This window comes from Garra rufa, chromosome 1 (assembly GCF_049309525.1).
Source record: "Garra rufa chromosome 1, GarRuf1.0, whole genome shotgun sequence".
Taxonomy (NCBI): Eukaryota; Metazoa; Chordata; class Actinopteri; order Cypriniformes; family Cyprinidae; genus Garra; species Garra rufa.
In genome coordinates this window covers 24472332-24598021 of record NC_133361.1, presented here as the reverse complement: position 1 = coordinate 24598021, position 125690 = coordinate 24472332, and the positions used below count along the sequence as shown (strand labels likewise).

Below are 125690 nucleotides of genomic sequence, written 5' to 3'. Positions count from 1 at the left end.
TCTCCTCTCCTTTCCGCTACTCTTGTATGGTTTTCACCTCCTCTCCTCTCCTCTCCTCTCCTCTCCTCTCCTCTCCTCTCCTCTATTAAAGTCATGTTGTCTCCTCTCCTTTCCTCTTCTCTTCTTTCCTCTACTCTTGTATGGTTTTCACCTCCTCTCCTCTAGTTTCTCCTCTATTCTAGTCTTGTTTTCTTCTCTCCTCTCCTCTATTATAGTCATGTTGTCTCCTCTCCTTTCCTCTACTCTTGTATGGTTTTCGCCTCCTCTCCTCTCCTCTCCTCTCCTTTCCTCTCCTCTATTATAGTCATGTTGTCTCCTCTCCTTTCCTCTTCTCTTTCTTTCCTCTACTCTTGTATGGTTTTCGCCTCCTCTCCTCTCCTTTCCTTTCCTCTCCTCTATTATAGTCATGTTGTCTCCTCTCCTTTCCTCTCCTCTCCTTTCCTCTTCTCTTTCTTTCCTCTACTCTTGTATGGTTTTCGCCTCCTCTCCTCTCCTCTCCTCTCCTTTCCTCTCCTCTCCTTTCCTCTCCTCTATTATAGTCATGTTGTCTCCTCTCCTTTCCTCTTCTCTTTCTTTCCTCTTCTCTTTCTTTCCTCTACTCTTGTATGGTTTTCGCCTCCTCTCCTCTCCTCTCCTCTCCTCTCCTCTCCTCTCCTCTCCTTTCCTCTCCTCTATTATAGTCATGTTGTCTCCTCTCCTTTCCTCTTCTCTTTCTTTCCTCTACTCTTTCTTTCCTCTACTCTTGTATGGTTTTCGCCTCCTCTCCTCTCCTCTCCTCTCCTTTCCTCTCCTCTATTATAGTCATGTTGTCTCCTCTCCTTTCCTCTTCTCTTTCTTTCCTCTACTCTTGTATGCTTTTTGCCTCCTCTCCTCTCCTCTTTTCTAGTCTTGTTTTCTCCTCTCCTCTCCTCTCCTCTCCTCTCCTCTATTATAGTCATGTTGTCTCCTCTCCTTTCCTCTTCTCTTTCTTTCCTCTACTCTTGTATGCTTTTTGCCTCCTCTCCTCTCCTCTCCTCTTTTCTAGTCTTGTTTTCTCCTCTCCTCTCCTCTCCTCTCCTCTATTATATTCATGTTGTCTCCTCTCCTTTCCTCTTCTCTTTCTTTCCTCTACTCTTGTATGGTTTTCGCCTCCTCTCCTCTCCTTTCCTCTCCTCTATTATAGTCATGTTGTCTCCTCTCCTTTCCTCTTCTCTTTCTTTCCTCTACTCTTTCTTTCCTCTACTCTTGTATGGTTTTCGCCTCCTCTCCTCTCCTCTCCTCTCCTCTCCTTTCCTCTCCTCTATTATAGTCATGTTGTCTCCTCTCCTTTCCTCTTCTCTTTCTTTCCTCTACTCTTGTATGCTTTTTGCCTCCTCTCCTCTCCTCTTTTCTAGTCTTGTTTTCTCCTCTCCTCTCCTCTCCTCTATTCTAGTCATGTTGTCTCCTCTCCTTTCCTCTTCTCTTTCTTTCCTCTACTCTTGTATGGTTTTTGCCTCCTCTCCTCTCCTCTTTTCTAATCTTGTTTTCTCCTCTCCTCTCCTCTCCTCTCCTCTCCTCTATTCTAGTCATGTTGTCTCCTCTCCTTTCCTCTTCTCTTCTCTTTCTTTCCTCTACTCTGTACTGTATGGTTTTCTCCTCCTCTCCTCTATTCTAGTCATGTTGTCTCCTCTCCTCTTCTCTCCACATGGCTGTTGGTGGAAGAGCACCGTGTTCTTCAAAGCGTGAGCTGAGAGCAGTAGATCACAGACAGGTCTGTGCGAGTGAAAGGTTAATGGATGGCCTTTGAATATATATTGGGAATGTGGGAGGAGGGGGAGCGAGCGAGAGTGGCGGCGGTGTGTTCTTTCAAATGGGCTTTGAAGATGCTTCTCTCTCCTGTCTGTGTGTGTGTCTCCACTGATGAGAGACAGAGGCCGCGTCTGAAGCCCTGCATTATCTGCTGTCTGGTCTGGTCTGCACATTTTCTTTCATTCGTTTTGTGTGTATATGTGTGTGCTGTGGGATGGGCATTATAGAGACGTCTGGTTTTCACACCAGTGTGTGAGTGTCATCGCTTTGTTCTGGTATGTACTGATGTTGCATTTACACGTGTGCTTGTGTCACTGAGTGTATGTGTGTGTTTATGTTTTCCACCAGCATTTAATAATTATCAGCCGTAGCCAAAGGCAGGTAGACAGACAGAGATTGATGTGCGGGTAGAATATAAAAAAAGCAAAGACGTAAATGTGACCACATAAGGGGGCATAAAAACAGGAACACCTGTCACCTCGAAGCACAGCTATTTGCGACTGGAGTAAACGAGAGGCATTTTCGTGAACACAGGTACAATGCCAAGATTGTTTGTGCAAGAGTACATTATCTGTTGTGCTAAATTATTTTTTTCACACTTTACAGGTGCAGGTGGTAAAGCCGTTTTTATACGTAAAGAAGTGAATATTACTTTTGATGGAGATGATTATCCCCCCTCAAAATGTGGGAAAAAAGAACAATTTCTAAAAGCTCCTGCTCTATTAATCGTATTTAGACTCTTATATAGTCCTTAAAAAGAGAGGTTTTAGTCATAAACGTTTCACAACCATCTGCTAAATGTCATTCACAGAATATACAAAGAACATTTTAGAAACATCTTGCAGATTTCACTCTAAAAATGATGACATCTAAATAAAAATGGAATCATCAAATAGACATTGAGCCATTGTACTTCTGCGATCAAGTTTAGAGAGTGGTGAAACAACTCGATTTAAGGACAAGGATCTGACAAATCCATTGAAACTGTCTTACTTTGTTTCTCCTTGACTTACGCACTCCACTCTCCCCTCTTGGCCTACTTGCTCCCTCCCTCTTCTCTTTTTGATTAGGGAAGGCAGTATTGAGTTTCCATTTATATCCGTTTATAATGCGGCTGCCATTAGCTTATGACAGGCCGGACTAACCGAAGTCTCTGGTGGCATTATGCCGCTGGTTTTATCCTTTGCCCTATGAAGTAGTTTTATTACCTCTACGCAAATGAAATCACAGGACTCGGAGACTGTAGCGTGCCCTGAATTACTCTCTCTCACTGGCTATATTTCACAATACGGAGGCAGAAAAGAGAGTGGATAAAATACTGACACTCTGGTCTCAGGTAGGCTTTAGTCTCAAGGTGAGACATTGTTTGGGGTAAATGTGTTTTAACACAAGGGTCAGTCACGTTGCGAAAGTCACATCCTGTCCTCAACAGGAAGTGCAAGGCACTCTGTGTGGCCAGTCCCTGCTCATTAGTCTCTCACTCTGACCGAGTCCTAATCTTAATCCTAGCGGTTCCAGTCGTCGTTCTCTCTTGGCCCGGCCATGAGGATGATGGAGGGTGCGGAGACGCTGAGTGTGGGGTGTGATGTGTCGCGCCGGGAGAGGCGTGTGGTGTGATGTGGACACATGGGTGTGTGTGTGTGTGTGTGAGTGAGACGTGGGATGCAGTGCTGGGCTGTAATTGGGTTCGGTGCGGGTGGTTGTTATAGCCGGAGAGCGGGGGACAGACTGTAGAGAGAGAGACAGGCGACGCTTGGGGAAGAGAGACACAAAGTGACCTTCAGCCTTTTTCGCTGAAGGTAAAAGTGTTGTTGTTTTTAAGTCTGTTTTCTCAGCTTCTCTCAGCCAGTTTCACTATTTCCATCTCGGCTTGAGCAGATCTAATGTGTGTGCATGTGCCTCTGGTACTCTTTGACTTTCTTTTCATGTTTGAGCATTTGCCTTTTGATAGACAGGAAACTAGTTTTTAAGTTTTCTGAAGAAGTAGCATATAGTGCTTTTCTCTAAAAAAAACTCACTTTCAAGATGCTGGGATGGTTGCCAGGTAGTTGCTTTCTATTTTATCCGCTTCAGAAAGTATTTTAACCCTTTGATAGGTATGGACATTTGATAGGACATTCATTGTGTTAGTGATCAACTGCTAAATTTAAAATCTGCTTTCGCATTTTGAGACGGAGATACTCGTAGCGTATCATATATCAAAACTATTCATAATGCGTAGTGTTTATTCTAGGTTTCATACATTTAAATATACACAAGACCTAGCTAAAACATTGTAAAATACACACTCATGTCTATGCAAGTGCCAATAATAAACCTTTCAAACTAAGACTGCAACAAATCAATTAATATTACTAAAACGATTAATCGACTAATCGTCGATTATTTCACTAATTAAGCCTTAAATGCATACCTCGGGTCTTTAGCGACCCGGGACATCATTCACTACCCTCTCCCTCCTTCATTTTTATAAAGTTTGACATCAACTTTCAAAGTATTCCTCAATCTATTCATAATAAACAATATAACAATTAAAAAAATAGCAAAATATAAAAGAATATCTGTTTTCTGATTTTTTTTTTTTTTTGTTGTTGTAAAAAGTGTATTGGGTCACTAGTGTAATAGTGTAAGTATATTTTTTGTGCGCAAAAATCAAAATGTAAATATCTGATGATTCAATACATGCAATTCTCCTTCATTCCTCAAGGTGGCACTGTTTGATGGACAATACTGACATGATGTTTCACTCATAATTATCGCAGGCATAAAACAAAAGAATATCATCAGCAAAAATTAAACTGTTTTAATGGCTTTACTGCAAACAAATTACTGTACGCAATAAAATATAAATTTCACTGTTATTTTATGATGGATGTGGTGAATAAGCTGCCAACGATCAAAACATTAACTTTGACGTCAGTGAAATTGATAGTTTTGAGAATATGGTTGAGATTGCGAATATGAGCCAGATGCTGAATGTACAGTGGAAGTGCGCTCTGAGGATGACGGCATTGGTAGTCATCAAGTTTCAAAAGGTAATGAAATATGCTTTATTTAACTTTTCTGTAATTGTTCTTAAAATATTAAGAGAGCGTTTGCTTTTGCAGAAGTTAGGGATCCATCCGTGCTGGATATGTAGGTTCGGGTCGCTAAAGACCCGAATATGTAAGAATGATTGGTGAAACATTCATACATTTAAGGGGTAATCCATAGTCTTTGATCGATTATTCAGTTTCTGCAGTTTATTAAAATGTTGAGTTATACATAATCTATAGTAAACCTACAGTATATACAGTAAAGCTCTGCTGTACATTAGCAGGCCCTTAAATTAGGCTGTATTAGATCAAACGACTCTTCAACAACAAAAATGTTGGTCGTCCATTTTTTTACTGTCAGTGTTGTCGATAATATCAGCTAATCATTTCAGCCCTTTTTCAAACATAATTTCAAAACATGTTTTATTCATGAGAGAAACACATTTTTTATATAACAATGGTGTGTAAACTTCATTCTTACCAATGTCCTTACTACCTTTTGGGGCCTTGAACGTGTCAATTGCATTGCTATCTATGCAGGGTCAAAAAGGATTTCATCAAAAATGTGTTTTCCAAAGTTAAACGAAGGTCTTAAGGGTTTGGAACAGCATGATAAGGAATAATTCATGACAGAATTTTCAATTTGGGCGAACTATGCTTTTAAGCCTGGAATACATTTTATTCTGAACAGATTTTAAAACACTAGGCATCATACATTTGATGACCTTCTAAATAGTGAGACCAAACAACTGCAGATCACACACTACCAGATTTTCAAGTTGCTCTAAACACAACAAACTCACCCAGAAACATAAGACAGAGGCACGCGACTGATGAAAACAATTTGTGTTAAATTTCTTGCAAAAGGGTTAAATTATCATGTAAAAATGCTGTCAAGTCAATGGCAATGTATGTTAAAACTATGGCAAGAAAAAAGTGATGTTAATAAATGTGCAGTCAAGATAAAGACATGATGTGTGATTATGCAGTGGGGGTCTGTAGTCAAACTCAATTAAATGAGTCAAACTCAATTTAGATAGACAAACTCGATTAAATATATTGCTGTGGATTGTAGATCAGTGATGGGCTTATGTTCAATGATATTCAGTTGCATAATAATCTTCAATTATATTCATATAGGGGCAATTGTATTCATATGGATATGTGATTGATTGCATATTTTGATTTATTAATCAGCATATCATGTAAGTAATTGCATTGTTTGAACTTATAATTGACATCCATAATATTAAACACTAAACAGTGGCTGTATTTGCAATCTTGGAGTAGTTTGTTACTGAATCCTCGACTGGAAGGAATATTATACACAAATGTTTTATTCGGCCATTTAAACAAACTTGCACAAAACTAGACTAATTAGAATTGTTTAGTCATATACAACTAATTTTCCAGAGGCTAAACCTGCTGACACGTGGGCCCCTCTTTGAACCGTACACTTCAGTGTAGTGCTGGCATGGCAGTCATGCCGACTCTAATGGTGCCGCTTTCCAAAGCTTGAGCTGTGTGGTAATGAGCAACTGAGCGATTAAGTGGTACCTCGAGATGCACTGAAAGAGGAAGAAGAAGCTGATGGCATCTACACTCAACTGGTCTGCAGTATCTTTATCCCTCACAACCTGCCTCACAGACCTGCCTCTCACTATTAGAGCTGCTAATTGCTTAATCAATCAATGCTTCATTAATTGATAGGCAGCTCTGATAATCAGGTATTTTAAGCTCAATTCAATTGATTGACTTTAATATTTTTTTTACAGCTTTAGGAGTCTGCCGGCAGATGAATTATTTAGTGGTAATCGTTCCTTGTCATAGAGCACAGCATAGAGAACTCAAGTGACATGTGACAAATGAATGATCTCTGTAGGTGAGCGCTAATGCATCACACGTAATTAGAAGAATCTTTCTCTCATTCCTCCATGGAATTTTCTTTCATTTAAAAATTAAACTTTTTTAACTAATACCTTTTTCCCCCTCAAGAGATTAATGTACTTATTAATTTAAATGTAATATTTTTATGAATTTTAGTTTAAAAAATCATAGTATGCATAAAACAGTAGGGGAAAAGTAGCCAAATGATTTACTACTTTCTGTAGAGATTCTGAAATGCACTTCCAATAGACATTTTCCTATCCTTTGAGGCCATGGGAGTGGAGTTGTGAATGGCATTGGAGTGACACAGCTGACACTGTAGGTCACATGGCAGATGCAGCACATCTGGATTTTTATTCATAAGACAAACATTCATACTACTTTCAAAACATACTTGTAGCTACTCAGACAGTATGCAATTTTGGATACAGCTTCTCTCACATCATGACAAAACCTTCATAATAAAATTATAAAAATTCTAATGAATTAGCCTACATGACATGCCAATTAATTAATCAAATTAATTGCAATTTAATCATACATTTTGGCTGAGAAGTTACCCCCAAAACATGATTTAAAGTCATTAGAAAAACAAGATTAGATTCAACATTGCATAAAATAATAATGTAAAATAATGTACATGTCTGGGCTGAGGTGATGTGTGTTAAGTGCTTTAATAATTTAATAATAAATAAACTTTTTTTTCTGTGATTATTTGCACCAGGTTATCATGGTAAATCGACAATCCTAAATGAAATATCTTTAAATTTATCCATGTTTTTTTATTTTATATTACATGATATTGTAAATAAATAAATACATAAATGTAATAATAATAACACATTTTATAGATTTTGTTTTCTATATTCACTACATGACATTTTTAGAGTCACAAAACCCTGAAACCAACATAAACAGTATGTTTGAATAAAAACTTGGTATAGTGAGGGAAACAATTATTTGATCCCCTGCTGATTTTGTATGTTTGCCCACTGATAAAGAAATGATCAGTCTATAAATTTAATGGTATGTTTATCTGAACAGTGAGAGACAGAATAACAACAAAAATAATCCAGAAAAACTAAATAAATTGATTGAAAAACGCATTTGACCCCTTTGTAAAACATGACTTAGCAAAACCCTTGTTGGCAATCACAGAGGTCAGACGTTTCTTGTAGTTGACCACCACGTTTGCACACATCCCATCTACTCCTATTTGCAGATCTTCTCCAAGTCATTAAGGTGTCAAGGCTGACATTTGGCAACTTGAATTAAAGTCTGAAGACTGGCTAGGCCTTAATGTTGCCTTGGCCATGTGTTTTGGGTCATTGTCATGCTGAAATACCCATCCACGACCCATTTTTAATGGTTCTCACCCATGATTTGACGGTTCATGGCACCGTCCATCGTCCCTTTAATGGGGTGCAGTTGTCCTGTCCCCTTAGCAGAAAAACACCCCCAAAGCATGGTGTTCTTGGGGTCATAGGCAGCATTCCTCCTCCTCCAAACACGGCGAGTTGAGTTGATACCAAAGAGCTCGATTTTGGTCTCATCAGACCACATTTTCGCCCAATTCTCCTCTGAATCATTTAAATGTTCATTGGCAAACTTCAGACCGGCCTGTACATGTGCTTTCTTGAGCAAAGGGACCTTAAGGGCGCTTGAGGATTTCAGCCTTTCACGGCGTAGTGTGTTACCAATTGTTTTCCTAGTGCCTTGATCATTGACAAGATCCTCCTGTGTAGTTTGGGGCTGATTCCTCACCGTTCTCATGATCATTGAAACTCTACGAGGTTAGATCTTGCATGGAACCCAAACCAAGGAAGATTGACAATTATTTTGTGTTTCTTCCATTTGCGAATAATCGCACCAGCTGTTGTCACCCTCTCACCAAGCTGCTTGGCGATGGTCTTGTAACCCACTCCAGCCTTGTGTAGGTCTACAATCTTGTCCCTGACATCCTTGGACAGCTCTTTGGTCTTGGCCATGGTGGAGAGTTTGAAATCCGATTGATTGATTGCTTCTGTGGACTGGAGTCTTTTATACAGGTAACAAGCTGAGATTAGGAGCATTCCATTTAAGAGAGTGCTCCTAATCTCAGCTTGTTACCTGTAAAAAAGACACCTGGGAGCCAGAAATCTTGCTGATTGATAGGGGATCAAATACTTTCACTCATAAAAAATAAATTTATAACATTTTTGAAATGTGTTTTTCTGGATTTTTTTTGTTGTTATTCTGTCTCTCACTGTTCAAATAAACCTACCATTAACATTATAGACTGATCATTTCTTTGTCAGTGGGCAAATGTGCAAAATCAGTAGGGGATCGAATTAATTTTTCCTCACTGTACATTTTTAGACACTATTACGTGTTTTGCAACCGTGCTTCAAATGCGATCCGATAGTGATCCTCTTTTTTCCCCGCTCATTTTCTATTGGCTCTTGAGTAATTGTGAAGCTCTTGGAATAGTGTTGGAACCCTGTGGACCTTTAATGAGCCAATCAATGCCATATTTTACCATCTACAACACTAGATACGAGTGTCTCCGTTTCTTTTCCCCTGCTGAGTTCATTGCACCCTTCTTTTCAACTGTCTCACCCCATTTGCGTCTTGCTTGTCCTGTCTACCTCGTCTGTGTCCTTGTCTGTCTGTGTCGGTCAGTGTGTGTGTGTGTGTGTGTGTGTGTGTGTGTGTGTGTGTGTGTGTGTGTGTGTGTGTGTGTGTGTGTGTGTGTTCAAGGCTGAGGGCACGGCCTCTCTACTCCACTCTCCAAACCTCCCCCAGGCTTTAATTACTGCATTTGGATAATGAGTCAAATCCAATCACTCTTCTCCACTGTTCTGAATCAGTATACAGCTCTTATTATGGCAGCACCAGCCCCAGTTTCTTCACACCAGCTGCCCCGCAGTGACACGTCTTCATTCCCACCCCTCTTTCTTTCACTTCACTTAGAAAAAAGGCAAAGGATGGGGGAGGAAGCAAAAGAAATGCGATGGAAAAATCATTCAAGAGGGGGAAATATGAATATGGAGCGGAAAGACCTGTTGATAGGAAAAAAGGAGGTTACATGCAATGTCCATGCATAGATGCTTTTTTGAATGAAAGGTGGTGATATTGAAATTATATTTCCAGTATAAAGTCAGAGCTATGGCCTGCAGGCTAATGTGAAGAGCTGTTTTGAAACTGTAGCTTTTTATACAAGCTACTCATCATTTAAAGTAGTTAGATTACACAAAGCCTTATGCTGAGTAGTTAGCTGCATGACTGGTCACAATAAAAAAAAGTAGAAAAATAGCTTTAATACAATTACTTGGAAACCCTTGTGAAATAGAAGTGTGCTTAACTGTATTGAATAAGCACTTGAAGTGTTCTTCAGTCCTTCAAATAAATAAATAAATAAAACCGCTTGCGGATAATATAAAATTAATAAAATAAAAGGCCACTTAAGTATACTTACAGTAGGTGTTTTAATATTTTGATATGCTTTAAAGAAGGTACGCTTACTTTTATGTGTTAACTGACTTACTAAAGCACATTTTGCAACTGCATTGTGTTATTTATTATTGCAACTGAAGTATTTTAAATATACATTAAAAATTAATTATTACAAACGTGTAATTACATATGTATTTCAATACATAAAATGCAAGTTTCAATAGAAATGTTGTTAAAGTATATTTTAGTTTGCCACAAATGCTTGTCAGTAGTTAATTTTTCAGCTGTACATTTTAACTATATGGAAGAGAAGTATGGAATTGCATATAGGTATGTATATATCCCACTTTGCAATTATTGCAATTAATATATATTTAAACTATAATACATTTTAATTTAATTGTAATTAAACTACATTTTGACCCTCAAGCTGGTCAAAAAATATATGTAATATATGTAGAAATATATGTTCAATAACTTATTGAGCCAGTTAATCAAAATGAATCAGCAGAATGAACGGATTCAGTAAAATAATTTAGATTTGCTAGTGCTACATGAACAAGTGAGGACTGTGTAAGAGAATGTTTGATTTACCTTGGTTAGCTCAGTTATTAAGCTGCCCACGCAGTATAAAATGACTTTAAAAACCTGTGATGTAGCGTTGTGCCAACCAACACCGTTACTCTGGAAATAGCTTGTTAATGGCTGCTTGCTAAAGCGACAGTATTTTGGAACCTGCAAAGCTGCTGTCACACTACTGAAAAATGCGGTTAAGTTAGCATTGCTGCTTGTAGTTACTCTTCATCATTGATGAGGCACAGTGCTCATGGAGGCAATGCCAGTTTGCCTCATTTCCCACTTCCATTTCTTCCAATAATTTCTAGTTTTGAGATAAAAAAAAGTGGCACAACCAAAATTAAAATATCTGTAAGTATGAAACTGTCAGTACTGTTTAAAAGGTGTATATAACATATTCCCAAATAAAGAGACTGAATGATAGTCAGTTTTAGAGCCAGAGGACCAGTGATCCATCTTATAAAATTACATATCAGACTATGAGTACCTGCTCCATTTCGTCCCACAAGCACATACACTTGCATGCGAAACCTCTGAGAATGCAGAATCTCTGAAAATGTGTATCGTTTTAACAAAATAAGAGAGATCATACAAAATGCATGTTATTTTTTATTTAGTACTGTCCTGAGTAATATATTTTACATAAAAGATGTTTACATATACTCCACAAGACAAAAAAAAATAGCTAAAATTATTAAAATAACCCCCTTCAAAAGTTTTGGAACCCTTGGTTCTTAATACTGTTTGTAGTTACCTGAATGATCTAAGACGTTTTTTTGTTTTGTTTTGTGATGGTTGTTCATGACTCCCTGGTTTGTTCTGAACAGTTAAACTGAGCACTGTTCTTTAGAAAAATCTTCCAGGTTTTCCAGCATCTTTTGCATATTTGAACTCTTTCCAGCAGTGACTGTATGATTTTGAGATCCATCTTTTCACACTGAGGACAACTGAGAGACTCAAACGCAACTATTAAAAAAGGTTCAAACATTCACTGATGCTCCAGGAGGAAACACAATGCATTAAGAGCCGGGGAGTGAAAACTTTTGAACAGGATGAAGATGTCTATTTAGTACTGCCCTTCGGAAGCAACATTTAAATTTACCTTGATCTTTAAATTCTAAAAGTTTCACCCCCAGCTCTTTATGCATTGTGTTTCGTTCTGGAGCATCAGTGAATGTTTGAACCTTTTTTAATAGTTGTGTTTGAGTCCTTCAATTGTCCTCAGTGTGAAAAAATGGAATTCAAAATCACAAGTGTCACAAGTGTTCAAATATGTAAAAAATGCTGGAAAACTGAAGATTCTGTAGGACCTGGAGGATTTTTCTGAAGAACAGTGCCTAGTTTAACTGTTCAGAACAAACAAGGTACAACCATCTTGAACAACCATCACAAAACAAAAAAACAGTTCCCAAACTTTTGAAGGGGGTTATTTTAATAATTTCAGCTTTTTTTGTCTTGTGGACTATATGTAAACATCTTTTATGTAAAATATCTTACTTAGTAAGTACTCAGTACTAGTTCTACTCTAGTCCCAGATCACGTGTGCTTGTTCAGTGGCACTGATGACAGCAGGAAGAAAATTCCTCCATCCACAAACTTTGTCCCGGTTTATTTGCTTCTCATTTGTTTCGAATGCCATCCTGTTACGACCAAATCTATTTGGAATTATGAGAAAATACAGTGAGAAATTTGCATTCACAAAGCATGTTTTAAGCAAACTGCACGGCGAACTTCTAAGATGATCTTTGTTTGATTAGTGTTAGGAGAAAATGATTAAAAGTAGTGAGTAACTTAACTACATTCAGCTTGATTTCTCACCCCATCACTTCAGCTGTGTGGGACATGCTTTCCAGTTGTTCTGGAAGACCCCGGATATTGCACGGTGTGTCATTTCTACTAGGTATACATTGATTCATTGGGTAGTAGTCAACTGTTTTTTTGGACAAATAGTTGAGTACTAATATTAAAGAGCCAACAATAAAAAATTATGTCATTAATTACCCTCATGTCATTCCAAACCTGAAAGGCCTTTGTTTATCGTTCTGACCCTGCATAGACAGCAATGTAATTACCACATTCAAGGGCCAAAATTTAAAATAGTCCATGTGACATCATTGGTAAAACCATAATTTTTTGAAGCTACTTTTTGTGTACAGTGAAACCAAAAACACTGATTTTATTCAACAATTTCCTCTGTTCTGCGTCAGTCTCTGCCTAACGTTCACGAGAGTACCACAATGCATGTCGAAGAGAAGAAATTGTTAGATAAAGGTTTTTGTGTGTGTGCACAAAAAGTATTCTCATAGCTTTATAAAATTACAGTTGAACCACTGATTTCACATGGACTTTCTACCTTTCGGGGCTGTGAACGTGGTAGTTGTCTTGCTGTCTACGCAGGGTCAGAAAGCTCTCGGATTTCATTAAATATCTTAATTTGTGTTCCAAAGATGAACAAAGGTCTTACGGGTTTGGAATGACATGAGGGTGAGTAATTAATGACAGAATTTTCATTCAAGTCCTAATACACAATGGGTCTGGTTACTCCAACCCTCACCCTAGATAAACTTCAGTCCCTTTAATAACAGATAATGCGATGTTTCAACAATACACTTGCTTTGGGTAGGATTTCAAAATTACCCAGTGGGAGTTTCAAACTCTGGTAACCTGTGCACTATCTGCTATCTCCAACCTAAACTCATTCCAATTATGCATTCCAATCACTTTCCAAAAACTGACCCTGAACAAAGATTTCCAGATAATTCCCTTGCAGATATTTACTTACCCAAGGTCATTTTCCTAATCATCTGTGGACCTGCTTATATCAAAAAGACAAAATGAAAATATAACTATCCTATCTTTTAAATGGGTTCCATCCTTTAGCTCCAGCATTTTAATTCGGATTACGAAGATTATTCCCCTCAGTCCAATTTCCCTTCCGATCGGAGATAATGTCTGTGGGAGCAGAATACACTCATAAATGAGGGAATGAGCCTATTAATCCAGTAGCCGTAGTCAAGTTCGGGAGATAACTGGGTGGTTACAGTTGGAGATACGGGCAGATAAAGAGGCCGAGAGAAAGGCAGAAATTATTGGGCTGACGTATTTGGCGTAGTTTGTGAGATGGCAACGTGCAGTGTGGGACATACCGGCTTGCTGAAACTATATGAACATGTGGGTGGGTGGGTGATTGGTTGGCTGTGTGATTGGCCTCCTGTGGCGAGGCAGTGCCGAGCCCAGAGTAATGGTTTAATCAGTGACCAGCAGTATGGAGCTATGTGTTTGCTCCACGGGAATGCTGCGGAAACAAGACTCCATGCTGGCACACTCTAATCCCACTTTGCCTCTTTATATGTGTGTGTGTCATGTCAGCACGAGGGAGTGTGTCTGTTTGAATGCACACTAGAGCAGCCTTGTATGAAGCATGTTTACCTCCGGCAAATCTCCCAATCATCTGAACAGGTCTGAACCCTCAAATCTACACATTTACGGCAAGATTACGCCATCCATCCCCGCGTTGATGTCGCCACGCTTGCTTGCTGTAGTGAGCCTGGGTGACAGCTACACGACTATGTGATGTATGATGCAGTTACGTAGTCCACGTTCCATAGCGGCCAATAGGTGCTCAGGGTATAAGAGAACAGGACAAGGATTACAGAACCGTTGAGTGGGAAACCAGCTCAGAGAGTCACGAGCATGTTCAAGTGCGCTGGAGTAAATGGTTGACATTTGCAGATAAAAGGAGCACGCTTTAGATCCTGTGCGGCTCTGAGTAACATCTGACTTTCGCGTTGACCCTGGAGTGAAAAGGGGTGGCTCAAAATCGGAGGACTCCACATTTTGGTCCTTCATCTCTCGAGCAAAGAAAAGGCCATTTTGTGTCCAAAGCTGAATCCGTTTGTCCGTGCAACAGAGTCTGCAGATTACTGTTACTTACAGAAGCATGCATCGACTAAGCAGGTTTTTCGAATTGTCTGCTTTTTGAGGAAAAAAAAGTTCCCTTTATTTGATTGCAAAGTCTTTGAAGCTGCAAGAGCTGAAGGAATGAATTTCAGCAGCACTGAGCGCTTCATTGATCAGTTTTTCCTGTGCATGGAACTCTGTGGGTCAGATCCACCCCCTCATTTTTCAGCACAATGGACAGCTCCACAGGTTCCCCCTCTCTATTTGTCAGCACCATGGAGAGCTCCACTGCCTGGTTTTTGTCCTTCTGTGAGTGGAGGCGGCTGGCAGCCATTTTACGTGGCTGGATCTTCAAACTCTTTAAAAGCTCTTGTTCAGATAAAGTATGCCACTCTGTGCCACTCTCGGGCCCTCTCAGCCAGGCACAATGATTAACCCTACGGCACCTATAGCCCTCTTAACATGTCTCTCTCTCTCTCTCTTGTAAATTGAGTGTAAATGGCAGACGCCATGTGTGGGCAGAAAGGGCCAATGGTGGTCTAGGGTTGGTTCTCTCCTCTGGGTGCTGGTTCGGCTCAGGTGTTTGGTTATAGGCTCCCGAAGCGATTTGGACACATGGAAGCTGATTTTCTATTCTCGAGCCTTGCGTTTGGGTGGTGGATGGCACCCGGCGGAGATCTGTGTAAAGGAGTGGGAGGATGTTAACCGAGTGTGTACGTAGCTCTCACAGTTTGTTTGAGTGAGAGGGTAAATAGTTTGCTCCTCAGGACAACGAAGGCTGAAAATATGATCACTGGCTGTGAAAAACCCTTGTCTGATTGTCTAATTATTTCTTTCTTTTCCCTTTAAAGGGTTTTCGTGGGTCATAAAAGTTTGCTGTAATAAACAGCTCCCTATGCTGAGTTTTTCTTAATTATCAGGTTTCTTCATGACCTGCTAATTACATCAATAATCCATGCAAGTGGTGGGCTCATTTTAAAATCAACATAAAGTAAAATTTGACCCTGTTTATTTTATTAACAAATGTTACTGAACTTATTGTGCACGATTCATCACTTTATTCCCAAATGTTTTTTTTTTTCATAATTATTGTGCCTTGCCTGCTCTCTCTTTCTTTATAAACCCTAACTTTCTATCCACCTAGTAAGTAATATCCACACTTAATGATTCAGGCAATTCATATGTATAAAATCAGATCTCACTCCCACATTGAATATCCTGTTTCACTAAGAATTATGCTAATTTACAGAAGTAAAATGAGTTGTGAACCGTCCTAAATGTGTGTTTCTCTTTCTTCATGCAGCGTTAAGTCGCTCTGCAATGCCATTTGGTCTGATGCGGAGGGAGTTGGCATGCGAGGGTTACCCCATTGAGCTCCGCTGCCCCGGCAGTGATGTCATCATGATCGAGACAGCCAACTACGGTCGCACGGATGACAAGATCTGTGACGCCGACCCCTTTCAGATGGAGAATGTACAGTGCTACCTGCCAGACGCCTTCAAGATAATGTCACAAAGGTACATCAGAGCATTATTCGCTTTTACAGTGTCTATTTTAGTGACGTTTTTTTGTTCATGACCAAAAGTCCTTTAAATTGAATCAACATTTTGTCATATTTAATCATTTTAGTCATTTTGGATTGCTCTGAATAGTGGCAGCCAACACAGATAAATTTTAACTAATGATGATGAGCAAAATGTGTCAAAATGTATCAGAGTAAACACATTTTCAAGCATTTTGAAAAATATTCTACTCTATTCTATTGTTTTTGCACTTCCATTCAGCATATCATTGGGGTCAGTCTATGTATGTGTGTATTAGGGCTGCACAATTAATCGAAGGCAATTGTCATGCACATTTTGTCAGTAAAGCCAGTTGTGTAATCATTAGTAAATCTCCAGCAACTGCTTATAGTTGTAGCAGCATGTACTACACAGAGCTGTAGTTCACTGACAAGCTACGCTATATCATGTTCATTATTGCAGATGATTTAATCGCACGATAATGAAATCGAAAGAAATCATTTCGTGATAATGTTTGCGTAGCTTCTCAGTAAACTATGGCTCTGTGTAGTAAATGGCGCTACATCTGAAAGCATGTGAAAATACCACATTTAATAACATGTTTTTACTCCAAACTCACTTTATAATGTCAGTCGAGTGTTTGAAATAAATCCTTCTGTGAGGTGATGTAGCTTCTTACACATTGGCATTGTGTTATAAATATTGTAATGAAAATTATAACAATAAGAGCTCCATATTAATCCATATATTGTAGTAGTTGTGTGTTTATTAGTCACGTTGAATCAATAAAAACAGTTAAATCTTCTGTTTATTCAGCTAAAGCGATAAGCATTTCCTGGGTTTTTTCTTTGGAGCGTATTTGGAGTATCTGTGCTTTATTGAAAGATACGTATGACAATCGCAGCTTCTGCCTAATCGCAATTGCTATTTTATTTCGTTTTATCATGCAGCCCTAGTGTGTATCATACAACCCAAGCTTATGAAGGTGCCTCTAAATACATTACTAATTACGTACCTGACTGCACGTTTTGCGGCAGTTTCAAAGTGAAATGTCCAGAGAGTGGCGCTAAAATATGTTTAATACGTGACCGCGGCACGTTTTTATTATGTTGGTACAGGCACATATTGACGTGTTTTTATTACGCTGCTTGAGCTATGTATTGCGGCTGTTCATAATTAAAATATGATAGCTTTTTATCACTCAAGTACAACGCTGTATCGCGTGAGCTACCAAGCAAACCTACTTCATGCATATGAAACTGTATATGTGACGACAATTGTTTTGAAGTCATAACATAATATTCTGCAAGTAACTGTGTAAAAATTAGGCTTTATTAATTAAAACTTATACTTTGTGTAAAAAGGAAAAAAAGTCTCTAGTGTTCGTTTCAACCAGAAACTGCAGTGATTCGTACATATAGGTACGTTTTTTCAGTTTTGCAGAAATGTATATAGATGCATGTATTTTCAATGAGCCTATGTTGGTGTTATATTTGCAAGAAATTAATACTTTTATTAAGTGTTAAATTAATAAAAAAGATGATAGAAAAAAAGCATTTATAAGGTTACAAAAGATTTGAATTTCAGAAAAATGCTATTCTTTCGAACTTTCCATTCATCAGAAAAAAGAACAAAAAATGTATCATACTTTTCACAGTGATATTAATTAAATATTTAACTGTTTTCAACCTTGATAAAAAGAAGAAAGCAGCAAATCAGCCTATGATTGATGAATGATTTCTGACTGATCATGTGGCAATGAAGACAGGAGTAGTAATGCTGAAAATTCATCTTTTCATCACAGGAATATATTGCTTTTTAAAAAATATGCCAAAATAGAAAACAATGTTTTGAAATAGTAAAAACATTTCACAATTTTGACATTTCCGTTTTTGATCAAAGTGGTGAGCATAAGACACATTAAAAAATCCTACTGACCCCACACATTTGTACAGAAAGTGTGTATTTTCATCAACAATATGCTTTAATTAACCTTTCTGATTATAATCATGACGCATTTTTTTTTTTTTTGTCTTCGTTATGGTTTCCGGGATTTTGAACATTAACACTATATAGGAGGGAGGGGGGGGGGGGGTTGTATAAATGTTACAAATGACTCTGACTGTTCATGTCACTGTTTTGTTTTGCGTGCACTGTGTATTCCAGAGTGTATTGATACGGTTGAATGGTTAAGTGACTGTTTAGCGTGTGTGTTTGAATAATGTGTGTATAACCGCTGTGTGTGTGTACCCTGCCTGCAGTTGCAGTCCCTGTCTGTGCTCAGCATTTGCTTCCTCTGAGACGAGATCAATGATTCCCTCTTCTAGCTATCCATCAGCCTTGTAATAGAGAAAGAGAGAGAGAGAGAGAGAAAGAGAAGGAGCCAAGGAGGCATGTGGGAGGGATGAGTAGATTGAGAGAGGGATTGGACTGGGAATGACGCTGCACTAGTAGAGAGATGATGAGGGGATATATAGAAAGAGGGATTTGAAAAGAGAAGTGTCTCTGCATCTGTTTGAGGCAGAATAAATCTTTACCGTGCTAGATCCGTGTTTGCATTTTATAGCGATAACAGCCCTGCATTCATACATTTATCTGCTTTAGTCAGAGGCAATAGCTCTAAGTAGGTTTGAGCTGGAGCTTGAGCTGCCTCCGCACCCCTCCGACTGACACTATCTGTCACATGATCACGTCTAGAAATTATTACCGTGCTTGCCAAGGCTCATGCTTAGGACCAGAAATTTAACAAACCCCTAACCCTGAGTGTTACATTTTTGACATGCCATATCAGCTGTGCTACAAATATGAATAACAATTCAAGTTGTGTGTCTTTTTGAGGAGAGTTTAATATTACTTTCCTAAGCTATCAGAGTTGGGATCAGTTTTAGACAAAGATAGAGACAGTGTACAATCAACTAGTATCATTCTACAAAACACAAACCTTGCAAACGTCCAGTCATTTGATCTCCTGAATAAAAATGCATTTGCGTCTGTGCATCTCTGACGTACTAATGTTGTGTAACTGTCTGTATGAATTTACATTAAATCTTAGATATTAAACCTGAAGTGTTTCTAATTGGTTTGCTATGTCATAATAATACAGTATGTTCTCTGTATGATTGGTGTGATGTTGGGTTTATTTAATAAAATGTCTTTACAGTGTTTATGTTCCATATTCTGATATTATCAAATTGCTTTGTATTAAAATATAATCCTGTAATAAAATTACAGAATTCAGAAGTATTGTGCAGTTGATATATAAGCCTACAGTGTTGTGAAAAAGTGTTGGCCCCCTTAATGATTTTTGATTTTTTTTGCATGTTTGTCACACTTTAATGTTTCAGCTCATCAAACAAATTTAAATATTAATCAAAGATAGCACAAGTACCCCCCAAAAAGGCCAAAAGATCCTCAAAAGCTACACATCATATTGAGATCCAAAGAAATTCAGGAACAAATGAGAAAGAAAGTAATTGAGATCTATCAGTCTGGAAAAGGGTATAAAGCCATTTCTAAAGCTTTGGGACTCCAGCGAACCACAGTGAGAGCCATTATCCACAAATGGCGAAAACATGGAACAGTGGTGAACCTTCCCAGCAGTGGTCGGCCGACCAAAATTACCACAAGAGCGCAGCGACGACTCATCCAAGAGTTCACAAAAGACCCCACAACAACATCTAAAGAACTGCAGGCCTCTCTTGCCTCAGTTAAGGTCAGTGTTCATGAAAGAGACTTGGCAAAAATTCCAAGAGTTTCAAGACGAAAACTGCTGCTGAGCAAAAAGAACATAAAGGCTCGTCTCAGTTTTGCCAGAACACATCTTGATGGAAAATACTCTGTGGACTGATGAGACAAAAGTTGAACTTTTTGGAAGGTGTGTGTCCCATTACATCTGGCGTAAAAGTAACACAGCATTTCAGAAAAAGAACATCATACCAACAGTAAAATATGGTGGTGGTAGTGTGATGATCTGGGGCTGTTTTGCTGCTTCTGGACTTGGAAGACTTGCTGTGATAAATGGAATCATGAATTCTGCTGTCTACCAAAGATTCCTGAAGGACAATGTCCGACCATCTGTTCGTGACCTCAAGCTGAAGCGAACTTGGGTTCTGTAGCAGGACATTGATCCAAAACACACCAGCAAATCCACCTCTGAATGGCTGAAGAAAAACAAAATGAAGACTTTGGAGTGACCTAGTCAAAGTCCTGACCTGAATCCTATTGAGATGCTGTGGCTGAGGCAGTGCATGCTCAAAAACAATGCCAATTGCCAATGTGGCTGAATTACAACAATTCTACCAAGATGAGTGGGCCAAAATTCCTGCAAAGCGCTGTAACAGACTCATTGTAAGTTATCGCAAATGCTTGATTGCAGTTGTTGCTGCTAAGGGTGGCCCAACCAGTTATTAAGTTTAGGGGACAAACACTTTTTCACAAAGGGCCATTTGAGTTTGGATTTTGTTTTCCCTTCATAATAAAAAAACTTCATTCAAAAACTGCATGTTGTGTTTACTTGTGTTATCTGTGATTAATATTTTAATTTGTTTGATGATCTGAAACATTAAAGTGTGACAAAAATGCAAAAAAAAAAAAAAAAATCAGGAAGGGGGCCAACACTTTTTCACACCACTATATGTAAATGTGTATAATTTTAGTAAATATTATGTAAAATAAAAATTAGTTTTATCATACACTACTGTTCAAATGTTTTGGGGGATTTTTTTAATGTTATGATTTTTAAAGTCTCTTACGCTCCCTGAGGCTGGATTTGTTTGAGTAATAAAAATACAACAAAACATTAATTAATTTCTGTGATGCAAAGCTGAATTTTCAGCATCATTACTCCAGTTTTCACAGTCACATGATCCTTCAGAAATCATTTTATTATGCTAATTTGCATGAAACATTTCTTATCGTTATGCTGAAAGCAATTGTGCTGCTTAATATTGTTGTGGAAACCGTAATACATTTATTTCAGGATCTTTGATGAACAGAAATGTCAAAATAACCGAATTAATTTGCAACATACCTTTTGTAACATTTATAAATGTTTTTACTTTCAGCTTTTTAGTATATTTTCTAGTGTTTGGGTCAACTGCAGAGACGATGAATGCAGTTAACAGGTTTCATAGAAAGAGAAAAATCATTTGCCATTGGAATACTTCAACATTAGATGGGTCTCATTTTGAAGGCTGTGCACTCCAGAGGTCGCATTTTTCGGCTCTCTAATTTCAGAAAAGTAACTATTATAAAACTGACAGTTATTCCTCATAAGGCGTAAATTGTTGTAATGTCTTTCTTACTTTGGAATATACTGGTTACTTTTCAGAAATGATATATGCAGCCAACAGGTGCAACCTCAGAGGCTGCAGCCTTTAAAATGAGACAAAAAGTACACACCCACCACAGGTGTAGTAACTTGCAAATGCCATTTATAAGGTCAGAATTGTAGGATATAAACTCACAATTCTCTTTTTTTGCAATTCTGATTTTTTTTCTGACAATTTCTCAGAATTTTGACTTTTTTCTCAGAATTGCATGATATAAGCTCAAAATTCACTTTTTCTCGTAATTGTGTTTCTATCTCGCAGTTCTGACTTTTTTCACAATTTCTCAGAATTGCGACTTTTTTCTCAGAATTGTGTGATATAAACTCACAATTGTGACTTGTCTTGTAATTGAGTATATATCTTGTAATTCTGACTTTTTTCTCACAATTTCTCAGAATTGTAACTTTTTCTAAGAATTGCGTGATATAAACTCACAATTCTGACTTTTTTCTCACAATTTCTCACAATTCTGACTTTTTTCTCACAATTTCTCAAAATTGTGTCTTTTTTTCTCAGAATGGTGAGATATAATCTTGCAGTTGCTAGAAATAAAGTCAGAATTACAAGATATAAACCTGCAATTATGACTTTTTTCTTGAATTTCTGACTTTTTCCTTTCATCTGTGCATTTATATATCTCGCATTTTTTTTAGCAATTGTGAGATATAAACTTGTAATCGTCACTTTTTTCTTGTAATAAACTTGCAATTCTGACTCTTTTTTATATTTTTCTTGAATTTCTGACTTTTTCCTTGCATCCATGCATTTATATCGCGCAATTTTGATTTGACAATTGTGAGATATAAACTTGCAATTGACTTTTTTCTCATAATTGTGAGTTTACATCTTGTAATTCTGACTCTTTTTTTTCACAATTTCTCAGAATTGTAATTTTTTCCTAAGAATTGCATGATATAAATTCACATTTCTGACTTTTTTTTCTCACAATTTCTTTGTATTGTGACTTTTTTTCTTTTGTGAGATATAAACTTGCATTTGTGAGAAATAAAGTCAGAATTACAAGATATAAACGCATTTCTGACTTTTTTCTGGCAATTGTGGGTTTATATCTCACACTTTTTTTTCTCAAATTTTCTCAGAATTGTGATTTTATTTAGGTTTACTTTAAGTTTACATCATGCAATTCTAAAAAAAAAAAGTCAGAAATACCAAAAAAAAAGTTGCAAATACATTTTTTAATTTGTATTTAGTTGCGGAAATGAACTTCCATACATTCAAGCCCATTTACTTGAGAAAATGTACAAAACTAGATCCTTCAGTTAATTTTGCTTTTATTAAACACCCATCTCTTTCTCTGTCTCTCTCAGGTGTAATAATCGGACCCAATGTGTGGTGGTGGCTGGTTCTGATGTCTTTCCTGACCCCTGTCCGGGAACCTACAAGTACCTGGAGATCCAGTATGAATGTGTGCCATACAGTGAGTAACGACACACACACTCCATCCCAACAGCCCCACCCCCTCGCCTCTCCTGCCCCGCCCCCTTCACCTCCCCACCCCGCCCCCACCTAAACCCCGCCCCCTCAACCAACCAGCTACTGCCATCCACACACACACAGACTCACTCACGCTCAGTCATGCACACACACACTCACGAGTGCGTTCTCTCCTTCACGCACACACGCTCTCTCTCTCTCTCTCTCTCTCTTTCTAACACTCACACACACAAACACACAGTCTCTCTCTCACACTTTAAACCGTTTTTTTCCATCGACAGTGCGACGTTCCAGAGGCTGAGGGAGATTTTCACATCGGGGAGGTGCTCCGTACACAAACAAACAGACGAACGCGGGGCAGATAAGCATTCAATATCCCCAGCGCTGTGCAGACTCAGCCTTTATTGGCGATCATAAGCACACAAACACACTCGTGCACAGCCTCACACAGCAACAAAATGACCCCGAGGGTGCTTTATCTGGCATTAAACACCTTTACCTCCCCTCTGACAGACAATCAAAATGAAAATTGGGCCACGGCGAGAGCGAGGCGGCGAGCCGCGTGCGTGCGTTGCACAATGGGAATGTTAACACAAACCTCAAATTTATTTCAGACCGCACGACCCAAAGTCACACACATGCTAATATTCCCATGGCAACGCTCGGCTTTCCGCGTCGTTTGCGAATGAGAGGCAGGGTGTGAATTTCGAGCGACTCGAACGTGTTTCGGGAGCCGGGCTCATGTGAAAATCTCCCGTCAGACGGTACCCCCTCCTCCCCCTCATGAGCGCCAACTTTACGTGTGCAGGTGGTCCAGAAGGGGCCGTGACTCAGCGGAGGGTGGGTCTGTGGGGCTTTAGAAGGGTAGTTTGGTGTTGGGGGGGGAGTTAATGGGTTTTACTGTGAGCGGGAAGGGGGTTATTAACTCTAATCTATAATCCTGGGGTCAGTTTCTCTGCTCTTCCCACAGGAAATAAAGAGGATGGACTACAACCCGCCAGTCCGCTCTGCTCGCTAATCCTCCTTTCTCTTTTTTCTTTTTTTTTTTCAGCGTTCTGCTTTCTTCGTCTGCTCTTCTCATTTGTAATCACTCTTCTGACATTTTTATTTCACGTCCAGTCTTTTGTTTTTTACTCACTTGTGTTTTTGTTCTTTGTTTCTCTTTCGATTCACCTGCTGAGTTCTCCTTTGCTGTGTCTGGCACGCACTCGCACTCTTTAGCCTTCATCTCTTTTCTTTTTCCCTTTGACATGCTTTTATTCGATCTCCACCATCACTTCCTCTTTTTTTCTGTCTCTTTCTCCTTTTTTGCAGGTTTTGGGAGGCGTCCAGAAGAGTTGAGCGTTTATCTTTAAAGCTCTCCAACTCTTTCTCTCTCACACACACACACACACACACACACACACACACACACACACACACACACACACACACACACACACACACACACACACACACACACTTGTACAAAATGAACGAGACTCTTCAGCCCACACTCTTTGACCACCTTTGCTCAGCGGCCGTAATCCTCAATCCGCTTCCACACAAACACATCAAAACACACAGTGCAAATACTATTCCTAGCTTTCCTCTTTCGGATGCTTAGTGAGATTTACTTCAGAGGCAGCGGCTAGTCTCTCCCTTTCTCTCTCTAAAAAAACTGTCTTGCTTTATTTTGTTTTTTAATAGTATTCTGTTTTTTTGTCTGTGTTGACAAAATTTTATATGTTTTTTAGTTTATTTTTTATTTTGACATTATTTCCTTGTTCTTTCAACAGTGTTTTATTATTTTTTATTTTTTCTATCTTTGCTGTTGTCACATTTTTGTGTTTTGTTATTTCTCATTATTTTGTCTTTGTTAGTTGGTTTTAACATTACTTTGTCTTTCTTTTGACTTCTTTTTATTTGTTTTGCTTTATTTTGGCAGCACTTCATTATTTACTCTTCAGTGATTTGTTTCATTAGCAGAATTTAGTTTTAACATTTTGTATTCGAGATATAAACTTGCATGTATGACTTTATTCTAACAGTTGTGCACAATTCTGACTTTCTTTCCTCACAATATCTCAGAATTGTGACTTTTTTCTTAATAATTGTGCATTTATATTTCGTAATTCTGACTTTTTTCTCACAATTTCTCAGAATTGTGAGATATAAACTTGAAATTGCAAGAAATAAAGTCAAAATTGCAAATTATTTTGTTTCATTAAAACGTTTCTTATTTTAATTATTATTGCGATTATTGTTAATATTATTATTATTTTATTTTACTTTTATTTGTTTTGCATTATTTTGGCAGCATTTTAATTATTCACTGTACACATAATTTAGTTTTAACATTCATTATTATGTTGCTTTATTATTTTCACATCACTTTATTTATTTTGTCTTCCCTTAAAGGGATAGTTCACCCAAAAATGAAAATTTGATGTTTATCTGCTTACCCCCAGGGCATCCAAGATGTAGGTGACTTTGTTTCCTCAGAAAAACACAAACGAAGATTTTTAATGAAAACCGGTGCAGTCTGTCATGGACGTGGATGGGCACCAAACCTTTAAAAGTAAACAAAAACATGCACAGACAAATCCAAATTACACCCTGCGGCTCGTGATGATACATTGATGTCTTAAGACACGAAACGATCGGTTTTTGCGAGAAACTGAACAGTATTTATATCATTTTTTACCTTTGATACACAGCCAGGTCCATCTGTCATGAGCACGAGTTTGGCATCAGTCACGTAACTTGTATACGCGTTCTGGCGTAGAATACGCAAACACCGTAAGGGGAAATCAGTGGAAAGTCCCGGATGAGTTTGCGCAAGCAAACGTAATCTTTTAGCTTTAAATCGGTTCGATCAATCAGGATAAGCGCAAGTAATTAACATTTTGAATTGCTGCTATACCCACAATCTCTGTGCTCTGTGTAAACAATGAGTGTCGTATACATGCGACAGATCGCTTCCGGCGTTTGCGTATTCTACGACAGAGCGCGTGCACATGTGACGTGACTGATGCCAAACTCGTGCTCATGACAGATGGACGTGGCTGTTTATCAAAGGTAAAAAATGATATAAATACTGTTCAGTTTCTCGCAAAAACCGATCGTTTCGTGTTTTAAGACATCAATGTGTCGTCACGAGCCACAGGGTGTAATTTGGATTTGTCTGTGCATGTTTTTGTTTACTTTTAAAGGTTTGGTGCCCGTCCACGTCCATAATAAGGCTGGCAGACTGCACCGCTTTGAGTTAAAAATCTTCGTTTGTGTTTTTCTGAGGAAACAAAGTCACCTACATCTTGGATGCTCTGGGGGTAAGCAGATATACATCAAATTTTCATTTTTGGGTGAACTATCCCTTTAATTTCATGTTTGATATTGTTTTGTTTTTGTTTGGTTTTGTGTTTTCATTTTTGTCACCTTTGTTTTTTCAGCATTACACAAAAATTTTGTTTCATTATCATTTTAGCAGTATTTCTGTTTTGTATTCATTAAAACATTTCTTAATTTGTATGACAATATTACATTGTTTCTGTGGTATTTTATTATTAGTAGTAGTAGTATTTGTTTTAACATTGTTTTGTCTCTCTTTAGATTTTTTTATTTGTATTGCATTGTTTTGACAGCATTTCATCATTTACTCTCAGCAGAATTTTGTTTTAACATTTTGTATGAATTATTCAGTTCCTTCATTATTTTCACAGCACTTTACAAAGTAATGTGTTCTTTTTCTATTATTTTTTTATTTAATTATCTCATCTTTGTTTTTTCAGCATTGATAAATTATTTTGTTTGGATGTTATTTTGGCAATATTTAGGTAGTTTGTTTAATTAAAAAAATTATTCATTAATATATTATTCTGAGAGTATTTCAATATTTTGTCATGGTTATTTTATTTCTCTTGCATTTTATTAGTATTATTTACAAATAGGGCACATTAGTTAAAGGAGTAGTTCACTTTCAGAACAAAAATTGACAGATAATGTACTCACCCCCTTGTCATCCAAGATGTTCATGTCTTTCTTTCTTCAGTCGTAAAGAAATTATGTTTTTTGAGGAAAACATTTCAGGATTTCTCTCCATATAATGGACTTCTATGGTGCCCCCGAGTTTGAACTTCCAAAATGCAGCTTCAAAGGGCTCTAAATGATCCCAGCCGAGGAAGAAGGGTTATACAGTATCTAGCGAAACAATCGGTTATTTTCTAAAAACATTTACAGTTTATATACTTTTTAATCTCTACACAGTGTACACACAGAGCTAGACAAAACAAGTATTTGAGGTTCAAAAGTATATAAATTGTAATTTTTTTTAGAAAATAACTGATCGTTTTGCTAGATAAGACCCTTCTTTCCTCAGCTGTAATCACAGGGATTCTCAACCGGTGGGCCTCAGTGATCCTCCAGGTGGGCCGCAAGATAGCTTAAAATTAATTTAAATATTATCCTAAAATTGTTTAGTTTCATTAATAATGTTTTACATTAAAATGGTCAAAGCGCGCCGTCTCTCGTGGTCTGTGATTGATTGCTTTGGACTCGGAGCAGCAAGCCTCATCGCGCACGCAAACTTCATCAGAGACCTACAAGGGACGGATTTTTTAGTCCCGAGCCTGCCCGCTCCCACAGAAATATATGTCATTTCGTCTCGCTCCCGCCCATGATATTCGTGTTTTGTCCCACTCCTACCTGCAAAAGCCCGCATAAAAGTAACCTATACCCCCGCGGGAAGACAGGTCGCTACTTCATCTTTTGGCTGCATGAAATAAAATGTAAAGCTAAAGACGATTACAGTAATAGTAACTCGCACGTAATGTATGTATTCACTTACTTATGAAAAAGTACTCTGAAGTGGTAAATGTCCAAATTAAAGAATTCAGGAGCTTTAAATCTGTATATGCAGGGTGCGATTTGTGAAAAAAACAGAGGGGGGATGCTTTTGAAAACTTTTTTCCCCCTCTCTCCATAGGCAGAGGTTGACCAAACTGTTAGTGTAATCTTAACAATGTGCATTATATACCCGTCTTTTTAGGCAAGAACCAGATAATGATTGTCATGAAATGTTTTTAATACGACGGAAGCTGTCTTACCCGATCAATTTAATAAAAACAAGTAAGTTAGGTCTAATAATAGTAATGATTTAATTTCAAACAACAAATACATTTTATAGAGAAGGTGAGCAAATCGCACCCTGTGTATGTATATATATGTTAAAAAGTTAGAACTGAGCAGAGGGTTTTCTTTTAAATTCAAAAGTATAGCTTTAATTTGAAGTTTGTTTGTTTGAGGTTTTTTATAACATGCAGTAGAAGAATAAAAAGGCAAACAAATGTTTTGGTTAATAAAAAAGGTTTAAAAATAAAAACCTTTAGAGGAAATGTCAGGCATAGGGGGGCCTTGCAAAATTGACCCGAGAAGGAGGTGGGCCCTGCCGTAAAAAAGGTTGAGAACCCCTGGTTTAGAGCCCTTTGAAGCTGCATTTAAACTGCATTTTGGAAGTTCAAACTCAGGGGCACCATAGAAGTCCATTATATGGAGAGAAATCCTGAAATGTTTTCCTCAAAAAACATAATTTCCTTATGACTAAAGAAAGAAAGACATGGACATCTTGGATGACAAGGGGGTGAGTACATTATCTGTCAATTTTTGTTCTGAAAGTGAACTACTCCTTTACCATTAGTTACCTATTTTAGTTAAGATGAACTAAGAACGAACAACACTTCTACAGCATTTATTAATCTTAGTTAATGTTAATTTGTGTTTGTTAACATTAGTTAATGCACTATGAACTAACATGAACTAAGAATGTACAACTGTATTTTCATTGACTTACATTAACAAAGATGAATAAATACTGTAATAAACGTATTGTTCATTGTTTGTTCATGTTAGTTCAATATTACTTTTATTGTTTTTTTTTAGGTAGTAGTGACATGTCTTAAAACCAACATTGGCTTGACTTGGGTTCTCTCACGTTTTCTCTTTTTCTTGAGCATCTATTCACAGTACATGTTAGATTCTCTCCAACAGGTTGTATGTCTGACAGAGTACAGTAAGCGTGTAGGGCAGGCTAGTTTGCGTCTGCTAAGTCGGTGCGTTAGCATGACATATGTTGGCGAGCGGCAGGTGAGTCGCAGCTGAAACGCTTGCACGCCTCACCACTCTGCTCACCGCTTCATTTAGCCTGTCAGTTATTTTCCTCTTTTTTTTTTATTCCTTCCTCCCCAGTCGCCATCTCCAGCATGTTGTTTTGAAATAGCGCCATGCGCAGAGGTGAGGGGATGCGTGATTAACTAGCTGCTGACTTGCATTTTATCTCCTATTTTTAAAAACTTTGTTTATGGTGTTTGAGGAATAGAGAGGTGAGGAAAATTGGGACCTGATTTCTCCATGATGAAAAGTTCTCGCTGTCTGAAGTGACAAAGAGCAGCCAATTATCGGGATTCTCCGTCAGTCGCATCTCCCCTGAGGGACTTGTGGGCACGGAAGGGACGCGCTCCGCTCCGGGCTCCACATGTTGTTGGCTAGCGTGCCGGAATAAATAGAAACGTGCCTCAATTACATCCAGACATCACGCCCCTCCAACGCCGAACCAATTCGGCCATTTTTAATTACCGGGGGATGGTGGCATCGCTCGGGCCTCTGTGGAGATTTGTCGAGATTAATTGAATTTACTGCGCCTAATTGCTCTGATAATGCCCCATCTTTCACGGCTGCTGGAGAACACGTTCCGCGCCGTTATTGGCGTGTTTACCGCTGACATATGTCCATTTGTTTGTTTATTTAATATGTAAGGATGGAGGAATAAGGGCTACTGCGTTTAAGGACGTAGCTTGGCTTGCAGCGCTCCTGACAGACTCCTGTTTGTGCGCGAGCCTCCATGAGACAGAACGGCGACAGATTCAGCCAAACTGTCTAACGCACACACACTTAAAGACAGAATCAGTATGCCCGCCAACACACACACACACACACACACACACACATACACACACGCTCGTTCGCGCACAACCGCGACCGCAGCCAACATGTCAAAGTCGGGTGCTGAGTGCCAGCAGGAGTCAAACTTTCTGGCCCTCATATCCACAGAGCTCAGTGTCTCAGAGGAAATGACAAACAGGCAGCTCTGCTCCAAACAGCGGCCCATAAAGACAAACATCAGCGCCTGACTTAGTCAGCGGAGACTTGCTCGAACTCCATACAGCCCGGGGCCATGTTGGCCAAGTAGCATTAATGCATCCGTGACCTCTGTAATACGTCCTCATTCGCTCTTGTGGCACAAATCTGTTTAGTCCAGTCGGTTGGCGTCTTTCCTCGGTGTCCGGTGTCGCACTGCATTATATAACAAGACCGCACGCACTTGATACTTGCGCTAACTTATCTGATAACCCTAGCCAGGTCAAGAAAAGACAATTAGATGCATTTAAAGGAACGCCGTCTTGGGTTAGTCTTCACAATAGGCAACTAGCGCGCAAATGGAGCAGCGGCCAATCAAACTGTCTAGTGCCTCGGTGCTTTAAGAGTAATGTCGTGGTCACGTCACGGCAGAATTACAGTAATTACGAGATGACAATTACTTTGCGCTGTTCACGTCCTCAGAATCAGACATTATTCTTTTCTTTGGCAATGCACTTCATGCCAAAATGAGGAGTGGGTGGCTAGTCAGCTCTTTTATGCTAAAAGTAAACCACATTTGATGTTATTTATTTATTATTAACCTTATTATGTTATTTATTATAATTATACTAGGCAGAATTATATAGAAAGAAAAAACATAGTCAACTCTTTTATGTTAAAAGTAAACTGTATTTAATGTATTTTTTTTTTCACCAAAACTTTGCATTATTATATTATTTACATTATTTCTAGTGAATTATATTAATTAAAAGAACTACACTCAGCTCTTTTATGTTAAAAGTAAACCATATCTTCTTTTTTTTATTATTGCGGGGGGTTTTTTTCAAACTTTGCATTGTTATTTATATAAATAATAATTATATTAATTAAATTGTATAGAAAGAACTACATAGTCAACTATTTTACGTTAAAAGTAAATCATATTTTCTTTTTTTTATTATTGCTGTTATTTTTTCCAAACTTTGTATTGTTATTTATATAAATAATAATTATATAAATTAAATTGTATAGAAAGAACTACATTGTCAACTATTTTATGGTAAAAGTAAACCATATTTATTATCTGTGATTTATTATTATTTTTTTATTATTATTATATATAATTGTAATTAATTGTATTAAAAAAGAACTACAGTCAGCTCTTTTATCCTAAAACTAAACCATATTTAATATATGTGATTTATTATAAATTTTTTTCCCCAAACTTTGCATTATTATCGTTTTTAATAATTCTAATGAATTATATTAATTAAAAGCAGAATTATATAGACAGAACTACAGTCAGCTCTTTTATGGTAAAAGTAAACCATATTTAATATCTGTGATTTTCTTCTTTTTTTTTTATTGTTGTTATTTTTTCCCCAAACTTTGCATTATGTTATTTATATTAATCATAATTATATTAATTAAATTGTATAGAAAGAACTACTATTTAATATCTGTGATTTATTATTATTATTATTATTATTATTATTATTATTATTATTCCAGATTTTATCATTTATATATATTATAATTAATTGTACAGAAAGAACTACAGTCAACTCTTTTATGCTAAAAGTAAACCCTATTTAATATCTGTGATTTATTATTATTATTATTATTATTATTTCCCCTCATATTTTGCATTATTATATTATTTATATTAATTATAATTAATTATATTAATTAAAAGCAGAATTATATAGACAGAGCTACAGTCAGATCTTTTGTGGTAAAAGTAAAGCACATTAATTTTGTTTTTGTCTAATTATTATTGTTATTTTTTCCAAAACTTTTTTTCCATTCTTATGTTATTTATATTAATCGTAATTAAATTAAATAAAAACAATATTATATATAAAGAACTACATAGTCAACTATTTTATAGTAAAAGTAAACCATATTTAATATCTGTGATTTATTATCATTATTATTTTGCAAACTTTTATAATTTATATTAATTCTATTGTATAGAAAGAACTAGTCTTTTTTATTTATGCTAAATGTAAACCATATTTAATATATGTGATTTATTATTATTTTTTTAAATTTTGCATTATTATATTTTTATATTAATTGTATTAATTAAAATCAGAATTATATAAAAAGAACTACATAGTTGACTCTTTTATGCTAAAAGTAAACCATAAACCATATTTAATATCTGTGATTTATTACTATTTTCCCCAGACTTTGCATTATGTAATTATTTATATTAATTTTAATTAATTATATTAGTTAAAAGCAGATTATAAATCTATCTATCTATCTATCTATCTATCTATCTATCTATCTATCTATCTATCTATCTATCTATCTATCTATCTATCTATATATCATCTATCTATTTGATATTCTAGCTGTTCTTTCTAGTGTTCTTTCTTTCATTCTAGCAATGTTATGTTTTGATGTTGTGAAATATGATAAAATTCCTACTTTTTAAGCGTATCTAGAGTATTCAAATAGTTTTTGCAAATTGTACTGCACAATATATTACAAAATATGGTATAACTTGCCATGCCGCTATAAGATTGCATTTCTTCACCCGAAGCTAAGACAAGTAGATGCAGTTGTTTATATTCCGTGCACACCCTGACTGCATTTGCTTGTTTTATTTTAGCCTCATAAATCCTTAGAAGATATTTTTTTTCTAAGGATGTAAATGTGAGAGAAAATATTTTAGTGGTATTTCAGTCCAGCTCTTCAGGAAGTGTTAAACAGTGGGAGTATGTATGAGCACTAGCTGTTTTGCTGTAATTTGGTCTTTGTGAGAGAGAGACGGAGAGCTTTGAAAGCGCCGCAGCTGAGAGTCATTAATATGTATTAGGCCTACATAATTCGTGAATCTCATGAATGCGCGTGGAGTGACATGCGCAAACAGTTTGTCGCTGGATTTGTCTCCAACTGCACCTCTTGATGCCAGAGAAAAGCATGAGAAATGTGGCGGCGATGCGAAGCACGTGGCGTCTGCTAGCTGTGCTCCTCAGGTGTGTGCTCATTAGTGCCCCTCATTATCACATGAGTAATTGATAGCATTGCTGAGACCGCTGGGCTGAAGGGGCTCAAGGGCCACCGTACTTGTTCACCAATGACAGGCAAATAAAGCTGGAAGCCACTGAAAGAATCAAACTGAATCGGCATGCACCAGCGCTTGACGTGTTTGTAATGCGCGAGTGTTTATGTTTGTGTGATTGTTAGGATGTTTGTGTCTTTTTTCTCTACAGGTGGAAGATGAAACGTGAGTGAGTTTACTAACACTGTTTTTTCTCTTTCTCCCCACATCTCCATCACAGATTTTTAAAGAAATGTTCCTGCGGTATCAGTCACATTCACACGTCTAACTGTCTGTCTGTCATTCTGTCTATCTGTCAATCATTCATTCTATCATTATATCTATTGCTATATTGTCTATATTTTTATCATTCTATATATGTCTTTCTGTCTATCAATCTTTCTATCTATCTGTTGTTCACCTATATCTATTGTTCGTTCTATCAGTGTATATCATTTGTTCTACTTCGATTTGTTGTTAATCGTTCTATAGTTCTATCATTCTATCTATTGTTTGTTTGTTCGTTCTGGCTATAGTTCTGTCTATCATTCATCCTATGTCTGTCTGTCTATCTATCTATCTATCTATCTATCGTTCTATCTATCTATCTATCTATCGTTCTATCTACCTATCTATCTATCTATCTATCTATCTATCTATTGTTCTATAGTTCGATCGTTCTTCCTATCGTTCTATCGTTCGATCTAACTATCTATCGTTCTATCGTTCGATCTATCTATCTATCGTTCTATCATTCTATCTATCTTTCTATAGTTCTATCATTCTATCATTCTATCTATCGTTCTATCTATCTTTCTATAGTTCTATCGTTCTATCATTCTATCTATCGTTCTATCTAACTTTCTATAGTTCTATCATTCTATCTATCTTTCTATAGTTCTATCGTTCTATCATTCTATCTATCGTTCTATCATTCTATCTATCGTTCTATCTAACTTTCTATAGTTCTATCATTCTATCTATCTTTCTATAGTTCTATCGTTCTATCATTCTATCTATCGTTCTATCATTCTATCTATCTTTCTATCTTTCTATAGTTCTATCGTTCTATCATTCTATCTATCGTTCTATCTATCTTTCTATAGTTCTATCGTTCTATCTAACTTTCTATAGTTCTATCATTCTATCTATCGTTCAATCTATCTTTCTATAGTTCTATCGTTCTATCATTCTATCTATTGTTCTATCATTCTATCTATCGTTCTATCTATCTTTCTATAGTTCTATCGTTCTATCTAACTTTCTTTAGTTCTATCATTCTATCTATCGTTCTATCTATCTTTCTATAGTTCTATCGTTCTATCTAACTTTCTATAGTTCTATCATTCTATCTATCGTTCTATCTATCTTTCTATAGTTCTATCGTTCTATCATTCTATCTATCGTTCTATCGTTCTATCTAACTTTCTATAGTTCTATCATTCTATCTATCGTTCTATCATTCTATCTATCTTTCTATAGTTCTGTCGTTCTGTCGTTCTATCATTCTATCTATCGTTCTATTGTTCTATACATCTTTCTATAGTTCTATCGTTCTATCATTCTATCTGTCGTTCTATCTATCTTTCTATAGTTCTATCATTCTATCTATCTTTCTATAGTTCTATCTATCTATCTATCTATCTATCTATCTATCTATCTATCTATCTATCTATCTATCTATCTATCTATCTGTCTATCTATCTATCTATCTATCCATCTATCTGTCTGTCTGTCTGTCTGTCTATCGCTCTATAGTTCTATCGCTCTATCTTTCATTCTATTTCTACAGTATTTTTCTATCTTTTTTCTATAGTTTTTTTGTTCTGTCTGTTGTTCTGTTTATCGTTCGTTCTATGTATCTATCCATCCATCCATCCATCCATCCATCTATCCATCTATCGATCATTCATTCTATTGTTTGTTCGCTCTATCATTCTTTCATTCATTCTATCTTTCTACAGTCTATCTATAGGTCTATACAACTCTCATTCTTGACTATCCTTCTGCCGTTCTATCTTCGTGTTTCTGTCTTCCTCACTGTCTTTCTCTCTGGCTCAAGGGGAAAAACACTTTTGGTATGACTCAAATCCAGGTCACACAGAGAGACGGCACATATGCCATGGTCCCTCAATGAAGTCTCATATGAATCACCATTGTTGAGGCATCTGTACAGAGAAGGAGAGAGAGAGAGCGAGCTTGTTCCTTCATGCAAAGACCAGCGCATAATGTTCTCGTCAGATTGCATCACCCTGTTAAACAAGCGATGAAATCACACACACAGAGGGATGTCTCTGTCGGCTATTTTTTTAATAAAATGAAACGCTCTGCATTAGTGCTGTTATGTCACCCTTAGGGTGAAGACATTTCTGTTTGAGTTTTACAGGAAAAAAAATACTAGAATAAAATCATTTTCATGACATTTACTTTCCTCTGGTTTGTTCTGCTGATATAGGCTCAACACTATGCTAAAGTACACTGTCAGTACATTTTATGTGGCTGAAACTACAAGGACACAACAAAAATGATACGGTTTTGATTTTGCAGTCTGAATTTAATGGAATTAGAGTAAATGTAGAAAAATAAATAAATAGACAACTATTCTTTCCAGTTTGTTGTCCTCGCTGGGTTGCACAAAACATTAGAGTCATTCACTTACGAATCAGATTATTATGAGATTTGTCTTTTAAACGAAACATTAAAAAGAAAAAAACATCGCTGTACTAGTGTGCTGTGTAGTTCTCTGTGTACTTACTGACTGATCGCTGATATGAAAACAGATACGTTATCTGTAAAACCAGCTGAGGCTTTTTTCTTTTCTTTTCTCGGCAGAGATGTCATTTTGTTTCCACAAAAGTACTAAAAGAACAGCTAATGGAATCGATATGGCACCGGAATCGTTAAGTGGAATCTTTAAGTAACCTAAATTCCTACTGATTCCCATCCTTAGTCCCCCTGCTCTTCAGTTCTCAAATGGTGTGAGTGAGTTAGACAGTGACGGCTGCCCGCTGTCTTTATACAGATAGTGTAAGTGTGTCTGTATGTGTGAGATCACTTCAAAGACCTCAACTTCAGAACCTTAAACCCGCAAAGGCTCAGAAATGAGTGTCTCTTCCCCTCTCTTTTCTCCGGTGATCGCTCCATCCCTCTCTCCCTCGAGATCCCCCTCTTCAGATACTGCAGTTTGTCTTTTAGGAGACACAATGGGTCTCTGGGGGGAAAGACGCTGAGCTTCACACGCTGCTTGCGTGTTGCCGGCTACAGGCAGGTACATGTCGCTAACACGTTAGTGGTTGCCTGAGCGCTTATGTGTGTCAGCCATGGGTACAGGCTAACACTGCTAGCACATCCAGATCGGCAGGACAGACAAGCTGTCACTCACTGTCACACGCTGGCTGTCTCTCTGTCATACACACCAAAGCTGTTCTCTTACATACAAACACACACACTGTAAACTAAACCCAGAAAGAGAGAGGAACCATGCAATGGTGAAATGTGAGGAGAACAACTGGAAAGTGTTGCTGGAAAATCCAGTAAACTTGACTATATGTTTGATTGGGGTTACCATACATCCTCTAAATTGCCTAAAATATCCTGTTTTTCTATTGAAAAGTCCTCCTACATAACAGTGCCCTCCACTAATATTGGCACCCTTAGTAAATATGAGCAAAAGTGGATGTGAAAATAAATCTGCATAATTTATCCTTTTGATCTATCATTCAAAAAATTCACAAAATTCTAACGTGTCATTGAAGTAAATAAATAAAACCTAGGGGTGAAATCTCACTATGAAATAAATGTTTTTCTCTAATTCACGTTTGGCCACAATTATTGGCAACCAATTATAGCAACGTCATTTTCTCAAGATAACAGTTCTGAGTTTTTTCCAACAATGTCTAATGAGTTTGGAGAACACCTGACAAGAGATCAGAGACCATTCCTTCAAACAGAATCTCTCTAGATTCTCCAGAATCTCTCTCTTCCCAGTTTCATGTTGGTGCTTCTTCTCTTCAGTTTCTATACAGGGTTCAGGTCAGGGAACTGGGACGGCCATGGTAGAAGCTTCATTCTGTGCTCAGTGACACAATTTTGTGTTGATTTTGATGTTAGTTTTTTTTTTTTTTTTGTTTGTTTTGGGTCATCGTCCTGCTGGAAGATGCAACCATGGCCCATTATAAGATTTCTATCAGAGGCAGTCAGGTTTTGATTTTTTTATCTGCTGGTATTTGATAGAATCCATGAAGCCATGTATCTAAACAAGATGTCCAGGACCTCAGGCAGAAAAATAGGTCCACAACATTAAAGACCCAGCAGTATTTTTAACCGTGGGCATGGGGTACTTTTTAACCTTGTCTGCACCAAAACCATCTGGAGGGTTAGCTGCCAAAAAGCTCATTTTTAGTTTCATCTGACCATAGAAGCCAGTGCTGTTTGAATTTCCAAGTGAATATGCTGGAGTTTGTTTTTGGATGAGCCAGGAGGATTTTTTTCTTGAAACCCTCTGGAACAACATGTGGTGATGTAGGGGCTGTTTGATCATTTTATTTTAGGCTTTCTGACCCCAAGACTCAACAATTCTCTGCAAATCTCCAACTGTGATCCTTGGAGAGTCTTTGGCCACTCAAACTCTCCTCCTTATCGTGCATTAGGATGATATAGACACATGTCCTCTTCTAGGCAGATTTGTAACATCTTTAGTTGATTGGAACTTCTTAATTATTGCTCTGATGGTGGAATGGGGATTGTCAGTGCTTTAGCTCTTTTCTTAAAGCCACTTTCTATTTTGTGAAGCTCAACAAACTTGTTCTGCATATCAGAACTACATTCTTTGGTTTTACTTCTTGTGATGGATGATCAAGGGAATTTGGCTTTTGTGTTCCTCATATTTATAATCCTGTGGAACAGAAAGTCATGACTGGACAATTTTATACTCCTAGCCAAACTGGTGTGCTAAATTTTTTTTAATATTAATGGGAATATACTTTAGAGATATTGTACTTAGAGAAATGTTTAGGGGTGCCAATAATTGTTGTCAACATGAACTAGAGAAAAACATTTATTTCATAATGAGATACCCCCCCCCCCCAATTTTCCACTGTTTTACTTCAATGAAAGGTTAGAGTTTTGTGAATTTTTCGAATGAAAGATATAAAGGATAAACAATGCAGATTTATTTTCACAGTCACCTTCGCTCATATTTACTAAGGGTGCCAATATTAGTGGAGGGCACTGTGTATGTACATCTATTCACATTGCTTTGACCGCGATTGGTTGATTATGTATAGTGCCTTCATGCTATTGGTCAAACTGTTTTTTAAAAAGGCATTTCTGGTTATAATTACTTTACTCTAAAGTCCTGCTATATGAGACATTTTAACAAGATTGACCTGGCAGACTATATTTGACAAGTTGGTTACAGTCAGTAAACCGCAGTAAACTTGTACCCCAGACTTGGTATTTTCAGCAGGCAGTGGAAACGAAATGTTCCTCTGTTCTGCCCACCTCTCTTTCTCTCTACTTTTTTTTCTCTCGAGCTTCTACCTTACTATAATGGCCTCTCTCCTTCTCTCAGCCTGTTTCTGGTTCTCAAAAATGTACCTCGGCCAAGCAGAATGGTCCCACAGACCGCAATCAGTGATTGGCAGCTGGATCTTGATGGATTCAGTGAGTAGAAGCGATAAGTGGTCAAGCTCTGTGAGAGAGAAAGAACAGCTCGCTCACCCGATCCCAGCCGAGCCAGAACCGGCCCCTTCAGGTTCAGAGAGAAATCAGCCTTTCCATCACCTCTCCTCTCTCTCTCTCTCTCTCCTCTCCTCTTCATCACCTCATCAATCTGTCTCTTTTTTAACCCTTTTTCCTTCTCACAGCTGCAGAGGACTCCAGCGCACTTGGGAAAATATTTGAAATGGCATACTAGCATACATCTTACTACACAGCATATACTGCATAGGCATATTTATGTATTTATTTGCATATTTGTGCATTGAACATTTTGTGCCTAAAAATATTTGCCAAAACACAACTATGTGGCAATGCTAAGAGCTTGCGTTGCATTACAAATTGTGGCCTGACGCATTTTGCTATTGCTCAAGTATTACACATGAAATATATTTTGCATAGTAAAAGATTTTACATTATACTTGTGCATTGTGCATTTTGGGACAAAAAATATTTGCTAACCTTGTTGCAATATTAAGAACTTGGATTCGTATTCTAAATGACAACCTGGCACATTTTGCAATGTGCGACAAATTAAATAGTACTTGCGTACTTGAAACATTTGCATTCACTTACTTGTGCATTGTACAATTTGGGCCTAAAATTGTTTGCTATAAGAATCTTATGCTAATGCTAAGAATTTGCTTTTATTATGGTTTGCAACCTGACACTTTTCTCAATGTGCAATAAATGTAATAAAACTTGCATACTTGAAACATTTGCATTCACTTACTTGTGCAATGTACAATTCGGGCCTAAAATTATTTGTGATAACATAACCTTGTAGCAATTATGATAAACTTTACATTGCATTATGAATTAAAGCCTGAAACATTTCACAATGCACAACAGATTAAATAGAACTTGCATACTTGACACATTTGCATTTACATACGTTTGCTTCGTACAATTTCAGCCTTAAATTTTTCACTATAACAGCCTTGTTGCAATGCTAAAAAATTTTGTTGTATTATCAATTGCAACCTGACACATTTTGAAGTGCGCAACAAATTTAATAAAGCTTGCATGCTTGAAACTTTTGCATTCACAAACTTGTCCAGTATACAGTTTGGGCCTAAAATTGTTCACTATAACACAACCTTGTAGCAATTATAAGAACTTGCATTGCGTTATGAATTACAGCCTGTTAAATTTCACAATAAGCGACAAATTAAATAGAACTTGCATACATGACACATTTGCATTCATATGCTTGTGAATTGTACCATTTTGGCCATAAATTGTTTGCTGTAACAACCTTGTGGAAATGCTAAGAACTTGCATTGTATTATAAATTGCAACCTGACACATTTTTCAATGTACGACAAACAAATATTACTTGCATACATGAAACATTTGCATTGACGTGCATTGTACAATTTGGGCCTAAAATTGTTCGCTATAACAACCTTGTAGCAATTCTAAGAACTTGTGTTGTATTATCAATTTCAACCTGACACATTTTCAATGTGCAACAAATTTAATAAAGCTTGCATGCTTGAAACATTTGCATTCACATACATTTGCATTGTACAATTTGGGGCTAAAATTGTTCGCTATAACACAACCTTGTAGCAATTAAAAGAATATGCGTTGCGTTAAGAATTAATAAATTGGCTTAAAATTCAACGCTATAACAACCTTGTGGAAATGCTAAGAACTTACATTGTATTATAAATTGCAACCTGACACATTTCGCAATGTACGACAAATAAATAGTACTTGCGTACTTGAAACATTTGCATTGACGTGCATTGTACAATTTGGGTCTAAAATTGTTCACTATAACAACCTTTTGGTAATGCTAAGAATTTGCTTTTTGCTTAGCAATGACACTTTTCTCAATGTGCAAAAAATTTAATGAAAGTTGCGTACTTGAAATATTTGCATTCACATACTTGTGCTTTGTACAATTTGGGCCTAAAATTGTTTGCTATAACAACCTTGTGGCAATGCTAAGAACTTGCATTGTATTATCGATTGCAACCTCACACTCTTTGCAATGAGCAAATAATTAAAAAGAACTTGCATATTTGACACATTTGCATTCACATACTTGTGCGTTGTACAATTTGGGCCTAAAAATGGTTTGCTATAACACAACTTTGTGGCAATGCTAAGAATTCATGTTGCATTTGTAATGCAAGAATTCCTATTCTGTTTTATTTTTCGCTATAACAGCCTTGTGGCAATGCTAAGAACTTGCGTTGAATTATGATTTGCAACCCGACACATTTTGCAGTGAAGTTAATAAAACTTGCTTAATTGAAACATTTGCATTCACATACTTGCGCATTGTACAATTTGGGCCTAAAATTGTTTGCGATAACATAACCTTGTAGCAATTATGAGAAACTTTGCATTGCATTATGAATTAAAGCCTGAAACATTTAGCAATGCACAACAAATTAAATAGAACTTGCATACTTGACACATTTGCATTCACATGGTTGTGCATTGTACAATTTTGGCCTAAAATTTTTCGCTGTAACAAGAACTTGCGTTGTATTATAAATTGCAACCTGACACATTTTGCAGTGTACAACAAATAAACAGTACTAAAACATTTGCATGACTTGTGCATTGCACAATTTGGGCCTAAAATTGTTCGCTATAACACAACCTTTTAGCAAATCCAAGAACTTGTGTTGCATTATGAATTGCGTTATGAACTGACACATTTCGCAATGTGTGACTATTTAAATTTAAATTGAAGTTGCGTACTTAAAATATTTTCATTCACATACTTGTGCATTGTACCATTTGGACATAAAATATTTTGCTATAGCACAACCTTGTAGCACTGCTAAGAACTTGCGTTGTGTTATGAATTGCAACCTGACACATTTCGCAATGTACGACAAATAAACAGTACTTGCGTACTTGAAACATTTGCATTGACGTACTTGTGCATTGCACAATTTGGGCCTAAAATTGTTCGCTATAACAACCTTGTAGCAATGCTAAAAACTTGCATTGTATTGTAAATTGCAACCTGACACATTTCACAATGCATGACAAATAAGATCCTGCATACTGGAAGCATTTGTCTTTACATACTTTTATCACATTTTGGACCTAAAAATGTTCACTATAGCACAGCCTTGTGGCAATGCTAACAAGTTCTGTTACATTTCATTATCAATTTCAACCCAACACATTTCGCAATGTGTGACAAATTAAATAAAACTTGCGTACTAAAAGCATTTCCCTTGACATATCTCTTCATTGTACATTTTGGGCCTAAAAAATGCTCACAATAATTCACCCTTGTGGCAAGGCATTATGAATTGCAACCTGACACATTTCTCAACACATGACAAATGAAACAGAACTTGCATAATAGAAGCATTTACATCCACATACTTGCGCATTTTGGGCCTAAATATAGACAGTCAAGTCCAGCGCATTGCATTATGGAATACATTATTCCACACAGTGTGCTCTGTTGCACACTCCTCCAGCAAATGAGCCAGGCCATGCAGCTATTTCAGGTGAAAAATTTGCATACCCCACACAGTATACTGCAAAACTAGTATGCGTGCTATGCCATTTCGAACATGCATCATGTTCTCTCTCTCACAGCAGCCCAAGGATGCAGTAACATGGATAGAGGAATGACAAACGGATGGAGGGGAGAGGGGGCGAAGGAGGGGAAGCGGAGGGGGCGGAGTGCGTGTGACTGGGGGGAAGTGTACGTGTGTCATGTGACAGGAAGAATGGAAGGGGTTTCGCGAAACTTTGTGAAAGCAGTTGAGGCCATTCTCCCCTCTCATTACTCACTCGAGTCATTCTCTCTGTAAAGAGCCTACATCACACTGACAGAATGCCATGATTTGAGAAAGGATAGCCTTTTATTTAATCTCAATTTTCTCTTTTTTCCTGCACCTGTTTTTCTTTCATTATCTTCACTCTCTCTCTCTCTCTCTTTCGCTCTTTCTTTTGCTCTCTCTGTCTTCTCTCTCTTTTTTCCGATGCTTGAATAGAAGTGGACCAAAAAGGTAAAGACCACAATGAACATAAAAACCACAGCTCGCCCTGCCCGCCCTCCTCCTCCTCCCTCCCCTTCCTCTTCCGTTTCCTTTCCTTCCCTCATCCCCCTCTCCTAACCCAGCACCTTGTGTAGTGCTCATGTTTGATGTTTATATCCCTCCTTCTCTCTTTCTCTCTCTCTCTCTCGTTTACTCTCTTCCTTTCTCTGGCTTATAACCGAACCTCCTTCCAGATTTGGTTCTTGTTTCAGATAACACCGACACGCGCCATCATACGTTCGGTCCTGCATCCACGCACTAATCCCTGTGCACAGAAGACCTCATGCATGCGTATCGAACGCGCACACACGCACGCAACTCTCACTTGAGGAAAAACAGCAGATCTTCACCAGCTGTCCTGCTAAAAGTTCCAATTAAGTCTATTTGAGAAATTAATAACCATCCTTTAATCTGATCACTTCTACCCCAAGGGAAACACGCTCGCCGACTAAATGCGGCACATGCACGCGTGCACGCTCTCTATTCTTTCTCTCTCACGCACTCGCACGAGCCACTTTACGCCGAGCGCTCTTCCGCTCTACTTTTCTGTTGGACAGGAAGTCATTTCTCCCACTAAACCCATATCCTCCGCCGACACGCGCACCCATCTGTGCAATTCCACCCTCTTTCACGCTCCATCATTTATTCATTTCTCTATTGTTTGCGATTAATTTTGTATCTGTCCTTCCAGATCCAAAGCGACTCCTCCATACTGTTTGAGACCTTTTTTTTACTTTCAGACCTTTTTTGTTTATGTCTTCCTTCCTTCCTACCTACCTTCCTTACTTCCTTCCTTCCTTCAGGATAACCCTTGTGTTTTCTCTGTACGTTATTTTGGATTAGAGTAACAATTTGTAGAGCTGGTAACTGCCCGACCCCCTGCCAAATGCTCTCTCCCATTTCCAGGTGCTTCAGTGTCTCTCTTTACAAGCTTTCTCTTTTTTCGCCATGTCACGTTTTCTCTCTTTTTCATCTCTCGGTTGATATCCTTCCAAATTCTCATGTGTTCATCAAAAGCAGCCGCAGGTTTTCTGAGACTACCTCAGATCCCCCTCCCCACACTTCCTCTGGTCCCTCCTCTCTAATTTGTCATCTGCCAGTGGCGTCATTCTTCTTTTTAATCCCTTCTGTTTTGTTTGTCTGCTTTTGGACGCTGCTCAGTGGCGTCTGTAGCAGTCGCTCCCTCCCCGTGGTGTGTCCGCACATGTCCAAAGGGGAGGGTACGGTGGCAGTTGGCATCTCTGTAAGATGGCTGCTTTGTTAGGCAGAGCCAGTTCCACTCACGCGGCCTCTCTCCGTGGTGCCAATCAGCTCGCAGCCTGATTCGGTTCAGCCAGCCAATCACGGAGATTCGGGGCTGCCGTACTTGATCCTCTTGCCAGTCTCTTGAGTATTCAGTTTCAAACTTTTGCAAGACCTGAACTGAGCTTGAACCGGGCATAATTCAGCCTCATATCATCTACAGCTGGCTATATGATTTGAACGATCTGTTCCAAACCCTAGTGAGCTGTCTCGTTGATACTCACAGCCGGCTATCTGCCAAGGCTAAGTGACAGATTTGATATGCTCTCTACATAGGCAGTGACTGTAGTGAGAAAGTCGTCATACTAGGCCTTAAAGACCCTATAAAATGGCTTAAAAGTGCAGTTTTCCTTCTTTCCTGTTGAAACAGAAAGTCAGGGCAGGGCATATGGAAAGGCTCATCACTTTTTTTAAATAACCTATAGCCTTGGCATTATCTCACAGCCATAAACATAATTCGTTGCTTACTGAAATATGTAGTAGAAAACCCATTAAAGATTTACGTCTTTTAAAAAAATCCACATTGTTTTCATACATATTTTAGACCATGGGGGCACCATTATTTAGATGACGTTAAAGGGATAGTTCACCCAAAAATAAATATTTGATATTTATCTGCTTACCCCCAGGTCATCCTTAGGTGACTTTGTTTCTTCAGTAGAACACAAACGAAGATTTTTAACTTAAACCGTTGCGGTCTCTCAGTCATATAATGGCAGTCAAAGGGACCCATGGCTTTGAGAGTCAAAAAAAACATACACAGACAAAACCTATTTAAATACATTGAGGTCTTAACCCACAAAACAATTGGTCTGTGCAAGAAACTAAACATTATTTATGTCATTTTTTTACCTCTGAAGTAATGGTTGCATGCTCTTTATCACGTGCCGGCTGTTGTGAACGCGCTCAGGACAGTTGAACATTGTGGTGGACCAGAGGTAAAAAATTATATAAATACTGTTCAATTTCTTGCACAGACCGATTGTTTAGTGTCTTAAGACTTCAATGTATCGTCACAAGCCGCAGGGTTTAATTTGGTTTTGTCTGTGTATGTTTTTTAACTCTCAAAGCCGTGATATATGGCTGACACACTGCAACGGGTTGAGTTAAAAATCTTTGTTTGTGTTCTACTAAAGAAACAAAGTCACCTACATCTTGGATGCCCTGGGGGTAAGCAGATAAACATTACATTTTCATTTTTGGGTGAGCTATCCCTTTAAATGGTTGTGCTCAGTGAGCTACTGGTGCTTCCTGTTGCTATTTTTGCCACAACACAACTTGGATAAAATAAAATACTGATACAGTGCCACATTGTGCAACTTTTGGTTGTAATTTCCAGTCAAAGGGCAATAAGAGAAGCAATGTGAGTTTTCACTGCTTTCCTAGTTACAAAAAGAGGAAAGAATGTAAAGTTGCCTATGGATGAATAAAACTCGGCATCTTTGTTCTCTCCACTTTAGCCCTGGTGCCTTTGAGGCTTTTAGTAGACCACAACTACTGAAAGAGCTTACAAATGGCAGAGACAAGAAATGCTAGATGCCATCCTGGCAGGATGTAAACATGTTAACGCTTGTCATAACACCACTGCCACTGAAGGCGTTTAGACTCTATGTGGGGGAAAAAATCAATGGTACAGCTTTTGGTTTAAGCCAACACTTGTATCCATCACCACCTGTAAGCTCTTTCAGTATGTGGTCATCATATCAGTACTGAAACTGTGTATTCCAAGTTGTGTTGCAGTAAAAATTGTAACAGGTAGCACCAGTAGGTTAACGAGTGCAACCATTTCACTTTATCGAAAAAAAATGGCACCCCCATAGTCCAAAATATGTATAAAACAACAACAACAACAAAAAACGTTTTTCTAAATAACGTAAATCTTTCATGAGTTTTTGTACTACATATTTCAGTCAAGTCAAGTCACCTTTATTTATATAGCGCTTTTAAAATACAGGTTGTGTCAAAGCCACGTTACAGTCTTAAATAGGACAATAGCACGTCAATAATGCAAAAGGATAACAGTAAACAATCAATTTTCAGTTTAAGGCAGTTCATCATTAAATTCATCCAGCTCAGTTAAGTTCAAATAGTTCAGTTCAGTAAGAAACATGACTTACATTATACTAAACCTATAACCTCAAACTTTTGAATGGTACTCTCAAAGCTAACAAACAGGAACTAAAAGCTACAAAAGATCTTAAGTATGCAAAATTATTTCGGACCCCACCATGAATACGGCCAACAGGGTGTAATGTCATGCTCTCGGGCTTCTGTTTTAAATAATTTATAAACTGCAAATACTATTAAATTCAAAACGTTAAAATCTTCCCCACTTTCACATTACCATTAAACTTTGAAGTTTGTATTCTGTGTATCGAGCCAAGAGGTCAATTTGTGACTTTAGATCCTCTGTTGGTTAAACGCCTTTTTGTTATACCAATTGGCTGATCAGAGGTTAAGAAACTTGAACTTTGGTTCGCAGCAAACCTCCTTTGCATTTGATAGCATTCCCACTCACTCACATACGCATGCATATGAATGGAAATGAACACGGTGTCCAGTGTGGTCATGCATTAACACTCACTCACACATACCAACACAGTTTACCATTAGCATTTTTTGAATGCTGTACAGCTCTAAATAAAACACTTAGACTTAGGTCCCCATAATACTAAACTCGGATTGGTCAATTGTGACATTCTAAGTTCAGATATTTTTATATAATGATGCTAAACTGAATAATTAACTGTTTCCCAAGAAAACTGATTCTCATAGCACTTCGTAGTCAATACTTAACATCCATTTATTGATTTATTTAGTAAGTAGCAATGTAATTAGCTGAATAATGTACAGTAAGCTGATCATTATCGCAAAATAAACCCTGACACAATTGACAATTCTCTCGATTCCACCCACCATCTCTGAAAATTTTCATAGAGCTCGTACCAATGGATTCTGACAAAAACGCTTTGTAAAATGTCATCTAGATAGGCAGCTCACCTAGTGGTTGGAACAGAGCAAAGCTGTCACTTCGTGCCCATATTCTTCTCATGTGTATTTCCTGTGTGTGTGTGCACCTCTGTTTTTGTGGGAATGTCTTGTGGGAATGAGTACTAAACCTGTTCTGAGACCTGCACCTCAGTGTGAATCTTCCACTCCGCTGATACTGACATCAGTTTACACATCTTGGATGTCGGTCCTCCATTTTGTTTCCTCCCCATGGTGCTGTTGGCGAGTGTTGTGAGAGTTCTGCCCTACATTTCAATGTTCTTACCTGCAATCATGCCACAGCGGACAGCCGGCCCCCCTCCCTTCCCCTTCCTCCGCCGCTTTATCTGTCCTCTCGCTCTGCTGCTAATTATTTCCTCTATCCTCTATCTATTTCATTAACAGTTAACAATTATTTTCATTAACAACATTGTCTTGACCACCCACTCGCCCAGTCTTTGTTTATTACCACTCGTTGGTTTAAGGATCGATTAATTGTCTGATTATGGAATCGTGGGAAGTGCCTCAATGCTGTTGTGCTCAGGGTTTGTGTTTGTTTGAGACACCACACACACATACAGATATGCACACTGTTTTTCACCACTGAGCCAGTGTTAAAGAGATAGTTCAGCTAAAAATAAAAAAAGGAGTGATCTAGCAGAATGTCCAAGCTTCTCTTCTCCAAATGAAACTGAATGGTGACCATTGGCTTTCCACTGGTCCCCATTCACTATATTATAGTAATAACTGATATTTTGAAATAGCTTTATTTTGTTTTTAATTTGCATTGTAATCTTTGTGTTTCAGTATTTTTACTGCAATCTAAATTTATTTGTTTAATTTTCAAGGCAACATTTCTAGTTTTTGTATGTATTTATTGATTTATTTTTATTTAAGTTTTTCATTTTTCATTTTATTTCAGTTATCAGAAATGGTTTTTCAGTAATTTTAGTTTTAGGGAAAGACAACACCATTGTTTTCGACATGAATGTGAATAAATGATGACAGAATTTTCATTTTTGGATTAACTATCCTTCTCAAACAAGGCAACATATCAAGTATACTCCACACACACATTGTCACATGACCTGGGCAGCCGCTCGACTGGGCAGTAAGAGATAGCCGATTGTGTGTGTGTGTGTGTGTGTGTGTGTGTGTGTGTGTGTGTGTGTGTGTGTGTGTGTGTGTGTGTGTGTGTGTGTGTGTGTGTGTGTGTGTGTGTTGTTAAAGCTAAAGAGCCGAAGCGTGTGCAGGTGGTCACGAATCTCAATGAGGGTGTAATGTGATGTAATTCAGACACAGATAGACCGTTCTGGACAGACAACAAGGCTGGGAGAGCAGGCCCAGAGGACAGAACGTGATCGAGGGTGAGCACAGAAAAGAAAAATGTATCTGTACGTTGTTGTCCTTTTCAGCGTGAACACACATCCCTCAGGTGTACAGTCGCTATGACAGCCACACTAACACAGCATAGTGAGTCCTAATGCAGCTCAAGGTATTTTTAAACTCGTAGATTCACACATAATCAAATGCACGCATGCTAGTGGCATCCCTGGCTGTTTTTTATTAGTGCTTCTTGTTAAAGCAAACATCGCCAGTTTTATTGCTCATACTTGGGGGTCGTGATTTGAACAAGCATTTTAAGGGATTGTTCATCCAAAAAAGAAACTCTGTCATTATTTTATTCACACTTTCAAATCTGTTGTTTCAAATCTGTATGACTACACAAAAGATATTTAGAAAAATGGTAGTAATCAAGCAGTTGGGGTAACCACTGACTTGCTTTGCATGGACAAAAAAATGCAGTTTCTTATTTCATGTTTTACATACATAAGAAAGTAAGTATAGATTTAGAATGACATAAGGAAAAAATAAATGATGACAGATTTTTATTTTTTGGGGTATAAATTAATAATTTGCAAAAATAACAGAGGTGTATGGAAGGCCATTTCCACCACTGCATAAAAAAAGGTAACTGTGGCTTTTTATTTCTCACTTTTTTCTCAGAATTCTGAAATATAAACTTGAAACTGCATGTTATAAAGTTAGAATTGTGAGATATTAACTCACAGTTGCGAGTTATAAAGTCAAAATTATGAGACAAAAACTAGCAATTCTGAATTTTTACTCACAATTGCGAATTTGTATCTTGCAATTGTGACTTTTTCTCAGAATCGTGAGATATAAACACAATTGGGAGTTCTAACATCCAGTTTTAAGGGGGGGGGGGGGAGAAGGCTGGTTTGTTCTCAGAATTGCTCGGAGTTTATATCTCACAATTCTGACTTAACTGCGATTTTGTGTTATAAAGTCAGAATTGCGAGATATAAAATCGCATTTCTGAGAAAGTCACAATTGCAAGATATAAACTCGTAATTCAGCTTTTTTTCTCAGAATTGCGAGTTTATGTCTCACAATTTTGACTTTATTTCTCTGAATTGCGACTTAATTTTTCAGAATTGCCAGTTTGTCTCGCAATTCTGACTTTAAAAGTCACAATTGCGAGTTTATATCATGCAATTCTGAAAAATAAAGTCAGAATTCTGAGTTTACAGGTATATCTTGCAATTCTGTCTTTATAACTCGCAATTGAGTTTATATCTGACAATTCTGACTTCATTTCTTAGAATTACTAGATTTTATCTCGTAATTCTGACTTTATAACTTTACATTTTGTGTTATAAAGTCAGAATTGTGAGATATAAACTCTTTTCTATATAAGAGATCAAATCTTTTTTCTCACAATTTCGAGTTTGTATCTTGCAATTGTGACTTTTTTTCTCAGAATCGTGAGATATAAACTCGCAATTGCGAGTTAAAACATCCAGTTTTGAGGGGAAAAGACTGATATGTTCTCAGAATTGTGAGTTTAAATGTCACAATTCCGACTTAACTCGCAATTTTATGTTACAAAGTCAGAATTGCTCATAATTAAGACTTTTTCTTAGTATTGCGAGTTTATATCTCACAATTTTGACTTTATTTCTCAGAATTGCAACTGTATTTTCTTAGAAGTGGCAGTTTGTCTCGCAATTCTGTCCATAACTCGCAATTCTGGAAAAAAAAAAAAAAAAAAAGTCAAAATTGTTAGTTTAACCCCCGGTTTCACAGACAGGGACAGGGTTTAAGCCTAGTCCTAGATTAAAATGTAAGTCTGAGCTGTTTCAACTGAAATACACTTGCACTGACTGATCTTAAAAATATATCAGTGCCTTTTTTTGTTTTAAGATGCACACCAGTAATGTTTTGTTTCTAAGCATGTTTATAAAAATTACTTAAATGTCCTAATTGATCTATGGCCTAATCCTGGCTTAGTCTAAACCCTGTCTGTGTAACCGGGCCTATATCTTGCAATTCTGACTTTATAACTTGCAATTGTGAGTTTATATAACACAATTCTGACTTACTTCCTTTATTCTTTAAGTTTATATCTATTAATTCTGAGGGGAAAAAAGTCAGAATTGTGAGATGTAAACACAATTGTATGAAAAAAGGTAAGAATTGTGAGGTAAAAAGTCACAATTACCTTTTTATTTTTTATTCAGTAGCGGAAACGGGCTTCCATAGAGGTGTGCTATTTAAAAAAGAGCATTTAGATTTTATAAAGATGTGTATTTAAAGGTTACTTCATGTTTTTTTTTTTTTATACTAGTGATGGAAACATGTAAAATTGGCACAAAATAGGACATTAAATCAGGTGAAAATGTCACATAGACTAGATAAGAACCCAAGCTATTTTTAGGGATCAAAAAAGCCTAAGCATTTACTGTCATCATTTACTCGCACTCATATGTTGTTCCAAACCCTTACAATTTTCTATCTACTGCAGAACACAATGGAATACACTTTAAAAAGGACTTCATTGACCTCTTTGTATGTTCAAAAAGACAGTGTGACATTTTTCAAAATATCCTCATTTATGACATAGCATGTAGAAAGCCATACAGATTTGGAACGACATGAGGGGGAGTGAATGGTGACAGAATAGTAATTTTAGTTAAACTAAGCCACCCAGAATAACAGCGAAAAGCCACTTTGAACACCCTAGCAACTATTTAGCAATGTACTGGTGACGTCAAAAATGTCCTCATAATGTAGGACATCATTACATATATGGAAAGTCCTCGTAATGATAGGAGTAGCAACATTTGTGTATCTTGGAATAATGATTATAAGTGTTAAAATATAGGTAGGCTTTTTGTACTTTTTGCCCATGTATTTGTGTGTGAACTTGGATACAGTATGTGTTTTTAAAGGATGTGGATGTTATTGAGGTGAGAGGTGAGTCTTTTTGTGTGTGTGTTTGCGTGTATATGTACGTGGACTTAACGTAGCACATGTTTCTGTCTTGCTGCTAACCCCTTGCTGTCCAGGAGACAATCTGGGAGCCCCTCTAGTCTTTATCAGATTAACTCAATCCTAATTCTCATTTCACAGGAATAACCTTCGACCCCTTTTTCATCCCTGTCTTTGCTTCCAAGCACACAGCAACACTTCCAACAACCTTTAACTGTCTTTCTCTCTTTCTCGCTCGCATTCAGATGCACAAAACGGAAATATTTTACACCTACCTTTCTCTCTACATCTGTCTCTCTCTCTCTTTTAAAAACACACTGATGCTCATCCACATGCTTAACACTCTTGCTGACGTAAATAAGCACACAATGACCAATTTAGCTTTGAAGAGGATGCCCAGTGTCACACAGAGCTCTGCCCCCTGTTGGCAGCACTTTGTACCTGCCAGTAACAGGTGTAGGATTCAATTAAGCAGCATGTTCTCAGCAGTAAGGCCAGACAGTTAGACGCCACGCCGGGAAGGCCTGAAGGAGCCCTGACTCTTATACAAATGCACACACACCTGACTACACGCAGTTGTGGATGTAGTACATTTGCCTCCTTCATTTGTAGATTCTGCCTTGACCAAAGCTGCTTTTCGCCCTTGGTTTTTTTAGTCTCAAATATTGTCCATAAAGATTGTGAATAATTATTCATGAGTTTAATAATTCATATATCAGAGGCTGGCCATCCTGCTCAGAGCGCTGAGGAGATTTATTACTAATGTGACAGTAGCATCGCCTCTCCTTAGTTTCAGAAAGAACATTAATGTGAAACGTTTATCTTAGAATTGTATGTTGAAATCATATATCTGATTTTTGATCGCAGACTTTGCTGTCTTCCTAGAAGAACATTTACTGCTCAGTTTTTTTTTTCCCTCATGCCTCAGGAGGATTAATTGAGTTCTCTGATTTATATCAACTTGTCTTGAATGTTTCCACTAAAATTGGAAGTGGAGGTATTGAGAAATATTGGAGTTGATTTTGAGTTCGTACCTGAGTGCTATATCTGATATTGCAGACAGAGAAAAGTTTTATTTCTGAGAGTTCACTTTTTCATAGCTCAAGAGACTGGTTAGGGATAGTTATTACCTAAAACAGAAACTTGGATAGGGATAGTTCCAAAACTGTATGACTAGCTTTCATCTTGTAACATTGAAGAATATTTTTACTATTTTATTTATTTATATATTCTTAAACAGTAGAAGTTAAAGGCCACCAAAGTTTTAAAGGTTTGGTGTCCAACATCATTCAGAATATCTAATTTTCTCATGAGGGTGAATAAATGATGGCAGAAGTTTAATTTTTTCGATTTTTAACTGTAAGTTTCAGTTATGGATTTTCTTTTAAATGTTTCTCCTAGAATATAAGAGTATCAGTATAAAGCTGAAAATGAATGTTGATAACCAGAGCTAAGTAGTAACCGATTACATGTAATCTGGATTGCATAATCAGATTCCAAAAATCAAGTACTTAGAGTAAATTACATTTTAAAATCCTCATAATCATATTACAGTTATTTATGGATTACATATTATTCACACAATGGCAGTAAATCATTGTTAATTTAATGAGTCTAATTCTTCTTTTTCTCTATTAAAATCCTACTGTGTCACTCCCTTTAGCTTCACCTATATTCACAATATAAAATGGCCGTAAATTTGTGATCCTCGCAAAGGATACCCAACGTTTTTGGCAGTCTAACAAGTTAATATTTCAATAATTTAACAGCACATTTGCATGTTTACAGTTAAGTGTTGCTTAATGGATACATTGGCATGCTGGTAAGCAAATTAAATTAAATATAATTCTATTTTTATAGTTCAAGGGTTTAAATAATTGATTTAACATTTTTATGATTCAATTAACTCTTAGCTTTTTATCAACTCTCAAACCCTCTACAGTTCTTACATTAAGACCAGTTTGGAAAGCCCTGATTTAATGTAATGTTTAATGCATTTTATGATGTTGATATCAAAAAATAAAATAGATTTTGTTTCTCTTTGGTTTTCTATATCAAAATGATAAGTTTAAAAGTTAGATTAAAAAAGTGATCTAAAAAGTAGTCAGAATACATTACCTAAAATGTGACCCTGGACCACAAAACCAGTCATAAGGATCAGTTGAGGATGAAATTGAGATTTAATGACTAAAAAAGCTTTCCATTGATGTATGGTTTGTTAGAATTGGATAGTATTTGGCTGAGATAACAACTATTTGAAAAAAAAAAAATCAAAATACTGAGCCTTTAAAGTTGTCTAAACGAAGTAGCAATGCATATTACTAATCAAAAAAATAAGTTTTGATATATTTATGGTAGGAAATTTACAAAATATCTTCATGAAGCATGGATCTTTACTTAACATCCTAATGATTTTTGGCATAAAAAAAAAATTGATAATTTTGACCTATACAATGTATTTTTGGCTATTGCCACAAATATACCTGTGCTACTTAAGACTTTGTGGTCCAGGGTCACAAATGAATAATCTAGATTACATTACAATCTACGTTTCATAGTGTAATCTATAATCGGTAATGGACTACAGTTTGCACGTAATCCACACAGACAGCTCTTTTGATAACTTTGAGGTACTGGATGAGAAATGTTTGAATTCATTTTTAACTTTGCAAGATTTCTGAGGTCTTCTGTTCAAGTGAAAAGTTGAAACCCTAAACATACGTTTCCATTTCATCAAATTGCTTTCTATGAGACGCAAGTGAGACACAAGACACAATAGTTTATATCCTGAGGTAATAGCGACAGTAATAGAGACTTGAAACAAGTTTAATTTGAATGAAAGACCTGTGTGTAGGTAAATATTTGAGTGATAAAAGCTCATTAGCGCTATGAATGGAAGCACACGGAAGCCTAGCCTGGTTGGGTTTGTTTAGTGTTTGATAGAGGTGGAGGTGCTAATTCACTTCTAACTCAGGGTTTAAAAACAGTAGGGAGTTGGTTTCAGTCCTGGGTAAGTGTGACTTACCAGGACATTGTTTTTGCAGTGAACACCACAAGGTATCGAGGTGAGAGTGGTTTAGTGACCTCAGCCTGTAGATTGACAAGGATAATTGCACACTGTATGTTGGCCATTTTTCCAATAGTTTGGTTGGACTGTTATAAAAATTCTTGTTTTAGAAAAGTGTGAGCCAGAGCTCAGTATACGGTAGGGAACAGAGCTGCAAGAGAGCACAGGTCAGGTTTAATGAATTCTCCCAGGTCACACTGTGTGTGTGGGAGTGTGTGTTTCTGTGGACTAAAAGGTCCCACACATATCCTATCTCGAGCCCCTGTAATTATCATATTCACTATAATAAGCCCTTCTTTACATCCCTAATAGCATCAGGAAATAGAGAGCTCTGGTCTACAAAGACTATGAGAGAGAGCGCCACAGTCTTTATCTTAAATTAGGGCACGCTGAGCTGTTTGTGGACAGCAATCGCTTGAGCGCTGACAGCGAAGCAGCTGGGGTTGGTGCAGCATGTGTGTGTTTGTGGGCGAGCTGCTTATATTGTCCTCCATGTAGTTGATCAGACACTTGGACGGGCTTCCGGGAGCTTTTCTAAGTGTAACCTAGATTACAGCCCCTTGCATTAATACTGCATAAAGAAAGCTTTAACCCTGTGACACGGTATGGAGTTTTCAGCCTGGGGTGCGAGGCTCAAACATTACTTCCCACGCTCTATAGGAACAACCCGTCCTAGCTGTTCTGTTCAGCGAATGTACACGTGACTGTTTGGGGAAAGCATGTGCGCGTGTGTGTCGGGTGGTGTGCGTTTGTCCCAATTTCTTTTGAAACTCAGGGTGCTCGTTCTTTGTTTTATGGGTCACCCATATAGAACAGGTCAATACAGTGTGTTGCCGCTCCTCTCAGGAAAGCACTGCCTCCCTGTCCTTAGATGAGTCTATTAATATTCTTTAGCTCAGAGATGTTTTTTGTCGTTGCATGATGGGAGATTTGTTTATTCCATTTTGTCATTTTTTCAGTGACAAATGGTGTAAGTAGTCTAAATGAGAATGGAAGAGGATTGTGTCTGTACTTGAGTCTCTCGTAAACAAACCTGTAGAAAAATATTGAAATTTAGACTACTTTGCTGCCCAAAGCATGATGGTTTATGCTGGTTAATGCTAGCATTAAGATAAGCATAATCGTACTGTCTAACCGCAGAACTTGGCTGGTGGAGCTGGATGACCATTTTGATCTTTCCAGTGAAGCTCTTTGATCAAAATAGTTGAGCTAGTAAAACTGGTTGAGGCCATCCCATCTTAATGAAGTTCCCAACGTGTGTCCGGGAGGAGCCTAATCATCTCCTCCTCTATTTCTGTTATTCTCACTCTAGGTAAGGGGATGGGCAATTTCGGTCCTGGAAGGCCACTGTCCTGCAGAGATTAGCTCCAACCCTAATTGGACACTTCTTTGATTAGGGTTAGAGCTAAACTCTGTGGGATAGTGGCCCTCCAGGACCGAAGTTGCCCATCCCTGCTCTAGGTAGTACCCCAATGGGAGGTTGAACTCGGAGCTAAAGCTGATCCTCGAATTCAAGCCTCCATTGAGGACAGCAAACCAAATTTGTTTTCCGTTAGCCATCCAGACTGGATGGGCAGGCGAACTTGTAAAATATGTTTTTGTAACAGGAAAATAATTACCATGCTTCAATAACCAGCTTTACCATCCAATATTGAAGGATATTTATCATCTGTTGTCTGACTGGCAGTGCTGTTCATCAACCAAATCCAGTTTGACCAGCTTGCTTGACCAAAGCAGTGTTTCAAAACCTATTCCTGTAGGTACACGAACAGTAGACATTTTCAAACTGTTCCTCATCAGCTCTTTAGAGACTCCAAGACTCCAACTCTGATTACGGAGGCTTCCAAAATGTGTGCTGTCAGTTCACCTACAGGAACAGGGTTGGGAAACTAATCTACTCTACCTTGGACCATGGCCAGTTTACCAGTTGGTGAGGCTATTGAAACTACAGTACATTATATTTCTAGTGAATCCAACTGCCCAAGACAGTAATGCTGGTCAAGTTAGTTTGAAAGCATGGTGGGATTACTAGCACACTAGCATCATTTACTGAGATTAGCATTCAAGAGATATGCGGGTGAAGTTATACTGTTTTTCTCTGTAGGGCATTTCTATGTAGAATTAGTACTTATTTCTTCTACTTTATTATGAAGGAATTGTACTGTTCCTTCAGGATGTAGACTGCACTTGATAGGTTCATAACTCATTTATCTTAACCTGAAGGGATTTCTATAGCTATCGACCAAATTATAACAATTATCTCTAATATGGTGTTCATAGATGTGTGTCTCTGTGTGCTGGTGTATCATTTACTAATTACAAAAAGTCTTTTAGTTTGGCTTCACTCACACTCATTTTTGGTGTATTTGTGTATGTACTGTATGTAGCAGCAGTAAGTATTGGCTGTCTGGGACACACATAGCCAATGGCAGGAAAACCCCACTAGCTTATTTCCCCCCATGAGATGTCCTCACCATCCGCACATGCTCACAGCTGTCCCCTGTGACGGCATAGTGCTGATGATGTCTGCTTTCTCTTTCCATAGACACCTCCAGTTACCTTTCCCCATACCCCCCAGCAGTAGATATATTCTCTCAGGTCCCCATGCCCTCTCAGTCTAGGAGTGAGAAACTGCATCAGCCAGCTAATTCACACCAATCCCAGGTGAACGACCTCCTTCAGAGTACAGAGATAGAGATTGGTGTGTGTATGAGTGTGTGTCTTGATCAAGTACTCCTAGCAGATAAAAGTTGAGCACTGCAGTTGTTTCGTACATGACTGGCATCCTAACATTCATCCTTATTCAACACCCAAAACACATTTTGACATTACAGCTGTGCTTTGTGGCGGAACAAACACCAACTTTAAATAGAGACTGTGTCTCAAATGGCACACTTTTAAGGTTCACTTGTGGTATTGTGGCCCTCATGAGTTTCCTAGATATAATAGGGTATCCCATTGGTCATTTTAAATTTCAAAAGGGTCACCATGAGTGCTCCCTTTGTGGTAGCTAGGTGTACTCGATGCATACATTTGCAGACCCTGTATGCACTGGTGTGGACTTCCCAGTGCACTATTACCCAACAGCCCATATGTTCATGTGTATACTCAAAGGAGGACAGCGGGTACCATTTGGGACAGGGCCGTTGATGTAAGAAAACCCTGCTGGAAATTCAATGCCGTGCCAGCTAAAGGTGGTCAAGCTGGTTTGTTGCAGAAATAAAATGCTCTACCACTGGGGTGCAAAGCTCAGTTCCTGGAATGCCACAGCTCTGCAGAGTTTAGTTTCAATACTGCTCAAACAGACACACCATGTACTGTAGTTTCCTGAAGGATTTGATTAGCTGGATCACATGCATTTAATTAGGGTTAAAGGTAAACTCTGAAGGTCTGTGGCCCTCCAGGAACTGAGCTTTATACCCCTGGTCTACCATGTCTAACTTCCTTGTCCATCATCCTTCAAGATGATGGTTCATTTGCTAAATTACAGTTTCCCAACTCTGGTCATGGGCTACCCCTAACATTGCACATTTCGTAGGTCTCTGTAGTTCAATACACCTGATTAAACTCATCAGCTTGTTAGCAGAAACTTCAAGACCTAAAATAAATGTGTTAGATAATGGAGACAATGAAAATACATACCGTATTTTCCGTACTATAAGGCGCACCTAAGAGCCTTAAATTTTCTCAAAAATCGGTCGTGCGCCTAATAATCTGGTGCACCTTATGTGTGCACTGAGTTCCAAAATCTGTAAAAATGTTGTGCGACTTTGGTAAGTGCTCCGCTTGACTGACTGTCAGACCATTTCCCGCTGACACAGGGACGTAATACGTACAGTACGTATGCTGGCAGTGATAAACCAATCAGAGAACATTACGCTTAACATTTGTTTGCTAGGCTGACTTCGACAATGATGAGCGAGAACCCGGCATGTTTGATGGCAAAATTGCCCAGCTGTTGAATTCAGACACAGAAGATGAGGACTTTGATGGATTTGTGGGAGAAGATTGATTAAAAATAATGCAAGTGTATTGTTAAATAGTAGAATATAGTTCAACTAAACTCACTGTTTTGCTTCCGTTACCTTTTTTGTAGACCGATTGTTTTAGCATGCACCTTATAATACGGTGCACCTTATGTATGGGTTAAGTACAGAAATAGACCCCGTAATTGAGACTGCGCCTTATAATCTGGTTTGCCTTATGGTTCAGAAAATACGGTACTTTTGGGGATACTCTGGAATTAGGGTTGGGAAACACTAAGCTGAACATCTAGACCAGCTTCAACCAGCTAACAACCAACTTGGTCCAGCTTGAACAATTCAAAATCAATTAGCATCAAAACCTTGTTTCCCCGCTGGTTTGTGGAACAGGTTAACTGGCTTGCTGCAATTCCAAAGTGGTCTACCAGCTCTGACCAACTTGACAAAGATGCTCAAAACCAGGTACACCAGCTAGAAGTGTGAGTGTCTAGGCCAGCTCAAACAAATTAATGACAAAAATGATCAGTTAATCTAGAAACAATGTAAAAAATCAGTTAGCATCAGAAGTTGATGTGTGGCAGGGTTTAAAAAATTATTCCCAGCAATATATGAGTACCAGCAGCCAGGATTGTGTCATCTCCCCTCACCAGCCTCTAGTCCAGTGTGCAGATACTTGACTAATGAACATTAACACTCTTTCATTAGAAGAATGGTCATTTATCTCATGTCCTCTCTCCCATTTCTCTCTCCCTCTCTCTTCCTCTTTCTTGCTGCCTCATTCTCTTTCACATTATCGTCCCTCACGGCCTCCCACCAATTCCCCTTCTTTCTTTATCCCCCATTTCTCTATTTGTCAAATTTCTCCTCTTTTTAATCCTATTACACCATCATTCTGTACATTCTTGCTGTCCCCTCCTTGTTATTTCATCTCTCCCTTTCTTTCTCTCTCTTTCTCTTTCTTTCTTTCTTCCTCTCTCTCTCCCACATCTCCAGTCTTTGTATGTCCTGGGACTCTATTAAGGGTGCAGGCAGCAAGTTTGCTGCAGGAGGCGGAGCATCAGTCGGGGGCATGGTGTAAGGATCCCCTGCAGTCTGGTGACCGTCTTTACGTCATGCCCTGGACTCCGTACCGCACAGACATGCTGTACGAGTATGCTTCATGGGAAGACTTCAAGCAGAACCGAGCCACGACCACTTACAAGTGAGTGAGGATCACATCTTGGGTCTAGAACCAGTAACCATCTAACCACAGATGTGTACAATCTACAAAATAATGTTTTTTGTTTTGTTTAGTTTTTTCAAAACTCAGATTTTTTTATGATTGAATTCTTAAGAAGGGTTCTTGAGTTTCTTGATGTCGAATTAAACATACTGAGCATACTGATTCTAGGTATAATTCCTTGGCAGGTATGTAGGAGTGTAGAATCCTGATTTAGTTTTAGATCTTAATGTTGAAAGTTACGTTAACAGCAAGTCATCTGAAATATCGCACTCTTCTCCTACAGGCTGCCAAATCGTGTGGATGGAACAGGTTTTGTTGTGTATGATGGTGCTGTTTTTTACAACAAGGAACGCACACGCAACATTGTGAAATACGACTTGCGCACACGTATCAAGAGTGGAGAAGCCATAGTCAATAATGCCAACTATCATGACACCTCACCGTACCGCTGGGGGGGCAAGTCTGATATTGACCTTGCTGTGGATGAAAATGGTTTATGGGTCATCTACGCTACTGAGGCCAACAACGGACGACTGGTGGTCAGCCAGGTCAGTGCCACTGAACAGTGCAATTTAAAGCTATTGGATTTCAGCTGAGATTGGATTGGAACTTTGGTTACATTTTAAGGATCACCATTTTCCAGAATTGTGGAGTAATCAAGTTATTTTATTGTATCATAGGAGCATAGTTGAAATCCGAACCCCTTTCTCTCGCTATCTTTCAGGTTAACCCCTACACCCTGCGCTTCGAGGGAACCTGGGAGACTAGCTTTGATAAGCGACTGGCGTCCAATGCTTTCATGGCGTGTGGTGTTCTATATGCTGTCCGCTCTGTTTATCAGGATGACGACAGCGAAGCGGGTGGAGATCTGGTGCTGTATGCGTACAACACCAACCGAGCACGAGAAGAGCCCGTCCACATCCCTTTCCCCAACCCCTACCAGTATGTGTCCTCTGTGGACTACAACCCACGAGACAATCAACTTTATGTCTGGAATAACTACAATGTGCTGCGCTACCCCCTAGAGTTTGGCCCACCGGATCCCACTGCTGGTAAGTGACAGAGAAAGAGCGAGATCAGTGGGAGGCGGAGGCTAACAGACAGTTTGATCTGTTAAGTGTCAACGTTCTGTTAGTGTTCCCCTCTGTGTCTTCAATACATTGTCTTTATGGTTTAATTAGCAGTGGTCATTAGCGTTTTGTCAGATCAGAAAAAGATTTCTAATCAATTATTCATTCTCATCTTCTTGCCATGAACATTCACTGTCTGTCTGTCTCTCTCTCTCTTTCTCCTTCTGTATTTCGCTCTATCCAGTTCTCAGGGGGACTGTGGGAACGTATAGTCATGCATTAAAGTCTAGCAAATGCTCCTGCTGCTTTAGTTATCTCCTTACCAACTTTCTCATATTCCTTTTGCAAGACACATCAAACGTTTAGGTTTTACTTTCTTCTATTTTGTCTTCTTTTTTCATCTTCGTCAAACATCCGCCAACATTCTCGCTGACTCTGTAGGTGTTCTGAATCTGCTTCTCTGCCTTTTACGCTCTTGTTATCTGGTTTCAATTTTCTTTGCATTCCCGTCTGTCCTCTTGCTCTCAGGTCCGCTTGTCACCACCCAGATGAGCAGCAGCACCACCACCGCAGCAAGACCTGTCACGTCCAGCTCCATCCCTTCAACCATGCGACCTCTGCCCCCAACTGCGCACCCGATAGGGGCCATCAACAAGGCACCGGACCTGCGACCTATCACCGCCACTGTGCCGGTGACTCGCAGACCCTTCCGTGTCCCACCACAGGGTCCTGAGCTCCAGGTGTGCGAAGCCAGAGTAGCCAGAGGGGTTCAGTGGCCTGCCACCCAAAGGGGGGAGACTGTAGACAGGCCGTGCCCTAAAGGATCACTGGGTGAGTGACAGTGATGGGGTGTTTTGTATAGATGTTTTGAAATGATCAGTTTGACTTTGAGAAATCAAAATTGTGTCTAGCAAATTCAAGAACTCTGATTGCCGTAGCATAGAAATGATTTATTGTTTGACGCAAGAGATGGGTGGTACAACTTAAATCCTCGAGGTAACAGTATGCATCACAATATAGTTATTTTTGCTGGAAATTCAATCATTTTTTTCCTGTCAACTGATAGCTGCACAGATATCTGCCGGGGTGTAAACATTATAGCAAATTGTGTCAGTGCTGCTTGACATTTTAGTGTGTTGCTCTTGATTACAACATGATGTAGTGGCAGAGGGAATCACAACTTTACAGGAAGGAAGGGTGCGTGATGTTTATGACATAAAGGTCACACAATGTTTGTTGAGACAGCTTTTCATAGAATTGTGTGTTGTGTTGTGTTGTGTTGTGTTGTGTTGTGTTGTGTTGTGTTGTGTTGTGTTGTGTTGTGTTGTGTTGTGTTTGGTTTACCTGTGCTGTGTATGCCACTGGGTTCATGTACACATTTATGTGTATACGCCCATTTCTTTGTGTGGAGAGCTTGCTTCCTTTTCTTCCTCATCTCTATATTCTCTCCAGCTGGCAGGTCCTCTTGGGAGTCATAGATAAAAGGCAGTCCTTTGCAAATGAAAGAGTGATCTTCAAACTCAGCATGGGTTAGCCCTGCAAAACTGCTGAATTAAAAAATGAGCCGCTAGACAGTCTACAGACAACAACATCACCCCCCCCCCCCCCCCCCCACACACACACACACACATTTCTCCTTACAACCGCTGCATCAAATGCGTCTTTCTTGTCATGGGAGAAAAGTGTTTCCTCCCTCTGTTAGCATCTCTCTCTCCAAGCCACCGACAAAACGCTGTCTTTCTTCTGTCACCTTTTTTCCATCACTAAAATGACAGACAAGCTAAATTAGCAGCGGCTTTAATTGGTGAATCCTGGCAGATCCTTCAAAGCCAATCTATTGTGGATGAAGGAGTGGAGAAGAGAGAAAAGCAGACAGCGGCTGAGAGAGAGAGAGCGCGAGAAAGAGGGAAGGAAATCTCCCAGTGGCTCTGATCTCGCTGTAGCTGCTGTAGTGCTGCTTCACTCCTCTATAGCTCTTCTTCTCTCTCTGTCACTCTTTCTCCCTCTCTTCTTTGGAGCTATTTGTGTTGTGGTTGCTGAAAAAGCCTGCCGTTTGTTTGATCCCAGCATGCTGTCCTCTCTGTGAACTCGGCTAACTAAACAGCCCAACTTAACTGAAAATGAGGAGTGGCAGAAGGTGTCTCCCTCGAGGTGTTTTCTCAGCGTTCAGAGGCGCTGATGGGATGGCCATGCCTGGTGTGTGATCTTACACAAGTGTGTGCAAGAGTGTGCGATGGCGTTCATGTGTCAGCAATCTCATTTCCACAGAAAAAAAGTGTTTTCGGTGGTAGGTTTCACACTGAAGCTTTGAGTTCTTTATATCTTATTCTCTAGCACTGAGTTGAAAAAGTTGAAAAGTTAGTTGGTTTTTGGTATATTTGCTATGAATTTATGTGTGCACTTCTGTTTGGATATATCATATTTTTTCTCCAAGGAGGTAAGGGAGACAGTGCCTGCATAGAAAATCCAAATCAGAAAAAAAATCAACAGAATAAAAATTTAACATTTTTTTTCAAAAATTACATATTATTATAGATACTATTTATTATTCATAAATAAATAACCAGTAACATTTTACAATAAGGTGTCATTTGTTAACATTAGTTAATGTGTTAACAAACATGAACGAACAACAAACAGTACATTTATTACACTGTTTATTAATCTTTGTTAATGTTAGTGTTAATGTCATTTATTGTTTGTTTATGTTTGTTCAACTAATGTTAACATACACAACTTGTGAAAATGCATTAGTAAATGATAAAATTAACACTAAGATTAACAAATGCTGTAGAAATATTGTTCATTCTTAGTTTCTTAATTAATGTAGTTAACTAATGAACCTTTTGTAAAGTGTTACCATAAAATCATTATATAATCTGATATTTGTATTAGATGTGATTGATATATATATATATATATATATATATATATATATATATATATATATATATGTATGTATATATGATACGTATATTTGTATTATAAAATACAACTTTTTACTTTTTTTAACAAATAATTAACCTATTTTTTTCTGACTTTTTTATACTCTGTCAGTCAAGAGTTTTGCAAACTGTTTCTTTATTTTTTTTATGAAAATAGTAAAACTTATATAAAAATCTTGAAAACTGCGAAATACAGAAATGGGGGCATGGGAATTATGTAGTGCCCCCAAAAAAGAAGAAATAAATCAAGACTGTCTTAATTCTTGCTTCTTCAGTGTCGCCTCACTTCGCCTTGATTACAGCATTAGTTATTCTCAACCACCTTAATGAGGTGCATCCTGGGATGGTTCTTAAAGAGTATTGAAATTTACAGGTACTCTGGTCATTTGTTCAGTTTTTCGCTGTAACTTATCCATTTTTCCCACAAAAAAGTATTTAAATAAAAATTTGCAAAGAATTATATGTAGACCCATTTAAATAAAAGCAATTTGTTTAAAAGATTTATATGTAGACCCAGTGATAAGTATGAGCGTATGTTTGTGGATTTTATGCTGACTGGTAGTGTGTGTTTGTATATAATAATTTTGTAGTCAAGACCACCTAAACCCAGGCCTAGTCAAGACTAAGACCAGAGAGTGTTGAGACCAAGGCAAGACCAAGGCAGGGCAAGTGAGAGCCAAGACCAAACCAGCACTTCTTAAATTAACTTGAAAGATCCACATTTACTGTCTGTAAAATGCCTGATATATACAGTAGATATTCTTATATATATATATATATATATTTATTTTAAATATAAAACTAAAACTGCCAGTTGGCTATGTGGCAGCAAATCACCATGAGTGAGTTACAGAATCATTTATTCAAATGATTCATTCAAAGCAGCTGATTCATTCAGTAATGAAACACAGAGTGTTGCTCGGAATGGGTTTGTTTAGACACTGTTTTTGTTTCAGAAAGAGCACAAATTGGTGTTTAAAATTGCAGTTCACTAAATAGTGTGTGTTTGAACATTTGTATAAAGTAAATTCACGCCATCATGTTTGCAATTGTGTTCATATTCGTGAAAATGGTCCTCTTGGTCTTGTGATATACAGTCAAGCCCAAATTTATTCATACCCCCTGGCAAATTCTGACTTAAAGTTGCTTTTATTCAATCAGCAAGTTTTTTTTTTTTATTAGAAATGACACAGATGTCTCCCAGAAGATAATAACATGATGTACAAGAGGCATCATTGTGGAAAAAATTATTACTCATCATTATTACTCATTATTACTCAAAAAGTGGCATGTCCAAAATTATTCATACCCTTCTCAATAATCAATAGAAAAGCCTTTATTGGCTATTACAGCAATCAAACGCTTCCTATAATTGCTGACCAACTTTTTACATATCTCCACTGGTATTTTTGCCCATTCATCTTTAGTGATGAGCTCCAACTCTTTCAGGTTGGGGGGTCTCCTTGCCATTAGCCTCATCTTTAGCTCCCTCCACAGATTCTCAATTGGATTTAAGTCAGGACGCTGGCTGGGCAACTTCAAAACGTTAATGTTTTTGTCTGTTAACCATTTCTTCACCACTTTTGATGTGTGTTTTGGGTCGTTGTCATGCTGAAATGTCCACTGGTGCCCAAGGCCAAGTTTTTCTGCAGACTGCCTGATGTTGTTGTTGAGAATTTTGATGTATTGCTCCTTTTTCATGGTGCCATTTACTGTGATTAGATTCCCTCGTCCACCTGCTGAAAAACAGCCCCAAAATATTAGGTTCCCACCACCATGTTTGACAGTGGGGATGGTGTTCTTAGGGTTGAAGGCTTCTCCTTTTTTATGCCAAATGAAGGCTACATCATTGTGGCCAAACAATTCAATTTGTGTTTCATCTGACCATAAAACAGAAGACCAGAAGTCTTCTTCTTTGTCCAGATGAGCATTTGCAAAGGCCAAGCGGGCTTTTGTGTGCCTGCAGAAGTGGTGTCCTCCTTGGTCTGCGTCTGTGGAACCCAGCGGTGTGCAGTGTCTGTGGACTGTCTGCCTTGAGATGTTGCCACCAGCAGAGCCCAGATTCATCAGGATGGCCTTGGTGGTGATCCTTGGATTCTTTTTTACCTCTTTCACTATCCTCCTGGCCAGCACAGGTGGCACTTTTGGCTTCCGACCACATCCTCTGAGATTTTTCACAGTTCGGAACGTCTTGTATTTTTTAATAATACTTTGCACTGTAGCCACTGGAACTTTAAAACTTTTAGATATGGTCTTATAGCCCTTTGCTGACTTGTGAGCAGCCACAATGTGCAGCCGCAGGTCCTCAGTGAGCTCCTTTGTCTATATATATAAGATTTCATACAAGTACATTTTTGACACAATTCCCCATTAAATTCTGACTCTGCATAAAAGTATATAAAAAATCACATTAGAAATAAGTTATTGATTGCATCTGAAGCAGAAAGTTTTACATTGTGGTCTTGACAGGTCTTAAAATAAAATCCACAGTCCTCTTGTCTGAGACCAAGAACAAATGCAGTTGAGACCAAGACCTGGTCTCAAGTACTACAACACAAGAATTTAAAACCCAAGGTCCCTCTCCCTGCTAACATCTCATATTCTCTTTTCAGGCATTGCGTCCTTTCAGTGTCTGTCTTCTCCTGTGCTGTGGAATCCTCGCGGCCCTGATCTAAGTAACTGCACTTCGCCATGGGTCAACCAGGTGGCCCAGAAGGTGAGGCCACTAAAAAGTTGCTTTTTACTTACTCTGACCCCTCATTCCATGTCCTGATCTGTCTGCTACCTCAGCTATTATCATTACAGCCTCAGCTCACATTACCGCATACAGGTCATTCTTTTGACATGATTTGGAACAAAATCTCTATTCTATCTATTTCTAAGAGAGAGTTTAAAAGCATCTCGGGTGAAAGTCGCACTGAACTTACACATCAAGGACTGTTTGTTCTGATTTTCACAGATTACGAAACTTTCATTTCACAAAGCAGTTTTTAGGCATCATGTCACGTTTTTGAGGCATTGTTTTCCGCTGATGTTGAATTTTTGCACCACAAAAACAGTTAAAATTGAGTTTTTAGTCACCCTCTCCTTGATCTTTCACAATAAGTGGACTTCTGTAACTTTCAGACATTTATATAAGCTTTGTCTTTGCTTAGGAAATTAGCTCCATTTTTTGTTTTATGATGCCTAATATAGTTTGCGCTTTTCTTTATTTCAATAACACTCAATAACATTGTGACATGTAGACATGCAGATTCACAATACAGGCTCATTTTTCCCCCTTTTGATGTGTTAATAGATAAAATAGAAAAGCTTTTTTTTAGATTCAAGCTAAGCCCAAGCCTTCATTACTAATTTGAAAATGTCACTTTAGAACTAGTACTAAAGGAACATTAAGTTGTTACATTACAAGCATATTGTTTTACTATATTAACAGCTCACCGTATTATGTGGAGTAGAGTATCATGAGAGAGAGATTGACTAAGTGATTACCTTATTGTAATTACCTGCATCTGATACAGTATTCATTCTTCAGCTCAATCTCATATTCACAATAAAACATTAATTTGAATGTCCACTGAGGAAAGCAATATCTTTGTCGTATTATCCTTTCATCTGTTAAGGGTGATTTCCAATGTCAGCGCTGCTTAGTGAATTTGTTGGCTGTGTCTTACAAGCTGTTTTTTAAAGTAAAAATAACAGCATTTCAGGCTGCTTCAATATAAAAGTCTTTACTACTGACTCATAAAAACTCCTGTCGCCATTTAAACAGCTTTGTCTTTGCTTATGAAATGAGCTCCATTTTTTGTTTTACTGATGCTTAACATAGTTAGCGCTTTTCTTTATTTCAATAACACTTAATAACATTGTGACATGCAGATTCACAATACAGTCCAGCTCAGCTGATTGTTAAAAATAAACTTCAGCCTTCTTTCCTAACAACTTTGGAAAGAATATCCAAGATATGCAGAGCAGAGTTATTATCATTAACCCGTGCTGGGTAGATTATTTACAAATTATAGTTAAATCCAAATTAAATGACAAAAATTTTAGTTAGTAACATGATCCATTACATTACCCATTTGTGGTAATATAATCAGACTACTTTTAGATTACTTTTGACCTAACTTGTTTATGTAATGTAACTTGATTTAGTAAATGTATCCTATTTGCTGTTATTAACAACATAAAGTGCATTAAAACGTTAAATCATGTGAAGGTTTCCCAAACTGGGGTTTGTAAAAGAACTGCAGGAGGTTTTTATGGAAGCCTGTTTGCGCCACTGAATAAAAAAAGAAAAAAAAACAACAACAACAAAGTAACATTTTGACATCTGAAACTACAAATATGGTTGGCAACAGTTTAACCCCATTTTTGGGGCTGTGGTTGACCAAAGTAATGTTAGCAATCACAGGTGTATTATTATCCCGTAGTTATTAGCAAACTGCCACTAACCATGTTTTGTTTATTAGTTCCATACACAATATGAAGTTTTGATATATGTGTGGCTGTCACTATTGTAAATTACTAAACTTTTTCTTTACAGAACATAATTAAGGACTCAAAAGAGAAATGTCAACTGTAAAAGGCCTTAGTAAATAAATGGCATTCTTCAAAGGTTAAAAAAATCAAAAGATTCACTTTAAATTAAACATGTTCAGTTACGGAGTTGGTGTTAATGTTTTTTATGACATAAAAAATAAAAGCATCGTTTTTGAACACCACAAAGAGTGGTTACACCATAGCATACTTTGATGTACCTTTGAGTACCTTTTCTTTTTCTTTTTTCCTTTGCTTTTTTCTAAACGTTAAGTGACACATTTGCTTCAGGGCAATTACAGGCTATGTGTCTGCTTTCAAATCAAGTGAGTAATTTTATCATGTTTCACGCTTGCGTTTTTCCCTTTTTGTTTTTTTGTAATAGCTTGATTTAGAGAGTCATTAAAGATTTGCTGTCTTTTGTCTGTGCGTCTAGCAGCATAAACCCAGAAACCCCCAGCTCACACCCCCACAGCGCACGGCAGGGGATTGAGCTTTAGAGACCAGACTATGTGTGTGTGTACTCACTGTGTAGATAAAAAGCGGAGAGAACGCTGCAAACATCGCTGCCGAGCTGGTGAACCACACGCAGGGCCGCATTCACGCCGGTGATGTCAGTTCCTCTGTCAGACTCATCGAGCAGCTATTGGATATATTAGACGCACAGCTGCAAGCACTCAGACCCGGGAATAAGGAATCGGCAGCCAGGAACTACAATAAGGTGACACATGCACGCACACACAAACACACACTCACACACATTTGCCCTTTAAAGAAACCCTTCATCTTTTTGTTTGCTGCCACATCAGTGTGCACAGGAATACCCTCTAAACTCACAGCCTTGACATGAATCACATGAATACAGGGTTCGCATATACCTATTTTTCTGAGTGGTTGCAATTCTGGCTTATTTTTTCCCCCTTTTAATGTGTTAATAAATAAAATAAATAGAAAAGCTTTTTTCAGATTCAATGTTTTTACGGTTTTTAAAGATTTTAGAAGTTTTTAAAGATAAGATAAGATAAGATAAGCCCAAGCCTTCTTACTAATTTGAAAATGTTACTTTAGAACTAGTACTAAAGGAACATTGAGTTGCTTCATTAAAAGCTTAGTTTTCATATATTTACAGCTCACTGTATTATGTGGAGTAGAGTATCATGAAAGAGAGATTGACTAAGCGATGACCTTATTGTAATTACCTGCATCTGATACAGCATTCATTCTTCATCTCAATCTCATATTCACAATAAAATATTAACCTGATTGTCCACTGAGGAAAGCGATATCTTTGTCGCACTATCCTTCCATCTGTTAAGGGTGATTTCTGATGACAGCGCTGCTCAGTGAATTTGTTGGCTGCATCTTACAAGCTGTTGTTGACAGTAAAAATAACAGCATTTCAGTCTCTTGTCGCCATCTAATGGTAGAACAATGTAACTAAAATCACCATCACGAACACACACCCTGTTTCCCAATAATACTAGTATTAATACTACTAATATTTCTATAAAATATTATTTATTGAATAATTATAGTTAATAAACAACAACAGTCATCATACATGTTTCTAGGCAACTTTTATGCTGCCTTTGTACTACTTTCAGTCAAAACTACAAAGGCAGTGCTCTGATATACAGCTTACATAAAATATAACGTAATGAGATTTTGCCCTCAGCCAAAACTGTTTGCTCTGGAACAAAGACTGCCCATTAGATGTGCCCAAAATAAATTATATCTCATGTTTAACCATTATAGTGAGATCAGAGCTAGAGGCACATTCCAAAAGATCTGGCTGAGGAAAGGCTGCTCTTAGTGGGTTCATGAGAGCTGAACTCCGAAAACATCAAAGCGAATTTTCAAAAAAAAAAAAAAACATATCTTTATTAACAAACCGCATATATGAAGTTCAAAACAAATACATTCTTCCCTAAAAAAAAAGTCTTAAAACTACATTCGGTGACACAAAACATTATTTGTAAAAAAAATGATATGCTATATATATATGACCCTGGATTACAAAATCTGTCATAAGGGTACATTTTTTGAAATTGAGATTCATACATAATCTAAAAGCTGAATAAATAAGCTTTCCATTGACGTTTGGTTTGTTAGGATACAACTGTTTGAAAATCTGAAATCTGAGAGTGCAAATAAATCTAAATATTGAGAAAGCCTTTAAAGTTGTCCAAATTAAGTTCTTAGCAATGCATATTACTTATCCAAAAATAAGTTTTGGTATATTTACGGTAGGAAATTTACAAAACATCTTCATGGAACTTGATCTTTATTTAATATCCTAATGATTTTTGGCAGAAAAGAAAATTATATATAATTTTTTTTTTTTTTTTTTTTTTTGGCTATTGCTACAAATATACCTGTACTTCTTAAGACTGGTTTTGTGGTCCAGGGTGACATATACGGATGGAAAAGAGCTGGGTGATTTCTGTGAGAACATTTAACGCCATTTTTAGGCATGCAAATGAATAATAATACATGCAAAAATTTAACTCAAAATCAGTGTGATTGGGCAAGACCCATCTGCATGTATGTGTGTGTATCTGAAAGCTGTTTGATTGTGTCTTGCAGTGGCAGAAGAGAGAGAGGACCTGCCGGGCTTATGTTCAGGTATTGTGCAGCGTTATCTGTATGAATTCACAGACACACTTCACCTCTCGTATCTCTTTCTTATTTGTGTCACTGCACACATATACCAATACTTGATTTGATTTCTATCCCGCACTCGACTGTGAGCATTTTTTGACAACACATTCTAGGAAGCCTGTATATGAAATGCATTAGAAAGATATTAAAATACAGTCAGAATTTCCTTAGAATGCAGCTAAACTGTTCCTGGAGGACCACTAGACTAAAATACTGCAAAGAAACAAATAAAATATGTACAGTAGTATTGGATAATACTTCTGTTTTGCACCGCAGCATTAAAAAACCATGATTTGCTGCTTTCAAGTTGGTTGTAGGTGGTATTATTTCTCATTCTTGAGAAAATTGGATTAGGCAAAATCTGTGGTGCGACACAAGTCATATATTTTGTATATTTTTTTGCCCAATTTGCTTTAAAAGCATATACACTGCTGTTCAAAATTTTGGGGTTACTAAGTTTTCAAAGAAATGAATAGTTTATTTCAGCAAGAATGCATTAAATTGAATAAATGTGACAGTAAACACATAATGTAACTATTTCAAAATAAATGCAGTTCCTTTTAACTATTTGTCAAAGAATCCTGAAAAAAGTCAGTTATAGTTAATAATAATGAATTTTTCTTGAGTGCTAAATGAGCATATTAAAAAGATTTCTGAAGAATCATGTGACGCTGAAGCCTGCTGTAATAAACTTAAATTACATTTTAAATATATATTAAAATAAAAACTCTTTGATTTTATGAGTTCTTTTAACATAGTACCACGGAGTGTTATATTTATATTGGTGGTTACTTTTAATGAAAAGATATAATGCATTACAGTATGGCATTATGACTGCATTCATAATGCATAACATATACAGGCGTCATAGAAAGTGCCATCCATATTTTTTATTGCATATGCCTACCTCAGATGAATTTTAACTGCAGCTGGGTTGTTGTGCGTCTGTTGTGTGTGTGAGAGAGAGAGAGAGAAAGAGAGAGAGAGAGACTTTTAGCGATGATGATACTGTACATCTTGCCCAAGGCTTTCTTTTAGCGCTCTTGTCATTTGTAATGGCCTATAAGATGTTGCTCCTTAGTTGAAATGTAATTCAGCCGTTACATAAGATTCACAGATGTGACATTCACAGAGAGTCGTATTTGATCATCTTTGATGTCGAGTGTAATTATAACGATGTGTAAGTGTATGTTTCTTTGTGTATGTGTGTGCAGGCGGTCGTGCAGACTGTGGATAATCTTTTGCGTGCCGAGGCTTTGGAGTCATGGCAGGACATGAACAGTACAGAGCAGGCACACACCGCCACCATGCTGCTGGATGTCATGGAGAAAGGAGCCTTCCTGTTGGCCAATAACATGTACAATAATCACTTCTCAGACCACGCTGCTAATGTCGGTAAGTTTGTGTTGAGGAGAAACTAACTGGTTTTGTCTACTGGCAGTGGTTTTCACATTGATGCCATGAAAGAACTATTTTGATTTCTATAAAAAAAACTTTCAGTGAACAGTTCTTCAAAGAACCATTTCACCCAACTTGGGAGTGTAGATGCCAATAGAAAACTGGTAACACTTCACAGTAAGGTGTCATTTGTTAACATTAGTTAATGTATTAACTAACATGAACGAACAATTTACAGTACATTTATTACAGTATTTATTCATCTTATCAAATAAAGTAATTCATTGTTTATTGATTTTAATTGTTTTTTTTAATAATGCTGAAATTAACATTAACTAAGATTAATGAATGCTGTAGAAGTATTGTTCATTCTTAGTTCATTTTAACTAATGAACTACAACTGTGTTAATTGTGAGCTAAATGTGAACCTTATATACTGTGTGTATATGTATATATATATATATATATATATATATATATATATATACAGTACAGACCAAAAGTTTGGACACACCTTCGAACCAAAGTTTTCTTTATTTTCATGACAATGAAAATTGTAGATTCACACTGAAGACATCAAAACTATGAATTGACACATGTGGAATTATATACATAACAAAAAATTGTGAAACAACTGAAAATTTGTCATATATTCTAGGTTCTTCAAAGTAACCACCTTTTGCTTTGATTACTGCTTTGCACACTCTTGGCATGCTCTTGATGAGCTTTAAGAGGTAGTCACCTGAAATGGTTTTCACTTCACAGGTGTGCCCTGTCAGGTTTAATAAGTGGGATTTCTTGCCTTATAAATGGGGTTGGGATCATCAGTTGTGTTGTGCAGAAGTATATATAGTATATACATAGTGTATATATATAGAATTAAATATTTTATAGAATTAAATATTATTCCACATGTATTAATTCATAGTTTTGATGCCTTCAGTGTGAATCTACAATTGATGAAAATAAAGAAAACTCTTTGAATGAGAAGGTGTGTCCAATTTTTCTGTACTGTATATATATATTATATTATTATTATTTTTATTTTTGTATTTAGTGTAGCTTCGTTCAAAACTTATGTTTTTGAAATAAATCTCTTGATTAATAAGTCTTAATAAGTCTTTTATTGATTAAAAAATACAGTAAAAACAGTAATATTGTGAAATATTATTACAATATAAAAATAGCTGTTTTGTATGGAAGCTCATTTTCGCCAAGGAATAAAAAATACTAAAGGTAATTGTGACTTTTTTCATCTCACAAATCTTCATGATATAAACTTGCAATTGCAAAATAAAGTTCGAACTGCCTGATTTAAACCATTCTGAAATTAAACTCTAATGTATATCTCGCAATTCTGACTTTATAACATGCAATTACAAGTTATTAATCAGAATTGTGAGATATAACTTGCAATTAGTCTTTTTTACTCTTCAAAATTTGACATTGTTACTCGCAAATGCAAGTTTATTTATCACAACGCTGACGTTTTCTCAGAATTGCGAGATACAAACTTGCATTTGCAAAAAAGAAAGTCTGCAAGGAAAACATTTTTATCTCTTCTGACTATTGTAAGTTAATATCATGCAATTCTGAGAAAAGGAAAAAATGTATCTCATATTCTCGTTTCATTTCTCAACATTGTTTATATCTCGCAATTCTGACATTATAACTCACAATCGAGGTTTATATCTTGTCATTCTGAGTTCGTATCAAGCGGTTCTATGAAAGAAAGTCAGAATTGTAAGATAAATGTTGCAGTTACCTTTTTTATGTTTTATTCAGTGGTGGAAACAGGCTTCCATAGTTTTGTATATGAATATATTTTAAAAAGTAATTTATTCCCATGATAACAAATCTGAATTTTCAATGTTTAAAATTGTTGTGCAGCTTGACATTTTGTGAAAACTGACACATCTCTGACACATTCTTTGATGAATAGAAAGTTCAAAAGAACAACATTTACTTGAAGTAGAAATTTTTTGTAACATCATAAATGTCTTTACTGTCACTTTTGATGAGTCTGATCAATTTGTGTCCTTGCTGAATAAAATTATTAACTGAAAAAAAGAAGTCTTGCTGACTTCTTAATAGTAGTTTATAATGCACAAAATAATAATGCATTAAACTGATAGTGCCCAGTTAATAGTGTTCCAACGTTCCACCGGCGGAACGTTTTGCATTGAGTTAAGTTTGACAGGAACTCTAAGGGGTTAAGTAAGTAACTTAGCTACACTTCATAGCTTTTAACTACTTTTTCCAAGTGAGTAGTTTTTATTGTTATTAATTTTTTGCAGTTATTCCAGTTCAAACTCTTAAAGTGTGTGCTCTTGTATGTCTGCAGATCTAGAGGTGCGTGTGTTGAACACAGAGACAGAGTCTCAAGATTTGTCGTTCCCTCAGAACGGTCCCAGTGACAGCAGCATCCAGCTCTCGGCTTCCACCTTCAAACAGTACAGCCGCAACGGTCGGTCACAGCCCGCTCTCTTTCTCTTCCTGTCCCTTCCATCACGATCCGCATGCAGTTTCACTGAAGCTTAGCGAAATTTCCACTTCGGTTTACCCGGTTATTGGTTGATAATAATAAACCTAATCAGATTAACAAAAGCGCTGAGACCATTTCTTCCCTGATGGTTTCTTAACGGCGCTCTTAATCGAACAGCCCGAGAGGCGACTAGATTACTATCATTTTCAGGCTGACAGAGCAATCTCGGCACTCTTTTCTTTGCTCCCGCTTCTCTCCTTCCTGTCCCCTCCATCTCTTAGCCATCTTATCCCGCCATCAGCTCTCCTACTCTTCGCTTTTTCCGCCACTCCCGCGTTGAGCCTCTTTTTGAGGCCGCGTCATCGTTCGCTGCTTCCCATCGGTGGCGGGTCGGGCGGGGGAAGTGAGATTAGTATGATTGAAACAAACGCACATGAAATATTCATACGGAAGAAACGGAGTGAGTGAGTGCTGAAGGGATGAATGTTCCGTTGCCCTCCATATTAAAATTCCTCCATCCCCCAATCACTCACTCACCCCCTCCCGGCCCAAATCATTTTAACCTTCACTCAACTCACTCTACCGCTCCCTTTTTCCTCTTAGTTGTTATTCATATCCTTCTGCCACTCAGTAACTCTCTCTCTCTTTCTTGTGCTGTGTTTCTCTGTACAGGCCAGGTAAAAGTAGTCTTCGTGCTCTATAAGAATCTGGGTTCGTTTCTGTCCACTGAAAACGCCACTGTGAAGATGGAAATGGAGGCGGGGCCTGGTGGGCGGGGCCTGGCAGTGAATTCACACGTCATTGCAGCGTCGATCAATAAAGAGTCCAGTCGAGTGTTTCTGACTGAGCCTGTGGTGTTCACACTTAGACATTTACAGGTATGTAAACTCACATAGGCACACACAAGCAAGAAATTACAGTAGAATTCAATTACAATTACTTTACATTTAGAAAACAAGCAATAAAAATTGTGTTGTTGTTTTTTTTTTTGAGGAAAACATATCAGGATTTCCCTCCATATAGTGGACTTCTATGTGCCCGCGAGTTTGTACTTCTGAAATACAGTTTAAATGCAGCTTCAAAGGGCTCTAAACGATTCCAGCCAAGGAAGAAGGGTCTTATCTAGTGAAACGAAAAAAAAAGACAATTTATATACTTTTTAACCTCAAATGCTCATCGTGTCTAGCTCTGCATGAGCTATGTGTATTCCAATACAGTTAGAGTATCTCAAAAACTCCCATCTCATTTTCTCCTCCAACTTCAAAATCATCCTACATCGCTGCAAAAGTTCCGACCCAGTGTTTACAAAGTGAACGTGCAAAGATGATCAAACGCCCTTTATAAAAAAAAAAAGGTAAAACAGCGATGTAGGATGATTTTGAATTTGGAGGAGAAAATGAGATGGGAGTTTTTTGACATACCCTAACTGTCTTAAACCGGAATACACAGAGTTCACGCAGAGCTAGACAAGACAAAGCATTTGAGGTTAAAAAGTATATAAATTATTATAATTTTTTCTCTAGATAAGACCCTTCTTCCTCAGCTGGGATTGTTTAGAGCCCTTTGAAGCTGTATTTAAACTAGGGATGCACCGAATCCAGATTTTTGGGGTTCGGCCGAATACCGAATACACTGTTTAAGATTCGGCCGAATCCGAATACCGAATCCTACTCGCATCCTTAATTACACGTTTTTAGCTGTGACTGTCCAGCTGCCGTACCTGAAGTTGCTGCATTTTGGCTGCTGTCTGTAGATTCCTTCATGCAAAACTCGTATTCTTTTGGATGTTTTAGGGGTCGTTCACATGTAGCGTCTTTTGCGCGCTCAAATTCGTTATTTTAAATGTAGATGCGCGGCTTGCGCGCGCATAATGGAAGCGCCGCGCACGCGGTACGACGCGCTCGTTTTTCCAGGCGCGTCCGCGCCGCATCGAGATAAAAACATCTCAACTTTTCAGAATGCAGCAAGCGCTCCGCAGCTTGGAGCTAGAGCGCAGCTGATGGTTGCTTAGAAACGGCAGACGCTTCCGGAGCGCAAGCGCCCGAGCGCTTTGTTGACAAGGAAGAAAGAGGCGCGCCTAGCGTTTTCCACGCGTTTTTAGGCGCGACATGTGAACGGCCCCTTAGACGCAAATGTTTTAACATCGGCGATATGTTGTGTACTGCTTAGGGTCCTTGCCACCACGAGACAAATTGGCATTGCAAATTGAACATAAAGCTCGACTTGAATCGCCTTCTTTTGGTGGAAAGTACTGCCAAACAAAACTATTTTTGCTTACGAGTTCCATTTTCAGATTCTTACAGCCTACTACATTCGAACGGGTCCTATGTAGCCTAAACACCTTCACGTAATCAACGGCCGTGTGACGTCGTAGTGCAAGTCTAGGGTTCGGTTTCGGTGGAAAATAAATCTAAGGTTCGGCCGAAACCGAACCCCGTCAAAAAGCCCAGGATTCGGCCGAATCCGAATCCGAATCCTGGATTCGGTGCATCCCTAATTTAAACTGCATTTTGGAAGTTCAAACTTGCAGGCACAATTGAAGTCCACTATATGGAGAGAAATCCCCAAATGTTTTTCTCAAAAAACGTAATTTCTTTACGACTGAAAAAAGAAAGACATGAACATCTTAGATGACAAGGGGGTGAGTAAATTATCTGTAAATTTTTGTCCTGGAAGTGAACTTCTTTAAATCACCACTCAATATAGTAAAGGCATTTACAGTGTTTTACAATTTGAATAAATGCTGTTCTGCTGAACATTCTATTTATCCGAGAATTGAAACAACTGTTTTCAACATTGATAATAATAAGAAATGTTTGTTAAGCAGCAAATCAGCATATTAGAATGATTTCCATAGGATCACGTGACACTAAAAACTAGAGTATTGATGTTGAAAATTCAGCTTTGCATTAAAGGAATAAATTACATGTAAAAGTATATTCAAATAGAAAGCAGTTATTGTAAATTATAATAACCATTAATTTTTTTATGTATTTTTTTTATCAAATAATTGCAGCCTTTCTTCCACAAACATTAACAAATCTTACCAGACTGCTAGTGTGCATTAAAATATAAATTAAACATAAAAATGAAATGTAATTAAAATTAACTTATCTAAAATGTATTAAACATACAAATTTATATTATACTTATTTATTTTTAATTGCAATTTTAATTCATTGTGTATGTCTGTTGATTAATAGAGTTGTCTTTGTGAGTTTTTCAGATAATTATTATAATTATAAGTAATATTTTTAACTCTTTCCCCGCCATTGACAGAATGGTGGTAGGAGGCACTATTAACAAGCAATTGTGTATGCAAGCAGACCCTGGACCACAAAACCAGTTATAAACGTCAATTTATTTGTTCGGATGGGACAATATTTGGCCGAGATACAACTTTTTAAAAATCTGGAATCTGAGGGTGCCAAAAAAATCTAAAAATTGAGAAAATTGCTCTTAGCAAGTTCTTAGCCATGCATATTACTAATCAAAAATTAAGTTTTAATATATTTACAGTAGGAAATGTACAAAACATATTCATGGAACATGGTCTTAATAACTTAATATCCTAATGATTTATGGCAAAAAAAAGAAAAATGTATCATTTTGACCCATACAATGTATTTTTGGCTATTGCTACAAATATACCTGTTCTACTTAAGACTGGTTTTGTGGTCCAGGATCACAGCGTGATGATCAAGCATTAAACAGCATATTAATCAAATCCGCCTAACATTACCAAATGAAATCTCGATCCAGGAAGTAGTTTAGAGCTGTGCAATCTTTGGATGTGTTGATGGAATCTGATTCTTCTATGTTTGGATCATCGTACTGATCCAATATGATCCAGATGTAGTTTTTTACAAAAACAAGTTTTTTTTTTTACTTTTTGTTAAAATTTTAGTTTTTTTTTTTAATGAAACATACCCACATTCAAGTGTTGATCAAAAACAGATTGCATGAAGCTCGAATAAAAGAGAGCAGAGGCTCTGTTCTTTTAGTCTCAGTTCTGCATGTTCAGATATTCACATAACAAAATATTCTGAGGGCCATTAAACTTGTGAAAATGATCAAAAATATCAGCGGTGGCTGGCAACTTTGAAAAAAAAAAAATGTTGGTGCGAAAAGAGTTACATAGTTTACAACAGTACAAACTGTCTCCTTCATTTAATTCATTTAATACATGTGTGTACCGTTAGTTTGTCAACACTGCAAGCGGAAGATCAGTTTGAAACCATCACTGTAGCGTGACTGCTACAGTACATGTGTCTCCATATTTATAATGAATATTTGCTGTGACAGAACAACACACACTTGTGAGCAAACAGAGGCAGCAGGAAATTGCTTGTGCCCCTTAAACGTGAATTCTTCTGAACGTGTTGAACAAACGAATCCAAGCATAATTCCTTTTGTCAGTTCTGTAACACGTCTCAGTACTCAAGAATCAATGAGAGATTTATTGTTTATAATTCAGTCTAATTGTGCTGCCTTTGCAAAGCAGAAACTGCTATTTCAGACAGTACAGTGAAAATCAATTTGTAGGAGCTAGATGGTCCCTGACCATGAAAGCTTCGCACATGACTCCTAAACAGAAAACATTATGTGTGAAAGCCAATCTTTTCCGGTCTCTCTGTCGGTTCCTTTTTACAGCTGGAGAATCATTTCAGCCCAAACTGTTCATTCTGGAACTACTCTGAACGCTCGATGACGGGACAGTGGTCATCTCAAGGCTGCAGGCTGATGGAAACCAACAGCACGCACACGACTTGTTCTTGTAGCCATCTAACCAACTTCGCCGTGCTCATGGTGCACCACGAACCCGATGTAAGCGCACACCCACATAGTCCTTCTTTACATTCATCACCTTCTCACAAACAAATCTGAATATAGCTCTCATGCACATAAACAAGTTTTTCGCTTGCACACAGTCTGTAAGACAAACACACATATCTATACACATAAGAGCAAAATACACAAACAAACACACAGCAATTTCAGCTTGACATTTACTGGATTTTCATAAGTCACTTTCCCTCAGGCAGCCTATCCGTTTATACCACTTCCCTTATCCATCTCTCGGTTTCTCTCAGTATCCAGGCAGGATGCACGAGCTGATCCTCTTTGTGATCACATGGGTGGGTATTGTCATTTCGCTGGTGTGTCTCGCCATCTGCATCTCCACCTTCTGCTTCCTGCGAGGCCTGCAGACCGACCGCAACACCATCCACAAGAACCTCTGCATCAACCTCTTCATCGCCGAGCTCCTCTTCCTCATCGGCATCGACAAGACGCAGTACCACGTGAGCGCATTCTTGATCTATATTAAGGGGAGAATCCACTGGGGATGAATTTCACCAGCTGATTGTAATGTTTATGTGCACCCACTGATAGAACATGCTGTCTGCATTGTTTTAGCATCCGATTAACTGAAGGAATTAAATGCAAACTGCATTAAGTGCAGGTAATTTGCATTCATTTGCATGCCACAGTTAAAATGAGTGCTTGTTCTGAGTGCTTGGTAGTGGAGGATGCAACAGACTATCACAATCTGACGTACTTTACTTGGGTTTCGTTCCTCATGTTCTTGCTGTCTCTTAAAAATCAGAGCATAAATACACTAACAGCCATAAAAATAAGAAATGTTTCTTGAGCAGCAAATCAGCATATTACAATGATTTTTTTAAGGATCATGTGACACTTATGAGTGGAGAATGATGGTGAAAATGCCATCACCGCAATAAATCACTATTTAAAAAATATATTAGAAGTAGAAAACAGTTATTTAGATTGTAGTTATAGTTTTTTACTGTATTTTTGACCAAATAAATGCTTACTTTTCATGCTCAGAGGTGGTATGCGTGCAATCAAATTCATAAATTCATGTTGAGATTTAGTTACTGAATCATATCATTCATTTGATTTGTTCAAACGGCTGATTCTTTCAGGAATAAAGCAAGTGACTGTCTTTATGAATGGGAAATTGAATAATTGACTGTAATTGATTACTTAATATTAACTTCTTGTTTATTTAACTGTTGTATTAAATCAATATCTCATTTACAAAGTTTCTTAAAAATCATTTAAAGCTGTCACACAAAGTTTCATTATAATCAACGAAGCTCTCTACACTGCACGATGAATCTCTTATTTACACTCTCTCTACACTTTGTTTTATGAAAGGATTCGTCAGATATGTCCGTGATTAATTAACGTTGCAAACCAGGTAGAAACCTTTGAAGCTCCCCTCAGCTTAAACACAAATATGCTGATCGGGTCAGTCGCACATGGTGCTCCTAAATATTTTTTCATAGTCGCACGCAGTAGTTTTCAGTCGCAAATGCACTGTGGAGCCCTGCCTTTATAAGCATAAGAGACTTTCAAAAACCTTTAAAAATCTTAGTGACTCCAAAAATAATGAATGGTAAAACATTTTAGAATCACAAACATTACCCTTGTAGCATCTTTTTTCACATATAACATTTTTTCAGCTAGTGAAAACACTTTCACTCTGACTTTCTAAAAAATTGCCTCCAGGCAACATTATGCAACTCTGCTGTATTATGTGTTGATTAGGCATTTTCTGCGCATTTAACCAGCTGCTCCTGTATCTGTTGATTTTTTGGTGTCATTTTTACTTTGAACCCAGCAACATTAATTAGATGAGTTTTAAGGTTATCGTTTTAAAGCTGCGATTGTTGATTGTCAGGCTGTACGAACATCCCAGCAATAAGCCATGTCACGCTGTCGGATCTCTGTTGCCATTCATATCAGCCTGTGTGACAGTCAAAATGAGAAGATTCATCCAGAGTTTGACATCTGCAGTGCTCCTGTTGGTTTTTGATTTGACGGTCATAGAAGAAGCCACACTGTAGGATTGTGCCTCGAAACTTATGACAGTGGCAGAATTTCATTGGAGGAAAATTTATTTCAATCTCAATGATCATTAATTAGGTGTCGGCGAATATGTCAAACTAGTAGGGCTAAAACAATATTGATTTCTCGATTTTAATTGATTCTCATTTTTACGAAACAAAATAGATAATCCCAGGAATCAATTAGTCTAGCCTGTTTTCAGTTAATGAACGGAACATTGTAGCACACATATCATCAAATAAATCGCAATAAGCTTTGTGCGTTGTTACTATTACAGTATTCAAACAATAAATGCTGTTTAAGTGCTATTTAATATGAAGTGACAGCAGGGTTGCCAGGTTTTCACAACAAAACCTGCCCAGTTGCTACTCAAAACTAGCCTAAACTAGTGTTTCGATGGGGGTCCCCCTGGTAAAAATCATGTTCCGGGGAATAAAATACATACTTTTCCTATCATATAGGAATCAATTAGTCTATCCTGTTTTCAGTTAATGAACGGAACATTGTAGCACACCTCCCATCAAATAAATCGCAATAAGCTTTGTGCATTGTTACTTTTGGTATGAAACTAGGTCTCAAATTTCAAATTCTGTCCATTTTTTTACTGTATTCAAACAATATATGCTGTTTTGGCGCTGTTTAATGTGGAGTGACAGCAGGTTTGCCAGGTTTTCACAACAAAACCCACCTATTTCCTACTCAAAACTAGCCCAAAACTAGCCCAGTCGCGTTTAGTTCCCTGGTAAAAAAAATTATGTTCCGGGGGATAAAATGCACACTTTTTCTTATCATATAGGAATCAATTAGTCTAGCCTATTTTCAGCTAATGAACAGAAGAGTGTAGCACACCTCCCATCAAATAAATCTCAATAAGCTTTGTGCTTTGTTACTTTTAACATGAAACTAGGTCTCAAATTTCAAATTCTGTCCATTTTATTACAGTATTCAAACAATAAATGCTGTTTAAGTGCTATTTAATGTGAAGTGACAGCAGGGTTGCCGGGTTTTCACAACAAAACCCACCCAATTGCTTCTCAAAACTAGCCCAGTTGTGTTTCGATGGGGGTCCTCTGGTAAAAATTGCATTCCGGTGTCACGTTGAGATAGAGGAAATCTGGGTCCAAGTGCAGGAAGAGGGTTTTTAATTAAACAAACAAAATAAACATAAACCAAAAGGCCAACACGGCACAAACTGAACATAAACTGAAACACAAAATAACAAAATCAAGAACACGGTCAGGAATATCAGGAACACAAAATAACACACGAGACAGAAGACAATGCAGACATGAAGCAGGAGTGAGAAATGAGAGTTCTTATACAAAAGTCCAAATGGTGAACAGCTGTGAGTGAATCAGTGTTAACGACAAGGACAGGTGAATGCTATTAGAAGTGCAGTGTGAATAGCGACCTCAGGAGGCTGAGGGAAACCCCACAGCCCCGATCATGACAGTACCCCCTCCCTACGGAACGGCTTCCAGACGTTCCCAAAGTCTGGAGGGAGGAGGTACGGAGGAAGGCAAGTCAGGGGGAGGGATGGCGGGCCAGGGCCGTGCAGCGGAGTCACGCGAGCAGGCCTTGTCACCAGCGGAGCCTCAGCGGACGCAGCCGCGTCAGGAACAGCGAGAGCGGTCACCGCCGCGTCAGGCACAGCGAGAGCGGTCACCGCCGCGTCAGGCACAGCGAGAGCGGTCAACGCCGCGTCAGGCACAGCGAGAGCGGTCACCGCCGCGTCAGGCACAGCGAGAGCGGTCACCGCCGCGTCAGGCACAGCGAGAGCGGTCACCGCCGCGTCAGGCACAGCGAGAGCGGTCACCGCCGCGTCAGGCACAGCGAGAGCGGTCACCGCCGCGTCAGGAACAGCGAGAGCGGTCACCGCCGCGTCAGGCACAGCGAGAGCGGTCACCGCCGCGTCAGGAACAGAGAGAGCGGTCACCGCCGCGTCAGGCACAGCGAGAGCGGTCACCGCCGCGTCAGGCACAGCGAGAGCGGTCACCGCCGCGTCAGGCACAGCGAGAGCGGTCACCGCCGCGTCAGGAACAGCGAGAGCGGTCACCGCCGCGTCAGGCACAGCGAGAGCGGTCACCGCCGCGTCAGGAACAGAGAGAGCGGTCACCGCCGCGTCAGGCACAGCGAGAGCGGTCACCGCCGCGTCAGGCACAGCGAGAGCGGTCACCGCCGCGTCAGGCACAGCGAGAGCGGTCACCGCCGCGTCAGGAACAGCGAGAGCGGTCACCGCCGCGTCAGGAACAGCGAGAGCGGTCACCGCCGCGTCAGGCACAGCGAGAGCGGTCACCGCCGCGTCAGGCACAGCGAGAGCGGTCACCGCCGCGTCTGGAACAGCGAGAGCGGTCACCGCCGCGTCAGGAACAGAGAGAGCGGTCACCGGCGCGTCCGGAACAGAGAGAGCGGTCACCGGCGCGTCCGGAACAGAGAGAGCGGTCACCGCCGCGTCCGGAACAGCGAGAGCGGTCACCGCCGCGTCAGGAACAGAGAGAGCGGTCACCGCCGCGTCCGGAACAGAGAGCGCGGTCACCGGCGCGTCCGGAACAGAGAGAGCGGTCACCGCCGCGTCCGGAACAGCGAGAGCGGTCACCGCCGCGTCAGGAACAGAGAGAGCGGTCACCGCCGCGTCCGGAACAGAGAGCGCGGTCACCGCCGCGTCCGGAACAGAGAGAGCGGTCACCGCCGCGTCCGGAACAGAGAGCGCGGTCACCGCCGCGTCCGGAACAGAGAGAGCGGTCACCGCCGCGTCAGGAACAGAGAGAGCGGTCACCGCCGCGTCCGGAACAGAGAGAGCGGTCACCGCCGCGTCCGGAACAGAGAGAGCGGTCACCGCCGCGTCCGGAACAGAGAGAGCGGCCACCGCCGCATCCGGAACAGAGCACGCCGCCGTCCCAGCGCCAGAAACAGAGATGGCGGTTGTCGCCACCTCCTCTGCAAAGCAGGGGCGCTTCCACGCCGTCTCGGCACTGCGGGTGTCCATCGCCGCCAGGCAGGCGTAGATGAACTCGAACCGAGCTGCCGACGCCGCCTCAAAGGACATCCCCTCAGTGTCCGGAACCGAGCAGGTGGTTGCTGCCCCCTCAAAAAAAATTCTCCCCGCTGGACCCATCATGGATGTCTGCATTCTGTCACGTTGAGATAGAGGAAATCTGGGTCCAAGTGCAGGAAGAGGGTTTTTAATTAAACAAACAAAATAAACATAAACCAAAAGGCCAACACGGCACAAACTGAACATAAACTGAAACACAAAATAACAAAATCAAGAACACGGTCAGGAATATCAGGAACACAAAATAACACACGAGACAGAAGACAATGCAGACATGAAGCAGGAGTGAGAAATGAGAGTTCTTATACAAAAGTCCAAATGGTGAACAGCTGTGAGTGAATCAGTGTTAACGACAAGGACAGGTGAATGCTATTAGAAGTGCAGTGTGAATAGCGACCTCAGGAGGCTGAGGGAAACCCCACAGCCCCGATCATGACATCCGGGGGATAAAAAAAGCATTTTCATATCATATAGGAATCAATTAGTCTATCCTGTTGGTAACACTTTAGAATAGGTAACACTTATTCACTATTAACTATGACTTATTAGCATGCATATTACTAGAATATTGGCCATTTATTAGTACTAATTAAGCACATATTAATGCCTTATTCTACATGACCTTATTCTACATCCCTAATCCTACCCAATACCTAAACCTAACAACTACCTTACTATTAATAAGCAGCAAATTGGAATTTATTGAAGGAAAAGTTGTAATTAATAGTGAATAAGTGTTACCTATTCTAAAATGTTACCGTTACTTTTGATAGGAAACTACTGTAAGTCTCAAATTTCAAATTCTGTCCATTTTATTACAATATTTAAACAATAAATGCTGTTTTGGCGCTGTTTAATGTGAAGTGACAGCAGGGTTGCCAGGTTTTCACAACAAAACCCACCCAATTGCTTTTCAAAACTATCCCAATCGTGTTTTGATGGGGGTCCCCTGGTAAAAATCGTGTTCCGGGGGATAAAATACACACTTTTCATATCATATATCAATTAGTCTAGCCTGTTTTCAGTTAATGAACAGAACATGGTAGCGCACATCCCATCAAATAAATCACAATAAGCTTTGTGCGTTGTTACTTTTGATATGAAACTAGGTTTCAAATTTCAAATTCTGTCCATTACAGTAGGTTACAGTATTCAAACAATAAATGCTGTTTTGGCACTGTTTAATGTGAAGTGACAGCAGAGTTGCCAGGTCTTTACAACAAAACCCACCCAACTGCTACTCAAACCTAGCCCAAATCTAGCCCAGTCATGTTTCAACGGAGGTTCCCTGGTAAAAAAAAAATTGTGTTCCGGGGCATAAAATGCACACTTTTTATATGATATAGGAATCGAATTAGTCTTATTAGCCCAGCCCTACAAACTAGCAATCTAAGACTACAGATTTTGGATTAAAGGAATTAGGATTTTTAACATTTGTCTCAGGTGGCCAAAATAGTACAATGTACACCCGGCTTAAATTAGTTTCAACCATACTCTGGCTCTAAATGTCATGTCTTGTCAAGGATGGGGTCTTTTTTTTTTTTTTTTTTTGGCTGGCTGGCTGGCTGGCCAATTAAAACAGCCCCCAGTGTTGTGTTTTGAACATAGAACAGTGTTTTACATTGACTGCTGGAAGCATATCTGTTGACAGTTGATGTTGAGGTTTATGTTTTAGTCAGCCAACCAAAAACCCTAGTGATTAAACATTAAACACTGTGAATGAAGTTGCTGAGCTCAGATTAAAAATTATACCCCAAAGTATTAGCTCTTCTGTGTTTTCAGATTCAAGAGACGCTGATTAAATGCGTAATCAATATATCACACAGCTCTCTCGTGAAATAAAAATTAGCATGGACACATTTTAAAATGATTAGGATATTGTGATGCATCAATTTCATGATCATACAAATTGCAATGCTTTTCACGTCAGTGTATTGACAACAAAAGTTCCCTGCTGAAAGCAGTGGTGTCAGCTGATTGGCTGATTTAATGTGTCTTCCAGAGTTCAGGCTGCATTAGTATGCTGGGAATCGAAATCATTTTACAAGGTGCCAAGGTTGCCACAATGAGCTCTTCAGAAGAAGAACTTGTAGCTGGATAATGTTTGGTGGCATAGATTTTTCTGTCTGTTTTAGAAGATAGAGTTTTTTATGAGGCACTTAACAAGTAAATGATAAAACCATGTGCAGATCTGTATCTTCTGCTTTGCAAGGACATAGAAACAATACATAAAGTGTGGGGGCTGCATTATGAACCTCATCAGCCTTTGCAAGTATGGTTGCCAAGTTGCCAGGGATACATTTATACAAGATATGTTTTGAGAGCTTAAAAAACAACTTTCCAGAAACGTCACATACATACAACTCATAAAAAATTCATTATTAAGCCTAAAACTTAGCTGCAACAACTATGAATATAAAAAATATATTTTTTGTCGAAGACTACTTCTCTTCTGTTGTTCATGTCTTCTCTCTTAAGAAATTTACTTCCTGTCAGACTCAGCGCACAAACTGTGCCAAGCACGACTGGAGTCATGAATATTAATAACGTTATATGACGTTCGCACTAAGTGATTTGCTGAAAGGTGGATGTTTTTAGGTGAGTGCACTTGCAATAGTGGGATCACTGTTTGCCGCCTGCGCATTTGTTCAGCCAGTCGATTGGCAGATGCTTCTGCTGGGAGTCCTTTTATGTGCCGGCTACATTTTCCTTTTCTTCACACTGCAGCCCAGCAAAATAAACCACTTTCAAATGTGATTATTATCCAAAAACGGAGAGGGGAAGCATTTATTATGGTTATTTAAAGTGTTAGAGGACCGAGTAATATGCTAAAAGTGCATAAAAACAACCTGTAATTCACATCAGTCAGTCAGAGGGTCTCTTCCTGTCTAAGTAAGTGCAGTGTAAGTAACCAATCAGCGTCAGGGGTTTGGTGTTGTGGACTTTCGCTCCGCCTCCCTCACATCCCTGCACCAGTAGGAAAGTCCACAACACCAAACCCCTGAAGCTGATTGGTTGGAACACTGTTTGTTTATCTGTGGAAAGGTTGGTAGTGCCGATTGTTTTTTTGGCATATCTCGGACCCTAGGCTGACCAGAGAGAGGCGGTTTTTTCACAGACAATTTATGGGGCAAGCAGCGAGCGGATCGTGAAGAAAGGTCAGCTGAAATTGACACTTTATGTTTTAGGCTAGAAATCGCTGATACAACCTTTAATGGGATAGTCTACACAAAAATGACTGAACACAAAAGAAGATATTTTGAAGAACTGTTTTGGTTCCCATTGACTTGCATTGTATTTTTTGTGCAAATAGTAGAAGTCAATGGTCCCTTTTACTAAACCTGTTTAGTTATTAAATATATTTTTTTACACTACTAGTCAAAAGTTTTTTTTAATGTTTTTTAAAGAAGTCTTTTCGGCTTACCAAGCATGCATTTATTTGATCCAAAGTACAGCAAAAACAGTAAAATGTTGAAATATGTCTTCTGTTTTCTATTTAAATAGATATTTTTTAAAATGTCAATTATTCTTGTGATTACAAAGCTGAATTTTTAGCATCATTACAGTCACATGATCATTCAGAAATCATTCTTTGCCGCACAAAAACATTTATTACTATTATTATTATTGTTATTATGTTGAAAACAGCTGAGTAGATTTTTTTTCAGGTTTCTTTGATGAATAGAAAGTTCAGAATAACAGCATCTATTTGAAAGAGAAATATTTTGTAACATTAAAAATGTCTTTAGCATCAAATTTGATCAATTTAAAGCGTCCTTGCTAAATAAAAGTATTAATTTGTTACAAATAATGTTACAAAAGCTTTTTATTTCAGATAAGTGCTGATCTTTGGATCTTTCTATTCATCAAAGAATTCTGAAAAGAAATATACCCAACTGTTGTAAATATTGATTTTTTTGAACAGCAAATCAGCATATTAGAATTATTTCTGAAGGATTATGTGACACTTAAGACTGGAGTAATGATGCTAAAAAATCAGCTATGAAATCACAGGAATAAATTACATTTTAAAATACATTCAAATAGAAAACAGTTATTTTAAATAGTAAAAATATTTCAGCATTTTACTATTTTTGCTGTACTTTGGATCAAATAAATGCAGACTTGGTGAGCAGAAGAGAAGAGAAGAATCTTACTGTTCAAAAACTTTTGACTGGCTGTGTAGAAGAAAGAAAGTCATACAGGTTTAAAAAAAAAAACATGAAAGGAAGTAAATGATCATTTTTGGATGGACTGTTCCTTTTATGTTAGTCACCATGCAATTGTTATCAAATTTACTTCCTCTGATATATTTCCCACTAACCCCCTTTTCTTTCTTTTTGTCCGAAAACAGATTGCATGCCCCATTTTCGCGGGCCTGCTGCATTTCTTCTTCCTGGCTGCGTTCTCCTGGATGTGTCTGGAGGGAATCCAGCTGTATCTGATGCTGGTGGAGGTCTTCGAGAGCGAATACTCCCGAAAGAAATACTACTACCTGTGCGGCTACTGCTTTCCCGCCCTGGTGGTGGGCATCTCGGCAGCCATCGACTACCGCAGCTACGGGACTAAGAAAGCGTACGTGTGAAGCAGTCTATTTGCACTCGGCCATACAAGGACCGTTGGTTTTTGAGCAGGGGAACGCGACCCCCTCTTTAAACCATTTGTTTCGTTTAAATGGATTCCAGCAAAATGCCTCTCTGGGAGTTTAAATTCCATATAGTGCTGTATCGTCTTTCACTAGGAAACGTACACTTGGTATGATGTAGTTTGGAGTTCAGTTGGATGATTGGCCACTGTCATGTGATCCTGGCCCAACCAAGGTCATCATGTGAATTATAAATGAAGCCAGTTAAAGATGTTGCAAGCACCTTTTTTTTAAATAGCACGCATAAATCTGACAGATCCTGTCCTGATAATTTAGTTTACAAGAATATGTCTCAAAGCTGCATCTGGTACTGTTTTTTACATTATATTGGAAAACTAATATTATGTAGGGTTTCCGCAATCATAAATAAGAAACTATAGCTTATGGTGAAGGCTAGACACTGCAGGTAAATAGGGTAAAAAAAAATAAAAAAGTTATCGCCTTACTTACCCAGCTAATTGATTATATTGATAATTGCAAACATTTTTTGTATTGCAAGTTTTCTAAAATGTTAGGTTTAAATATGCAAATGATGCATTATTTAATGAAATATGCATATACATTTCTAGTACAAAAATCTAAACACTGGATGAAGTCAGTTTCAAATTTTTCGTTTAATTTTCTTGACATATTAGAGTCAAATGTTTTTACAGAGGGAATTTTGGGTATCTCATTTTGTCACTGTAAAAAATTAGAAAAGACAGAAAACAATGTGGTTTTTTTACCATTTGGGGGCGGGGGGGGTAAAATGTTTTACAAAATCAAGCAAATTGTATATAAACAAATCCCTCTGTAAAATCCTTCAGAATATAGTCAGGAATAAAAATGTAAAGTTTGGTGTGTGTAAGTGTTACTGAAGTGGAGATGTATGGCTCAGTGTAGGAGAAAAAACTCATTTTGAGAAAATGGCCTTTAAAAATATGTATTGTAATTGAAATCTATTGACACAAAAAGATAAAGTGCTATAAAAGAAACACTTAACAGTGTCTTTAGGGTGTTTTCTTTCCACTAGTCTGGAAAAACACTTTATGAAACACCAAAAAGCCCAAAATCTCAAACTTGACTTAAAAAGTCACATAAATCCATTGGTCAAAAGTGTGTGAACCCTAATTTGACCTCTTTGTGTTTGCTAACATGGGATTGGCTGTTATTTCGTTGAGGGACGGGGTTTTGCTGTGAAGGCGTGGTCTAATTTATTGCCTGGCGGAAGTTAACAAAATCGCTTACAGCTCCTTTAACTGAGCTGATTACTGCATGTGTGAGCGTGTGTCGCTCTTTGTGTTTGTGTGCACGCGAGTGTGTGTTGGTCCATGTTTGTGTGTGTGCGTCTGTGGAAAAATAGCACAGCTGCAGACTTTTGAATGTTGACTACAGTGCAGAAAATGAGACGCTGACTCAGTGTGCTAATGATTAAGAACTGAGCTTAACCTTCAACTGGACTTTTATTGCTCTTTTATTAGCTTGTTTTTATGCCAAAAAACATATGTGACCCTGGACCACAAAACCAGTCTTAAGTCGCTGAGGTATATTTGTAGCAATAGCCAAAAATACATATCATGGGTCAAAACTTTTGATTTTTCTTTTATGCCAAAAATCATTAGGAAATTAAGTAAAGATCATGTTCCATGAAGATTTTTTAGTAAAATTCCTACTGTAAATATATCAAAATGTAATTTTTGATTAGTAATATGCATTGTTAAGAACTTAATTTGGACAACTTTAAAGGTGATTTTCTCAGTATTTAGATTTTTTTGCACCCTCAGATTCCAGATTTTCAAATAGATGTATCTCGGCCAAATATTGTCCTATCCTAACAAACCATACATCAATATAAAGCTTATTTATTGAACTTTCATGTGATGTATAAATCTCAGTTTTGTAAAATTTAACCTTATGACTGGTTTTGTGGTCCATGGTCACATATCATCTTGATAGAAATATTACTTTAAGATGTCTTGGAATTATTTCAATCAATAATGTGCTGCTACTTATGATTTTGATAATGAAGTGAAAATTCTCTGAACAGTGAATTGTTACTGATAAAGTTATCATGTGTGTGTTTTGTGTAGGTGCTGGTTGAGGGTGGATAACTACTTCATCTGGAGTTTTATCGGCCCTGTGTCCTTCATTATCATGGTATTGTTCTCTCCAAACATTCAAGCGCTCTCTTTCTGCTTTCCTCACAGAGTTTTTTCTTTTTTTCTCTCTCTGAAAAGTGCTGTGCTAGTCATATCAAACAAAGCACTTTTGTTCACCTATGGATCTGTTGCTGCTGACGACTATGTTTTGGCTGTAATATGCTTTATATGAGTGTGGAGCTTAGATTAGGTTTGGATATGGGAACTTGCTGACATTTTCGTAATTACAATATATTTTACTAATGCGTTAGCTCTGTTTTTGTTTTTATTAGTTTGCTTGAAAAAAAGATAATCTTTCTAAAGTTCTTTGCTTGCTTGCATTGGGTTTCTCATCTAACACGAACCGAGTGAATTTCTGTGTAAATGTTCGTATCACCATTCTCATGTAAATTGTTGCATTTAATTGCAGCAGTTTAAGCTAGAACGATTTCACGAACAATTTACACGGAAATTCTGCTTGTGTTTTATGAATGTGGCTCATTGTTAGAAAGAAAGCTTAAATTGTCTTTCCTGTGTAGATTTTTCTAAAGGGCTTGTCCTCTTTATATAGCCAATTGGCTTTAATTTGTGTCACAAAGATGTAGAAATTTAAGGTACATTTTTCTTTTCTCCTACCTTTGATCTTTAGTTAAACCTGGTGTTTCTCATGATAACACTTCACAAGATGGTTCGTAACTCTTCCGCCCTCAAACCCGACTCCAGCCGCCTGGACAACATCAAGTGAGAGTCGTCCACTGAAAAAATACACATTATAGTCAGATTATCTATGATGTTTATGTATTGTGAATGTGTGTGTGCATGTTCTCACTTAGGTCTTGGGCTCTGGGGGCTATCGCACTGCTCTTCCTCTTGGGTCTGACCTGGGCCTTTGGCCTCCTCTTCATCAATGAGAACACCGTCATCATGGCGTATCTTTTCACCACCTTTAATGCCTTCCAGGGCATGTTCATCTTCATCTTCCACTGTGCTCTGCAGAAAAAGGTCAGTGCCATTAATGTTTTATGCCTAGATGATACTTCAGGGACACATTTGCTGCAAAATTTCCTTAGAAGTTATCTAAATATGAAAAAAGACAAAAACGGTGGTGTCATCAGAGGTTAAAACAAGCTAAAAATGCTCTTTTAGGAATAGCTTTGGGTGAGGATTCATCTGTACCATGATATTATTAGTTTTATAATCAGCTTTATTTAAAGGGGTCATGAACTGAGAAATCAAAATGCCATTGATCTTTATAATGACATATAAGAGGTACTATAAAAACATCCTGAGTTTCAGAACTCAAAACTTTCTCCTCAGTCTAAAAACAGCTTATATTGAAGCCAGTCTGCCAAAGCGAAAGATTGTGGAATGTCCTACTTCATGATGTATAATTAACTATATATGCAATTATGTGTCTGAAAACATAACACATTATGGTTTCATTTACAGAGCCTTGCAAAGTATTAATTTTTTCACAATTTGTTATGTTTCTGCCTTATGTTAAACTGCTTTAAATGACTTTTTTCCCACATCAATTTCCACTCCATACACAATAATAGCAAAGCAAAAAAACAGCAACAAAAAAAAAACCAGGTACTTAACATTTTTGCAAATTTATTAAAAATAAAAAACTTAAATCATTCTATTGCATAGGTATTCATACCCTTATCTCGGACAGTTGAAATTTAGCTAAGGAGCATTCATATCACTTGTAGATGTTACTACACTTCAAGTGACATTGACCTGTGGCAAATTCAATTGAATGGGTATGATTTGAAAAAGCACACGTCTTAATTAAAGGTCTGACAGCTGAAAATGCATATCAGAGCAAAAACCAACCCTGAGGTAAAAGAACTGCGTGTAGAGCTCAGAGACAAGACTGCATCAAGCCACACATCTGGGGAAGAGTTCAGAAAAAATTATGCTGCATTGAAGGTTCACAGAAACATGTAGTCTCCATTACCTTTAATGGAAAAGTTGGAAACAACCAGGACTCTTCCTAGAGCTGGCCTCCTGGTGAAACTGAGCAATTGATGGAGGAGGACCTTGGCTAGAGTTTTTACCAAGAACCTGATGGTCACTTTAGTTGAGCTCTATGATCATATATGCAGACGGGAGAAACTTACAGGTACAGAAGGACAAACATTACTGCAACATCTCACCGATCTGGCCTTTTCTGGTGGTGTGGCAAGACTCAATCTTCTCCTCAAAGAAGACACATGAAAACACACTTGGAATTTGCAAAAAAAAAAAAAAAAAACACCTACAGTAAAGGACTTTCAGACTGCGAGAAACGAGATTCTTTGGTCTGATGAACCTCAATTCCAAGCATCATGTTTGATGAAAACCAGGCACTGCTCATCACCTGCAGAGTACCATCCCAAAAGTAAAGTGTGCTGTGGGGCTGTTTTTCAGTGGCAGGGACTGAAGGGCTCATCAGAGTAGAAGAAAGGCTCAGTGCGCCAAAATATTAAGATAGCTTTAATGAAAACCCAGTCAAGATCATTCAGAACCTCAGACTGGGCAGAAGGTTCAGTGACCCTAAGCACACAGCAAGAGTATCTTATAGACAACTCTGTAAATGTTTTAGAGTTGCCCAGCCAGAACCTGGGCTTGAACCCAATCAAACATTACCGGAGAAACCTGAAAATGTCTGCCAGACCTCATCCAAGCTGACAGAGCTTGAGAGGTGAAGAGGTGAGGCTAGGAATGGCAGATAACTGCCAAATGTTGATGTACTATTTATTTTATTTTTTTTAATACATTTATGGTCATTATGGTGCATGGAGTGTAGATTGATGTGGAAATTAAGTTTAAAGCAGTTTAACATAAGGCAGCAACATAACAAAGCGTGAAAAAAGAAGGGGTATGAATACTTTCGCAAGGCACTGTACTGTAGATTAGCTGCTTTACCTGCACTAACTCAAAATGTGTAGGGTGCTTAAATGCAAATGTGTTTTTGTGTTATAGGTGCATAAGGAGTACAGCAAGTGCCTGCGTCATTCTTACTGCTGCAGTCGCACCTCCACTACGAGCTCTCATGGATCGCTGAAGAATTCTGCCCTTCGTGCCAACAACCGCTACTACACCGGCAGCCAGGCACGTCACGCAGCGGTACACAGACAGGTGACACACATGCACACCGACAGCATCGCTATTTATAGAGTGCTGTTATATTCCACATATAACAAATCACCTTGCTCACCTGTTTCAGAGTCGTATTCGTCGTATGTGGAACGACACGGTGCGAAAGCAGACAGAGTCGTCCTTCATGGCAGGAGACATCAACAGCACTCCAACTCTCAACCGTGGTGAGACCTCACTTCTGCCTTAAAATTTCCCAGCATGCACTAGAGTCCATCTGTACCTATGTGTCTGTGCTTAAATGGCCATTATTTTCACTCTGCGCCCATATTTGCTACACCTCTCTGCAGCTATTTCAGGCTTCCAAGACAAGTCCTATCTATTGAAATGGCAAAATGTTAGAAACTGCTGACTAAATTCACATTTAAACAACATATTTTAGCATTAGCAGTAAAATCTGATGTGTTTCATAAATATACTGTTTCATAAATATACTCTCTCGCACTCAAATAGCATTAAAAAGCACAGTTCGGTACAACCAATGCGCATGTGAAATAACAAGAACAATGACTTTCTCTGTGGGAACCAATGCTTCTATGACTTTACAGACTGGCGATTGGTTCTTTTATTTATAAGGCAAAACTTATTCAAAACTTATTAAAACCATTACTTCCTCTTTACATAAAAATGTATTTTATAGACCAGTGTTATTTTAGTATTATGTTCAGTGGCAGGCAAAAGTTTGGGAACCCCTTTTCTGTGAATAATTTTAACAAAATAAGAGAGACCATACGAAATGCATGTTTTTTTTGTTTTTTTTTAGTACTGTCCTGAGTAAGATATTTTACATAAAAGATGTTTACATATAGTCCACAAGACTTCCAGCATCTTTTGCGTATTTGAACCCTTTCCAGCAATGCCTGTATGATTTTGAGATCCATCTTTTTACACTGAGAACAACTGAGAGACTCAAACGCAGCTATTAAAAAAAGGTTCAAACATTCACTGATGCTCCAGAAGGAATCACGATGCATTAAGAACCGGGGGTGAAAACGTTTGAAGATGTCCAAATTTTTCTTATTTTGTTGAAATATTTTTTTTTTTCCATTTAGTACTGCCCTTCGGAAGCAACAGAAGATACTGTACTTGCATGTTTCCCAGAAGACAAATTAAGTTACAATTTACCTTGATCTTCAAATTGTAAAAGTTTTCACCCCTGCCTCTTAATGCATCATGTTTCCTTCTGGAGCGTCAGTTTTTTTTTCAACTTATGAGGGAATTTTTAATTTCTGTATTTTAAGAATTCATTTTAATTTAAGTTTTTGTAATTTTGTCATGCGCTTTTGTCATTTTTTTTTATTTTTTATTTAGCTGTCATTTTATTTCAGTTTTAGTTGTGGTCATTTTAGTTCTTCAAGTTTCAATTATTTTACCTTATTTTAAAAAATGAATAATAATAATTTATGTTTATTATGAACCTTCTTGGTTTTGCAGATTTATTTAAATAAATGCATTTTTGAGTTCAGAAAAAGGCATGTGTTCATAATACAGTGAACTCTCAAACAGATATTTGATTCTTCACGATCTGACCTTTTATAAAGCGTTCAGCACTTGGACTGTAAGGGGAGACTAAGCGATAGTTAATAGAGAGTGAATGTGAGAGGCAGGCTGTTTCCATCACCGGATCCGGTGTGTGGCGTCACCACCGTTCTGATCATCCCAGGGATCAATGTTTGTGGGAGTAGAGGGGGGCGACGACAGAGAAGCCGCAGCTAAATCAACCGCCACTCTTTATGCTAATTCTATCCATTTTGTTTTTAATGAAGTGATTAGCCGCCGAATGAACGGGGGGTAATTACTCTAATTGAGGAGAATGACAGTAGCGTCCTCACTGCAGTGCGCCGATTGTTGCTTTCCGGGGACTTTAATCAAGGCGAGAGAGAGAAAGTACGAGACAGAAAGGCAGATCTAAACCATATAGTGGCAAAAAAAAGAAGAGAAGAATAGATTCCGGGGAGAGGAAACGGCAGGGTTTTGTGCCACGGGAGAAAAGTTTTTTGGATGTTACGAGAGCGAATGGCAGTCAGAAGTAGAGATGGAGGGTAATGAAAGGGCGTGTGTATGTGCACGCCGCTGTCTTTATCAGATTCATCTCCTATCGCTCTCATTTCCCACTTCACCGCCGTGTGAAGTCGCTTCTGTGCTTCCAAGAGCCGCTGTCGTACCTCCACCTCCCTCCCGCTGGCCTAGATTCCCCCTCACATTTTACACAAGACACTCCAGTGAGATATTTACAAGAATTCAAGGAATATTCAAAGGTTCAATACAAATGAAGGTCTATCGACAGCATTGGTGGCTTAACGTTGATTAACACAACATAATTTTGACTGGGCCCTCTGTTTTTATTGGTACAATCGATTTGAAGGGTTTAACAGAATAAATCAAAAGATATGTGAAATGTTCCCCAACATTTTTAAATTACTCACCCAGGAGGCCATACGAAATGTAGATGAGCTTCTTTTTTTTTTTTTTTTTCTCCATTAAAACAGATTTGAAGAAATGTGAACAAAACAGAGGACAAAGGACAGGCTTTTTTGCTGGAAAAAGCATTGTTTTGGATTATTATGGACTCGTATTTTGGCCAAAAGCAACAGTTTACAGTTAAAACGGCTTCATGATGGATTTTTTTTCAGACTGAAAAGAAAGTGTAGAAACAATTTTCGCTCAAAAATTGCTAGTAAATTTTACAGTTAATTACAAAGAAACTGCAAGTAAAACATTGAATTGAACAACAAATTCTTAAGTAGAAAGACTGAAATTGTATTTTATTGTAAAACATACTGTGATAATCTTGTTTTTTGTTGGTACATTCGATCTGAAGGGTTTAACAGAAGAAATGTAAAGATAAGTGAAATGTTCCCCAAAAAATAAAAAGTTACTCACCCAGGAGGCCATCCGAAATGTGGATGAGCTTTTCTTTTTTTTCATCGAAACTGATTTGGAGAAATTTAGCATTACATCACTTGCTCATTAATAAATAGACGGCAGTAAATGGGTGCCGTCTGAATGAGAGTCCAAACAGCTGATAAAAACATCACAATAATCCACAAGTAATCCACATAACTCCAGTCTATCATTTAACATCTTGTAAAGTCAAAATCTGCATGTTTATACTAAACAAATTCATCACTGGGGTGTTTTTATCTTCAAAACACTCCAAAACAGTTGTAAACAAATATGGCAGTGGATTTTGATGTTAACAAAACAGAGGACAAAGGACTTGTTTTGGATTATTATGTGCTCGTATTTTGGCCAAAAGCAACAGTTTAAAGTTAAAATGCCTTCATGATGGATTTGTTTCTTAGACTGAAACAAAAATTATGTAGAAACAATTTTCGCTCAAAAATTGCTAGTAAATTTTACATTTAATTACAAAGAAACGTCAAGTAAGACATTGAATCGAACAAGAAATTTTGAAGTAGAAAGACTGAAATTGTATTTTCTTGTAAAACATACTCTGAAAACTCTTGGTTTTATTTACAACTTTGAAAAACATTTTTAGTGTACAACCATATAGCTTTTCGCTTCATAAGACGTTAATTTATGGACTGGAGTCGATTACTTGTGAATTATTGTGATGTTTTTATCAGCTGTTTGGATTCTCATTCTGACGGCACCCATTCAGTAATGCCAAATTTTCCAAATCTGTTCCCATTAAGAAACAAACTCATCGACATCTTAAAAGGCCCAAGAGTGAGTACTTTGTCAGCACATTTCTGTTTTTGTGTGAACCATTCCTATAAAGCGATTACATTATCCATTCAGTGAATTTATTTTCCAATGGGACTATTTTTTAGGTGGATAAACATTTGGTTTTGCACTTCTGACATAATTTCTGTGGGCAGAGATTGTGCCGTGTAAAACAGTGCTCGACAGATATGGTATCCGAATCGCGTATTACCACTAAGTTAACAGGTTTTCTAATGTCAAATCATGTTTAGTTAATCTTGTAGGGATTTAGCAGCATTACATGGTCATGACAACAAAGTTGACAAATTGAATAAGTCACACTAGTCTCATGTTTAAGTCTTGTTGGTATGCTTAACAGTGTGTTTACTACATTGTGTCTGACTTTAATGAGGAGTGAGCTGGAATTATTTTCTGTGATAATCAATTTTATACCACAAATGCTAGTGGCACAGCTTTACTTTTATTAAAACTGGAACCAGGTAAGAAATGTGTGTAGTATGTGTGTAAAAGTGGCGAGCGTGAGCGAGTGCACGTCTAAAATTAATTCTTGAGGCGGTCCTCTCTGATAGATGATAGCGCGAGAGCGCAAGGTTGCACTTTGCCTCAGTCCACTCGATGTCATACTGGCCTCTTTTTAATTTCATGGCATTTCTGTCTGAAAGCCCCGGGCTGCAGCTCTACGCCTGCATTATGGGCCATACTGAATGTTCCATTTCTCTGAGTCACATTTGTCTACTGCAAGCATTCACATTTCACTGGGAAATGAAGCCACATTTCAGTGGCTGCTCTGTGGAACTACATAATAGCAAATATTACCATTTCCCTCCCAATGACTCCAGCTGACAGTGAGGCATGGAATTACGCTCCACGACTACTCTTCAAATACATTTCGGCTTCGCTGCAAATAAACACTTCATCAAATCAGCCATTACGACATCACACAACGAGTTAAGGATTTTATTTTAAATTAAGGATTTTTCTTTTTTTGTGAAATGTCAAATACACTGTAGAGTGGATTCTGCTTAACCTTATTGTGAAGTGCAAATGCATGTTCATATTATGCATTATTCCTCTTAAAACTGATAGTTCCTGCATTCTGGATGCTCATGGTCAATAACATTTCAGCCACAGTAAAATATACACAATATAGTAACAGGTTTGATGCAAAACAGCTCTTATGATCACTATACACCAGACTATTAATCTTACTCTACATGTCAATGACTAGCAGAAGTACCACTTTTCTGAACAAAATGTTTGTTAAAAACTAACAAGCATAGAGTCCACCCCAATCCCACTCCTAAACATAACTGACATTGAGGCGAAAGCATACCGTATTAAAACGTACAATTTAGATGTACAAATGTGGTAACACTTTATTTTAAGGACCACAACTGGTTGCTTGTTGCCAAGCATATTACTAGCATATATATTGTATTGAACTAGCTGTTTATTAGTACTTATAAAGCACACATTAAAGCCTTATTCTGCATGACCATATTTTAGATCCCTTAATCCTTCCCCATACTTAAACTTAACAGCTACTTTACTAACTATTAATAAGCAGCAAATTAGGAGTTTATTGAGGCAAATGTTGTAGTTAAAGAATTAGTTCACTTCCAGAATAACAATTTCCTGATTATTTTACTCACCTCCATGTCATCCAAGACGAATGTCTGTCTTTCTTAAGTCGAAAAGAAATGAAGGTTTCTGAGGAAAACATTCCAGGATTTTTTCTCTATATAGTGGACTTCAATGGGGATCAGCGGGTCAAAGGTCCAAATTGCAGTTTCAATGCAGCTTCAAAGAGCTCTACATGATCCCACTCAAGGAATAAGGGTCTTGTCTAGCAAAATGAATTGTCACTTTCTCTTTTTAACCACAAATGCTCATCTTGCACTAGCTCTGCGTCCACAACTTCACGCATTACAAAGCAATATTGAGAAAGGTCACACGTGATGTGGCCGGAAGTACCGACCCAGAGTTTACAAAGCAAACATGCAAAGAAAGTCAAATGCCCTTTACAAAAAAGGTAAAAACAACGATGTTGGACAATTTTGAGTTTTTTGCCTTACCCTACTTTTTCAAACCGGAGTACACCGACGGGGAACTAACCATGTTTAACTTTTCCAATGTGATCATGTTTATGCGTAAAGTTGTGGTGCGTGCATCGCAGAGCTAGAGATAGACAAGCATAGATTTTAACAGACAGAGTGAAAAAATGTTGACGTTTATAATGTGAAGAATTTCCTTTTCCTTTTTAGGTACAATGGGGAACCATCTTCTGACCAACCCTGTGCTGCAAACCCGTACAGGAACCTCTCCGTACAACACCCTGCTGGCTGAGACATTTACCCCGCCCTCACCTGGGGTCTTCAACTCTACTGGTAAGTGTGGATAAACCTTATTTTGTATCACAAATCACAAATTAAATCACTTTAATATATTAATTGTTTATCATGTAGTGTTTCAGAACTCAGTGCTCAAATTTGCCAGGATGCAGCCTAAAGTTGTATTTCATTGATCAAAGGTAGCTCGTTTCGTAGCTTAAGAGTCTCAGACAAAGTTGATATCCAAAAGAAACTTAACTTCTGAACTTTTTAGCTATGAATGAGTGTCCTCTAAACAATAAAAATTCCCCAGCAATGTTTTTTTTAATTATTATTATTGTATATGCAGTTTCTGCTACAGTGTGTGATTGTCACCGATGGTATACACGTGCTGCGATTTGTGCACTCTCGTGCATATGCTGTGTGTGTGTAGGTCTGAGTGTCTCCCTCTGCGTGTGAGTTTACACCCTGTCGGTCTGTCAGTGTGATTCAGGGGGGTGGACAGAGGCTGACCATCTGGTCAGCGTTTCAATCCCTCCTGCTGGAAAGACAGACCAGAGCATCGATTAAAGCTAGGGCTGAAGTTGAGTGACTGACAGCGGAGCGAGAAAGGAGAGCGATCCCGGGAGATTCGACACAGAGTATCGGCATGGCTGTGTCCGTGCCGCACACACATACGGCCCAAGCTTTTGCTCTCTCTCGAGAGAGAAAGATAGCTGCGGTTCCCATGTCAGTGGGGTGAAATTTAAGACAGCGTCTCTGTTGAATATTTTAAACGTTCCCTCTCTGTGTAATGTGTCAGGCTGACGGTGCGCCACTCGGCTCAGCTCGGCTGAGAGGACATTTTTAGAATGCTTATGGAGAGGAAGTAGGAGGAGGGCCTCATTAGAATGTCTAATTACTCTCTCTCTGCACAGAGGAGCGTTGATTAAAATCATACCGGGCATTAATATTTAAACCCCCGCACGCCTTGGTCTGCGCCGCCACACGCATCTCCTGCGTTCAATACACGCTGACGAGTTAAAAGAATATCACAACATCTCTGGTGTGTGAAAGGGCGCGTGAAATAAACATCGTCTTGACTTTATGAGGTTGAAGTGTGAATAACGTCTCGCCGAATAATGACCGTGCCAAAACCAAACAATGAAGCTCTGTTTCTAAACTCCCCAAACTAAAGAATGAGGGGCTGTTCCTAAGATCCTAACTGCCAAGACTAAATGAGTGAGATACTGATCTGAAACTCCTCAGTCCACAGAATCAGACACTACCCCACAACTAAACTATGTAGTTTTGCTGTTTTCATACTTTATCTAGTGCGTAGAATGTTAAAAACTCATTCACATAAATTGTGCTTTTACTCATCGATGTCCATTGTTGTATCTTTATGGCTCTTTATAGAGTTCCTAAGTGTGGCATTTGTTATGCCAACGGTAATTTAGTGAGGATTTCAGGTAGAAACATATCATTGATCACTTTTGTTGTCTTTCTTTTGTCTCGCTTTGCCCTCACATGGCCTCACCATGGATCCACAGGAACTTTCCGTGACCCAAGTAAGACTCTTTTCCCTTTCAGGTTTATGGCTATTTTCAGTGTTTTATAGGCTAATTTTGCAGAATGATAACCTCTTCACGTGTGCAGCGAAGCCTGTGCTTCTATGTACACAATTTACGTCCCTGGTAATAACTTGCCTCTGTCCATAAGCCTATTAATCTTGTGATGGAAGTTGCGTTCCCCATTATTGATTTAATCCTGGATTCTGTTGCTGTGAATCCCCGTCTTGATTAAAATAGGTAATGAAGTGCTCACTTCTCCCACCTCTTTTTCATTTGCTTACCACCTCTCATTTGCTCTCTCTTTTAACAGAGAGCACGCTGTCTAAGAACCGAGATCACGGAGGCATGGAGACGCTACCTCTGAACGGGAACTTCAACAACAGCTATTCTCTGCGTAGCGTCGGGGGTTCAGGCGCTCCCGGGGGCAGCTGTGACTTCCTGGGAGGCGGAGGTGGAGACAGCCCCCCTCCCCTGCTCAACCCCCGTGGTTCTGAAACTCTCGGCGGCATACGGAGAAACCTCTCGGACGCAGCGGCGTTCGAGAAGATGATCATATCTGAACTTGTGCACAATAATCTTCGAGGCGGTGGAGGGGCTGGGGGTGGTGACAGAACGTGTGGCAGCCTGGTGAGAGGACACGGGCATATGGGAATGGGGCGGGGTGGAGGCGGGGCAGAGCCGGTGATAGGCATGGAGGACGATGAAGACTTTCGTTCGAGAGAAGCACGTCAGCGCACACCGCAAGACGTGGAACTGCTGTACAAGGCTCTGGAGGAGCCCCTGCTACTGCAACGCGCCCAGTCCGTGCTCTACCAAAGTGACCCTGATGAGTCAGAAAGCTACACTGCTGACCTGACCGAGAGTTTGGGCCACAGCGGTCACAGCGGCCAAAGTGCGGCAGGCCAAGGCCACAACGGAGCTCCCGATTCGCCCGCGCGGGACTCTCTCTACACCAGCATCACCAATCTGCGAGATTCACCCTACCCCGACAGCAGCCCAGAGCCGCTAGAGGTGGTTCCGCGCTCGGCCCAGCCTCCGGAGGAGCTGTACTACAGCTCGGGTCGGCCCGCCATAGGCTCCCGCGGAGCTCCCATGCAGACCTTTTACCAGGCTCCGCCAAGGAGACCGAGCACTGAAGCCCACCCCGCCCCTGAGCCCCCTCACAGCGAGGGAGATGGACAGATGCAGTTGGTCACAAGCCTGTGACCACGAGGAAGAGGTGGAGGAGGAAGAGTGCCACAGGGTCTGATGCAAAGTGCCGACGGCGGTGATGGACTCCTCTCCTGTCTCTGACGCCCTCCTTATGTCTGGTTGCCTTTTTGCTCTTTCATTTGTTTTGAAGTAAGAGGTAAGGAAAGCCTAAACAGGGAGAGCGACAGAGAGGTTTGTCTCCATGGCAGCAGGCTCTCTGAAGTGCTGTGTAACCACTCTGCTCTCTCATCAGCATCATTTTCTCCTCCCTCCTCACGCACACACATAGAGAAACAGCGAGTCCAACTATCTGCCTTCTCTCAATGGACGTCTCTGCCTTCAGCTCTCTCTGCTCCAGAAATATCGTCAAACTTCACACCAGGCTTCTATTTTTGTGTTTTATTTCAAGTCATATCTTTAAAATGTTACTTTTGCGTAACTCCTTACCTTCGCTTTCCTTTCTCTGTCTTTCTCCATCATTATTTGATGAGAGCTGTTAAGTGAGGAAATGGGGGTATGCCATTATACTGCAAGTGACAAAAATCTCTCTGAAAGCTCTTCAGTGTTGCCAAAAATAACTGTTTTTGAGCCAGGACACAAACTGGAATCTACACACACGCACACACACACACACACTCACAGAAGTGCTTGTTACTGAACATCAAGAGTGTGAACATATGCTGATGAAAAAGGAAAACAAGGACTATTGTTCAGACACAGGTAGCGGGAAGCTGCCTCAGTGGAGTTGCCTTTATTTCTCTCTCTGAACTGACTATTCTGTATAGAACAACCACAGAGACCGGGAATGGGGGGGTGACGTTAGGACACAACCCCGTTGTCAGCTGGGTCGTTTGAAGCCTCTCGGCCATGGGACCTCTCGTGAATGAAACTCTGTAGGGTTTCGTCTCTGATCCACAGATGGGGGGTGGATTAAGGACTGAACCTGCTCTCCGAATCACTGATGGATGTTGTAGGTGGACGTGCTGTATCACCTGTGTTATTGTGGCTAGAAGAATTTTTTTGCTACCGCTCCAGCCATTCTTCGAGTCCGACCTCTGTACATACGAACCACACAAACGCGAAAGCAAGTCTTACTCTACTCATCTCCTGTACATAGAAGAACAAAAGCAACAAAAAAGTATCAAATACTATGAAAAACAGTTCTTGTACTGCAACAGAAATCGAAAATAAAAATGTTTTGAAGTTTGTGACCTGAACACCAAGCCAGTCTCTCCCTCTCTCTTTCTTTCGCTCTCTCCGGCCCTCGTTCGGTCCTGCCCTGGGGCACCCGCGCTGCCAGGAAATCTAATTGTCTGCCAAGAGACAGCGAGAGAGAGACAGAGAGACAGAAAGAGAAGGATTTTACATACAAACGAGATAAATCCTGGCACAATTTTTATGTAATATAACCCATTACATTGTTGGTAATGTTTGACCTTCAACATTCCCAGACAGGAACCGCTTGACATGAATGAAAGGGGAATACACTGTGCCTCAGGGGCGCACTGGTGCATTATGGGTTGATTGACAGCAGCCATAATGTAGTGTTGGTTATATTTTATCTGGAAGATGTAATAGATATCAGATGACTAGATGAATAGAATATAAGATATTTAGGTGAAAAAATAAAAATAATTGGGGGGCACATTCGGAAAATTTTCAGTCGCAAACCCTAGATTGTATTTGACTGTTTTTACATACCAATATCAGCTGTTGTTTCTGAACCTGGTGTGACAGTTGATTTACGATTTGTATGTGTATGTCTGAACGTGAACATTTGGATGCCTGCGAACCAGAGGACGTATGTGTGTGAGTGTGTATCTCAGAGGCTATTTTTACTGGGTTAGATGGACCCGCATTAGAAGAACAGGAAGCAGAGTAAATCTATATCTATATAAGAGCTCAGTATAAGCTTCCATCTAAAAGACTTTGTTAAAGGTATTTTAAATGTTGTTTTTTTGCCAGTCAGGTACAATGGAAACAGAGGTTGAAAACAAAAAAAACTAAACAGAATTAGCATTCATTGAGCGACAGGAACATCTGACCAATGTGGTTTAGAATCCCCATATGCAAATGAGCTGCATAGCCTATTGAACAAAAGAGAGGTATTCATGAGTGCTCCGCCCCTCTGAAGTCTGCTCAATCTTCAAGTCTTTCATGTCTGATGTTTTATTTATTAATATTTATTTGTCTGTTTTGATTATTTATGCACATATTCATTTATTCAGTGTGGTTTTCATTCTGTGTACAGAGCATATGTGAGGGTGACGAGAGTGTGCTATATTTCGAAGAGCATACTAGTGTACTACTATTGCTGGAGTATATACTGTGTATTTTTTGCACAGTATGCAAATTTTCTCCTGAATTACCTAGTTAACTTTGCCAGAAGGAGTGGTAAACAACAAAGGCTGAATTCGAAATGGCACAGTAATCTTAAAATTTCTTCCATAATAAGAAATATTAAGAACGGAATGCTAGTAAATAGAATTCAGTCGGATTATTGTGTTCCATAATTCAAGGTGGTTTACTTGACTTTCCATTTCCAATGTGATGGATGAACCGAAAATATTGTCCGCTATTTAAATTTTTTAAATCAGATTGGACTGCCAAAAAATACACTGTATACTATGCAGTAAGTAATAAGCTAGTATGCCATTCCAAACATAGCCATAAAAAGAAAGAGATAGAGCAGGAGTGAGTATTAATGTTATTGTCAGAGGAAGAGGTGATGTCAAAACTACACAAGTCTGCTGCACCCACTGTCAATGTGGAGAACATTGTGCATCCTGAATCAACATCCTATCATTCAATCCAAGCACCATCTGCACTCTCTCTTTCTCTATCTCTCACCCCAGTAAGTCTTCAAAGGGGACGTGTGTGCAATGCATTGCATGGTAACTTGTACTGATTGACACAGGGTCAGTATGTTCGCCGGTGTGCTGGCCAGTAGGTGGTTAGTACATCCGGCCCTATATTTAGCCCGAGGCATGTATGATCAGCTTTTCTTTAAAGCAATGACCTGAACATTTTTTCCCTTGCTTTTGTTGCAAAAATGTTCCATGTTGATGAGTAGGACCAGCTTCAACTGGTCAGCAGGTTTGACCGTTTGAATGTATTGTCATACACCATTGTGAACTGGCTCTTAGAGCTTAGGATGCTCTCTAAGGAGATCTGCTCCTGACTCATGGCCCTCTGCCCACCTGGCACCACACCGCTGCTGTTTTACCCCCTTATACCCCGCTGCACCGGCCCGCGGGAGAGGCTGTTTACCTCTCTCCCTCCATCCCTGGAGACGTCCGATGTGCGTCACGTTTTGTGCATCTCTCCTTTTCGTGCCCTTGCTCGGTTTTATTTCCCATCTACTCTTCTTCCGCGTTCAGCGTTCTCTCCATTCCCATTTAGCTCACCAAAATGTTTTTACATGGCTTTCCTAGCTGAGCATTAATGTGGGAAGATTTGTTATGTTAGTCAAAGGCTTTGTTTACATGGGACTGAAGGGATAATATAGTACAGTGTTGAATATGGTGATAATGACAGTGATTATGCGCCGTAGTAAACTGCTAGACTAAAGCCTGCTCCGAGGGACTGCTACCACCTCCAAAATCCCCATACAACCCCTGATTATCATAATAATACTAAGAGCTATAATCTAGCGGAGTCAACCCGCCATGCTCCCGCTCTCTGGGTTTCTCCCTTTGTCTTTCCCCCCTCTCGCTCTTTGAGAGCACTTGTGTTCGCTGTTCTTTAGATATGAAAGGAGTCACCCTGATCCGCTCTCCATATCGGCCTCGTTTTCATGTCTTCACATTCAAATGGAAAGGCAAAGAGTGCATGAGTAGACCAGATGACTAGGCCCAGACAGAATCTGCTGCTTTTTTCCTCATTTTTATGCGGAATGAGTTAAAAAAAATGATAAAATGTGTTCAGTTCAGCTCAGAGTGCTACACTTTTATTGGGAGCTGAATTAAATTTTCCAAAATATGAAAAGAACCCCTGAAATCGCTTGACGAATACAGTTTTTCTTTTTCCTTTTGACATAGGATGTTCCGTCTGGATATAACCTCCCATTTTTATAAAACCACTAGCCTTTAGTTTATATTACTCAGCAACCATGATTATCTGACAGGTGGAATTAGAACAGGGGTAGGCAAGTTCAGTCCTAGAGAGACACTGTCCTGCAGATTTCACCTCCAACCCTGAAGAAACCTCACCTGCCTGTAGCCTTAGTATTCCTGAAGACACTGATTAACTTGTTTAGGTGTGTTTGATAAGGGTTGGAGCTAAACTCTATGGCACAGCCATTATCTAAGGCCCAAACTTCCCTATCCCTGAATTAGGAGGAGGGACCTTCCAATTCTAGAGTAGAAGTGTCCAAATCTGCTTCTGGAGATCTACCTACCTGCAGATTTATGCTCCATCGCTTTTCCAACACATCTGTTCTCCTAAAGATCTTAATTAGCTGGTTCAAGTGTATTGGATCAGGGTTGGAGCTGAACTTTGCAGGAAAGAAGTTTGACAGTAGTGGTGTCCAAACTCTGTCCTAGAGAGCTGCTGTCCAGCAGAGTTCACCTTCAACCCTGAAGAAACCTCACTTGCCTATAGCCTTAGTAATCCTGAAGACATCATTATCATGATTAGCTTGTTCAGATGTGTTTGATTAGGGTTGGAACTAAACTCTGCAGGACAGCGACTATCTAAGGCCAAAACTTGCCTAACCCTGAATTAGGAGGAACTTTCCAATTCTAAAGTAGTTCCATCCCTGCTCCAACAGAACTGTCTGTAATTATCAAGTGCTCCTTCCTGCAGAAAGGAAGATCTACAGCAGGGGAGTTCAAACTTGGTCCTGGAGGGCCACTGTCCTGCAGACTTTAGCTCCAACCTTAATTAAACATACCTGCCTGGAAGTTTTTAGTATACCTAGTAAGAAATGGATTCCTGCTAAACTCTGCAGGACAGTGGCCATTTAGGAGCAGGACTGGACACCCCTGATCTACAGGATCAGGTTCTTTGATTGGACAAAAATGAGTACATGCCCATGAGTAAAGGATGAGTCTCCAGTATATTTGGTTGGTTTTCCCAGTATATCTTCTAAAAGTTCAATGTTTAGGAGCACAGAACTACTTGACGTAGACAAAAATGTCATGGGGTCTTTAATAATGGAAGTACTGGAGATTGGCATGTGTTACAATTCTGCAGAAATCTTACATTTTCCATAAGCGCAGATTCTGTATGGGCCTGTGAGGCCAAGAGGAACTATGAAAGGTCCTCTTTCCAGGCACCTGTCTCTTGTCCCTCTCCACATAGGTGCCATCGCACGGGCCTGCACTCCTGTGATCTGACAGTCTGTCACCTTGCTGTCAACCCAATCCTCAGCTGGGGCTTGGCACCAGAGAGTCCAAGTCGTGACCTCTGATCACGAGCCATCCCCCTTCTGTAGCACAGGAGCTTCGCTTTTAGAGCCACATGTTGACTTGATGTCCAGATAGTAGGATAGATTTAATAAAGAGAGAGAGGGGAGAGATGACCAAGTCATTCACTGCTGTCAAACAACATGAACCATCAGCCCTGGGCAAAGCACCCCACCTGCTCGGCCACACCGCGACTGACAGGCAAGGAAAGCCCCTGGAGTTAAATGACATGTTTTATTGGGATCCCTCAGACGCAGAGCGATCAACACCTTCCTGTAACATGGAAGCATTTTAACACCACCACAGTCACCGAACGAAGGACAATCCTGACAGAGCTCACTTACACCCTTTTCCATCAAAATGGTGCTTGTGTTAGAAGGATGTGTGAACGTCTTTTACAACTGGCCCACATTTCTAAAGACTTAAGAGCTCAACAAAGATGTACCTAACTGTTACAAACAAGCAAACAGTGCTTCTGCGACTTTCAAGTTGCGGTCACATTTACCTTCGCAAAATTTCACAGGCAATATCCACTCGTTTCAATAGGAATTGGTGCAGTTGTGAATTTTGCATAAGAACAGATTTAGATTTAGTTTTTCAGGTCAATTTACTTTTGAACCAACAGAATAGTCCTTTGAAAGTGACTTCTGTGTGAGGGGTACTTTTTGCCAGTGGTGTTTTTTTTTTGGAGTGGTGGAAATTTTGTTGACCACACATTCAGGGCCAGATTTACTAACAGCTTGCGCCAACGCAAACCGCCTTTTGGCGTTAAAATAATACTGTCAGGATTTACTAAAGACGCGCACAATTTACGCTTTTGTGAAATTGCGCTCTAACGCTAATTTGCCGTTAAGTAAAACTGGTCCTTAGTCTTGTAATTTTGAGAGCATATTTTACCATCCATAAATTCTGCATCTTTATCATGAACTGGCTATTATGTAAAGGAAATTATTTTAAATAATTGATTATTTAATATTATTTCATAATATATCAATTCTAACAAAAAAATATTTCATTATTTTACACATACAATATTTGTAAATTAAAGCAATAAGCTACAAGACACCATGCACTACATGAAGCAGAGTGCCTAAAATTCCTTTAACCGTGGTAAAATTGCTGTAAAGCACAGGCAATATGATTAAAGATAAATAGGTATAATAATTAGTTCAGATTATTATGCTTAATAATATAGTTTAGTTCAATGCAATAATCTGAGTGCAAGAGTATCAGCATTTTACAACAAAGTTGAAACTATGGGTTTCAGAAAAATCATTTTATTTCAGATTGACAGGGAAATTACAATTATTATAAGCTTTTAAGCATGAGATTTAAGGGGCAGTTGTGGAGCCAAGAAACGCCTTTTTTTCTTCAAAGGAAATGTGTGGATTGGGCCAGATTGGGCACCAGCACTGTGTCGGTGGAAAAGGGGTAACTGTCACTAACAGAGAGGGAACAGGCACAGAGCTGTTAAACCGACATCTACATGCTAATAATGTAGTATTATTTGGTCTCTTGGAGAGTGTCTGTGCTAGAAACAGCACCTGTACTGTAGTTTTGAGAATATGTTAGGTTGTGACATGAGCCCAGTGGGGAGGTTCATGCCGTTAACTGTTAACCAGCTGTCTGTCAGTCTTTAACAATGGCTCGGTCAGGCAGGGTTACACCAGAACACAGAGCTCTGGGTAAAACAGACTCCCAAAACAGTGTTTCTACATTGATCACAAAACACTAACATGTGAGTCGTGCCTGAGCTGTGTAGTTTTTTTGTACTCAGTACAGAGGATGTAAAGAACAGTTGTTTTAAGTTACAAGTTTAAGTTTGACCAATCTGAAGCAAGCTGTGGTTTGTTTTGTAGCTTCTTTCAGGCATGCCTTTGACTGTATGTTTGCATTTTAACTATGTTTGACCCAAAGGAGCCGTGTGGGCCAACATTCAGCAGATGGGTGGGTGTAAACCGGTCTTTTAGAAGATTCACCACTTATCATACAAACAAGTTTCTTTAAGAAACACCCAGTGATTTAGTTCAGCATTGTGTTCATTTCTTGTCAGGGTTTGTAGGCTTTTGAGAAAGGGGGCAAGGATAAAATCACCCTTGAATGTATTAGGCCGCCTTGAGTTGGACTATCATAAAAGTACATCGTTGTGATCGCACAGTATTAGACAATGTATAAGATGAGAATCAAACATTGGAGAAACAAGTTGTAGTCATCAAAGGCCAGGGTAATGATTCTGTCATTAAGGTTACGTATCTTTTTTTCGTTCTGAACTCATTGTTTTACTTTGAACAACTTTTTGATTCAATTATGATGCTCGGGTCCCGTGTAACAGGAGGGTTAATGTGATTTCCTGTTTTTATTGAAGAAGAATATGTGTTTTATTTCTCACCGTCATTGCTTTGACAGCTGTTTGGGCCAAAGGGGATGGTTTTATGTAAGCGTTTGCGTCATTGCAGGTCAGTACGACCCTGTATCAGCACATATTAATAAAAAATTACTAAAACCGAACATTGGTCATTTCATGTCTTTGTCGGGCCAAAAATCACACACTCAATTTACAAATTAATATTCAGCTGTGTTATCTTTCTCCACCAATTTTCCTTAATGGTTATGCAAATTGCTTAAATTAATGGGACCATATTCTACATTTTTTTTTTTACATTTCTTTTATTATTTACCTCTGCGCTTATACTGTCAAAGTTTCTTGCACAAAAACATATGTAATTAAGTTTTGCATGACTATTTTCCAACCTCTGTGACCTTTAGAATTACACGGACAGTTTTGATTATGCTGTACCTTGGTTATATAGGAACTTGCCATAAATGTGCTTTTACTGTTCCTCATAAAATGATGCAGTAACTCAAGTTTTTACTTGCACAAAACATTAATTTTACTGTAAGATATAATGTAATGTTGAACCATTTACTTTGGAGAAATTTAGCAGTACATCACTGGCTCACCAATAGATCCTCTGCAGTGAATGGGTGCCGTCTGAACGTGAGTCAGAACAGCTGATAATAACATAACAATAATCCACAAGTAATCCACACAACTCCAGCAAATCATTTAATGTCTTATGAAACAAAAAGCTGCGTTTGTAATAAATCTGCCAAAGGCGTTTTAACTTTAAACTGTAAATTCAAGCTAAAATACAAATCAATAATCCATATAACGCTTCTTTAATTTAAAGAAGCCCATCCCTGTTGTCTTCTCACATCAAAATCCACTAAAATGTTTGTTTAGAACTATTTTGGACTGTTTTTGCTTGTAAATGGTGCTTAATCTGTGCATATTCCGACAAGACAACATTTTGTGCTGGAGAAAGCAATATTATTGATGGGGGACTCAATTTTTATGAGATGGATTTGTTTGGCTTTTCACTTCACAAGATGTTAATTTACAGATTTAAGGCATTTGGATTACTTGTGGATTATTGTGATGTTTTTATCAGCTGTTTAGACTCTAATTCTGACGGAACCCATTCACTGCAGAGGATCCATTGGTGATCAAATGATGTAATGCTAAATTTCTTCAAATCTGTTTAGATGAAGAAACAAGATGAAGAAACAAACTCATCTACAGTGCCTTGCAAAAGTATTCATACCCTTTCATTTTTTCACGTTGCAGCATTATGTTAAACTGCTTTAAATTACTTTTTTTCCGCATCAATCTACACTCCCTACTCCATAATGGCAAAGCACAAAACAGGTTTGTAACAACTTTGCAAATTTATTAGAAATAAAAAACTGAACAGATCCCGTTGCATAAGTATTCATAGCCTTTTCTGGGACACTCGAATTTAGCTCAGGAGCATTCATATTGCTTCTAGATGTTACTACACTTTGAGTGGAGTTAAACTGTGGCAAATTCATTTGAATGAGTATGATTTAGAAAGGCACATCCCTCTCAGAAAAGGTCTAACAGCTGAAAATGCATATCAGAGCAAAAACCAAGTCCTGAGGTCAAGATAACTGCCTGTAGAGCTCAGAGACGTGCGTTAAGGCAATGATCTAGGGATCATAAATCAAAAATCTGCTGCATTGAAGGTTCACAGAAGCATGTAGCCTCCATTATCCATAATGGAAGACGACTGGAACAACTAGGACTCTAGAAAATGCCAGCCCCCATCCAAGCTGACAGAGCTTGAGAGGTGAAAAGGTGAGGCAAAGAATGGCAGATCATTGCCAAATGCAGATGTGCAAAGCTTGTCACATCATACCCAAAAAGACTTGAGGCTATAAAGGTGCTTCAACTATGAACTGAGTTAAGGTTAAGGGTATGAATACTAATGCAATGTACTTATTTCAGTGTTTTATTTTTAATAAATCTGTAAAAATTGCAAATCTGGTTTTTGCTTTGTCATTATTATGGTGTATGGAGTGTAAATTGATGTGGGGAAAACTAATTTAAAGCAGTTTAACATAATGCTGCAACAAAACAAAATGTGAAAAAAAAACCCGAAGGGGTATGAATACTTTTGCACTGTATATCTAGGATGCCCTGAGGGTGAGTACATTTTAAGTAAATTTTAATTTTTGGGTGAACTTTTCCTTTAAGATTGGGATCCTTCGAAAAGCTATGCAGAGATATAATGGTTACTCCGATACCAGAATCAGCGCATTCACCGTCTTTCCTGCATGTTTAAACATCAATATGACTAGTAGTGTCTTCTTCTGGGACTGAATTACTGATCTGAGTTAAGATCTTTCATGTTTCTAACTGAAACCACTATGGTTCCTTTATCCTTAAGATATTCTAAAATGATGATGTTTCTGTAATATGGCACCTTGTGTTTAGGAATAATAATTGCGTCTTACTTTCTCATTACTTCACAGCGACTAGTGAATAGGTGTTGATGTGTAAATGTGGCCAGATGTTAATTTGCTTGTAGCTCATAGCTGTGACATCACACCTTTTGAGAGTATGCATAAATTTATAAGGGAAAGCAAAGGAAATTGGGTTTTCCATGATGTGATACACTTAAAGATGATAATAACTGCCAGGTTGTTACCTGAACTATAAATGTAATTTGATTAATTACTCAAGAGCGATATACAGCCATTTACATTCATGGTAATGCTGATTGGCTGATGGCGCCACAAAAACAAACACACATTCCTAAACCTTTTAGTAGCTATTATCCTGAGCTGTGACGTCAAAGATAGCAGACAGGGAATATAACCCTCTTTATTTTATGTCAGTCTATTTCACACTTCTAGAAGCCCTCCAAAAATGAATGGGGAAAAACATCATTCACACAGTTCGTGTGTAATTCAATGTGTTTCTTTTTAATTATTTGTGAACCATTGTTTGCTTTATAATAAAATAATTGTGATTATTTTTAGGGCTGTCCATCAAACAAACAAATGCATGGACGAATCAATGAATCAGTCAATGCACCTAACATTGAACTTTCATTTAAAATCTCCAAATGAATGTAGAAACAACATAAAGACAGTATTTTAAATATGTGATATTTAATTTTGTTTAGCATTTAAGGCCAGTATCATCAATATCACTAATAATAATTGTATTGCCTCTAGTAAACTGATTTTTTTCTTCAGTTTCTAGACATAAAATGAGTAATTATTGCTATTCAACATTACAGTATAATTAAAAGCTAGCTCTAGTCTGCAAATGATCAGATTGTTTTGATTTATCATTTATAAGATAGTTGTAACAACTAATTGAAGTGTACTTAAAACAATAATTATGTAATTATAATCATCCATTATAATGCATTTTATATAGTGTATTTGTGCCATGATTCCTTTATTATGTCACCTTGTTTGTGTGGACTTTTAGTTTGTAGTTTTGCTTGTTTTTTTGTTTTTTTCCTGTTTGCCCTTGTCATTGGATTTATTGTTCCCAGCTGTGTCTTGTTTGTTAATTACCCTCTGTGTATCCATCCTATTCTTTAACACGAAAGTAAGCCCATGGGCGAGACTTCTGGTTCATTAGCTGCTGTAGGGAAATAACGAGAAGAATAACAACGTGCAGTAAACAGTAAAACTGTTTTCACTACAAACCAGTGTGCTCATAATTAAGACAATACATTAAAATAACATGGTAAGACATACCAATTTGCAATATCAAACAGCAAAACAAGCTGTTGTGTAAGTGCTAAATATAGCTGGACGTGGATGAGACCAGAAGTCAGAAAATGTACAACTGGCTGCACCCACTTAGGAAAAAAAGGTGGATATAGTTGAAGCCAAAGGTTTACATACACCTTACAGGATCTGCAAAATGGTTATTATTTTACCAAAATATAGGATCATTTATTTAGTACTGACCTGAATAAGATATTTTACATAAAAGATGTTTAAATATAGTCCACAAGAGAAAATATTAGTTGAAATTATAAAAATGACCCTGTTCAAAAGTTTACATACACTTGATTCTAAAACTGTTGTTACCTGAATTCTTTGTTTTTTTTAGCATTTTTGTGTATTTCAACCCTTTCCAACAATGACTGCATGATTTTGAGATCCATCTTTTCACACTGAGGACAACTGAGGGATTAATATGCAACTATTACAGAAGGTTCAAACACTCACTGATGCTCCAGAAGGAAACACAATGCATTAAGAGCCAGGGGTGTAAACTTTTGAACAGAGTAAAGATGTGCATTTTTCCATTTAGTACTGGCCTTCAAAAGCTACAGAAGGTACTTACATGTTTCCCAGAAGACAAAATAAGTTAAATTTACCCTGATCTTCAAATTCAAAAAGATACCCCCGGCTCTTAATGCATTGTGTTTCCTTCTTGAGCATCAGTGAACGTTTGAACCTTTGGTAATACTTGCATATGAGTCCCTCAGTTCAATTCAATTCAATTCAATTCAAGTTTATTTGTATAGCACTTTTCACAATACAAATCGTTGCAAAGCAGCTGTACAAAAATAAATAAATAAATAAATAAATCAAAAATCAAAAACACACTAATAGTAATGATTATGTGTTGCAATCGAACTTGTAGAAAAATGGTGTAGTGCTGTATGTTGTTTCAAGGCTGGCATCATCTGCGGTCCTCTGAGGGGTTGGCATCATCTCTTCTTCTGAATCCGGGCTGAATCTTGTGTAATTCCTAGTTACCACAGGATGGAATCCCGTGGCAGAAACAGAGAAACAAATAGAGAAATAATTAGCATAGCTGCTGTTCCAACCAAGCAAAAATTATATGTTTTGCCCAAGCTGAAGAATGTTGATGTGCATTTGATCAGATGTAACTGAAGTACAACGTTATAAGAAACATTACGTGAATGCTTGGCACTGAGTTGTCCTCAGTGTATAAAGATGGATCTCAATATCATACAGTCATTGTTGGAAATGGTTCAAATACAGAGAAAAGCTGAAAAACCAAAGAATTTGTGGGACCTGAAGGCTTTTTCTGAATAACAGCGGGCAGTTTAACTGTTCAGGACAAACACAGTATTAAGTGTACAGTGTGTAAAGTTTTGAACGGGGTCATTTTTATAAGCTCAACTATTATTTTCTCTTGTGAGCTATATGTAAACGTCTTTTATGTGAAATATCTTATTTAGGCCAGTACTTTATTCCTATGATTCCTCTTATTTTGGTAAAAATAATTAACATTTTGCAGATTCTGCAAGGTGTATGTAAACTTTTGACCTCAACTGTAAGCCCTTGTGTTTTCTGGTATCTTTACCTGGTCTTGTCCTTAACGACGGTTTCGTTTGGTGTTCTCATTCAGATTTTTGGGTTTACGTATTTGGTTTGTTTATTTTGTTAATAAAACTCACTTCGTACTTGGATCCAGCTCTCTTTTGTTTAAAGTTCACCCAACTTTACAATTCGGTGTTTCTGTTAAGCTCTTTCTGTTTGAATGAAAGCAGTCAGTTCATTTTCCCCACTTATTTTGTGCGTCTCTTTTCACCATAAGTCATTTCTAATTTAATATTATGGGGTTTTTTTCTTTCTTTTTTAATATACTCACTTCAGCTTGTTCATCTTCATTTGAGCTTGTTACAGCAGCAGTAGAATAACAATCGTTTGCTATGTAAGGTTTTCTCAACTCTTTCATCTGCGGTTAGTTACGAAAGGGAATTTGGGGAATTTGAGTTGTGACCCGAGAAGGACATTCTCTCCACTATATTACACCAGAACAAACACCCAAGAGAAAGGCCTTGTGTTATTACTACCATCCATTTCTTTTCATTTCTTACTTTTTCCTCTTTAAGATATGCATAACATATTAAACTACTTTTATTGTCTGAAACACAGTGGGATGGTGTTTACTCTGCATCCAAATATATTCCTCATTGTAACGCTGGAAATGAATATAACTCTTGGAGCGCTAAAGCCTGTAGTTGATTTGTTCATACGAGTGCCAGCGGGTCGTCCTATTCCACAGAATCGCTACATTTAACCTCCTTGGCGTACTTACAGAAGACGAGAATGAACCAGCCAAGCAGCCTCTATTCACTCTTACATGCTCCTCTGAACTGTGGAGATGAGACATCGCAATTCTTTTGTGCTTTTACTCAAAACAGCCCTAAAATCATGCAAATGGCAAAAAAAGAAAGAGGCTGCATAAACGGAAAGTGCTTTTGTATGCATCCAGCGCCCACTCGGGGTGCATTACAAGCCGGCCACCACACCTACCCAACTTGGAGCTGCACCAAATAAGTCCTGCTCGTCTGGACGAAACGATCACATATTTGTGAGGGTTTAAAGGCGTCGTAGAAGAAAGCTCAGACATATTTTGTGGATTGACAGAGAGATCTGTTTAAAGTCAGAGAATGAAAGAACGTTCCTCTTCACCATGCAATTGCAGATCCTGTTATGTAGCACAATATGAAGAGGCACGAGGTGAGCAGAGCTCAGTAAATTAATGAAACTAATGGGTTTCACTTTGGCACTGCTGTCTTTTGTCTGAGAGGCTCGATTTGCAGATAAAAAGCAGCACGCAGGGACGTCCATTTAAGAGGCCTATGAAAGATGCTGTCGGCGAATAAAGTGATTTTGAGAGTTTTTTTCATGCCGTGTTTTAGTCAGAGTTTATCGGAGGATGTGTTTTAGAGTATTTTGGGTTGTGTCATTACTTTTTCATGCTTCTCTCCTGAGGCCGGGCTGTGCTGTGTTTGGTCATTGTATCGTCTCTGTTACATTGAGCAGAAAGAGGCCTGAGAGCTTTTTCATTTATCATCTCATTCCGTGTTACAAGCGAAGGCCCTGATTTACTAAAGATTTGTATCTATTAATCTAGTTAGATGTGCAAAATAGTGCGCATTGTCGGTTTTTTGAGAGTTAATGAATATGTTATCTGGGCCGTACCTCTATACACGTGCAAAATACAGAGCAGTGTCAATGCAAATGGATTAAATTGTGCCCACAAAGTGATTTCGCAGGCCTGAAAGTAATTTCAGAAGCAGTAACTGCGCGTGCAAATTAATGCGGCTGAATGGCAGGTATTCATCTGATTCTCGTGGTGCGTCGCACTGCTATTTTAGCAAAATAGAGATTTGGAGAGCAGATAATAGAAGGCATAGACATATCCAGTTGTGCTCCACCACTGACACACACATTCATGTGATACGAAATTATTTCCTGTGAACTTTTAGTATTGCGCATTAGCGTTGAGCCACAATGATGGTTTGTAATTATTTTCGGTATACAGTAGGTCCATGGTGCAGTGGCTTTAGCACGTGTAAGTAATTTACATACATTACTGTATATATAAATCCTCATAGCTGAAAATCATGTTTTTTAACGAGTGCTTTCGGTTAACAGCACGGACAACATTTATCAAACAAAGCTGTCCTTTAAATAACATATTTAAATATGTTATCCCTTCAAGTATTTGCTCTTGTAGCTTATCCTATTGTGACAAAGAATTAAACTTTCGCATACATTTTGAAAGAGACCATATTACAGAAATATTATCCTTAAGTTAATGTTTTTGGACACTTATTTGCATGTTAATTGCAATTAAATGAACATTTAGATTTACATATAGTCATTTAGCAGATGCTTTTAGCCAAAGCGACTTACAAATGAGGACAATAGAAGCCAATCAAAATGAACAAAAGAGCAATAACATGTAAGTGCTGTGACATGTCTAATGCAGTAAACATAGCAAGGTTTCGAAAAATACAAAAAGAATAGAGTAGTGTTAGAAGGTCATTTTTTAAATAAACAAAAAGAAAACATGTCAAAAGAACAGAGAACGCTAAAGTTAGAGGGCCTTTTTTATGAAAATCAAAATGAAATTATATTATAGTTTGAATTCATACTAAATGCAATTAGTTGAACTTAAAAGTGCTTTTGACCCACGTAAGTAGAACTTAAGTACATACAGTTGGTGTCAAATGTTTACATACCTTGCAGAATTTGCAAAATGTTAATTATTTTACCAAAATAAGAGGGATCATGCAAAATGCATGTTATTTTTTATTTAGTACTGACTTAAATAAGATATTTCACATAAAAGACATTTACATATAGCCCACAAGAGAAAATAATAGTTGAATTTATAAAAATGCCCCCGTTCAAAAGTTTACATACACCAGATTCTTAATATTGTGTTGTTACCTAAATGATCAACAGCTGTGTTTTTTGTTTGTTTGTTTTTTCGTTTCACTCTGAGGACAGCTCAGGGACTCATATGCAACTATTACAAAAGGTTCAAACGCTTACTGATGCTTCAGAAGGAAACATGATGCATTCATTTGAAGATCAGAGTAATTTTAACTTATTTTGTCTTCTAGGAATCATGTAAGTATCTTCTGAAGGGCATTACTAAATGAAAAAAATATGATATTTGAGCAAAATAGGAAAAATGTACACATTTTCATTCTTTTCAAAAGTTTTCACCCCTTAATGCATCTTTTTTCCATCTGAAGCATCAGTAAGCTTTTGAACCTTCTGTAATAGTTGCATATGAGTCCCTCAGTGTGAAAAAGTGGATCTCAAAATCATGCAGTCATTGTTGGAAAGGCTTCAAATACAAAAAAACAAAGAATTTGTGGGATTTTTCTGAAAAACTGGGCAATTTAACTGTTCAGGACAAACAAGGGACTTGTGAACTCTCACTAAAAAAATTGCTGTGGATCATTCAAGTAACAACACAGTATTAAGAAGTATATGTAAACTTTTGAACAGGGCCAATTTTATAAATTGAACTATTACTTTTCTCTTTTTGTCAAAACTAAAAAAATAACATGCATTTTGTATGATCCCTCTTATTATTAACATTTTCTGCAAGGTTTATGTAATCTTTTGACTTCAACTGTACATATGATTTACTATGTTTGTCAGTACATCAAAATACTTCATTAAAGCATAATATATTAAAACAAAGTTTTAAATGCACTTTAAAGTGTAAGTTTTAGTTTTAAATTAGTCATAAAGTAGTCATGAAAGTACACTTTATTTTATTAATATAGTTTTTCACAAATGTCTCCGTACGTACACAGTATACATTAGTCTCACCCCAAGTCGTCACATATTGACGTTTGGTTAGGACCCCTTGGCGTCGCATTTTGACGCACAGGGTACCCCTTCAGCGTCATTTTTGGACGTGAAGGGTCCTCCACTGCTTTAAATAAAAAACCCTTGGCGTCAATAAGCTGACGGGAAAGGCACTGTGAATTTTATTGTTTAGATTAATAGATATATTGGGTAATAATATTGCCATTATTGCATATGTATTGGGGTGTTATTTTTCAATGCAAACAGTCACAACAGTTTTATTTATATTACACTATATTTACACATTTACGAGCACGTAACCCAACCCCTGCCCCTAAACCTAACCATTTGTCAATAAAACACAGATACAACAGGCAGATACAACTACAGTCACAATTTATTGAAAAAATATGAATATTTTAAGTCTTCCGAGGCAAAACGATTGATTTTTGAGAGGAACAGACTCTAGCCGTCTCTGTCCGCTGTAAAGAATTCAAAAAATGCCGCCAGACAGCAGAAGCATTACGTCAGCCTTGGTTGTGAAATTCTATTGGTTCTTGTGTGTCTCATGAACGATTACGTCATGCTAATGCTCGGGCGTATCTTTTTGAATAAGAACGTTAACGAAGTGGGATAATTTTTAGCGATTAAAACCTTATGTTTTACTTTCTTCTTCGCATAAAGATATCGTATGGCTTCAGAAGACTTGGAATGCAACACGACGTGTTTGTAATGCTTTTTTACAGCTTGTTTATGGTCAGTTTTTGCAATAAATACATGTGACTGTACTTAAATTTGCCTGTGCTTTGTATTGTTCAGAAGTGGGTAGGTTTAGGGTAGGGGTGGGTTTAGGTGCTCCAGTCAAAGTATAAATTTATATAAAATTGTTTACATTTTTACAAATGCATGCAAACCAGTAAGACAAACAAGTGAAAACAGTGGAGGACCCTTCACGTCAAAATACTACGCTAAAGGGGTAAATGCGACGCCAAGGGGTCCTGACCAAACGTCAATATGTGACGACTTGGGGTGAGACCGTGTTGCACAAGTAAATTAACTTTAACAAAATGCTACAGACCTGTTTCTGTCACATTGCATTTTGCATGTTTGTTATTCACTGTAACAAATCTGTTGCTATGGGCAATTCATTTCAATGAACCAGTTAAAAAAAAAAACACTGGTTATGAGTCATCACATAGTTTTCCCAGATGTCCCTGTGTAGCATTTTTAATATAGTTATATAGGTTATAAAGATATCACACTTCAAAGTAATTAGCTGTTATAGGTTTTTTCATTTCTTTTCTAAAGAGTAGTTTGATTGTAGCTTTAGTATTTTAAATAATGATTAGCTAATAGCTTGACAAACTAATCAAAGTATCAAATGCTTATTTACATTTACACACATTTTTCTTTACTCTGACTATTCCTGCAAAAGTATCAAGAGGTCACTATCAAAGGTTTTCAGGCACAGATAACTCACTTTTCACAAATCCACTATTAGAAAAACATGCAAAAAGAAAAGAGTATAAGACGGCACCGGAGATAATCGCTGCCCTCCACAAGAACACTGAACACAGCGTCCAGCCATTCACTGTTGTAATAGAGGATCATCAGCACACGGATGTCTCGCAATCACTGAGGGAACAGCGAAATCCGGATTATACCTGAAAGTTTCACAGGAGATTGTCAGGATTCGTGTAGGCCTGTACCGAATGTGGGTCATTCAGAATAACAACACCCCAAACACAACGGTAAATATCCGTCCAAATGGTTTCAGCATTTGAAGAACAGCCACCTTTAACCTGACTGAATGCTGAGGCATGACCCAAACTGAGCAGTTCAGACAAGACAACCTGCAAAATTGATTTAAACAGCTTTGCTGAGAGAAATGGTCTAAAATAGCAGGGGCTCACTTTTGTGCAACCCATAAAAATTATATAAATTAGGGCTGTATTAATTAATGATTAATTGTTGTTATGTCATGATTTTTAATAATTAGTTAGTGGATGACACTTAGAGCATAGTGTGTGTGAGTGTGTGTGTGTGTGTGTGTGTGTTTATGCATATATTACAATTAATATAAAGACACTTGACAGAGGAAGTGCCTCTTTACTCAATGAATAATTCAGTATAATGTGAATAATTTTTTCAGGTTTGGTGTTGATGAACGAAGTGCTGTGGGGTAGCCTACACCAGAAAAAAAAAAACTGTTCAAAAATACTGATATAGGTTAATTAGTGGCTTTGAGCAATGGTTAACAATTGTCAATTATGACAGAGAAAATTCATTAACAGTCAAAAATGGAAAAGGTGTCAAAACATCATTTTGGCCAAAAGATAATAAATCATGAAAAGTTCCGTCACATAAACACAGAGAAAAAAAAATCTTATGCTGACTGGTAAATCTTGCCTCTAACTACATTTTTTTCCAAAACTCCAAAAGCGTACCTTTACATTTTATTTAGTCTCCAGCTGAAATTAACACAAGCCACAGTAAAACAAATTCCTATTCACACAAAATATAATACAGTGACAGATTATTAATTAATAAAGACTTATTTTTGAGCACAATAGCCTATGGTATGATTTCAAAACAAATTTACCATAGTGTGTAGTTTGTAAACGAATATAGTGATGATGGTTGCATCACTTAGCCAGCTCTATATGCAGCTTTTACGATATAGTAAACTTGCTTGGTAGCCCACCTGGTACACTTGCAAAGAGCTCAGGTACGAGTCCTATGAAACTCTTACAGAAGCAAGCTAAAATGGTATGATTGCTTTTACAGCTGGGTAAAAAAAATACTGATATCTTGATTATAATCGATTCTCATTTTACTAAATGATATTGATTTTTGAATCCCAAGAACTGATTAGTCTAGCCTGTTTTCAGTTAATGAATGGAACTTTTTAGCACACCTATCCAATAAATCGCAATAAGCTTTGTTCTTTGTTAGTTTTGATATGAAACAAAGTCTCAGATTTCAAATTCTTTCCATTTTATTACAGTATTCAAACAATAAATACCATTTTGGCACTGCTCTTTGTTACTTTTGATATGAAACAAAGTCTCAGATTTCAAATTCTTTCCATTTTATTACAGTATTCAAACAATAAATACCATTTTGACACTGTGCAATGTGGAGTGACAGGCCTCTTTAGTGCCTCGGTTTAAGAGAAATGGTAGCGTGGGGCCTCATTTATAAAACCTGCATACGCTCAGATTTGATCTTAGAGTGTGCATATGCTTAAATCCACGCCAACGCTCATATTTGTAAAAAAAACAAAAAAAAAAAAACAAAGGCTTTGACTTGGAAAGATGCTTTGCGTCTTGTCAGAGTCCGAGCAGATGTACACACTTTTTTTTTGTCGGGGTACTGCAGGTTTTTGGAAATGTAAGCTGTTCCTGCAGCTCGCTGTTCTAAATGAAAGGATTTGGATGATGATGGTGATCTTTCATATGTTAATGACATTAATTAGGAGTTGTTTACAAGGCAGAGAGCTGAAACCATAAAATTGTGTGCAAGTTCAAGATTATTTGCGATTCATTGATTTCATATCTGAAAGAGATGCATATGTGCTTTTTCTGTATGAATCAACATTCGCATGTTTGAGAGATGATCGTAGGATCAAATTTAGGATTGTTTCTGCGCAACATTTTATAAATGAGGCCCCTCCCTCTTTAACCATTCATAAACATGAACGAACGTCCAAAGGTATGTTAAAAGAAAGAGTACATCTGAAATCCGTATCCTGTCTTATGTAATCACTCAAACAGTGTTTTAACAGTGGAAAGATGTCAATATAACTGCTTGCAAACAATGTCATGTTACATTACATTTACCTCAGAAAAAAACATTCGTTGACCATAAATTTGTTAATCAACTAGGAAAATTAACTCTAGAGAGGAGCATTTCACTATATATATGCACCAACATATTCATTAGAATTTTTTTTTTACTGTTTTTCACATTTGAATAAATCCATTGAGTTTTTTATGACAGCCACCATTTAAATGTTTATATTTCAAAACCCAGATAGCACACATATATCTGCAATATGTCTGTTAAAGATCGTTTGATCTGGAAAGCATCTGCTGCGTACAAACATCTGATACACTTTTAAAAATAAAGCTGCTTCACGATGCCATAGAAGAACCTTTTTGTCTAATTGTTTCCATAAAAAACCTTTAACATCTGAAGAACCTTTCTGTTTCACCAGAGGTTCTTTGTGGCAAATAAGGTTCTTCAGATTATAAAAAGGTAAGAAAGAAATGGTTCTTTGACTGAATGGTTCTTTGTGGAACCAAAATGGTTCTTCCATGGCATCGCTTGAAGAACCTTTGGAAGTCCCTTTATATTTAAGAGTGTAGATGCCTGTAAGATGTCAGATTTACATACATTCTAAATCACAAACATCTTAAATACATCTAATAGACGTCTATTTGACATCTGATAAAAAACGTCCTATAACGTATTGCAGATAAGCAAACACTCTAAAAAATATGTCTTTCAAGATGTAATGCAGACGTCAAATAGACATCTCCCAGATGTGTGTGTGCTATCAGGGAAACTGAATTGTAGTATAATAATGTAAATGTAAATGAACTTCACTGAGTGTAAATTAAAAAAAATCTGTTTGTACACAGCAAAATCCCCGGTGTTAATTTAACACTCTCAGTGTTAATTTGTGGACTCATATATACACTGCTTCAGTGTTAACTTCAACACTGCTTCAGTGTTAACTTTAACACTGAAGCCAGTGTTAAAGTTAATGAGATAATTAGGTGATTAACAAAGCGATGATTGATCATTATTGAAGACACCTGATGTTAATAAGCAGAATCCCCAAAGGAGAAAACCAACATTTTTAAGCAACCATTATAGTGGTCAATGTTTGCATTAGTTAGGCTCTTGACCCGTAAATCTTCGATATTAAGTCTTATTTGGCTGCAATAACTGGGTTATAACAGCCAGATAAGCCAAGAGCAGAAATCATCAGGAGGCATTGACTGTGCTTGACATATTATCATATAGTGACTTGAGTATTTGAGATAGGATTTCCTTACAGACTACAAGAAACTGTGAACAAAAGAGCAATCAGTTTTGGCATAATCAGACAGATGAAAAGAGTTAATTTTAATTTAGACACACAGACATGAAGAATCATTGTGAGCATCACAACAACGGTGACCATCAAAAAGCGTGTTGTAGCCAATCAGAACTCATCCATGACTCCCATCATGCATTGCGGCATGAATAAACGATGAGAGTTCAGAGTTGATCTGTTTATCTGAATATGCCTTTGTCACCATTGTTGAGATTCATGGGCTGGTTCTTGATGTCTATGTGTGCCTACATGAAACACTTTTCTAAAACAGGTTGTAAAAAAATCTTTCCAAAACAGTATAGGAAGTGCTGGATCTTCTGTGGATTGTCAAGGCTATTACAATAAGTGAAAAAAAAAACT

General features: G+C 38.1%; 1 protein-coding gene across 1 annotated transcript; it reads left to right on the top strand.

Moving 5' to 3' along the window:
* The first annotated feature begins 14833 nt into the window (after window positions 1-14833).
* On the top strand, window positions 14834-111295 carry adgrl1a (adhesion G protein-coupled receptor L1a). Its single transcript, XM_073829298.1, has 25 exons — window positions 14834-14909; window positions 15904-16117; window positions 22782-22891; window positions 42778-42792; window positions 59452-59659; window positions 59964-60228; window positions 60405-60732; window positions 61279-61581; window positions 66308-66411; window positions 68770-68955; window positions 70821-70859; window positions 72110-72290; window positions 74638-74760; window positions 75451-75656; window positions 79432-79605; window positions 79872-80081; window positions 89064-89284; window positions 91424-91490; window positions 92121-92212; window positions 92305-92473; window positions 94442-94597; window positions 94686-94782; window positions 100570-100692; window positions 102168-102185; window positions 102499-111295. The coding sequence occupies exons 1-25, from the start codon at window positions 14834-14836 to the stop codon at window positions 103392-103394; spliced, it is 4581 nt and encodes a 1526-aa protein (XP_073685399.1). The 3' UTR covers window positions 103395-111295.
* The last annotated feature ends 14395 nt before the right edge of the window (window positions 111296-125690 follow it).

What these genes read in the sequence shown, in the direction of transcription:
- adgrl1a (XM_073829298.1), top strand. Translation starts at nt 14,834, where the DNA reads ATGGACAGCTCCACAGGTTCCCCCTCTCTATTTGTCAGCACCATGGAG. An exon ending in GACGACTGGTGGTCAGCCAG is followed by an intron (nt 60,229 to 60,404) that starts GTCAGTGCCACT and finishes GCTATCTTTCAG; the next exon opens with GTTAACCCCTACACCCTGCG. An exon ending in CAAACAGTACAGCCGCAACG is followed by an intron (nt 74,761 to 75,450) that starts GTCGGTCACAGC and finishes TTCTCTGTACAG; the next exon opens with GCCAGGTAAAAGTAGTCTTC.